A 135,000-nucleotide genomic window follows, 5' to 3' on the forward strand; every position below is an offset into this window, starting at 1 on the left:
AGTCTGGAAGAAATTTTTGTGAAGTTGAATAGAGGAAAATTTTTATCAAAATTTGACTTATCTGAAGCATACTTGCAGGTACAAGTTGATGAGGAATGTTCAAGATTATTAATGATAAATATCTATAAAGGATTGTATAAATCAACTTCCTTTTGGTATAAAGGTAGCACCAGGCATTTTCCAAAAAGTTATGGACACTATGCTCGCAGGTTTGGATTTCACGAAAGCTTACCTTGACAACATACTCATACTGAGCATGTTAAAAAGGTTTTCAAAAAAATAAATGATTATTGGTTTTAAGCTCGGTGAGGAAAAGTGTGAATTTTTTATGTCAAAATAAAATATCTAGAGCAGATTATCGATGAAAATAGATTCAGACCAGACCCATCAATAAAAAATATGCCTCCCCTGACAAACATTATGTTACAAGCATTTTTGAGACTGCAAATTACTGCCAGGTATACATACCAAATATGCATGATTTAAGAGCACCCCTGAATAACTTGTGAAGAAAAGATGTTGAGTGGAACTGATCAGACAAATGCCAAAAAGCTTTTGAAGAAATTAAAAACATCTTAATGTCGGAATTGTTGTTATCACATTTTGACCCGAATTTAGAAATAGTAGTGGCATCAGATGCTAAGGAAAGTGGTTTTGGAGCTGTGTAAAAAATACATGTGGCTGGACATAGTACAGTCTCAAATTTGTATTCGATATGTGATAATATGTTTATGTATGCACAGAGGGTCATAAGCCTGTCTCACTACATCCAGGAATTTCTAGGATAAAGTTACTTATGAGGAGTTTACTGGCCGAAAATGGATCTAGATATTGAGAAGTTGGTAAAATCCTGCAGAGGTTGTACTCTTGCAGCAATATCACCACTTATAAAATTTCGACCTTGGCGCAAGACCAATATTTCATGGACCAGGCTACACAGGACCATTCAACGGATCATAGTGGTAGATAGCTTTACAAAATGGCCAGAAATGTGTAAATGTAGAAATTCAACTTCCATGGTAACAGTGGATTTTCTACACAAACTTTTTGCAAGGTATGGTATTCCAGACTCCATAGTCTCCAATGGCGGTACACAATTTATGGCAAATGAATTTAAGAATTTTTCCAAAATGTTCTCTATTGAACATATCACTACTCTGTATCACCTAAGATCAAATGGACAAGCTGAACGCTTTGTGAACACATTCAAAAGGATGCTAAGGAAAACCAGAAATGAGTTAGTGGATGATGTAGCATTGACACAATTCCTGAGAGTTGACCATGTAATGCCAAATCCAAAATACGGAAGTCAATTTCAAAAGGGGAGATGTGATGGTAGACATTAACACCCCTGTGAGATTAAAAGATGGACTTGTCAAACTCTTATAAAGAGTAATGTTATCGTTGAGATAACAGGGCATTTGGAGTCTCACATAGCAGTAGTATGTTGTGGGAATACATTACTTTACCTCCGCTTCATTAAATCATTTATCCAAACACAAGGATATGAAATTATTCAGGGTTTTTTTTTTCTCAAATTTAATAAACGCAGTTTGAATTGTGAGAAAATTTTGAAGTGCATCAAGAAATATTTCCCTCAATACTTTTACTTTCAAGTAAAATTTCAAACTGAAGGTTGGTTCCACCTCCATCTTTGAAGCATTCCACCAATAAAGTAAATTAAAACAGAAATACTGAAATAAAAATCATGCAAAAATAAAATAAAATAATAACAACGATAATAATAATCCTTTCTACTAAAGGCATAAAGCCTGAAATTTGCAGGAGGAGCTTGTCAGTTGCTTAGACCCCAGTGCTCTAGTGGTTCTTATTTCATCAACTTTGAAAGGATGAAAGACAAAGTTGACCTCAGTAGCATTTGAACTCAGAATGTAAAGACAGATGAAATGCCACTAAGCACTTTGTCTGGCATGCCAGCTCACCACCTAGATGATGATGATGATAATTTCAAATTTTAGCACAATGCCAACAATTTGTGGGGAGCATCAACCCCAAATGCATCAACTGTTACTTATTTTATTGACTCAGAAAGAATGAAAGGCAAAGTCAACCTTAGTAATATCTGAACTCAGAATGTAAAAACAGATAAAATGCCACTAAAGATTTTGTCCAGCATGCTAGCAATTCTGCCAGTTTGCTACCTAGATGATAATAATGATAATAATAATTCCAAATTTTGACACAAGGGCACCAATTTGTGGGGAGGGGTAAGTCAATTACATCAACTGCAGTGTTCAACTGTTACTTATTCTATTGATCCCCAAAAAATGAAAAGCAAAGTCAACCTCAGCAGCATTTGAATTCAGAATGTTAGCATGTCAAACAAAATACTGCTAAGCATTTTGTCCAGCATGCTAATGATACTGCCAGCTCACCACCTTAATAATGATAAAAAATTAGAAATACTGTGGTGATTTTTTTTATTTATTGGAAAATTGTGGGTCATCTTTAATTAAGTAGGCTCACAATAAAAGGTTTACCAGCTAAAACTATCCTGTCTTTTTCAGGCATGGTAAATTTAGTGACCAAGTAGTGTTCCCTTGTTACAAAATATGAACTTCAAGGCAAATGGAGATTTCATGTTATCTTGGCTACTTGAGTTTTCTAAGGTAATCTGATAAATTTAGACTGAATATTTAGAAAAGAGAGAATAATATTTAGAAAGATAGCAGTGAAATTGCGGTTCAGGGGTGCCACTCACATACATCAGGCTTGGAAAAAAAACCTGACTCAAGAGTAAAAATCCAAATTATAAAAATATCAAATTTAAATAGTAACAATACAATTACTTCTCTTCACAGTGTTGTTTTCTGCCTTTTTAAAAAATTCTTTCCACCTATCTTTTGCTTACAACTCCTTTGTTAATTATTTTCCAGGCTTTTCCATAGTGCATTCTACAGCATTTCTAATAATAGATTGCTTTGCAAGTGAATCTGTTACAGTCTCTCATCATCATCATCATCTTTTAATGTTCGTTCTCCATGCTGGCATTTACATGGCACTAGCATGGGCACATTTATGTGGCACCAGCACAGATGCTTATGCACTGAAAGAGTGCTCTCTAATGAACTGTAACAAAAGAAGAAGCACTGTGGTGAGATAATTAATTTAGTTATAATATTGAATAACAAATCATACTTTGAATTATGAAGTCCAGTTTTTATGATTTTTACTTGTACCAGTATTTAGGATTATTTTTTGTAGAAATAAGGTAAATTGTCTATTGTAAAATGATAATTTCTCCACTTTATCATTAAGATCATTGATCATTGCTTTCTAGTACAGTGGAAGAGGAATAAACATTTAGTGGAATGCTAGATATAGCAAGTAAGCTGCTTTTGAATTTAATATCTTTAATTATCAGAACTAGAGGAGAAGTTTCAGGTGTGGAAGCAAGGTCTAGAATTGAAGGGCCTTAGAGTCAACCTAGCTAAAACCAAAATCCTAATAAGTAGGAAGGTAGATAAAACACAAACCCCTTCAGGTAGATGGCCCTGCTCAGTATGTAGAAAAGGAGTAGGTAGTAACTCTATAAGATGTACCCGGTGCAAGCTATGGACACATAAGAGGTGCAGCAACATCAAAGGCAGGTTAACTAGCAAGTTAGTTTTTGTTTGTGGCAGATGTTCAGGTGCAATAAAGACTGCAAACAAACAGGAAACAACTTCTATCTCATTCCAGGGTGAAAAACTAGAGGTAGTCGATAGCTTCCGCTATCTGGGCGACCAAGTTAGTAGTGGGGGTGGGTGCGCTGAAAGTGTAGCTGCTAGAATAAGAATAGCCTGGGCAAAGTTTAGAGAGCTCTTACCCCTGCTGGCGACAAAGGGACTCTCACTCAGAGTAAAAGGCAGACTGTATGACGCATGCGTACGAACAACCATGCTACATGGCAGTGAAACATGGGCTGTAACTGCTGAGGACATACGTAAGCTCGCAAGGAATGAAGCCAGTATGCTCCGTTGGATGTGTAATGTCAATGTGAATACCCGTCAGAGTGTAAGTATCTTGAGAGAAAAGCTGAACATTAGAAGCATCAGTTGTGGCGTGCAAGAGAGACGATTGCGCTGGTATGGACATGTGGTGAGAATGGAGGAGGATAGCTGCGTGAAAAAGTGCCACACCCTAACAGTTGAGGGAACCCGTGGAAGAGGTAGGCCCAGGAAGACCTGGGCTGAGGTGGTGAGGCAAGACCTTCGTACATTGGGCCTCACCGAGGCGATGACTACGGACCGAGACCTTTGGAAATGTGCTGTGCGTGAGAAGACCCGGCAAGCCAAGTAAGATCGTTGCCAGTGCCCCTGGACTGGTTCTTGTGCGGGTGGCACATGAGATGCACCATTTTGAGCGTGGCCGTTGCCAGTACCGCCTGACTGGCTCCTGTAGGATTTTCGAGCGAGATCGTTGCCAGTGCCCCTGGACTGGCTTGTGTGGGTGGCACATAAAAGACACCATTTCGAGCGTGGCCGTTTTCGTGCGGGTGACACGTAAAAGCACCCACTACACTCTCTGAGTGGTTGGCGTTAGGAAGGGCATCCAGCTGTAGAAACTCTGCCAAATCAGACTGGAGCCTGGTGTTGCCATCCGGTTTCACCAGTCCTCAGTCAAATCGTCCAACCCATGCTAGCATGGAAAGCGGATGTTAAACGATGATGATGATGATGATGAATTAGCAATTATCCCACTGAAAGGAAACTTTTTTTCTTATTTGAATACAAAGTTTTACCAAGAATTTGTGAAAAAGTCAGTTTTAAATGTAACACCGATTTCACCATCAAAAGGTTCAACAATTAAGTGTGCTATTGTTTTTTCCCTTTATTAATATTTTTGTAATGTCTGTCATTACTTGAATCAATTTCTGATAATTTGATGTTCTTCAGTAATTCATCCCTACTCAAGAATTTGTGTTCTGATATCATTACATACATTGTAACTGAAAATGCTCGGACTAGAATTCAACATTCAATTACTTAACTTTCTATAGCACATACTCAGTTATCCAGGGAAGAATGATTGAAGGAGATTGACAATGAACTCACAAATGGATCCTCACACCTTTTCTGAACATTTTACAAATTTAATGCATTTGTGTGCCAGTGCACAATTGATGGCTTTTAGATAGTTTTTTGTCCTATGTTCTGTTTAATTTTTCCTTACATAAACATTACCAGTGATGAAACAGGGTGTAAGATGCGACCCTGTGCAAATGCAAAAAAATCAAAACAATCAAAAGCAGAGATTACAAAAAGAAGTTTTTACAAAAATGTCTGTAGGTTGATGTCTATAGGAAAAATTATGGCACATAGAGATTTCTAGAGGATCTGGGGCACCAAGATTATGTAAAAACTGAAGAAGGAAGACAGTATGTGATGCACAATAGGGTTGACAGACTAAAACAAGAATTCCCATTGATGGACACACCAAAGCTGTTTTCAAACTAATATTCACAACAGCCTCTGAGTCTAAGATTCCTTATCTCTTCATTGCATTTATTATACAATTTCTCTTATTTTTATCATGTTCAAGTTTTGAGGGTAAAACTTGAGGAGTTAGTGTGAGACTTCTTACATGAAAGTAGAGAAAAGAAACTGGAAATTCTATTCCCATAGGCACTGTGTCAAAATGTAGGGCAGGTTGGAGACACATAGTCAATCATATTGAGTGCTATTTTTTTTTTATTGACTCTAAATGGATGAAAGGCAAAGTTGACTATGGTGGAATTTGGTCTCAAGAGAAAAAAGCAAATGGAATTCCAAGATGTTTCTATTTCTCAAAGAATATTAATAGCTTCAGCAGAATGATAAGATTTCAAATAGGAAACAAATGTGTTGCTAACTTAGCTTACCTAGAAAAATTGGTTTAATTTCTGAGACGTTCATTAAATTATTGATTTCAAATAAGCAGAAAGTCACATATAAATAAAGATTACCTCATTAGCAACAAATACAATGGTTATACTGAAAGTAGTGCAAAGTGGGAATAACATTTTCTTTTATTAACTGACATCAGTCGTTCAAACTGCACATGTTGGTAGAGTAACTTTTCCCCCCATACAGAGGTACTACTCATCATAGTTTCCATCACAAGCAATTCATTTGTACCATCTTATACCCAATTCATGAATCCTTTTTGAAAAAAATTCAGTGTGCACTGTTGTATTAACTTCTTCACAGACACTTTCACCTCATCTGTGTCTTCAAATTGTTGTTTCTGAAGATGTTCTTAATAGGACCAAACAGATAATTGTCGGAAGGTACCAGATCTGAGCTGAACAGAAAGGAGGGAACCCCTACCTAACCCAATTTACAGATTGCCTGAATTATTGCTAAAGATATGTGTGGTTGTACATTGTCATGGTGAATATGACTTATTTTCAGATTTTTGTTCTGTCTCTTCTTAATAACTTTGCTTAAGTTTTCTTTTGAGTGTCTCAATGCGTTATTTGCTGTTCATGGTACAGCCACATTCCAGAAAATCAAGATGAATGATACCTTGTCATTCCCCTAAACAGTCCTCATGACTTTCTGTACCAGCCACTGGTTCTTGACCTTCTTAAGCCTTGAGGAAGATGTGTGATGCCATTCCATGGACTGAGACTTCATTTCCAGATCATAAAGGTACATCATGTTTCATTCCATCATGGGAAAAAATATGTCTTCAAACTTTTCCAGCAGAAAAAGTGCTTCCACACTTTTCCCCTTCAAATCAGGTGTCAACTGCCAAGGTACCCCCTTTGCACACACTTTTTGATACACAGTCTTCCATCATCTCTAATGCATTGTGACTACATTCCAGTTGTGCAGCAAACTCACAGATTGTAACTCATCAAGTCATCCACTCATTGGTGATAGGTGCCCCACTGGTCACAGTTGATGCTGCCCCACTACATGAATTGTCTCCACTGCTGGTTTTATCTTCTTTGAACCCTTTCATCCATCTGTGCACTTTGCTCTTGTTATCCTGGTAAACAACCTGTATTTTTCTATGGATTTCAGACAGCCTTCGCCTTTCCTCTGACAAGAACTTAATTAAAGCATGTTGTTTCTGTTTGGAACTTACTATTTGCCAGCAATGAAGAACAGAAACCCTTGTAGTTGTCAAGGACACTGCTCCTGAGCATGATTAAACTAGAGACCAAAATACAATTTTATTAGAAATATTCCTCTTACATACGACCATCATCCAAGTAAGGTAAAAACTAACTGTATAGTTATTTAACAGTTTAGTACAATTCTGTCATAAGAACTAAAATTGTTTTACTAAACTATTGGACTCTCATATGGTGAAACTAATGGGAGAATTTATTATCATAATCAAAAGATGACACATTGATTGGAATGCCTTAGTGTTTATTATTGCAGTTATTAAGCATAGGAAATATGTTTTTATAAATTGTGTGTGTTTATGTATGTACATCTCTCTATCTAAATTAAATACACACATGCACTCCATATGCATATATAATATATATATATTATTTCTATGTGTTGCCATACACTGGTACTAATATATTTATATATTAATATTAGTTTCAAATTTTAACGCAAGGTCAGCAAATTCGGAGGAGTAGGTAAGTCAACTACATTGACCCCAGGATTCAACTTGTACTTATTTTATCTACTTCAAGAGGTTGAAAGGTAAAGTGGAATTTGAACTCAAAATGTAAAGACAGATGAAATGCCACTAAGCATTTTGCCTGGTGAAGTAACAATTCTGCAGCTTGCTGCCTTTATACATGTTGTAATATTAACACATAAAATAAGATGGTGAGCTGGCAGAATCAATACCATACCAAGCAAAATGCATAGTGGCATTTTGTCTGTCTTTTTTCTGAGTTCAAATTCCACTGAAGTCAACTTTGCCTTTCAACCTTTTGGGCTCAATAAAATAAGTACCAGTTGTATCTTGGGGACCAATGTAATCAACTAACCACTTCCCCCAAAATTGCTGGCCTTGTGCTAAAATTTGAAAATAATATAACAAGAAGTATAAAGGCGGTGAGCTAGCAGAAATGTTAGCACACAGGGCGAAATGCTTAGCAGTATTTCGTCTGCCGCTACGTTCTGAGTTCAAATTCCGCAGAGGTCGACTTTGCCTTTCATCCTTTCGGGGTCGATTAAATAAGTACCAGTTACGCACTGGGGTCGATATAATTGACTTAATTCATATGTCTGTCCTTGTTTGTCCCCTCTGTGTGTAGCCCCTTGTGGGCAGTAAAGAAATAAGAATTGTTAACATGCCGGGTAAAATGCTTAGCAGTATTTCATCCATCTTTATGTTCCGAGTTCAAAGACTGCCGAGGTTTGGGGTTGTTAAAATAAGTACTAGTTGAACACTGGGGTCAATTTAATCAACTTACCCTCTCCCCTAAAATCACTGACCTTGTGCCAAAATTTGAAACCAATATTGCTACAAGTTAAGGTAGCACATACTGGGAGTGTTTTTCTTACATTGGTTGTTTTATTAGTTTGAGGGTTATAATTTTGAATCACTTTTGTGGGATAATAAAGAAACCATGAAATTGTACAGCAAAGAAACACTATGCTAAACTGCAAGGAACTGTCAAAATCAGTAAATTAATTTCTGACTTCCATGGTCAACATCACCATGTATGTGATTCAGTGACCACATTGATATTGATAACCTGACTGTTGGACCAAGGAATATAACAGAATTTGTGTTTTAAACTACCATCATAACTGGCCCATGAGGTAATTAATTCAATATACCTATCAATTTAGACATTAAAATGGTTCCAATTAGTGTAACTGAATATGTTGAGAAAACCACACTTGTTAGAAAAGTTCAGGAGTCATTTCACAGGAGGTAATGATTAACCCTTTTAATTTCAGCTTTACACATAGAAATGACAGGATATTAACAATATAAAAAAAAATCTATGAGTAATTTTTCAATATGAAATCAGTTTTGAGATGAAGTTGAATAATGTGATTTGTACAAAAATGTGTGCAGTGTATCTGTTATTAAAAAAGGAAAAATAATAGGTAATTGAAAATTCTTTACAGTAAGACAATTTCTTCAGGTAATTGAATTAAAGATTTGTGAAGAAAAGATTATAAATGAATATCGCTATGTAACTAATGTTATTTTAACAACTCTGGTGAAATGAAAACATATACAATTAATGTATCAAAGTGGTTATGTTAGAGTATCCAATCTAATGGCCTACTGTGTTAGTGATATCCACTATTGCTTCTTTAATGAAATAGTTTCACATTGGAACAAGGTTTTTCTTACAAGAGGAAGGGTAAATGATGTAGTCTATGGAATCTATCACAAAACATTACTAGCAGGTATTTCACACTCAGAGAAGAAAAGTATAGTTGTTGGTTGAACTCAAAACAAAGCATCCTAACTAAAAATTACAAGTGATATCTTCAGACCCTATCAGTTCTAACATTCACTGATTAAATAAAACTGAATAAATAAACAAGGCATCTTATTGCAGGAAGGATATTGTTGATTTGCTGAACCTCACTACTTGACAGGACCTATTTTATCAACCTCTGAAAGCTGAATAGCGAAACATTAGAAAACCTCCCTAAAAGTCCATCAGAAACCATTCAAGCAATACATGAATTTTTGCAGTTTTGGAGATCTGTACAATATTTAAGGAATTCAAAATTTCATTTTCTCAGACAGAAACAACACTTTTAAGATACATTTAATCTCACCCCAAATTACCAGTGCTACAGTCAAGTAGAAATCATTTGACTGTTGACTAAGAAGTCAACCTGTGGAAAATGATTTCTCTTTACCAGTATATTCAGTTCTTTTAACTTCAGGTGATACCAATAGAATGGTCATTAAAATTTTATTGGTCATCTGTGTATCATACTTAATGTAGATATACTGCAAATTAACTGCAGTATTTTTTTAGAAATACTATCTTTTAGGGATGTACTGTGTTTTTTTAAAACACAAATATATTAGTAGCAGAAGAAAATCAGTGGCTCCTCTTCGATTACTATCGCTAACACCAGTAGCTTTCTTCAACCGGAATACACGTCATTGATAGGTTGAAATTACCCAAATACGACAAATTTAACACGAAATAACTTCTAAAATACCAAAAATTTTAATCTGTGAGCGAAACTGAACAGATCCAAGTAAACATTAACCCTGTTAATTATTATTACATTGCCTAAAACAATGTAGTAATAAATAATTTTTATGCATTCAGTGCACACGTACTTTTGCACAAAGCGTCAAGACGTCCAAGAATAGTTTTCTCACACAAATATATACAGAAATTTTCCACGAAAGAGAGGGGAAATGTAACTTCAATTGTGAAGAGTTCAACAACAATGGCTACCTGGGATGAGATAAACGAACTTCGGGCAAATTTTGCACGTATTCAAAGTGTTTCATCTCATCAGAAGTAAGTTGATGACAAGTCTCTTGATACGTACCTTAGACGTGTCTACTTATATTCTTGTTTTTATCGTTTTAACTTTTCTTTATACCTATATGTCTGCCATATGTTTGTCCCACGTCATAGCTATTTGATACAAATCTTTTGTTTTGGTTTATGCTTGATATATATACAGTAGTACCTCGGTTTATATATATATATATATATATATACTCACAGACACTTCTGTATATATCGATATTTCGCAATTCACTACTGTATAATTTAGCAAAGTGATATATTTATCGCACACAATATTATGTACTCACTTCTGCAGAAGCAGTCGGGTTCAAATTGTTACCAAATGTCTTGGTTGATTTATCATCCTCCCAAATTTTTCACATTTTGACGCTAACCTACGTCAAATAATTAACAATTTACTCAATGCACAAACGGATTTCAATCGTTGTTTGTTCAGATACACTAAATTATTTTATAAGCATATAAAATATGTCAATATTATTATTCGTCATATTATGTTCCACTCATTTTAAATATTTTAACTGATTTTTATCTTTTAACTTGGATGCTATACATTGCTATTTCCCTTGTTACCCATAAATTTTCGGTTAATATGAAGATCTTCACCCGTTAACAAAAAAACAAAACAAAAAAACAGCTTACTGGGTGTTATCAACTGTAGAAAACGAATAAGATAAAAAAAAATTTGCGCAAACGAACCTGGGGTTGGGGGAGAGAACTTTCGGAAAATTCACAAGATCCGATTTTTCCGTCATAACTTTCGGGAAAATGGATATATATTGATTTCTTTCTACAGAATCCCACGTTTTTCGTTGTGGAGGAGCCAATTCTGAAAAAAAAAAAAAAAAAAAATTAAAAAACGCATTTTCAAAACTATAATTCAGACAAGACATTTTCACTTTTAGACAGCAGGATGGCGGGGAGGTGGGGGGATTTGGCGTCAGAGTTTTTCATAAAAAATTTGAAATTAAAATTTGAATTTGTGTTTATTGTTTCCATATTCTTTCTTAATCTCCGTATTTTCCCACGTAGATTGCTTGAAAAATAAAATTCGGAAAAAGCTTAAAAAAAAAAGCAAAAACAAACTTTAATTTCACACGAATTACTTAGTCATATTACTGCGGGAAATTACAGTGAAAGAAATCTTTGCAGAAAGCTGTGTAGATTGATTACATATTTCTTTCATTACGTTATCGCAGTTTTGTGAGATTTGGCTGTTATTTCTAGCATGTGAGTAGCCTGCTTGAAGGCCAAGGCCGGAGAATTGAAATTTTGAAAATGCGATTTTATAAAATTTTTTTCAGAATCGGATCTTCCATAACTAAAAATGTGAAATTCTGTAAAAAAAAAAAAAAATCAATATATAACCATTTTCCCGAAAGTTATGACGGAAAAATCGGATCTTGTGAATTTTCCGAAAATTCTCTCCCCGCCCCAGGTTTGTTTGCACAATTTTTTTATTTGTCATATTCGTTTTCTACACAATTGTTAACACCCAGCAGACTGTTTTTGTTAACAGGTGAAGATCTTTATATTAACCAAATTTTTCATCCATCCTCACCTGCCAAAGTCGTGAGGGTTGAGTCCTCACACATTTCCTTCATAGGGTTTCTATTAGAAGCAATGGTTAATGTTTACAATATCACCCAGAAACGAAATTAAAAAAAAATAGTGCAACAGATGTAACAAAAATGTGTAGGAAACGAATATGAAAACAAAAATGCGCAAAAAGCAATGGAGTGAGAACTTCAGAAAATTCACAAGATCCGAGTTTTTTCCCTCATAACTTGTAGGAAAATAGGTTTTTTGAAATAAAATTTTATATAAATACCTTTCAAATGGCATACATTATGGTTATAAAGAAATTTGTGGGTAAACTCTGTTCCAAGTGGTTGGGGAGAGGACTTCGTAAAATTCACAAGATCCAATTTTTTCCCTCATAACTTTAAGGAAAATGGATATCTTTTAATGAAATTGTGTATATATATATATATATATATATATATATATATATTTATGTATATACACCTTTCAAATGGAATGCATTACAGATGCCTAATATGCCACAAACCCCTTATTTTTGTTCAGTAAAAAGGGGGAGGGGGAGAAGCCAGAATCATTGGAAAATATTTTTCTTATTTTCGATGATCGAATCTGCAATCTGGGATTGATATATCCAGTGATTTTTAAGAGGTATGTTAAAGATATTTTGTTTTAATATTATACTTGTTTCACACACACAAACACTAACGTGGTTTTTGTAAGGATTTTGTATCATTCTTTCTCCTGTCTAGACTTCATTAGCACTAATTTTTATAACTTCAGTATTTCCACTTTTTCTTTTGAAATTTGTTTGAATTTTCAATCTAATGTAATCCACACTCTAGAAAACGTATTTCTGCAAACTGTTATCTTAAAATATGGGTAAAGAAAAGGGGCTAATCCAGTTTCACACCTCACCTTCAAAAATGCATTTTTTTGGGTCCCTACCTTTTCTTCCAAACAAAAATAAAGGGTTTACGGCACATTAGGTATCCATAATGCATGCCATTTGAAAAGTATTTATATACAATTTCATTAAAAGATATTTATTTCCCTCAAAGTTATGGGCAAAGACCTCAGATCTTGTGAATTTTCTGAAGTCCTCTCCTCATCCCCACAGAAAAGATTTTATCCACAAATTTCTTTATAACCGAATGTATGCTGTTTGAAAGGTATTTATATAATATTTCATTTAAAAAAAACCCATTTTCCTAAAAACTATGAGGGAAAATCTTGTATCTTGTGAATTTTCCTAAGTCCTCTCCCCCCCATTGCTTTCCATGCATTTTTGTTTTCATATTCGTTTTCTACACATTTTTTTTACACTCGTTGCACTATTTTTTAAAAAATTTCGTTGAAGAATCCAACTTGCAATTCTTTCCTATGACATTCTAATCACATGTCCATAGTACCATAGCTGTGCCTCTCAATGTGGAGAAGTTGCAGCTCGACCTCTGAAATGCCCTGATCTCCAAGCTACACACCCTGTCAAATAATGTTACTACTACAACTCTCAAATAAAATATTCTTTCCATAATGTATATTGCAATTTTTGTTTATGAAGTTGTGGCAAGTTTGTCACCATCAAGTTTCTCGTAATCATTGCTACACTTCATGCTTTTGATATCAGTACTGCTTCATCAGTTGGATGCCACTCATACCAATGTTGATTTCCTTATTCTGTACTAAAGTCACTTTGGGTGATGATGTGATCAAACAGGAAAGTCTTTCTTTTACTCTCCAAGCCAGCCCATGCAAATACACCAAATGAGGTTTCATTTTCTATCTTAGTCAGCAACTATTTGCCAATCATCTCAAGTCGGGGATTGCTTAGTCAGTGAATGTGTTTTTGTAATTTTTGCACTACTTAAAGCAGATCAAACATGTAATTCTTAAAATTCTACAAGGTACTTCAGCTCAGTTTGTTCAATCACTCACCAAACTGTTCAGTGGCCCGTAGATAAAATTAGTAGGTGTGCTACTTCAGAAAATTTTTAGCCGTTGTTTTAATATTGTGTAAAAGGAAACAAACACATAAAAAGAAAATTTATACATAAACTTGATTGGTTCATGTTTTAGCCACTGCTGGGTGGTGTATTTAATTTGTTCACTGAACATCACCGCGAATTCCCCCTTGTTTTTCAAAAATCCCCCCAAATCACAAAATAAGGGGACAAAATGTGCCCTATTTTTCAAATCCTGACAGCAACACTGTAGCTGGAAGCAGGATAATAATCTAATTCTCCGCTTTATTACATTCAAGAATATAAACACGTTTTTAAGCACAACACCCGTGGAGTCAAAAGGAAACACTACCTTTCACCAGCACACTAAGGTTGGCACTGCATGAACCACAGTGCTCTCTCTCCCTAGTGTGAAGCTTCCTATCTTGGACATGTGAGCAAACACTGCATCTCTGGAACTGTGAAGCACACAGTTCTATACAAGGATTTTTGTATTTTTTTCATAAACTAAGGGATGGCTACTGACATTAAGCTTAAGGATTATATAATGTAGAAGTATAAAGAAAGAAAGAAAAAAGGATTCATTATATTGAATGTTATCAATGATATCGCGTGAATATAGGGGATACTGCATTTCCGCAGTGCCTATACACAAGCTGTCACTGAAACTGTTAAATGGTATTTACTCTTTAAATTCAGTATTCCTTGGCCATTACTTCTGACTTTTTTACAGAGTACTCAGTTCTTGACTTCAGTTCTCCAGAAACAGTCGAAAACATTTGATCTTGTTGATTTGGTTTATTACATATATGAAAGGTCTCCCCTTAAGAATTACACTCCACAACATGAAAGTTATCCTCAAAAGCTCTAAGGAAAGCAAAAGTAGGGTATTGTAGTCACTCATCTTTGTTTGTCTGTGTGTTTGCAAAATTACTGGAAAACAGCTGAACAGATTTTCACCAAATTTAGCAGAAATACTAATTGAGTGACTGGCTTGAACTCATTAAATTTTGGCAGACGGGTGAATCAAAATGTTTTTTTTCTTTGTTACATATACATAAATGATAAGCAGGGCAAATAACTCTTGATGTCATTTTGTTGAAATATGAATTTGTCTGAGAATATATTTATTAAATTAAATTTCATTTTACCCTTGTGTGTGCACAGGGTATGCATCGCCCCTCCGATGCCTTTTTTTTCTTTTTTTTTTTCGTTTTAGCACATGAAGCAGGCATTGATTTTCACATTGGTTTCGCTTTCATCTTTTATCAATGTAATCTCTCAAGAGGTCTCCTACACTCAGACCTGTTTTCTTCTGAACTAATTTGATTATAGTCAAGTTTAGCACCATTTTTTCATTTTGGTGGGAGCTTGTTTTGAAATCATATGTGAGACCTCTTTCTGATCAGTTGTTGTTTATTCAGATAGAAGAATGGTTAGTGAGAGCTGTGCGAGTCATGTACAGAGACGCTGTCAGTAAGGTGAGGGTTGGCAACGAGTACAGTGAAGAATTCTGGGTAGAGGTAGGGGTCCACCAAGGTTCAGTCATCAGTCCCCTCCTATTTATCATAGTCCTCCAGGCTGTAACACAGGAATTCAAGACAGGATGCCCCTGGGAGCTCCTCTATGCTGATGACCTTGCACTAATTGCGGAGTCATTATCAGAACTAGAGAAGAAGTTTCAGGTGTGGAAGCAAAGACTAGAATTGAAGGGCCTTAGAGTCAACCTTGCTAAAAGCAAAGTCCTAATAAGTAGGAAGGTAGACAAAACACAAACCCCTTCAGGTAGATGGTCCTGCTCGATCTGTAGAAAAGGCGTAGGTAGAAACTCCATAAGATGTACCCAGTGTAAGCTATGGACACATAAGAGGTGCAGCAATATCAAAGGAAGGCTAACTAGGAAGATAGTTTTTGTATGTGGCAGATGCTCAGGAGCAATAAACATATTTGATAGAGTGTAAGTACCTTGAGAGAAAAGTTGAGCCTAAGAAGCATCAGTTGTGGTGTGCAAGAGAGACGATTGCGCTGGTATGGTCATGTGGTGAGAATGGATGAGGATAGCTGTGTGAAAAAGTGCCACAGCCTAGCAGTTGAGGGAACCTATGGAAGAGGTAGACCCAGGAAGACCTGGGATGAGGTGGTGAAGCATGACCTTCGAACATTAGGCCTCACCGAGGCAATGACTTGTGACTGAGACCTTTGGAAATATGCTGTGCGTGAGAAGACCCGGCAAGCCAAGTGAGGCCATAATCTGAGGCCTCTGCCAGGGGTGTAGCCAACCTACTTATGCGTACCTTTCCTTGATTGGACACTAAACTCCGCTTGTGAAGACCTGTTGAGGCAAATGAAATTGAAATCGAACCGAATTTGACGACTGGCACCCATGCCAACCTCTCCTTCATTGGACACTAAACTCAGTTTGTGAAGGCCTGTTGGGGCAAGTGAAAGCGAAATCATGATGGCACCTGTACCAGTGGAGTGCTAAAAGCACCGTCTGAGCATGATCGTTGCCAGAGCAGCTGTCTGGCTTCCGTGCCAGTGGCACATAAATAGCACCATTTGAGCGTGGTTGTTACCAGCGTCGCCTTACTGGCACTTGTGCTGGTGGCACGTGAAAAGACATTCGAGTGAGGTTGTTGCCAGTGCCGCTTGACTGGCTTCTGTCCAGGTGGCACGTAAAATACACCATTTTGAGCGTGGCCATTGCCAGTACTGTGTGACTGGCCTTCGTGTCGGTGGCATGTAAAAGTACCCACTACACTCTCCGAGTCGTTGGCATTAGGAAGGGCATCCAGCTGTAGAATTGTGAACATACAATAATCATTCATCATTCTCAAGTTCAACATCCCAAATTTTATTAATTTGATCCTTGTGATAAATTGTTCATCGTTGTTGAAGCCAATCTTAAGTATGTCAGCAACTTATCTATCTTTTGGGGTGATCAGCTGTTCAACAGAGAGTACTTTACCATGGCCTCTATTTGACCAAAGACTTGAGTGATGTTTGGTAGATGAAAATTTCGTGGAAGTACATCTAACCTCACTAGATTACATTAGAGAAGACATGATCTTGACAGTTTTAGTTGATGATATTTATTCCATAATTGCTCAGGTTAACACCCAGTTTTCTCTCAGTTGCTCTTAACAGAACCCACTCTGTTGCAAGCATTCAAAGTAGCATTCAATTAAATATTTATGAAGCACAACAGCTGTGAATAGCTGAGCCACTAATTAACCACATGGTCAAAAGTTTAAAACTTTTGCAATTGTTGTTCAGTGTCTCAATTAGCAAGGCACATGACTGCTTGTTCTCCTTACTATACAACGTTTACTCTCTAAAATCTATTTTCATACAAGCTTCTATGAGATGATATATATTTACAAATATGGACAACAGCTTTTAGAGTTGGAAAGTCTACTCATTAATGGTTATTAAGACTTACTTACTCTTCAAGAGTCATCATTTTCTACATTTTTAATTGTAGCTTGAGATTGTCTCAAATTAGTTTGAGCCCATTTCTATTATTTGAGGCTACCTCTGATAATCTGAGATGGAGAGGACCAATCTGAATAACTAGAGAATGTACTACTTACAGTGAGTGTCTGGTTAGATAGCAACTATGTTTTTTGATTGGTTTTATCTTAAGGAAGAGTCTGTGCTGATGGTCTTCACAAACTTTGAAACTATTGAGGCTGATGTTGTTAATGTTCTTGAACATTTATAAGTTGGGAGCAGGGTAGAAATTCCAGACAGCTGACATTTTGGAGAAGAAAGGCTGATTGTATGGGTTACTGTGGAGCCTCAGAGAGACAGCTGAATTTGAAGTCCCTAAGTAGAGGTAGTGCAAGAACAGGTAGTTGTGAATGACAGAGATCACTGTAGTAGCAGTAGAAAAAAACAGAATAGACAGCTTGTCTGTAGGATAGATTGAAGTGTGTTGGTGAGTAACTTCATGTCAATTGTGGAGTAGCCTTTGTATGGAGGTGTTCTATGGTGGCTGTGTGTAGCAGCATTTAGTTATGGGAGCAGCATTCCATTGTGGGTCTCATCCTTGAGTTTTGTAGGGAGTTAGTAGTTGGAGACTAAAGTATTTTCTGATTTTGAAGAGAAAGGTCGGTGTTTGAGATACAAACAATGTTATGTAGGAGTTTCTGTTATTGTGATTAATTATTTAGGCAGTGCAAAAGTATGTGCAGTTTCATAGTCTTTATGTTAAAGTGAAGGCTTTCATATATTGTCGTTGTTTATATTTCAGGTTATCAGAGAAAAATGTTGTTGAAGTAGTGTCAAAGCTACTTCAACTGAAACTTATTGATGTGATATACACCACAGATGGCAAGGAATATCTAACTTTACAACATCTTGACAAAGAAATACTGGACGAGTTGTATGTTCATGGAGGTAAAGAAGATACTTAGTTTACTTGTGGTTTACTACAATAAGAAGGATGATATTTCAACATATTTCACCATTTATTCTTGTTAATTAGCATTTAATATCCTTTTTCTTTCCATATCTGTGTTGTTTAATCTTCTTTATTTTGATGAGGGGCAGTAACCTAGTTAAAGAGACTTATTATTAATGAAGTGCAATACCATAGTTAAAGAGGCTTATTTTTGATGAGGAGCAGTACCATTGCTAAATATGTTTATTTGATGTGTAGTATGGCTTTGTGGTTGAGACACTTCCTCTCTAACTATGTGGTCTTGGATCCACTTCCACTGCATTGCACCTTGGACAAATGTCTTTTACTAGAGCACTGGTCTGACCAAGCCTTGTGAGTATATGTGGTAAACAGAAACTGAAAAAAAGCCTGTCATACATGTGTGTGTGTTTTGTATGTACCTTTGTCTTGATATGATTATAAACAAGCCTCAATTTCATAGAAACAATGTTGCTTGCTTCAAGTGTTCCATGAAAAACATGTCTGGTCAGGGAAAATACCACCGTACTTGGAACAGGTGAGGTTGGAAACAGTAAGGACATCTGGCTGTAGAAAATCTGCTTCAACAAATTTCATTTGACGCATGCTAGCACAGAAAAGTGGGCATTGAGGATGATCATAATGGGTGACCAATAGGATCTTTTGTTACAAATTTCCAATGAACCAATCATTTGTTCATTGCATTTCTCATGACAACAATGATAAAGGAGTGTCTTTAACTCAGTCTATATCTCAAGGTATTTGGTTTGTAAAGTTCTGCTTTTTTTCCATGCCAGTGTTTGTATCCTTTGCTAATATATATCAGCAAAAACTATACATACAAATATATGCTTATTATTTTGTTTATATTTTGTTTGCTTGCATTTTTCAGGTCGGATCAATCTTACAGATTTGAAGAACATCCTTTGTGTTGACTTCTCTCATATAGAAAGTCGAGTGAATGAATTAATCAAAACAACGCCTGGTCTAAGTTTTGTATTAGGTCAGTTGATAAATAGGTAGGTCATTATTTTAGTATTAAGTAATTACACGCACACGTGTGGATAAGAATGGATGGAAATGAACAATAAAGTTAAAACAAGTGTTGTAATCTTTCCAGTTAAATTAAGACAAATAACAGATGCATTTCATTTAGATATTTTGAATATTTTTACATTTAATTCCAACCTGTTCTGGGAGCTATTCAAGGTAAATCTCTTGTTTAAGAGGTCAGTGCAGTTCTTCAATCTAATAAGAATGTGTGTTCTTTTATTTATGCAGAGCCTGCACTTTTTCTTATCCAATAATGAATATCCTTAATCTCTTTACATTCTTCATTTGATGGTGTGTAATATATTGCAAATCTTCAGGTTCCATGCTATAAAGAAGACTGGTGTTTGGCATATCTCTTTCTGAGGTCACTTTCACACAGAACTGCACTGACCTAAACTTAAGATAAGAAATTGTAGAATTAAGGCCCGCTTCCTGGTATCTGGCCGTTGTTTAGCCTGTAACGTGGTCTATAAATGTACAGTAACTACTCCAACTAATAATTACATTTATGTTGGTTGCACAATCAATCTTAAACAGCGATTATACAATCACTTTTCATCGTTTAGACTTAAACATAAGGCCAATAGCACATCATTATCTAATAAAATTTGGGAATTGAAGGAAAATAGTATTGATTTTAACCTTAAATGGGAAATCATCAGGAGAGCACAACCCTATAGAAATAGTAGATACGGCTGTGGACTGTGCTCAATGGAAATTTATGAAATTTTAAAACTTAAGGATAATCCTAATCTAATTAACAATAGATCTGACCTTAGGGTTCTATGTGTACATTGTTACTCTCACACCTTTAAAATAAATCTTGTTAGTAATATATTATTTTAATCCCTTTCATTTCCCAGACTATTAACTACTTTATTTAAGTTATAGCTTTAAAGTATAAAATTTGGAATATATTTTAACCTTTCCCAACCCACTGATAATATTCCTACATTTCTCAAGCTAATTCTAAGTCTCTTCTACCATATTATCAATTTTGAAACCATAGCTTTAATACTCTTAGTTTAGTCCTGATTTTCTAACTTTATCCCTCCCCTTTTTTCCTTCTCCTTCTCCTCCCCCCCACCTTTTACTTTGATTTGTTTTGGCCATTGATATCTTCTCTTATTATGGTTTTTCTTATAAATAATATCTCCCTTCTACTACCCCACATAAATGTATATCTTATTCTAATTTAACTATAAATGTTCTCTATGGTTTTAATTTTTTAATATTTTAGATTGTTGTATTATTCTAAATACACAGACGAATAGATAGATTCTTAGTAATTTCTTTTAATTCTCCAATATCTTGACCTAAATTCCCTCACCTTAAATTTCCTCTAGCCACTCCTTAGGGTATTGTCCTTCCATTTTTATTTTAATTTTATTTAAAAAATTTTTTTTTCCTTCTCTCTTTTTTCTCTTGCTTGATTTACCCCTAACCTGCCTTCCCTTACTACCTAACCTACCTTTCTCTAAATTGAAATTACTGCTATCTTACCCCTCCTTCTAGAAAGAAGAACAAATAGAATATATAGAAATTAAATTCCTGTTTGGTTCACTAGACTGTTGATTAACAGCCCAGTCAAGATGGTATTCTCTTCATCTCCTACTCTTATATTTGCACACATTTACAAAATGGCTTTCTGAAATGAACTTCCATTATGCAGCTGAGGAGTACATTTTCATTGCACATCTTATGTGGTGTTCTCACTACATAAATAAATGAAGCTTGTATGAAACGTACGTACTGCTATAACCTAATACATTTTTGTTGCTTTTCTTCAAATTTAATTCACCGAATCTCTTGATTTTTTTTTTGGATTTTACCCTACCAAATTCTGGTGCCACAAACATTTTAAGTACCACATTTAATCTTTTGATTAAATCTATATTATATATATATATATATATATATATATATATATATATATATATATATTTATGTATGTATGTATGTGTGTGTGTGTGTGTGTGTGTGTGTGTGTGTGTGTGTGTGTATATGTTTTTGTGTCTGTGTTTGTCCCCAACATCGCTTGACAACCAATGCTGGTGTGTTTACATCCCCGTAACTTAGCGGTTCGGCAAGAGAGACTGATAGAATAAGTACTAGGCTTTACAAAGAATAAATCCTGGGGTCGATTTCTTCGACTAAAGGCAGTGCTCCAGCATGGCGACAGTCAATTGACTGAAACAAGTAAAAGAGTATGTATTTTTTTTCTTTTGGTCTCTGTATTTGACCGAATAGACATGAGGTAACTATGCATGCCTGGTCTCTTTGAAAAGTATCTGGGTTCCTGAAGTTGCAGTCTGGAATTAGCACCTTCGTTAACTTAAAAGAAATGAGGATTTTCATGTTAGGGTTCCAGCTGTAGGAAACTTTCACAAAACAACTATTGAAGATTTTCTTATACCTATGGTTATAAAGAAAATATTTAGCAGGACTAGGAATTTTTTACCTTCATTCTCCTAATATTGAATGAGAAAGGCAGTGTGCTGTATAAATTTCCTAGGTTTATTTTTAGGTTTGGTTCTTGTTTGGGTCAGAGTATCTAATAAGTTCTCTTTAAAGCAAATACTGACTAGGGCACTATTTTGATAGAAGGCTGCCTTATTTTAGAGAAAGAAAGGTTCGATATCGCATTACTAATATTAGTAATAACATTTTTAAAGATGATAGGTGGTCAGGCCGTTTGTGTATCTACCTAAGTTTTTCATTTGGCTTACAGTATGGCCTGTGTTTAAATTTAGGTCCTGAAAACCCATCCTCTCTCTCTCTCCCCCCCTTCTCAATATTTAACCTTCATCAGTAAATATTTATTAGCTACAATAATTCAAGTACTCAATGCAGTTATTTTCATTGTCAATATGCATATATTGATTGTTTAACTTCATTTTTTTAAAATTTTTAAATGTAAAATTTCCAAGTAACTACAAAGAATATATAGCAGAAGAGATCGATGAGAAGTTACAAGAAAAGGGCCATGTTTTGTTGACTGATCTTGTTCTACATTATGATTTACCCAAAAACTTTATCACATCGGTAAGTTACTTTCTTTCTATGTTGTCAGATATACTGTTTTATATATATATAAATATATATATTCAATTATGAATTAGAAGCAGCACTAGTTTTGTAAACATTATTGACTGCACATACTCAATGTATGTGTTTTGCTTGTTTGCAAGTGCCCTGCAGTTAACACAGTGGGGATGAATCCCTCAAAGCACTAAGTGTTAAGACAAGCAAGATGACTCGCTCCTAATCCCATTCAAGATATATATATATCCTTTTATGACCAAGAGTCCATTCTGCTAGGTGATTGGTGTTAGGAAGGACATCCAGCCATAAAACCCTGCCAAAACAGGCACAGAAGTCTGGTGCAGGCTCCTGCCTTGTCCTATTCTTGTCAAACTGTCCAACCCATGCCAGCATGGAAGGCGGATGTTAAACGATGTTGATGATGTATATATATATATATTTATATATATATATATATATATATATATATATATATATATATATGAAGTATAAGGGAAGGAAAAAGTTGTCGGTTTAGACGATCTTTAATTTATAATTCAGGTTGGTACAGATCTACAAATTGTTTCAGAGTCTAATTAATTCCAAAGACAAAAATAAGTCCTGCTCTCTTTGTTCTGAGGAATTATTTTTGGCTTTATTCTCTAGAAGGTTGCTAAACTCTAAATCTAAAAGGGTTTTTTCTGTGTTCATAGGAATAAATGTGTGTTTAAAAATTTTAAATAAGGATGCCTATTACAGGTGTTTTATCCTATATGGTTTTATTTTGATTTAGTGGTTTTTGAGAGTTTGATAATTTCTGTTTCACCCTTTGTATTTACTACTCAAGTTGGTTCCTCTCACATTGTTTTTTTTTTTAATTTTTAATTTAATTTTTAGGATAATATTGTGAGTGTTTTAATTTTGGTTCATCTGTGATTGTGAGACAGTGGATTTTTACTTTTAATTCTTTCAATTATCTTACAACTGTTTTGATATTTCTATTTATTTTTTAGCTGACCCTGTGCCATTTATAATGATGGCTAATTGTTATTTAAATGAGGTACAGAATAATCACATACAACCATTCACATACTTCCCAAGCATATGCATACGCACATATACTCAAACAGAATGCTGTTAGTTTTTATTTTCAGCATTGTATGTTCACCATCCTATTTCTATTATGCACACACATACACACACAAACATTCACATACCTCCCTTTTTCATACACACACACATATACACATACATAGCTGAATGGCTGTTTTTTCACCCCCTTCCTTCTTTATTATTCTATTTGCCCCTTCCTTTCTCATATGTTGAAAACAGAGGATACACTCAACATTCTTCCTTCTCAAACAGCGATTACTTTCTCTTACTCTTTCAGTCATGGCTATTATTTTCACTACCTCTCCTTCACTGTATTACTATTTTCTCGCCTCTCCCTTCACTGATACTACTCTTTCCTTTTCTCCATTCTACTGTTTTACTTGTAGGTGGCTATTTTATAAATAAAAGAATTGCTTTCTCTTTTTATTTTTATTTTCGTTTGATATTACCATATTAACTTTGAATTTGGACATTTAATACTCTGTAGTGGATAATATATCAGTTTGTAGTTATTAATTTTTAATTTAGACAACCCTATTATTTTTGTAGCTATTTTTGTTTCATTAAATTTATTTGTCTTTACTAGATATTTACATATTGTAAATTGTAACATTAATAAAATGCTAGAGCGGTTTTTTTATATATATTTTTCTGGTTTTGAACAGTCTGGCGTTCTAGTTATTTTTCATTCTATTTTATTTGTTCCTTCCCGTCTGGGCTATGAAAGGTCTTTTAATATTTTTGTTGGTCGTAATTATTCATATGTAATTTCTGACAAAGAATCTAATTTTTTATTCAAAGAAGAGTTTTTTGTTTATGTCTTTGGAATTAATCAGACTCTGAAACAATTTGTAGAATTTATATTGGATCTGTACCTACCTGGATTATGAATTAAAGATCATATACACCTACAATTTTTTCCTTTCCTTATACTTCATTTATTGTTTTGGTAAATTCTGAGTATATATTTTTTATATATATTCTTTACTTGGACTGTACAGGTGGACATGGATGTTTGACATCCCTTTGAAGGATTTTGGTCCTCACCTCTGTTATATGTATGTGTATATATATATATATATATATATATATATATATATATATATACGAGGTCTGATCAATAAGTATCCGGACTGCTGCCATAGTAATGATGATAAAGCATACAGAGTGAAACTGCTTGGCAAACATTGTCCTTGAACTCTGCTGTGCCTGCGCACTAAGTTTTAACGTTCTAGCTCACTTCTGCTGTTTACAGCAGTGCTTGAGAGGAACATGTGCAGTGTGTGATCATCGCATTGATTATTACAGAGAAAGTTGTCATGACGATACCTACTCAGAAGCCTACACAAAGTTGCAGAAAGCGTATAGAGAGGAGTGTATGAGCCACACACAAGTGTACAAATGGTTCGGATGTTTCTAAGATGACTGAAAAAATGTCGATATTGACAAACATTCTGGGAGACCCGCAACTAGCAGAACTGAGTAAAACATCACAGATGTGCATGCAGCTGTGAGGAGAAACTGTTGAATCACCATCTGTGAGTTATCAGAGGATGTGCAGATTAGTTATGGTTCAGTTCAGTCCATTATCACTGAAGATTTGGGTATGAGACACGTGTCTGCCAAGTTTGTGCCAAAACTGCCTTCAGCTGTCCAAAAAGACACTCATGTTTCAGTAGCACAAGATGTCCTTGATTGTGTTGAGAACAATGAAAACTTTTTGAAAACTTTGCATAGGCCTCCGAGCAGGTATTGCCAAGCTTTTGGCAGATTCTCTGCTCAACTTTCTCTGTAATCATCATCATCATCATCATCGTTTAACGTCCGCTCTCCATGCTAGCATGGGTTGGACGATTTGACTGAGGACTGGTGAAACCGGATGGCAACACCAGGCTCCAGTCTAATTTGGCAGAGTTTCTACAGCTGGATGCCCTTCCTAACGCCAACCACTCAGAGAGTGTAGTTGGTGCTTTTACGTGTCACCCGCACGAAAACGGCCACGCTCGAAATGGTGTCTTTTATGTGCCACCCGCACAAGCCAGTCCAGGGGCACTGGCAACGATCTCGCTCGAAAATCCTACGGGAGCCAGTCAGGCGGTACTGGCAATGGCCACGCTCAAAATGGTGCATCTCATGTGCCACCCGCACAAGAACCAGTCCAGGGGCACTGGCAACGATCTTACTTGGCTTGCCGGGTCTTCTCACGCACAGCACATTTCCAAAGGTCTCGAATGCAACAATCACATGCTACACATCTTCCTTCCAAGCACTGCTGTGAACAGTAGAAGTAAGCTAGAATGTTAAAACTTAGTGTGCATGCACAGCAGAGTTCAAGGTCAATCTGTGCCAAACGGCTTCACTCTGTGTGTTTTAGCTTCATTACTGTGGCAACAGCCCAGATATTCATTAATCAGACCACACACACACACACACACACACACATATATATGTGCAGGAGTGGCTGCATGGAAAGAAGCTTGCTTCCCAACCACATGGTTCTAGGTTCAGTTCCACTGCGTGGTACCTTGGGCAAGTGTCTTCTACTATAGTCTTGGGTCTTGTGAGTGGATTTGGTAGACGGAAACTGAAAGAAGCCCATTGTGTATATATCATATCTCTCTTGTTCCTGGTTGCAATGGCTACTTACTGCTATTTCTCTTACTCCCTAGGGTGAAATCTGCATTCTTCGTCCATTTCTGGCTAATGCCTCCACACCTGTTCCTCCCCCACCCATCTCAGACTTTCATCAGTTCATTCCATATGTTTTGCCATTTTGTGACACCCGAAAATATGCACAGCTAAGCTAAGAATTTCTCTTGTTTTTAATCACCTCATTCATTCAGATCCATCTAACTCACAACATTACTAACCTTTTTTCTTGGCTACATATGTATACATATTTCGTACTATTCTCTAAAATAATTCCTTCTGGTTTGTTCTGCCCTCCAAAATGACTAACCTTGTTTCTTGGCTACACGTATATACATATTTCATATTTTTCTCTAAAATAATTCTTTCTTGTTTGCTCTGCTCCCTAAAACGACTCTCTCTTGTTTGTGGTTGCTTTCGTTAACTGTAAACATTTATATTAATTCATCAAATAACTTCCAAATTATAATCTCTCTCTCTAAAATAATCCTTTCCTTGTTTCTTGACTACATATATATATACATATTACGTACCGTTCTCTAAAATAATTTCCTTTCTGTACGTATCTCTCTTGTTCCTGGTTGCAGTGGCTACTAATTGCTATTTCTCTTACTCTGTAGGGCGAAATCTGCCATCTTCATCCATTTCCGGCTGTCACCTCCGCACCTGTTCCCCCACCCCCATCTCAGACTTTTATCAGTTTATACTCTCCTGCCCCCACCACCAATACCGGAAATCTCATTTCTCTTACCAGACATCCAATTACCCTTCCCCTCTATCCCTCTCTTATATTGGTAATCTCTCCACCCTTTCCTTTCTCTCCCCGTCTCTGGACTAACTAAAACAGATAGCAGCCCACTGACCCTATTTAACATTGGCATATTTATACTTCTACCTCTTTCTCTCTTTCTTTCTCTCTCTCTCTTTCTTTCTCTCTCTCTCTTTCTTTCTCTCTCTCTCTTTCTTTCTCTCTTTCTTTCTCTCTTTCTCTTTCTCTCTCTTTCTTTCTTTCTCTCTCTCTCTTTGTCTCTCTCTCTCTCTCTCCCTCATTCTCTCTCACTCTTTTTTTGACTTTTTATATCTGCAGCATTGGTAATGCTTACATCCACAATGCTCATAATGCTTATATTTACAATGCTCCAAACACTTTTATATACAGTGCTTCCTTATTTCCATCCCCCAATGGAATCAACAACCTTAATTCTAACATGTTTGAATGACAGAACATTAAAAGCAAGAACAACTATTATGACATCTGTTACCAAATGATCACGGGAACCTTCTTTTCAGGTGCTGAATAACATCTCTTCCTGTGTTACTTCCCATATCTCTTTCCCAGTTTTCAGAGTTGGCCCTGTAAATGTAGGCACATTGAAAGGTAGCTCTAGTGAGATTGTAGAGATGCTTGAACGGAGATGTGTTGATGTATGTTGCATATAAGAGGTAAGGTGGAGAGGAGCTTCAGCCAGAGTTCTGACAGGCAAAGCACATAGGTATAGACTCTTCTGGGAAGGTAACAGTGATGGCATAGGGGGTGTGGACATACTTCTTGTAGAGAAATGGGTGGATAAGGTCATAGAGGTAGTGAGGGTGTGCAATAGAGTACTTAAACTCAGGCTAGTCTTGCAGAATGGTATAGCTACAATTATCTCTGCCTATGCTCCACAAGAGGGCCTACCGAATGAACAGGAGGATCACTTTTATGATATTCTTCTGCAGGCTACCTCAAAGATGGGTGACAATGATCTCATCTTTGTGGCTGGAGATTTTAATGGGCATGTTGGACAGCAAGCTGGTATCTCCCATGGTGTATATGTGGACCATGGAGTTGGTACCAGAAATGAAGAGGGAACAAGGCTCATGGAGTTCTGAAATACAAATAACCTATTGATCTGCAACACCAACTTCAGGAAACCAGCCAGCCACCTTATAACCTATCAATCAGGTGACTCTGCTAGCCAGATTAATTTTATTCTCCCCAGACAGTGGGATGCATGGTTGCTCTCAAATACAAAGACCCTTCCTGGTAAAGAATGTACCCTTCAGCATAGACTAGTTATTAATGACTTTAGACTCGAGGCCAGACTGATGCCAAAAAGCAGACCAATTTGGAAAAGAAGGACTTGGAAGCTTAAGAACCCTTCACATGGTCAGAGATTTAGGGATATCCTTACTGAGAAATTTGATGATAGGGAGGAGGAGCTAGAAATTCCTGTGGGACAGCTTGCTGAGTGTCACAGACCAAATCTGTGGCTGGTGCAAAGTCCCTTCCAGATCTAGAGTACCATGGTGGTGGAACAGTACAATAGACAGGGCCATTAGAGCAAAGAAACAGGCCTGGAAGAATGGAGGTAGCAGGGGACTGTATCAGATAGCCAAAAGGGAAGTGAAGAGATAGGTATATATAGCCAAGGGATTAGCAGAAAAGAAGACATTTGCTAATGTTCAGCAACATGAGTACCAAAGAACTGAAGTATTTCGGATTGCAAGACAGTGTGTGAGAGAAAACCGTGATGTCATAGGAGAGAAATGTGTCTGCCTGGATGATGGTACCCTTGTATTTAATGATTCTGCAAAGAAAGAGGCTTGGAGATGCCGTTATGAAAGATTTGAATGTGGAGAATGAACGGGAGGAGGAGAGTCTGTCAAAGGTTGACCCAATTGAGGGACAAGCTACCCGAATTGACAGTACCATGGTAGATAAAGCAATTAAGGATATGAAGACAAGGAAAGCATCTAGCCCATCAGGAATCACCGCTGAGATGCTTAAGCTATTGGGTGGTGTTGGTTATGGTCTTGTCACCTGCGTCGTAAATCAGGTGGTTCATGAAGGAGTCATACTCAATCACTGGTTTAGCGGCACCATAGTCAACTGTTACAAAGGTAATGGTGATGCTTTAGATAAAAATAACTACAGGGGTATAAAATTATTGGGTCAGGTGATGAAAGTTACAGAGAGGGTCATAACCCAATTAGTTAGGGAGAGAGTTAGCTTAGATGAGATGCAGTTTGGTTTTGTGCTAGGTAGAAGCACCACTGATGCTATGTTTCTGGTAAGGCAACTGCAGGAGAAATACCTAACCAAAGATAAACCCCTATACTTGGCTTTTGTTGACTTGGAGAAAGCCTTTGACAGGGTCCCCCGATCCCTTATCTGGTGATCAATGCGGAAACTGAGGATAGATGAGTGGTTGGTAAGAGCTGTACAGGGATGCTGTCAGTAAGGTGAGGGTTGACAATGAGTATATTCAAGAATTCCGGGTAGCAGTAGAGTTTCACCAGGGATCAGTCCTCATCCCCCTCTTCTTCATCATAGTCCTCCAGGCAATAACAGAGGAATTCAAGACACACTGGCCTTGGGAGCTCCTCTATGCTGATGACCTTGATCTAATAGCCAAGTCACTACCAGAAGTAGAGATGAAGTTTAGGGTATGGAAGCAAGGTCTAGAATCGAAGGGCCTTATAGTTAACCTAGCAAAAACCAAAGTCTTAGCAAATAGGAAGGCTGACAAATCAGAAACCCCTTCAGGTAGATGGCCCTGCTCGATCTGAAGAAGAGGTGTAGGTAGAAACTCCATACGCAGTACCCAGTCTAAGCTATGGACACATAAAAGGTGCAGCAGTATCAAAAGAAGGTTAACTGGGAAGATAGTTTTTGTGTGTGGCAGATGTACAGGGGCAATAAACACTGAAGATGTACAGAAAACAGATTCTATCACATGTCAAGAGAAAGACTAGAAGTAGTTGATAGCTTCTGTTACCTATGCAACCAAGTCTGTAGTGGGGATGGTTGCTCTGAGGGTGTAGCAGCTAGAATAAGAATAGCCTGGGCAAAATTCAGAAGGCAACTACCTCTGCTGGCAACTAAGCGCCTCTTTCTCAGGATGAAAGGTAGACTATATGATGCATGTGTGTGAACTGCCATGCTACATGGCAGTGAAACATGGGCCATGATTGCCGAAGACATGCATAGGCTTGAAAGAAATGAAGCTAGTATGGTCTGCTGGATGTGTAATGTCAGTGTGCATACACGACGGAGTGTGAGCACCCTGAAAGAAAAGTTGGACATAAGAAGCATCAAATGTGGTGTGCAAGGGAGACGATTGTGCTGGTATGGTCATGTGTTGTGTATGGATGAGGACAGTTGTGTGAGGAAGTCCCATGCCCTAAGTTTATTTTAAGGGCCTTCAGTTCCAGGTTTTGTTTCCACACCTGGAATTCTTTTTCTAATTCTACTACAGATTCAGCTATAAAAGCATTGTCATCATCATAGAAGAGTTTCCATGGACAACCAGTCTTAAACCCCTCTGTTACGATCAAGAGGACTATGATAAATAGGAAGGGACTGATAACCAAACCTTGGTGAACTCCTGCCTATGCACTAAATTTATCTCTGTACTCATTGATAACTCTCACCTTACTGACGGCATCCCTGTACATGGCTTGAAAAGCTCTCACCAACCATCCATCTATTTCTAGCTTCTGTAACAATCACTAGATTAGAACGTTAGGAACCCTGTCAAAGCCTTTCTTCAGGTTGATGAATGCCAAGTACAGCAGTTTAGTTTTAGCTAAACACTTCTTTTGCAGCTGTCTTACTAGAACAAGTAATCATTAGTATTTCTCCCCAGCATGAAACCAAACTGCACTTCATTGAACTTAATTGAACTATAACTCTTTTAGTAACTTTCATGACCTGGTCCATAACCTCTAACTGTCTTTAAGGCATCTCCTTTACCCTTGTAACAGTTGACTATGTTGCTGCTACACTAGCTGTTTGGTATGGTACTTTCCCTTACAATCTATACAAGGTATTAGGCCATATCCCACTATGCCAGATAATTTAAACATTCAGCAGTAGTTCCTAATGGACCAGGGGCTTTCCTTGTCTTTATGCCTTTAATTACTTTGTCTATCATACTACTAACAACTAGAATGACTGTTCCCTCTGTTACATTAGGAAGTCTTCTTTCTCCTATTCATTCTCCGCATTTAGTATCCTTTCATTATAGCAATTCCATGCCTCTTTTCTTTTCTGAATTACTGAGTGCAATTGTATCATCATCCATCCATATACACTTCACTCCCATGTTCAGCACACCATATCTCTGGTCCTCACACCATACAGCATTAGCAAACCTCTTCCTTTCTGCTTCTTCCCTTGCTAAATAGATCTGTTGCCTAGTTTCTTTTCTAGTTACCTGGTATAATTCTCTGTTGCCCCCATTCTTCCAATCCTTCCAAGTTTACTTCTTTGCTTTAATGGCTCTGTCTACATCCCTGTTTTTCACCATGATATCCTTGGTCTGGCTTGAGCTTTGCACCAGCAACAGATTTAGTCTGTAGCTCACAGTAGGTTGTCCCTTGTATGTTATATTCCACTTGTCTTGTATGTTATATGTCTCCCTGCTGTTCTCCTCCTTGTTTTCAAATGTTTCATTTAGAATATCTCTAAATCTCTAACTGTTCAAAGGATCTTTATGCTTCCATATCCTTTACCAGATAGGTTTGTTTTCTATTTGTAGCAGGTTGAGTGACCACATAGATACACTCCATCTTATTAGTGGTGATGTTGTGGATATAATGTTCATTACTACTCATATCTAATTACATATGAAAGCATGTTATGTGTCTAAGTCAGAATCTTCTACAAAGAGTAGTCCTCTGCCTAACTGTTTTTGTTACTTAGAATTATGCCATTAAAAATGGAGTACCTCTGAGTAAGAATGACTTTGTTGAATTGTCAATTGCTAATACAGATAGACTATGATTTAAAATATTACTGTTTTGACAATGTATGAACTTATCTTTGCAGTTGGTTCAACAGAATATTGGTGGCACAATCAAAGGTCATCTGGACACTTCCAACAAAGATGTTTTATACACTGAACTTCATGTATCCCGTATAAGAGCTCAAGTACGAGGTCTTTTCAGTGCCATAACCAAGTAAGTATTTAGAATTATTATTGTGGGTCTCAGAATCAGGGGACTGTTAGACTAAAGGCTTTACAGTATTTAGTTGCATCTTTTTACATTCTCAGTTTGAATTCCATAGACTTCATCCTTCCAGTGTAGTGTAAATAAGTTGCTAATCAATGGTACCTTTCCTTTAAAATTTATGACTTCATACCTTTGTATAGAAATTCTAACCTCAGTATTCTTATACAGAGTGATCAGGCTCAGTTTGACAGTTTGCATAAAAAGAAATGAAAACATAATATGCCATCTAAAGTATTTAAAAAAAATCAAAAGATATCAACTAGATTATGGCTAGGTGATAACAGTTTACTTAAAGTAGCCACCCTCAGCTTCCACCATGGCCTCAAAATAGCTCCAGAACCTGGCACATACTTTCCTCATTGAGTCCCTGGGAACATCTTTGAACACCTTGATCTGAGCCATTAATTTGGCCTTAGAGTTGTAGGTGGAGCAGTTGGTGTCTTTCTTAACGGTGCTCTACACATAGTAATCCAAGGGATTACAATCAGAGGAATTAGGAAGCTGGAAATTGGGGCTAGTGAAGTCATAGGAATTCTCTGACAACTTGTTCTTTCCAGTGGTATGGCATGGAGCCAAATCCTGCTATCACACATATGGTCTTCCATCAGCAACCCTCTCTAGTCAGATGGCTGGTCCAGCAGCTTCACATAGCCATCTGAATTGATCCTAAAGCCCTGTTTACAGATGTTGAGATAAATTCCAGCATGCAGACACAATTAGAATGTCTGCTGTGTCCCTACCAGCTGGCCACAGCTTTGTAGTTTCTGTTGCAGCTGTCCATGTCACATCTTTCAGCCTTTACAGTGTTCATAGAGCAGTGAGCAGTAGTCATGATGTCAGCATTTTGATATCTGGTACAGATCATCATGATAAAGTAACTCTTTTTTTCCAATATTCAGATGACTTCCAATCCTCTTTGTCAGGTAACTTTTTCTCAATTACAACTTTAATCTTCATGCTCTCCAATGCTGAAGAAGGAAGACATAAAAAAAATCCTCAAATTTAGCTTGAGTATCTCGTGTTCATTGCATGCTTCACTGCTCAGCTCTCTGTTGGCTTGTGTAGTATTTTGTTTCTGTACTTTCTATTGTATTGAAAATACTCTACATATGTACACAGTACTTAGTGCTATTTTCTGTCTACTGTGTTAAATCTGAGGTACTTTACAAAATATATCTCTAAGGTTATTGTAATTATTGTTAATAATATATAAAAAAAGTGGTCATCAGAGTGATGCAACTCCAGATTAATTATCTTGTACATTCTGGTTTCAATGGTCAACTTTTGGAATACTGATAAAATATAGTACTCCTTACACTGAAAATTGTTGGCTTGTTCTTAAATCAGAAACCCTTATTATTATCATTTGTCTTCTTTTTTTTCTTTGTAGAATCAGTAGAGCATCATTCTGTTTGAATCATGCCAAACTTGACTTTACCTTTCATTCTTCAGAGGTTGATAAATTAAAGTAACCTGTGGAGGAGTTTGATCTAATTCTCTTTACTATTCTCTTCAATTTGTTGCCTTGTGCTTTTATTAGATACAATAACAATAAGAATAATAATAACTATTGAAAGCAATATTGCAAGGCATGTTGTAAAGATTCTGCCAACCTACTGCTGTAAATAATAATAATAATGATAATAATAATATGTAGTCAGAGAGCTGAAGAGACTGTGGAAGACTAAGACAATTATTTCTGCAGCAATTGTTACACTTGGCACAATACTCAAAATGTTATCAAAGAGACTGAAAGAGATTGGAATTGAGATTTGCTTTGTCAACCTGTAGAAAAGCACTATCCTATATTCGGCAAAAAACTTCAGAAAGATACTTGAGATTTGAAGAGACTTGTCACCAACCTTCAAGATAAAATTCCTGCTAATTAAATTAGTATGTACTAGTTTAAGGCATAAGATCAGAAGTTTGGGAGGAGGGTGCTAGACAATTATATCAACCCCAGTGCTTGACTGATACTTAATTTATTGTCCCTGAAAGGATTAAAGGCAAAGTCAACTTTGGCGTAATTTGAATTCAGAACATAAAGACAGATGAAATACCACTAAGTATTTTGTCTGGCATGCTAAAGATTCTGCCAGCTCACTGCTTTTCACCTCTGGAAACATGGGTGTTTCATTCTACATCCTTAAACAACCCTTATTCAGGGACCTTTTGATCGGGATGGGCTACTCGACATGAAGAAAATTCTAACTGGACCTCACCTGCAAGGTCATGTGCTGTTTATCTTGATATGAGATCATCATGTCGTGCACATGTGGTTGTTATACTGCAAGGCATTTTGTCTGATGCTTTAATGATACTGGCAGTCTATCACCCTAAATAATTTGTTCTACTATAGGCACAATGCCTGAAATTTTGTGGGATGGGGCTAGTCAATTACATCAATTCTGTACTTGACTGATACTTAGTTTTTCACCCTGGAAGGATGAAAAGAAAGTTGACCTTGGTAGCATTTGAATTCAGAACATAAAGCTGGAAGAAATGCTGCTAAGCATAATTCCCTAATTAATAATAATAATAATAATAGTAATAGTAATAGTAATAAGAGTGACGGCTATTACCAGAAAATAGAGTACAACATAATACTGGTTAACAGTTTAAGCATTTTATAATTATATTTCTATTGAAATGCACTATGTATATGTTTCAGTTAATTTTGAAAATAATCTAGAATTTGATTGGGATTTAGTAAAATAATCAACTTTGTCATCATTCATTTAAAATTTGGAATATAAAGAGAGGTTCTTAGATAAGATTATGATGGAAGATTTAATACAAATATATATATGAACAGGTAAGGCTATATGGTTAAGAAGTTTGCTTCCCAACCACATTATTTCAGGCTCAGTTCCAATATGAAGCATGTTGGGCAGTGTCTTCTACTTAAGTCTTGGGCCAACAAACCCTTGTGAGTGGATATGGAAGATGGAAACTAAAAGAAGCCTGTCATATATATGTATATGCATGTATACTCTTTACTCTTTTACTCTTTTACTTGTTTCAGTCATTTGACTGCGGCCATGCTGGGGCACCGCCTTTTAGTCAAGCTAATCGACCCCAGGACTTATTCTTTGTAAGCCTAGTACTTGTTCCATCCGTTCATTTTGGCCGAACCGCTAAGTTACGGGGACGTAAACACACCAGCATCGGTTCTCAAGCGATGCTGGGGGGACAAACACAGAGACACAAACATATACACACACATACACATATATATACATACATATATACAACGGGCTTCTTTCAGTTTCCGTCTACCAAATCCACTCACAAGGCTTTGGTCGGCCCGAGGCTATAGTAGAAGACACTTGCCCAAGGTGCCACGCAGTGGGACTGAACCCGGAACCATGTGGTTGGTAAGCAAGCTACTTACCACACAGCCACTCTTGCGCCTATATAAGTATTTTTGTACCTCTTTGTCTTGTCATTATGTGTAAATGAGTGCCATTGTTATGCAAGCAGTGTTGTTTCCATTCTTCTGTAAAAACATGGGAAATATTACCTTGCTTGGAAACTAGTAAGGGTTGGCAACAGGAAGGGTGTCTGTCTGTCAAAAATGTGCCTTAACAAATGCCTTCTAACCCATGCACTCCTGTAAAATTGAACACTAAAAAGATAATGATGTTGATGAACACTTTAAAACAAGCAGGTTTTGTGAGATAGAATGAGAGGTGGTCTTAAATGGATTGGTGTAGAAGAGGAGGAGGTGATCTCAAGTTGATAACATAGAATGAGAGGTGATGGTCTCAGATGGGTTGGTATGAAATGAGTTAAAAATGTTTAATTTGTTTATTTCCAGACCAACCAGTTTATACAATGTGTGTCGTAAACATAACTTCCAAGATCAAATGTTTTACTGTAAGTTTCAGTGCCTGTTTCTGTATTTTCTGTTGTTTTATGAAATTATTTGTGACATTTCATTTTGCTAGTACTCTTTACTCTTTTTACTCTTATACTCTTTTACTTGTTTCAGTCATTTGACTGCGGCTATGCTGGAGCACCACCTTTATAGTCGAGCAAATCAACCCCAGGACTTATTCTTTGGATGCCTAGTACTTATTCTATTGGTCTCTTTTGCCGAACCGCTAAGTTACGGGGACGTAAGCACACCTGCATTGGTTGTCAAGCGATGTTAGTGGGACAAACACAGACACACAAACACATACACACACACATATATATATACATATATATGACAGGCTTCTTTCAGTTTCCGTCTACCAAATCCACTCACAAGGCTTTGGTCGGCCCGAGGCTATAGTAGAAGACACTTGCCCAAGGTGCCACGCAGTGGGAATGAACCCGGAACCATGTGGTTGGTAAGGAAGCTACTTACCACACAGCCACTCCAGTATGGTGGTATGACAGAAAAGGAACCAGTTTTTCCAGTTGGTTGACTTGATGCATCACCAGGTTGTTGGATACCTTTAGTGCTATGTATTTTGCTACAAGGATTTGAATTAAGCCTTTAGTTTGAGAATAACCTTTTTCTCTCACTAGTCTCAAAATCTTTAAAAATGGCAGAAGCTATAAAAAATACTTTAATAATACCTTTCTAGTCTATTCTGGCATGTGAAATCTGATGCTAAATTGATGATAGTGGGGTTAATGATGTCAATAATGATTCCTTTTTACAGTAACATATATCAACTTCATGAGAAGACCCACTTGCCATGACAGAATTGAGATCCTAAAACCAAGGTACCATGTAAAAAGCATTGGTGTGGGTGCTGATGCCATATAAAAAGCACTGGTGCTAGTGCCATGTAAAAAGCACTGGTGTTGGTGCCATGTAGAAAGCACTGGTACTGGTGCCATGTAAAAAGCACTGGTGCTGGTACCACATCAAAAGCACTGGTGATGCACGTTAAAAGCACTAGTGATGGTGTCACTTAAAAAGTACCCTGTACACTCTGTGAAGTGGTTGGTGTTAGGAAGGGCATCCAGCCATAGAAACCATGCTGAAACAGACTATGAAACTTGGTGTGACTCCTGAACTTGCCAGTTCTTGTCAAGCCGTCCAACCCATGCCAGCATGGAAAACAGATGTTAAATGTTGATGATGATGATGATGATGATGATGATCTAGCACCCGTTACTTTATTGTAGAATATAAGTTGCCATGTCATAGATGTATCACTAATATATTAGTTCATATTTTTTAAATTGTCAAAATTATTTAACCCTTTCGTTACTATATTTCTGACCAAAATACACCCCTCATGAGTTTCAATTAAATTCTAAAATAATCATGAATTTAGACTAGTCTCATTAAACACCTGTAACTTTTTAATTTATCATCATATTAATGTGATATTTGGAATATAATTAAAGAAAGGGTTCTTAATCAATTCTATTGCATAATTTTTTGTCTCAAAGTTCTCCACGTACTGGGGTACTGCTAGTGTCTCTCACATATAAATATTGGTTCAGCTTCACGAATCATATTCGTTCATAATACTGGAAATATATTCATTGCCAAAAGATTCCTGATCGCTCCAGTAATTTGTTATTCTGGATAACTGTCTAATACCCATAATAATATTTATGGCAAAAAATGCCCGTATTTCATCTACAGTTGCAGGAAACCACAAGCTATCTTTTTTTTTTCCAGCTTGTTTACATTCTGCGTAACAGTTTGTTTCCGCAGTAATCATTTCAAACAAGCATGAAAAAGAAGTCTAAAGGTTTCGCTTCCTGAGAAAGACTATGGGTAGACCCTGTCTCCTCAGAAAAATTGTTAATAAAAATATTTTTAAAATCTTTACTCCATTATGGTGTAAAATCATCCTTACTGTCGCCGTCGCTGTTTTCAGTTTCGGATACAGAAATATCCGATTCATTATCGTTCACCACGTGCTTTTGTAGCTCATTCATTCTTTTCTTCGATATCTCGTTATCTTCTGTTGAAAAACTTTCAAATTCGGAATCACTGCTTGATAGCATGAAACTCCTCTCCATCTTCAAAGTTGAAAAAAATTAACGCCACAAAAAATGTGGAAAAAAATCTTCCAAAATTCACTGAGTTCAAATATCATGCCAAACAATGTCGGATACAATAACTCAACTGTTTGCAAAGTGAAATCAGGTGTTTTCACGAATGTACTAACGAGATTTGGGTTCAAATATACATTTAAATAACAATGGGTACTCTCGGCCGGCTACGGCCGGGTTGGTCTTATGAACCAAAAGATTTTTCGGCCGGCTACAGCTGGGTTAGTAACGAAAGGGTTAATCAAGCAGAGATAAAACATAGATACATTAAAACTATTGATTTCTAAGATAAAATCCTGGATTTGAAGAAACAAGATGTGGAAGTGCCAAATTGTAAGGCGTGGAAAGAATCCAATGTTTCAGATTGCTCTTGTTCAATAAATGTCTTGTCCCAAATTTTGGATGTCTCCTTCACTTCACAGTCACCATAGTTATGTCTGTATGACATCTTAGGAATATATTTTCTACTATAGAGCAAGGCCAACCAATGCCTTGTGAATGAATTTGGTAAATAGAAACTGAGGAAGCCTTGTACATGTGTTTGTGTCTGTGTGTTTATGCCCCCCCCCCCTCCACCACATTTGACAACCATTGTTGGTTTATTTATGTTCTTGTAGTTGAGCAGTTTGACAAAAGTGACCAGTAGAATAAGTACTGGGGGCAGTTTGTTTGACTAAACCATTCAAGATGTGCTCCAGCATGACCACAGTTCAATCACTGAAACAAATATAAATAAAAGGAATAAAAGAGACACAAAGCTTCACATTTGAGGAAAGGGTGCAATTATTGTATCAACCCTAGCACTTCACTGATACTTTATTTTATCAACATGGGAAGATTGAAAGGTAAAGATGATCATAGCAAGGTTTGAACTCAGACCATAAGGGGAAGTCCTGCAATTCATTTTGTCTGTTGCTCTACCATTTCTACCAGTCTACCACCATATTAAGTTTTAAAAGTAAATATTGTATTGAATGTGATGTATCATTATCCCCTGATGGAATCCTAGTTGTGAATATCTAGAACCTTAAATATGAACTCTCATCTTTTACAGCAATTGTTGAAGAATTAGTGGGTTCTGGACGATTGAATGGTTCAATTACTGGCCATAGAGAGAAAGGGACCTATCACCCCAACATATTTGTTAGAACACAAAACCAGTGGGTTGAAGACTTTTATGTCCAGAATGGATATTTAGGTGAGTATTTCCTTAAGCATATCTCTAACATTATCAAAACCTGCATTCCAAGGGGCTAAGTTTCCTCTTCAGTCTCAGAATGTCAAATTTCAACCCTGATGAGTTACTTATCCTCTACAAAATGTGATTCACATAGAGTACTACAACTGCTCTCTCTCTCTCTCTCTCTCTAGGACAGTGCAGCTGCTACACATACATGCACATGTACACACACACACACATGTACACACACACACACACATTGCTAAGATCGAAATAGCCAAAATGTTGTTTCTTCTCTCTTTGTTTTTCCTCGCTGCTTCTACAATGATCTTTGTTCCTCTGTGTCTCACCCCCACATTAAATCATTCATCCAATCTTTCTGCCACATTCACATTGTCCCTACACACATCAACTACTTTGAATAAACTTGAAAAAAATTGATGGGGCCATCCTATCTCCATTAATTGTATAAATTAAAACAGTAAAATCCAGCTACTCTGACAACAATGCTGTTTGTTCAAACTAGCTACATCTGATATTATAAGTCATATTTCTTTTAATTTCATCAAATTGTCATCATATATGATTACAGCATCATTTTTAACACTGAGCTAGATTTCATTAACCGATATCTCAAAGTTGAATACTGTCTACTGTCTTAGAAAGCTAACCTATTGTTGTAATCCGGCATCGGACTGTTATAACATCCACTCCGGTATAGCAGTATAGTTAGTTAAACAAATAAGACATGACTATCTTGACTTACTACTCAACTGACACTCACAGTATTTGTAGTGACTAGCACATACCACTTGTCACATGGGAAGGATGTTCCATTATTACTATTATCCCCATAACATCTCCTCTTTTAAGTTTTTCTTTTTTTCTTAGGGAGTGTAATTCTATTTCTTTCATTTGCAACTAGCAAATGCACCCGTCCTTTGGACAGTGTAATTTATTATAAAAGCACACTCCTTTGGATGGTTTAAGTTGAATTAGCCTGCAGTTAGAAGTTGTTTCAAGTTGAAAAGCATAAAATGTATAATTACCAATTTCATTAGCAGTTTATTATATGGTATTAAGCAACCTAGGTAATGAATAAAGTTTTTTGAACACAAATTTGATGGTTAGTAATAAATGAAAGTCCATGAAGTGATATCGCAATTGCAGGAGGCATTAGGGATCCTATATCTTACCTGAAGTGTTTTGTAGCATGTAATTATTTTACTCGTAATGCCTGACAACACAAAGTCATGTATGATAAACAAAAGCAAAAATTTATGGCAAACACACAAATAGAATAATGGCACGTACAAAAATAAATGTCAGAGCACGCTTATGAATGAACAGCATGTGTGAAGTAAGAAGGGTCATTGAAGGTAATTTACTGTTAACAGCAATCAGGGAAATGAAGCAAAATATCAATGAAATGCTTGTAGGAAGTCTGATTGCTAACGGCATAGATGTGAAGATTGCAGTAGAAGAGTAACTACTGTAGGGCTACTTTGTAGACGACATTTTTGGTTTTTCCTTTAGGAGCATAGATGGATAAGTTGTCTGGATGGCCAGCTCTGGAACAACCAACGTAGAACTGTCCATGTGAAAAGCATAACGTTCCAAGGTCCAATCTGACAACTTTCAGTGATTGACCTTGTGCTTTGTTAATTGTCATGGCAAATCTGAGTTTAAGAGGGAACTGAAGTCTTCGCATATGGTAGGGGCAATCTGTTGGGGTTAGCAGAATTTTCAGAATAAAAATGGTATCATTTTTGCTGTGTCCCATGATAATTTGGGTTTCAGAGATGTGGTCCATCATTTATTTCACCACAAGATGAGTTCTATTTCATAGTGTGGATGCATTTAGGAAGATGATAGAGCAACTGACTTCTAAGTGAAGTTCATGGGGAGGGAATCCTGGAGGATGTTGGGAGTTGAGAAATTCAGTTGGAAAGTGTGTAATCTGATCAAGATATGTAACTGTGTCAACTGATCTGTAACAATGTTCTTGAGAAGGTAGCTTACTGAGTAAGTCATAGTTAAGAGTGATGACAGCTACATTTGTAGGTGCAAGAACAGCCCTATGCTAATGTGCAAATATCGGCAGTTTGCACTGAATGGGCATTGTAAAAACTGTATAACTGTCACAACTTTGTATGAGTAAAAGCAGAGAATATATATAATATGGATTAATTTCTGAAGGCATTTAAGAATATAATTAAAATGTTGATTTAAAGGAAGTGCTAATGTGCAAATATTGGTGGTTTGCTGTGAATGGGCTTTGTAAAAACTGTAGTAGAAGATGTAGTGAAAGTAGCATAACTACATCATCAAGAATAAGTCCCTTGAAGCAATGATCATTGGTATTTGTTATTTACCTATGAGAAGGTATTTTCATCTCCTAGGGGCGGCATTACTCATTATATGGAAAATTTGAAGAGTCTGTGACCGTCTTTGGAACATAGGTGATGTATGTTCCCAGTGTGAACGAAATTGGATGAAAAATATTGATTTTATGGGGGATCAAGAAAAGGGTCTGTACACACACAGACCTTCCATTTTATTATATATTCTATAGACTAGCTGAATCACCTGGCGTTGCCCGGGTTACTGCTGTTCTTATTCAGATTAGTAAACGATAAATCATCATCATCATCGTTTAACGTCCGCTTTCTATGGGTTGGACGATTTGACTGAGAACTGGCGAGCCAGATGGCTACACCAAGCTTCAATCTTGATTTGGCAGAGTTTCTACAGCTGGATGCCCTTCCTAACGCCAACCACTCTGAGAGTGTAGTGGGTGCCACCGGCATGAAGGCCAGTCAGGTAGTACTGGCAACGGCCATGCTCAAAATGGTGTATTTTACGTGCCACCTGCACAGGAGCCAGTCCAGCGGCACTGGCAACGACCTCGCTCGAATGTCTTTTCACGTGCCACCAGCACAAGTACTGGGAAGGCAACGCTGGTAACAATCACACTCAAATGGTGCTATTTATGTGCCACTGGCATGGAAGCCAGACAGCTGCTCTAGCAACGATCACGCTCGGACGGTACTCTTAGCGCTCCACTGGTACAGGTGCCATCACGATTTCACATTCACTTGCCTCAACAGGTCTTTGCAAGCCGAGTTCAGTGTCCAATGAAGGAGACATTGGCATGGGTGCCAGTCGTCGAATTTAGTTCGATTTCGATTTCACTTGCCTCAACAGGTCTTTGCAAGCGGAGTTTAGTGTCCAATGAAGGAAAGGTACACATAAGTGGGCTGGCTACACCCCTGGCAGAGGCCTTGGATTATGGTCACACTTGGCTTGCCGGGTCTTCTCACGCATAGCATATTTCCAAAGGTCTCGGTCACTAGTCATTGCCTCACCGAGGAAATGACTAAATATGAAGATATATTTTTTCTCATAATTATTTTAAAATATCTATATTTTATTAAAAATTATCCAAATTATAATGATAATAGAATTTAGAACTGAAAATCTGTCAATCTTGCAGCACCTCCGGGTAAAAAATATTTATTGTGTAATTTTTTGCTGGTATCCAAATGAATAAATTGTTGCTGCTTCCAACTCGTGAGCAACCAACATAGAGTTGGCTGTGGGAGAAGCATGTAGTAGAGAGATGAAGTCCTACTATATTGAGGGATTGATTCTGAGACTTGTTAATTGAAATACCAAAACTTAGTTTGACTGGAAACTAAAGGCTCTTAAATTCAAATGGAACATTTGTAGGTATGAGAGGAAATTTTGGAATAAAGATACTTTTTTCTTTGTGACTACTTGTTATGATTGTAGCTTGTAAGACATGGGGCTCCATGGAGGTAACAATTGAGCAAGTTCCATTACACATGTGCCATGTAAGAAGTACTAGTGCCAAGGTTCATTAGTTGAGGCCAGTATAGCTCTTTCATATAGCCAGTTTACATCAGTGTAATTGACAGTCACACATGCACTCACACACATATACACTCTCACACTGACACACACACACACGCTCACATACATATACTAAGACAGACATACATTTACATAACGAACGTGCAAACACACACACAGACACATACACACTCATATACAAAATGTGTCGTCTTATCATTGTGATGGCATATGTCCTTTACTATCTCGTATGTAATGAATGCGCAAACGCATACTCACAAACACATACACACTCATACAAGATGTGTCATCATTATCATGGTGGTGGTATAAAATGTCCTTTACTATGTCATACATAGCAAACATACAAACACATACAAACATACTCATATTCAAAATGTGTTGTCGTCATATAAAATGTCATTTATTATCTCGTACATAAGGAAAGCACAAACACTCACAGACACATACTCATATACAAAATGTGTCATGGTGGTGGTGGTAGTATAAAATGTCCTTTACTATGTCGTACGCAACAAATGTGCACACACACTCATATACAAAATGTAGTGTCGTCCACATAATATAAAATGTCCTTTACTATAGTTGACTGTAGAAAGATTATTTTAGATAAAGTGTTATATCGTTTTAATCCAAATGAAAATAAAAATTACTCATGGGTCTAATACTATTACCTTGTAAAATTTGATTTGATTTGGTGGGGCTGTTTGAGAATACATAGGGAACAGACAGACAAAGAATTTTATTTATATATATATAGTTAATTTTTACATCACCCCACCTCCCTTATTTTTGAGTGTATTTTTCATACAGTTACACATTTAATATTTTCATATGGCATCCACTTCCCGGAACTCCGTACATTTTCTTTTTCTTTTGCTTGTGCATCTGGGTTCAATTATTTGTGGTGGCATTGGTACTTGAAAAGTATCATATACCCATTCCATTGGTTCTTTCACTCTCTTGGGTTTGCTGTCAACGAATCTTTTTTTTAGTTGGTTCTTGTGTCTCTTGTACACCCCTTTTCTTCCTTTTACTAAGTATAGTATTTTTCCTATGCGTTTGGTAATCACACCATCTTCCGTTCTAGTTTTCCATTCTTATATACCCTAACAAATACATTTTCACCAATTTTGAAATATCTTGCAATTTTTCTTTTCTTACCAGATAGTAATTTGTCAAAGACTGATTTTATTTTCCTTGCAAACATCAGCTCTGCTGGTGTCATACCTGCTGATGTATTTGGATTTGGTGTCATCTGTGACTTCCTTATTCAACTTTCTTAGGGCTCTCTCAAACGTATTGATAAAGCATTTTGCTTGCCTGTTAGATCTGGGATGGTATGGCGCTGTAGTTACATGTTCTACAGTGAATTTTTTACAAAACTTTTTAAACTCAAAAGACACAAATTGCGTTCCATTGTTAGACACTATCACATCTGGGATGCCAAATCTCGCAAGCAGCTCATGTAGAAAGTTTGTTGCAGTTGAGGAGGTTGTTTTTTTACACTTATAAATTTCTGGCCATTTAGAAAAACTATCTACTACCACTAAATAGTATGAACCATTTAAGGGACTAGCAAAATCGATGTGTAGTCTTGACCAGGGCACATCTACTTTTGGCCAAGGTTCACTTTTTATCATCGGTAATTTTGCCAATAGCGCACATCCTCTTGTAGCCTTTCACTAAATTTTCGATTTCTCTATCCATTTTTGGCCAGTACTCATAGCTTCGCATTAAAGCATTCCACCTCAAAATACCAGGATGTCCAACATGAAATTCCTTCAACATTTTCTTTTGCAAATTTTCAGGTATTACTACTCTCTGTGCATACATCAGTATGCCATCGCAAATTGAGTTTAGGTTTGCGTCTTGGTTTCGTTTTGCACCTATCTGGTTCCCATTTCCTTTTCCTGTTCACAGTATTCTTTTCATTTCTGTTATGAATTTGTCCTTTTCTGCATTTCGATTTGTCTTCAAAGGTTACTGGTAATTCGCATACCACATTACATTTATTTCTCCTTCTGATCTTAATGTTGACATTACCGTATTTTTGAATGGATCACTGTGTTTCGATATCAGTCTGGACAAACCATCTACATGCCCTTTTTTTTTTTACGGTAAATATTCTATTTTGTAATTGTAATTCAATAATGTAGTGCCCCGTCGCTGTAGTCTATTTGCTGTATGTGTTGGTATTCCTTTTTAGAACTTTAGTTCTAAAAAGGAATACCAACATAAATATTGACAGTAGTGGGCAATGATCTGTTTGTAGACAAAAACTTCTTCCATGAATAAATCTATAGAATTTTTTCACACTGAATAAGTGTTAATGCTTACTTTTCTATTCGGCTGTAGTTCCTTTCTGCTGGTGATAACGATTGTGACACATGAGCCTTTTTACTCCCATCATCATATTTGTGCAGGAGCACAGCTCCTACACCGTAATCACTTGCATCTGTAGCCAGTATAATATCCAGCTTTGGATGAAAATGTGTTAACAACAAGTCCAATGTTAAAATAGTTTTTAGTTTGTCAATGCCTTCTGGCACTTATCAGTCCAGCACCATTTTGCATTTTTCTTTAACAAATCATTGGGTGGAGCCCTTACATTGTGTATATTGGGAATATAAATTTGATAGTAATTTACTAATCCCCAAAATACTTGAGGCATAGTCACATTGTTTGGCATGGGCATATTTTTTATTGCATTTGCTCTGGATGGATCCAGTTTTCGTTCATTTTTATCTATTATCTGGCCCAAGTATTTAATTTTTTTCAGAAAGAATTCACATTTTACTTCACCTAATTTTAAGCCATATTCTCTTATCTTTTTGAATAACCTTTTTACATGTTGTTAATGTGATTCACTTTTTATTAGGATATAGTCTAAATAGGCGATAGCAAAATCACAGTCACTCATCATTGTATCCATTACTTGCTGAAATATGAGAAGAGCCACTTTTACACCGAAGGGAAACTGCTTAAATTTAAATAAGCCGCAGTGTGTATTAATGGTTAATAAGTGTGAGCATTCTTCTTCTACTTGGATTTGTAAATATGCCTCTGAGAGATTTAATTTTGAGAAGAATTTCCCTCATTCAATTTTGCAAACATTTCCTCAGGACTTGGCAATGAGTAGTTATGTGAGATTAAGCAATCATTCAACCCAGTTGAAAAATCTGCACAAACTCTTAACTTTTTTTTTTTTTTTTACATAGACCATAGGTGCTGCCCAATCTGAATGGCCTGTCTTCTCAAGGCTTTCAAGTCTCTCAAGTTCCTTATTTACCTGTTCTATTGCTGCAAATGGTACATCCTGTTTTGGCTTAATTACAGGTGTTGCACTTTTGTTTTACTACAATTTTTGCTTTCGTTTTCGTGCAGCAGCCCAGTTTATCTGAGAAAACATCTGGAAATGTTTTATTTTTCATTTCAATCCCTCAGCCGCATTCAAACCTTTGACTGAACTGACTATATTCCCATACAAAACACTTATGGGCATATTCCACAAATTTGAACAGTTCCATCCACTCTGTGCTGAATGGATTAACTGAATTTTTTAACACATATATTTTTGCCTTTTACAGACAAAATACAATCTTTTACCCATAACGCCATGTGCTACTTTTGTAGATTTACTTCATTTCAGTTTACCAATATACTTCCAAGTTTCTTCATTCACAGTAGTAATATCACTGTCTAACTGCATTTTTACTCTTATATTTTTAATTTTCACATTTACGAATTTCCCCTTTATCACATTACTATTTTCTTTTGATATCTTGTTTATTCTTTTTCCTTTGTTTGGTTTTACAGTGTGCTTTTACATTTCCAATTTTTCCCCAACAGAAACATTCTACTTTCTTAAATGTGCAGTTTTTTCTCAGATTTAGACCTCCACATGCAAAACATGGGTTTGTTTCTTGATTTTTGTCCTGTTTGTACTGTATTTTAGTACACACTTGATTTCTATTCTGTATTGTATTTTCTGATGCACTTGTTTCACTTGGGAGCAGTGTTAATATTTAATTTTCTCTGAGTTGTGTCTTAAATTTACTATTCTTTCACACTCTTCTGACACTTGTAAGGTTACAGCTTGGTTTTGTTCCAGCTTAGCGAGAATTCTTGTTCTTACTTCTGTGTCTTTTTTCTGCTGTTAGTAAATATCAATAAATATCAGGCACTTGAACATATCTGGCATTAATTTGTCTAGTTTGAACTTTTCACATTCTCTGTTAACTCTACTAGCATATGTGATGTAGTTCTCCTCATTGTTCTTTTCTAGGTTCAAACATTTCCAGCATGTATTGAACAACAAGCTTCTCTCACTAAAAATTTTACACAATATGTCTATTGTATATTTAAAGTTTGTCAGAAGGTTTTTTCGGGAGCTTGCAACATAATTTGGCAAGAACATCTTTTCAGCATTTTTTGATGAATTACTATTCATTTATTGTAGCATTTGTTGCTGTAATAGTAATTGTTTTTGTTCTTTCGAATGTTGTTGTTGCTGTTTTTGCAACTCAAGCAAACCAGCCAACAGTTCTTCCATAATTTTATGATTTTGTATACTGTAAAATTTGCACAAAAAACTTTTGTGAGTTTCATAACTCCTCATGAGTTTAAATCCTCATTATCACTGTTGTAATCCAACATCAGACTGTTATAACGTCCACTCCGGTATAGCAGTATAGTTAGTTAGACAAGTAAGACATGACTATCTCAACTTACTACTTGACTGATATTCACAGTATTTGTAATGACTAGCACATACCAATCACCACATGAGCAGGGTGTTCCATTATTACTATTATCCCCATAACACTATTGAACACTATTTTCTTCATTTAGACATCCATAAACAGTATCTCACGAAGCTAAACTCAGTTGAACATTGTCTCACTAAGTACAATTCCATTGAATACAATTTCATTAAGTTAGACTCTATTAAATATTATCTCACTCAGTTCGAATCCATTTCACTATGTTAAACTCCATTGACCAATGTTTCACTAAGTCAGACTCAGTTAAAATCTACTTACTAATCACTGTCCCACTAAACTAAACTCCATCAAACACTGTCTCACTAACTTAGACTCCATTGAAGATTATCACATTATGCTAGATTCCTTTAAATATTACTCCACTGAGTTCAATATTTTAATGCTATCTCACTAAGTTAGACAGTACTATCTACTGCCTCTCTAACTTAAACTTCAGTGAACACTGTCTTACTAAATTAGGCTCCATTGAAAACTTTAAAATTATCAATCAGCTTGATGACATAGAAGACTGTCTCACAAAGTTACCCTCCATTGAACTCTATCTCACTAAGTTATCTCTTCATTAATCACTGTCCTATGGAGCTAGACTCCATTGGGCATGGTTTCAATTAGATATATTCCATTGAACACTTTCTTATCAAAGAAGACTGCATTAAACAGTCTCATTAAACAAACCTCCATTTTACAATGTTATACAAAAAGTAAAATGGTGCTGTTGTTTAACCCTTTAGCATTTAAACCAGCCATATCCAGCCCAAATATTCTACATGTTTTATGTTGAAACCGACCAGATCTGGCCTCTCACATTTACCCTACAATGTTATTCTAAAAATAAACAATTACATCATCATCATCTTGAAGCTTTGAGATAATGCATGATTGATTGAAAATAATGTGAATGAATAAGCTTTGCATATGACAGAATAATCTGAACACTAAAGGGTTAAAGTTTTGAAAGTGATGAACTAGCTGAATTCTTACCATGCCAGACAAAATGCTTAGTGGCATTTTGCCAAGATTGACTTTGCTTTTCATCCTTTTGGGGTTTATAAAATAAGTACCAGTTGAGCATTGCGGTTAATATAATCAACTAGCCACTTCCCCCAAAATTTCAGGCCTTGTGCCTATAGTACAAAAAATTATTTAAACTTTTAATAATGTCTGAATTTCACTTAACAATATAGCCTTGTTGCTGAAGTGGCCACTGGTGTTTGAGCATGTAGTTTTAGTCTGTTTATAGATGTTTCAATAACAGATGGTGACTATATTATTTCAATAAACAATTTAACTGTCTGTCCTCATCTTAGAAGCAGTTTAACTTGACACTATAAAAGAATGAAACATTAGTTTCACCATGCTGTTTCCCCTAATTAACTATATACCACCCTGACTAACCTATTTGCTGTGGTCAGCTATATACCACCCTAACTACCAAACAGGTTTAATCAGTTCTGCTCAAACAGGTTTAGTTAGCTCTTCTTAAACAAGCGTAGTTAGTCATGCTCATACAATTTTGGACAGCTCAACTCTAACAGATTTAATTAGTTCTACGCAAACAAGTTTAGTTGTGTAAAAAATTGTTTCAGTACTTCAGAGGAATTCCTAACTCACCTGGTTATGCCATGCTTAGAGAATAAGTTGGAAGAAATAGTGTCCAATTTGTTTTGAGTTCAACAGTCAGTGTTGGACAGACATCTAATCTCTTTCTTAAAGATAATACATTTTCTCAGAGAGATTTATCTGTATTATAGAACACACCAAATGACCAAACAGAAATCACTTATAAAAGCGTTGTTATGGTGGTGTTGATGGCTAGGCATGATAGAGGGAGTAAACATACTTTCTGTTTAAAATTTAGTTTTGAATTGAGAAATATTTTCAATTTGGTTCTACTGTAGAATATGACAATTTGGCTCGACTTGGTATCACTAATGCGAAAGACTTTGTGAAGAAAAAGTTTAAAGATGAACAGCTGATATATTTATCTACTTGTTGTGTGAGTGTCTCACTTAAGGAACAGGTTGAAGCCAGTGTTGAAGAAGCTTTAAATGATGGAGCATGGATAGATATATCGGTAATTATTATTTTCTTATCTACATTATGGATCTAATTATTTATGTGGCTTTTTGTTACAAGTAGCAATGATGTGAAACTATATGTGTGTATACATTTACATATATAAATATATAATTGCTTATATCAAAAGAATCTAAAATCTTCAAGAGACACAGAATAATTTTTTAACAGTAGAGCTCAAAGAAGATAAAGCTGTAAATAACGGTGTGGAACCACTAGATTACAAAACCCTTTCAAAAGAAAAAATTGAAAAACAGATGATGTGGATTTGTGACTCATAAGCAACTTTCAACTTCTTCTTTCCAAAGAGTTTTTTAACCCAATATCTACAAGTTAATATTTATAGCTGTATGTGCTTCAAGTTCCATTGTTATAAATGAATTATATATACATATTGGGTCATCCCATAAATAATGCAGTTTTTTTACAATTGCATGAACTAAAAGTTGGAGAGAGATGGGATAAACTACTTGCATCAACTTGCTATAAAAGCGGATAGTTTTACCTTGTCCCTATTCTTAGTACGAGTTTCAAAGAGTGCAGTTCAATTTTAACAGTCATTTTTTTCAAATAAAGCAACAGAAAGTGTGAGGAATATTAATGCAGTATATGGAGATTGGACAATAAGCGTAAGCTAGTGTCAACAGTGGTTCAAGAAATTCCGAGCTGTAAACTACAGCTTAGAAGACAAGCCTTGTTCTGGAAGATCTGTAGAGCTCGACGAGGACGTCCTGAAAACCCCAGTGGAACAAAATCCCATTGTAACTGTTGAGGAACTAGCAGAGAAGTTATTAACACCTGTATGCCATTGGAAAAGTCAGCAAATTGGATCAGTGGGTTCCTCACAAACTTTCCGAGTCTAATCATGCACAGAGAATGAATGTGTGTGCTTCTTTGCTCTCATGTCTCATGAATGAACCTTTTTTGGACCAAATAGTGACTGCTGACAAGAATAACAAAGGAGATCTGCTGTGGGCAGCACTAGAAGGAAAATGACCATCTTTGATTTCAAGATGGAAGGTGTTCTTTCATCAGGATAATGCTTGGCCACATACAACGAGGATGACATTCCAAAAAACAGAAGTAGTTAGAATGGGAAACGGTGCCCCACCCACCATATTTGTTGGACATTGCCCATTTGATTATCATTTATTCTGCAATCTTCAAAATCATTTGGACGTAAAAAATATGAATTCTGTAGATGAGGTCAGAACAGTACTGGAGGATATTTTTAATCACAGACAAGTGAATTTTGGAAGAAGAGCATTGCAAGCCTACCAGATAGATGGAAGAACATTGTAGAAAATGAAGGAGAGTATATTTTAGATTAAAAAAGAACTTTGTTTATCTTAATTTTGAAAAATAAAAGAAGTATAAAAAACTGCATTATTTATGGGATGACTCAATATATATGATCAAACAGACTCCAAAGAGACCGGTGTTTGTCTGCATTGATAAGACTTGCTATATTTAGTAAAATCAACAAAAAGAATACAGTGTTAATATGGCTAGCTTGGATTTTTGTGTCTCCTGATATTGTACTTTTAACACAGCGAGTCCATAAAGGATGTGATCTAAGGACAAATGCTGCAGTAACTGGTCTCTTTACAGTATTCATACATTAAGTATAATGCATAGATTGCTATTTTAGTGAAACTAAAATTAATTCTGAAACAAAATATTCTTTCATTTCTATGTATAAATAGATGATGATGATTATATGGCATTGCTTATCTTGTTTTCTCTCCAATCCTTATGATCCCCTTCATTTAAATCCTTTCCAACAATAATTTTCAATTGTTTTCCCTTATCTGTTAAGCGAAGCAAAGCAACATGCTTCTTTGAGCTTTCGGACCACATTGAATGTTGAAACTAAAATTATTTCTAATGTAGAACATTAATGTACTTATATGAATCCCTACCACATGCACACACAAATATGTCTGAATGGTTAAGAAGTTTGCTTCATATCATGAAATCCTGGGTTTCAGGATGTCCAATGCAGGACATCTTGGGAAATGTCATTTTCTATAGCTTTGGTTTGATCTATATCTTAGTGAAACTGAGTAGATGGAAACTTTATAGAAATCCATTTGATGGAGCACACCTATAATTCAAAGTTATGCTGGTTCTACTTGAGAATTACATTAAGGGTACATGTGTCTGTGAAATACTTAGCCACTTAAATGCTAATTCAGTGAACAAGTAATTCAGTTGATCAAACCAATGAATCCTCATAACAGAAACCAATCGAAATCCATCTGTCTGTCCAGTCGTCTGCTCACCGATCGATTGGTCAATCTAAAACAAAACATTGCTTGTCTTGTCTTATCTCCTACCCTTTATATATTTAATTTCTCCATCTTCTGCTATTTCAGATGCTAGTACCATCAGTATTCAGTGTAGATGATACCAAACAGTTACTGTCAATAATTCTTTCAAAATCTTCCAATGCCTTCATCTGCTGTGATTCCATTGCTGTCAGCAACAAACTGGTATCAGAATGTAAAATTCCTTTCTCAGAACTTATGAGGAATAAAGCCATCAAGGTAGAAGACACTTCTTTTTTTTTTTTATTAGATCATAGCCTTGTCTCGGTACGACCATAGATGAAAGGGTTTAGTTGATTATATCAACCCCAGTACTGTGTATGGAATTGATTTCAGTTCTCATTAATATAGAAAATGCCAAGTGGGCATTGAGATAACTCCGTCAGACATTAATAACAACATTTTTATTTGAATGCACTGATTCGTCCTACTTTAATATAAGTATATATAAATATATAACTCGTAAAATGTCAGATAAAGTATGCCTTAGAGGGGAAGAATGTAGATAGATTCACCTATGGGAATTGAACCACATGCATGTGTTGATAAACCAAGGAGAAACAAGTTTCAACACTCAGATTTAAAACTTTTATGTGTAAGGGAAAAGTGAATTGTTTTGTTCCTGTTAGTAAATCTGTCCACTTCTTTAAAAGCTATTATATATTTTTTACTTCATTTCTTAAATAAACTTATTTCAAAATTTCTCAATAGTAGAGGGCATATGTCAACTTCCACACAATGAAACATTTCATAATAGGAAAATATTTTATAAAATTTGAAAATCTATTTAATCTGCAGTGTTCAGGAATCCAAATATACAAATGAAGCAAAACACATATAGTTTGAAATCTGAAACTGTCTGGACATTCAAAAGTGAATAAAAACAGATTATAAATGAAAATGTAAAATAAATCATGTTTTTATTGCATTTTATGTTGTCAGGATTCCAAATCTAACAGTGCCGTATTTAAGGTTGCTAAGAAACTTGGAAGCAGTATGAAAAATAATGAAGTTAAAGAAGACAAAAGAGATAATAGAAAGAAAAAAGGTATTTCATGTGTTTCATTATATTGAAAAATGCTTTGTTTTCAATATTTTACGTATATTTTCCCCAGTTAATTGATGGTGCATTTATTGGATGTTGATTGATTCCCTTTCTATTGTTAATCCCTTAAATGTGCAGTATTTTGGGTTTTTTTCTCAGTCAGACAAAATAAGGTATACAGAGTAAAAGATTCCTTATCTAAGGTCACAATGACATGACTGGTAAAAAGTTCTTTCTCCATAGCCACAACACTCTCAGTTTGGTGAAATGTTTCATACCCAGTGCCACATCACTATAGTAAAAGGTCCTTACTCAAGGTGTCAATACTGTGACTGTTGTAAATGGTTTCTTACCAAGAGACACAACTGTAGTAAAAGTTTCCTTACTCAGGTTCACAACACTGTGACTAGTTCAAAGTACCTTTACTCATGGCCACAACATATTGGCTTTAATAAAATGTACTTTACCTAGAAGCCCAATTCAATGTTTGTAGTAAATGGGTCATTACCCAAGGCCACAACACAATGACTGTATTATGAATTTCCATACTTAGGAATCTAACACAATCACTAAGACTGAGGGACACAAAATATTGACAAAATTTTAAGTTTTTTTTTATTCAAGACTGCAACCTGATGACTGCAGTAAGTTCCATACCCAGGAACCCAACACCATGACTATAGTAACAGGTTCTTTACCTAGGATCACAACACAATCACTGTATAAAATCACTGTAAAGATATGAAACTGACTGTAATAAATGTTACCTACCCATAGTCACAACACTATGAATGTACTGAAAGGTTCCTTATGCAGCTACATAACTCAATGCTTCTAGTAAGTAGTTCCTTTCTCAGGGTCACTGCACAATGGCTAGTATATATCCTTGCCTGGGGCCACAACACAATAACTATTGTAACAGGTTCAATACTCAGGGCTGCAATACAATGACTTGAACTTTTTTGATACCAAACTGCCTGAGAATACCCTACGTTCCATAGTAAAATCTTTCTGTTTTAAAGTAATTTAAGTTCAAAACATTGCCTCAAAATTTCATATTGATTTATTTTCCAAACTTCAGATTAATAACAACAAAGTTACTTTACTAAATTCTTCATTATTTTCAAAATTAATTGAAACTAAAACAGTGTGTATCGATGAAAATATGGTAAGAAAAAGATTAAAAGATTCCTTTCCTGGAGTCACAACCCATGACTGTTGTAAAATATTCCTTACCCATGACCAGATCATAATGAATGTAGTAAAAGGTTAGTTGCAATGGACAACAATACAATGACAACTCTGGGTCACAATGCAGTGAATATAGTGAAAGGCTCCTTACATAGGGTCACAACATTAAAATTGAATTAAAAGCTTCCTTTCTCAGACCCACAATGCAATGAATGTAGTAAAAGGTTTCTTACCAGAACCACAATACAAGAATGTTTCTTACACAAAACCATAACAATAGTAGTAAAATGTTCCTTATGCAGAGCCACAACACTGTGATTCCTTAGCCAGTACTAAAATACTATGACTTATAGTAAAATATTTGTTACCTGTGAGCATATCTCAATGACGTTAGTAAAAGATTTGTTACCCGTGGTCACAATGACTATAATAAAAGGTTCCTTACACCAGTTCACAACAATGACCTATAAACCAGTGGTTCCTTTCCTGGGACCACAAAACTATGCTTGAAGTAAATGATTGTTTTTCTAAGAAAAAAACGCAATGTAGCTTGCCTAAAACCCATTTGATGTCTCATGCATCATGAAAACCAAGTTCCTCCAAACTGTGGTGGTCTTTGGGTATTTCTCTAGTGGGAGTGACATTGTACTGCTTCATATCTTTGAACAGAGTCTTAGGCTCAATTCAGAAGGCTCGACCCAGAGTAACGTGGTGGTGGAACAAGGAGGTAGACAGGGCTATTAGACAAAAGAAACAGGCTTGGAAGGACTGGAAGAACGGTGGTAGCAGGGAATTGTACCAATGTGCCAGAAGGGAGGCTAGGCGACAGGTTTATTTAGCCAGAGGGGAAGCAGATAAGAAAAGATTTGCCAATGTTCTGCGCCGTGAGGACCAAAGACTCGAAGTATTTCGTGTTGCAAGACAGTGTAGGAGAGAGAATAGTGATGTTGTAGGAGAGAAATGTGTTTGCATGGATGATCGTACGCTTGCACTAAATGAGGATGCAAAGAAAGAGGTCTGGAGATGCCACTACGATAGATTGCTTAATAAAGAGAATGAATGGGAGGAAGAGAGCCTGCCGTATGTCGACCCAATAGAGGGACCAGCTATCCAAGTTGATAGTACCAGGGTAGATAAAGCAATTAAGAGTATGAAGACCGGGAAAGCCCCCGGCCCATCAGGAATCACTGCAGAGATGCTCAAAATATCTGGCAGTGTTGGCTATAGCCTAGTCACCCGTATTACGAACCAAGTGATACACGAAGGAGTCATACCCAATGACTGGTGTAGCAATCAATTTAGATGTGATGCAGTTTGGGTTCGTGCCAGGTAAAAGCACTACTGATGCCTTATTTCTAGTGAGACAGCTGCAGGAGAAATACCTAGCTAAGGATAAACCTCTGTACCTGGCTTTCGTTGACATGGAGAAAGCCTTTGACAGGGTCCCCCGATCCCTTATCTGGTGGTCAATGAGAAAACTTGGGATAGAAGAATGGTTAGTGAGAGCTGTGCGAGCCATGTACAAAGATGCTGCCAGTAAGGTGAGGGTTGGAAATGAGTACAGCAATGAATTCTGGGTAGAGGTAGGGGTCCACCAAGGTTCCGTCCTCAGCTCCCTCTTATTTATCATAGTCCTCCAGGCAATCACAGAGGAGTTCAAGACAGGTTGCCCCTGGGAGCTCCTCTATGCTGATGACCTTGCCCTAATTGCGGAGTCACTATCAGAACTAGAGGAGAAGTTTCAGGTGTGGAAGCAAGGTCTAGAATTGAAGGGCCTTAGAGTCAACCTAGCTAAAACCAAAATCCTAATAAGTAGGAAGGTAGATAAAACACAAACCCCTTCAGGTAGATGGCCCTGCTCAGTATGTAGAAAAGGAGTAGGTAGTAACTCTATAAGATGTACCCGGTGCAAGCTATGGACACATAAGAGGTGCAGCAACATCAAAGGCAGGTTAACTAGGAAGTTAGTTTTTGTTTGTGGCAGATGTTCAGGTGCAATAAAGACTGTAAACAAACAGGAAACAACTTCTATCTCATTCCAGGGTGAAAAACTAGAGGTAGTCGATAGCTTCCGCTATCTGGGCGACCAAGTTAGTAGTGGGGGTGGGTGCGCTGAAAGTGTAGCTGCTAGAATAAGAATAGCCTGGGCAAGGTTTAGAGAGCTCTTACCCCTGCTGGCGACAAAGGGACTCTCACTCAGAGTAAAAGGCAGACTGTATGACGCATGCGTACGAACAGCCATGCTACATGGCAGTGAAACATGGGCTGTAACTGCTGAGGACATACGTAAGCTCGCAAGGAATGAAGCCAGTATGCTCCGTTGGATGTGTAATGTCAATGTGAATACCCGTCAGAGTGTAAGTATCTTGAGAGAAAAGCTGAACATAAGAAGCATCAGTTGTGGTGTGCAAGAGAGACGATTGCGCTGGTATGGACATGTGGTGAGAATGGATGAGGATAGCTGCGTGAAAAAGTGCCACACCCTAACAGTTGAGGGAACCCGTGGAAGAGGTAGGCCCAGGAAGACCTGGGCTGAGGTGGTGAGGCAAGACCTTCGTACATTGGGCCTCACCGAGGCGATGACTACTGACCAAGACCTTTGGAAATGTGCTGTGCGTGAGAAGACCCGGCAAGCCAAGTAAGATCGTTGCCAGTGCCCCTGGACTGGCTCTTGTGCGGGTGGCATATGAGATGCACCATTTTGAGCGTGGCCGTTGCCAGTACCGCCTGACTGGCTCCCGTAGGATTTTCGAGTGAGATCGTTGCCAGTGCCCCTGGACTGGCTTATGCGTGTGGCACATAAAAGACACCATTTCGAGCGTGGCCGTTTTCGTGCGGGTGACACGTAAAAGCACCCACTACACTCTCTGAGTGGTTGGCGTTAGGAAGGGCATCCAGCTGTAGAAACTCTGCCAAATTAGATTGGAGCCTGGTGTTGCCATCCGGTTTCACCAGTCCTCAGTCAAATCGTCCAACCCATGCTAGCATGGAAAGCGGACGTTAAACGATGATGATGATGATGATGATGTGAAGCTGTTGGAGACTGGTCAGACACTGGTTGGAGAGGGTTGCTGTTTGAAGACCATATATGTGACAGCAGGATTCAGCTCCTTGCTATACTGCCAGAAAGAGTCAGAAGTGGTTGTCAGAGAATTTCTACAACTTTGCCAGCCCAAATTTCTGACCTTCTAATTCCGCCTATTGTAATCCCATGAATTACTTTGTGTGTGGGTGCAGTTGAGAAGACACCAACCACTCTACCTGCTACACCAAGGTCAAGCCAGTGGCCAGACACAGTGAGAAATGCCTACACTAGGTTCCAGAGTTATCTTGAGGCTATGGTGGAAGCTGAAGAAGGCTACTTTATATAAACTGTTATCTCTCAGCCATAATCTAGTTGATATTTTTTGATTTCTTAAAATATTTTTATTTTTGGATGGGATGTATTTTATTTTCCTTTTATACAAACTGTCAAACTTTGTCTGAACACCCTGTGTGTGTGTGTGTGTGTGTGTGTGTGTGTGTGTGTGTGTACACATATATCTTGAATTAAAGAACCAGTTAGGTGTGCCTTGAGTCAAAGACCGAGGTTGATATATTTTCAGTTGGGCCTTTAAATATCAAAACTTAATATTTTTTTAACACTGCATAGGTGGCAGCAAAGGTGGTGGTGGTGGTGGTGCTAGTGGTTCACAGGCCCGGGAAGTAAAAACTAAAGTAACAAAGAAGAAATATTGTGCTAGTGGCAGCAGTAAAGGTGGTAATGAAGATTCTGATGAAGAGGTGTCTGGACAACACAAAACATTAAGTTTCATGGAAATTGATGAAATTGAAGAAATCTTGAAGAAAGAAAAGAAATTGCTTGATTCCCCAGAAGAACTCGTTACGGAGATTGCAACACAGTTATACAGGTATGTCTTCTCACTCTCTACCTCCTCCTCCTCCTCATTATCATTTGTTTTTATCTGGAATTGTAGTGTTTTCAGTTATGTTGCAATATTTTGCCATGTTAAAGGCAGTGAATTGTGAAATCAGTAAGGCACTAGACAAAGTGCCTGACATTTACATTTCTGTAAATTCTGAGTTCAAATCACACAAATGTTAACTACACATTGCTTTCTTTCTTTCGTTCATAACCTAAATACCAAATGGCCTATGTGAGAGCCTTTCCATATTCACTGGATTTGGTACACATAGCAATAAAATCTCTCTCAAATCATACAAACAAAGGGGACTGCTTAGATAGAATAGTCACAGGTGGGATGCCTTTGAATAAGAGCCAATCCTAGGCTGAACATCAATAACTCAAGTACCAGTAATTTACAAGAGCCTGGTCATCTGTATCCTCATGGATCCTTACGTTAATACTAGAATTCAACATTTTGGTATCTTTTTATAAGACTATTGTTGGGGAGGTAGAGTAGGATGTTCACACGCGTGTGCACACACAATACCAATAGCAATGTGCATTGAAGCAATATGCACTCAGAATGCTAGAAATCATACTGTATAGTCTTAGAAAAGGACATGTTGAATAATGTATCTCTTGATGCATTGTTCCTGGAAGAGAGATGGGATGGTCATGGCTGATATACCTTTTAAAAGGTAGCATATTTGAAATTCTTCCAGGGCCTCTAAGATATAGGGATACATAAGGGACTATAATAAGTGGGGTTTCATGGTAGATATAAGAAGGCATTGAGAATGATAGCAGATAAGAGAGGTGTTTAAAATGGAGTATATCAGGGGAGTGATATAGCAGTGGATGAAGGCATAGAAAGAAGGTGATTTGTTGAAATAGTGTGGGCAAACTGTTAGGAACAGGGCAGGATATAATATGTGCTGATTCTACTCCCAGGTAAATACAGAAGCCAAGTAGTACCATAGATGGGGGAGGGATAAAAATGACTGGGGGAATTTTTAACATATCTTAGAGAGGGAAGAGAAGAAGGGTACAGGGCCTTGTGTTTACAAATGTAGCCAAGTGGTTTTAGGATACCATATATGCTGTTATGGTTGGGTCTTCTCGAGCACAGCAAAACACCAATCATCTTGGTCCTTTGTCATCTCCATAAGGCTCAGGATTATGAGATGTGAAATCAGCCTTCAGTATTTCATCCCATGTCTTCCTGGGTCTCCCTCTTCCATGCAACTGTCCTTATCCATATGCATCACACAACCAAACCAGCACAGACCTCTTGCATGCTACATCTGATTTCTCTTATTTCTAACTTTTCTCTCAATATATCTGTGCTTTGTTGTATATGCATGCTAATATTGCACATCCAACAAAACATACTAGCTTCATTCTTCTCTAGTCTCTGTATGTCCTCTGCAGTCAGGGCCTATGTCTTGCTACTGTATCAAACAATATGCCTCTCTCTAGGAGAGGGAGATAGACATTTTGTTGCCAAGAAAGGTAATAGCTCTCAGAACTTTCTCCATCCTAGTCTTATTTTAGCAACTACATCTTCGGAACATCCTTCTCTACTGATGATTAGATTACCTAGGTAACAGAAACTATCTACTACCTCATGGGGGAGCCTCCACAGTATTTCAGAAAATCAATTTTCTGTGTGACTTTGGACTTTATGGCACCACATACAAAAACTTTCACCATTAGCCTTGCTGTTATTCTTCTGCCTCTCTTACATTTGATTGAACCTATAATTTTATCAGAACTGATCTGGGACTAAACAGGTCTTAAAGACCTAACTACTCAATTGATTGTTTTATTATTTTCTAGACCACTTTCACAAGAATACCAAGAAATGGCCAAAACTGTGTTTTTTGAATCAACTGGCACTGGTACAACATCAGCCAGAAAAAAGACATTTGCTGAGTTACAAGAGAAAGTTTGTGGAATGTGGATGAATATACTACTGATTGAAAAAGGGATAAAGCTGTTCCCAGGTAAGAATAATAATGATAATCATAATAATAATAACGATAAAAATAAAAGTACAGCAACAGCATAATAACATTGACTATGTCTGTTTCCATTCAGTTTTACAGTTTACACGCACGCACGCACACACATGCACACACACACACACACACACACGTCCCCTAAAATTCTATGCATGCCTTAACATCTGAAAAGTCATTTTCACTTCTTTTTAAATTTAATGTATTAGAAAGAATGAAAGGAACCAAAATAAGCTTTGGACAAAGGAAATTTTCCTCAAGTGCTCCTGAAAATTTGTAAACACAAAGTGCACTGTTTATTTAGGGAGTTTCAAACAGATTCACTTGAATTAGAGAGAAGTTTGAAGAAGATGGATCTATTCAGAATGTCCACAAAAAACAATTCAGAAAACTGCAGACATTGAAAAACCTTGCAAAACAATAAAGGGTACTTGAAACACCAGACTTCAAGAAAAATCTGTGTAGCAAGCAAGTCATGAGTCAGGAATTTGAAAATCAAGCATCTGTTACATTTTGAATTGCTGTCATTGGAAACGTTACATTCCAAAAATAGTCCATGCTCTCAACAGAGATGAATCAAACCAAAGTTTTGCAAGTGGTACTTGACAGTATGTGTAGCAGATGCACACTTTTCAACAAAAATTGTTTGGAGTGATGACGCTACATTCAAAAGAAATAGCTCAACTAACTTCCACAATTGCACCTACGGAGAACCTGGGAATCCACATATTAATTTACCAGGAGTTATAGTATGGTGTGGCTTATCATCAATACTATAACTGGTTCCATTTACTTGGACTTGCTGTGACAATCAGCCATGCCAAGCATTCAAGAGGACTTTGAAAATATGTTTAATTTCTCACAAGATGGACCTTTCCCTCACTAGCATAAGACTTATCTTAAGGGCCTGACTTAATAAGGTTTTGCAAAACTGGTGAATTTAACAAAGAGGGTTCAGTAGATTTACTCAGTGTTCACCAGACCACTTGCCTTCTTTTTTATATATTTTTATGAGAATACATAAAAGGTAAAGTTTATGGTACAAAACTGGTAACAATTGACAAACTGAGGGCAGCCATTGAACAAGAATGCACACAAATACCGAACAAAATGTTTCTTGATGCTTGCAATTCTATTGCCTTGCATTATAAGCAAGTTCCTGGACCAGAATGGTCATCAATGTGAAAATAGGCAATCATTAAAAAATTAAGTAAGTCTGTAAATTCTATTAAATTTTGAAAATGAAATGTATTCCAACAATCACTCAGTTTATAACTATTCATTGCTTGTATACATTTTTTGGGATACCCTGTATATGTGTGTGTGCGCACGCATGTGCGTGAAAATAATGTGAACTTTAGAATGATGAAAGGGATATATATCATCATCATCATCATCATATATATATATATATATATATATATATATATATATATATATAATGTGAATTTAAAAATAATGAAAGGGATATATATATATATATACACAGTGGCGGACTTGGTCTAAAAATATTGGTTGCTAGGAGACTAAGGATGCCCACCTGCAATGGTTGATATAACTTTAAACCAGATAAATAGTATTATTCACCCTCACAACCTTATATTATCATTTTTTGTGTAAGCGATAAAAAACAAAATTTGGAATATTATCTCCTTAAATTTTTTTTTCTTCAAGAAATGGCGTGACAACAAGCAATAATTCTTGAAAGTAAATATTTTAACCCTTTTGTGTCTGCATTATTTCTGCTCTATATACTTTCGATGTCTGAATTTGTAGGTAAAAAATGAAAATCAATATATTTATGCATCATGCAGTTAAGAAGAAATTATTGAGGTGGAGTTTCGGATCAGGACGCCCACATTAGGTCTAATTTTCTCTGTTTCGACGGATTTTTCGAGGTGATGTGTTGGTAGTGGTGGTGGGCTTTTTATGAAAAATTTTTTTTGAAAATTCTTAATTTTTTTTCTCATCTCAGCCCCATCCTCCTGGCCGATATTGGTCAATTTTTTTGACACTACACACTTAAAACTCATGTGAAGCCTTTTCGGTAAAAAAAAAAAAAAAAATGTAAATATTTTTCAAACGGAAAGGTGTGTGATTTAAGGGTGATTTGGCTCTTGTTTCTAGCACATCCTCATTTTCTTGTCACTGTCACATGTATTGATGTTTTTCCATAACTTTTTTCTCGTAAGCACATTTTATCGAATGATGATACGGAAGTAACACATGCGTGGTACATTGCAAGTGTCTAAGCAACAACAAAAAATTTGAAATTTAAATCCCCATCTCTGCCCAACCAAGTGAAACTGTGTGTGTGTGTGTGTGTGTGTGTGTGTGTGTAAGAAAACATATTTACTGACAAAAAAGTATACTATTAAAATAAATTATCGATACTTCTTTGGAATTTCCCTCTATTTTTGAACCAGTAATTTAAAAAAAATTTTGTTTGAATTCATGTTTTCAATATCGGAGATTATGATTTAGCAAAAAAAAATTTTTTTTTCTAAATTTCAATTCCCACCCCACAATTTATTTGCTTTGTTTACACTTGACAAGACGTGCTGTCATGCACAAAATGACAGCTTCCAAATCCTGTTTCCTGATTGGGTGAAAATTATCAAACTTTAAGCCTCTATAACTTTTTAAAAGCATTTTCTGGAAAAAGTGAAACAACTCCAGCAATTTAGCTTGGAATAGTACATTATTGTGTTAAATTTTCGATAAACTTTAATTTTTGAAATGCTGGTAGTCAAACCGTCTTCAATTTCCCCACTCCACCCCCATTTCTTGAAGTGGTAATTAAAAAAAAATTTTCAGATTCCTGTTGAAATTCTGAAGGTAGTATATAAATAGGGATAAAAAAACATACTGAAGCATCCAGTTAATCTTTATTGCAGTAAATAAACCTATTTAAGCTAAAACATACATAAAAAACTTTATTTCATGAATATGAAAAAATTCATTTCAACTGTCCTCAAACAAGGAGAGTGGGTTGATATGAGTTAAGCATTCACACAGGGTAAACTTCACGAATTTGACTAATGATATTTTTGAAAATATTACCATTAGCATATTTTTGTCTCCACATAAACTCAACCAAATAAGTGTCAAGGAGTGAACATGAAGTTCCACTCTTCTTGTTCCTCCGCTTTGCCCTCATCCACAGATTTTCGGCTGTATTAGTGTGGGCTCGTCATAGGATCAATGAAATTCATTTGATGATTCACTGTCAGATGTTGGAATCCTCTGTTACCATTGGTGTTGTATGCTCACCACAGATCTGACACCACAGGGGTTCCTGGTCTCGTGTACTTGTTCAACACTGCCTCAAGGAAATGTTCCTTATTTGTTGTATCAATGCCACCAAAAACCCCCTGGTGTGGTGTCAATCTGCCAACATGCCCCTTTCTCCATATAAATATGGACTTGTCAATTTGAACCTCTTGTTCAGAGCCACCAAGGATTATAGGATCCATTAATAATTTCTCTGTGCATATGTGATGGAGGAAATTCTTCCAATTACAAATAGCCTCACTATTCCACCCCTGCTCTCATTGACATTTGTTTTTGAGATACTTCTTCATATGCCTAGAAGTAAATGAACATTAAAATTTCTCTTAAGTCCAGATTACTATTGGCAAAGAATGTGTCACATCTCAAACCTTTCTCCTTTCTACATGGCCCTCTACATCTCCATCTCAAACTTTCCTTTGTTTTACCACACTTTGTCAATTTCATATTTTGGTTACACATCCAACAAACACTCACACAATGTAACAGTCCAATATCTTGGCAAAATGTAATTGTCAATTCAACAGTTGCTGTTGAGTCAAGCAATTGATGGATATTATAGCTGCTAGTATCAGCTGTTAAGTTCATAATTAAATAATGAAGTTAAATTGTGCTTATATAACTTTTTAATCAACTTTGCTATATGTTCTACACTAACTTCTAACGGTTCTATAATGGAACCAGTTGGTTTGGCTACCAGCATTTCAAAAATTAAAGTTTATTGAAAATTTTAAAATTTAGCACAATAATGTACTTTTCCAAGCTAAATTGTTGGAGTTGTTTCACATTTTCCAGAAAAATGTTTTTAGATGTTATACAGGTTTAAAGTTTGATAATTTTCACCCAATCAAGAAACAGGATTTGGAAGCTGTCATTTTGTTTGTGACAACACGTCTTGTCAAGTGTAAACAAGCCAAATAAATTGGGATGGGGGAATTGAAATTAAAATTGTCTTTCTTTACTAAATTGGACTCTCTGATATCGAAAACAAGAATCTGAAAAAACTTTTTAAAAAATTACTGGTTCAAAATTTATAAGTGGGAGATGGGGTTGGGCAGATTCTGAGGAAGTACCAAATTATCTTTTAGATACCTTTTTTAACCCTTTCGTTACTAACCCAGCCGTAGCTGGCCAAAAACTTTTTGGTTCATAAGACCAACCCGGCCATAGCCGGTCGAGAGTACCCATTGTTATTTAAATGTAAATTTGAACCCAAATCTCGTTAGTACATTCGTTAAAACACCTGATTTCACTTTGCAAACAGTTGAGTTATTGTATCCGACATTGTTTGGCGTGATATTTGAACTCAGTGAATTTTGGAAGATTTTTTTTCCACGTTTTTTACGGCGTTAATTTTTTCAACTTTGAAGATGGAGAGGAGTTTCATGCTATCAAGCAGTGATTCCGAATTTGAAGGCTTTTCAGCAGAAGATATGGAGATATCGAAGAAAAGAATGAATGAGCTACAAAAGCACGTGGTGAACAATAATGAATCGGATATTTCTGTATCCGAAACTGAAAGCAGCGACGGCGACAGCAAGGATGATTTTACACCAGAATGGAGTAAAGATTTAAAAAATATTTTTATTAACAATTTTTCTGAGGAGACAGGATCTAGGAAGCGAAACCTTTAGACTTCTTTTTCTTATTTTTTCCAGCATGCTTGTTTGAAATGATTACTGCGGAAACAAACCGTTACACAGAATGTAAACAAGCCGGAAAAACAGATAGCATGTGAGAGACACTAGCAGTACCCCCAGTACGTGGAGAACCAAGCTTTGATGCCTTATTTAAAATAAGACCCCTCATCGACTGCGTTCAAAATGCATATAAAACATTTTACAAGCCTGAGAGATACTTATCCATCGATGAGGGCATGGTGGGGTATAAAGGAAGAGTATGCTTCCGACAATATATGCCAGGAAAGCCCACAAAATGGGGGATCAAAGTTTGGAAGATTTATAAGGCAAATACTGGGTACTGCTGTGAATTTAGCTTTTATACAGGGAAAAGAGACAATAATGTTAGTCAGCATGGCCTAGGGTACGATGTGGTCTGGTATTTATCACGTCCATACCATAACCAGGGCGGTCAAACTAAAGTGTTTGACCCGGTGACAAAAATAAAAAAATAAAAGTCTGATAGGTATAAAACAACTCGCTGGGAACGAATATGAAGAAAAAAATGCGCGCTCGCGAATGGGGTGGGTGGGGAAAGGTCTCGGAACATTCACTTAGAAACAAAAGAAAAATAATGTAAAATAGATGTAAAACGACTTGCTCTGGAAGAATATCAAGAACACACACACACACACACACACACACACATATATATAACATTAGTCTAAATTCATGATTATTTTAGAATTTAATTGAAACTCATGAGGGGTGTATTTTGGTCAGAAATATAGTAACGAAAGGGTTAAAGCATTGTGGATAAATTCCAGCACTGATCTTCTCAGGCTCTCTAATATTTTAAAAATACAAACAGAAACAATGGGGTGTGAAAAAAATCAGTTTTAAAATGTTTTTTTAATAGCATATATTTGCTTATGGGGAGAAAAACATTGAAAAACATCAATACATGTGATTGACAAAGGTGATCATAGTATGTGCTAGAAAAAACAGCTAAATCTCCTTTAAATCACACACCTTTTCTTGTGGAAATATAAATTTTTTTTTTTTAACCATGAAGCTTCCATCATTTTTAAGTGCATATTACAAAAACAATTGTCCAAAATCGGCCTGGATGGGGGTAAGGAGAAGGGAGGAAGATGAAAAAGAAATTGAAAAAATTACCATCAAAATGGAGAAACCGTAAAGGCTTCTTCCATCGTTTTTAAGTGCGTACTACAAAAACAAAATGTCCAAAATCGGTCCGGATGGGGGTAAGGAAGAGAAGTGAGGGAGGTGAGAAAAAATTAGACCGTAGGGAAAAAGAAATTGGAAAAATCACCGTCATAGCGGAGAAAATCCAACATGTGGGTGTTCTGATCCGAAACTGCCATTATTGAAATTAGTCATTACTCATTCTGCCCCAAGGTAGACATAATTTTTTGGAAATGGAAAATTATCAAATTAGACATTAGTGCGGGAAAAATTGACATGGAATCTAACAGAGAAAAAAATATTAATTGCTAAACACCAAAAATTATCCAGATAATTAATTTGCAACCTCAATTACAATTGTGTGAAAGTCGAGGAAAAAGTTCTTGAAAGAAGAGTACCTGTCACCTGATTGTGTTTCAAAACTCTCTCATCTTCAGCAACAACTTTGCTGACCAATTTTTACTCCTAAAGATGATGCAACAGAGCAAATGATGCAATACTTGCAAAGTAATAGTTTTAAAATGGTCGGGAGAAAATAACAAGAAATCAAGAATTACTTATTCTGCCCCATAGTAATTTCAAATGTTTGACGAATTGGAATGGTACAAAATGACGAAAATATAAACAAAAGAAAGAAAGAAAGTTACGATTTAATGGAAAACATTTGAAGATACATGCAATAATTCAAAAGCCGAAAAAAAAATGTTTTTAACTGTTGTGAGATGTAATTTTATAATTAAAGCTAAATTTAAAATTTACATTTTAGAACATTTTTTACTGATTTGTTCGCTACCTCAGAGGTGGTACATAAAAAGCACTACCTGAACATGATCGATGCCAGGGCCGTCTGACTGGCTCCTGTGCCTGTAGCACGTAAAAAACACCATCTGAACATGGCCAATGACTGTCTCCTGTGCCAGTGGCATGTAAAAAGTAGGCCTGCCTAACTGACTCCTGTGCCGGTGGCACGTAAAAAGTACCCACTACACTCTCAGAGTGGTTGGCGTTAGGAAGGGCATCCAGCTGTAGAAACATTGCCAGATCAGATTGGAGCCTGGTGCAGCTGCTGACTCTCTAGACCTCAGTCAAACTGTCCAATCCATGCCAGCATGGAAAATAGACATTAAACGATGATGATGATATATAAAAGAAAATAAGAAAATGGTGATATAGCATTTAATAAAAATTTATTATCTGCAAAAATCAAGCATAGTCCCTTACAGCTGTTTCAATTAAGCCTAAAAAGATTAAATAGGAATTATAAAAATCATTATATTAGGCAAAATCTCTTCAAAGAGGTAGAAAAAGATATACCGTTAGGTTTTTATGTGTTCTATTTTAGAATCATCACAGCCTCCTCCTTAAGACCTTAACCCCTATCTAAGATATAAAGGCAGCATCCTCCCTTTCTGTGCTTGTTGACTTGTGAGCTACATGGCAACCTCAGTAGTACCACTGGCATAAGAAATAGAACCCAGTACCCACTGTAAAGTGGTTGGTGTTAGGAAGGGTATGAAGCCATAGAAACTATGCCAAAGCAGACAGTGGAGCATGATGCAGCCTTGACTCATTGGATCCATATAAAACCATCCAACCCATGCTAGCATGGAACACGGATGTTAAATGATGATGATGATTGAGTACTGTTTTTCGCCTTTGTTATACTGACACACATGGGTCTGTTTGAACTCTGACACACATGGGTCTGCTATACAAAGTGGTTTATAGTATGTGGTCGATATTGTTGTTTTGAAGAGGACTGATATGGGAGCATAGATTTCTAACAGCAATACCTCAAGAGGGTTGCTTCATTCATCTTTTAATGCTATTAAACCACAGCCAAGCACATCTTCACATCTTATCAACCTGACACTCCTATTCTCCATCTTTCAAGTTTTTAGAAACTTTAAAATTGCTTTGTCATGAACCTTTTTAGTAATCACTAAATCAAGAAGAAAGTTTTTAAAATATCCACCCTCCTAACAATTCAAAGTGATACACGAGTTTATCATCAGAAGAATAAAAATGAAATCATTCTATTCATGTGCTTTTCTAATTCACAGAAACTGTCCAGACTGTGTTGATAAAACATATGCTGAAGTCAATATGTACTGACATCACAAACTTAATAACATCAGCTGTTGCTGTAGATCATATGTTGTCTCTGGTAGATGAAACCCAAGTGACACTAGATGTGAGTGATTTTTTTTTTTCATAAATCTTATTTTGGTTGGTTTTTAATTGTTTGTACCCTTTTATGTTGTTGTTACAGACAATGTATATACATATATACACTAAACTATGTATATACCATTCTACTCTCTGTCTCTTCATATATATAGATATATATGTGTGTGTGTGTGTATATTTAGTAACAAACTGAGGAAAAGAGATCCTTCAAAGGAGTGTGTTAAACATCCAATTGACTGGTACGTCGGTTGAATACCACATAAATATGGGTATAAAGCAATTACAAAGATAAATTAAGTAGAGAGATACTATTGACAATCCAATAGTTTATTTATATTATAATATTACATGATATACTATGAATATAATATAACACAATATTATATAACATAAACAATTACTAAAAAAATATAAAAGTCAACAAATTTCGTATGTGTAAATCCTGTCTAGACGCATCGTTGCGACAAATACAGGAGTCGGTCCTCATAACTGAAACGCAACCAATTTTGAACACCAAATACACGTAGATGAGGGCCCATGGTTGCATGTGTTGTTCATACATATGATGCGGAATATGAACGTAAATAAATAAATTTAAATTTAAATTTAAAAAAAAAAAAAGTCTCTATCTGATCTGATATAAACGAAATTGTTACAAACATACATATGGACGCACATACTTACATATAAGCACGAACACATAAGTGCGTTCACACATATGAGCGTGCACACATACGAACTTGCACACACTCACATGCTCATACTGAACAGTTTCAAAACAACGCCAAAACAACGCCAAATCATATATTCAAAATAAATGGAAGTGGAGAGACAAGTTACTGAAGAGATTGCAAGAGTGCAATGAAATAATTTAACAAAAAACTATATAAATTAATAAAGGACTGAACCAGTGCGTGTCTTTATTACCGGCATAATGCCTCTCCCAAGGTTTAATTGTGTCAACAAATTGTTTCGACTTATATACATTTTCTGACATACATACACAATAACCAATTAATGGCTTCCTTGGTATTGGACCAGAGATCTAATTTTAATGTTTCCTTAAGTTTGAGAATATACTTGTCTAGAATAATTTTACTTAATTTACCCAGGTAAGAACTTCCTGGGCAAATTAATCTAACTTTAGGGTTGGAGAAGTTTTCTTTATGATCTTTCAAAACAATTCTGGGCCTTCTAGGCACAAAAGGCTCAGTTCTGTCATCAAGATCAAAATCACACAATTTTTTTAGCTTCTAAGTTGATATCCCTTGATATATTCTTACCTACTACGTACAATAAATTAAGTAAACAAGGAAAATTTTTATTAGGTTTTTATTCATATCTACTACGGAATTATCCCTCCAAGAAAACAATAAATATAGAAGACTATTATTAGTTAATTTAACCCTTTCGTTACCATATTTCTAACCAAAATACACCCCTTATGTGTTTCAATTAATTTCTAACATAATCATAAATTTAGTCTGGTTTCATTAAACAACTCTAACTTTTTTATTCATCAACATATTAATGTGATTTTTAGAAGATAATTTAACGAAAGGTTCCTAACCAATTCTATACCAAATTTTTTGTCACAAAGTGACTCTAATTATAGGTAAGTACAGGTAAATTCAACAAAATATAAAATTATTTAAATTTTTGTTCAAACATCGCTATAGAAAATAGGTTATTAGCTAATATTCAATACAAAATATTATTATAGAAGAATTGTGCACATTACTTGATTCATCAGGTGAATTTAACACACAAAAGACAGGTGTACCGTAAAGGTATAAATAAAACAAAAGACTGGAATTTGTCGGTGAAGAAAACTAGAAAACAAAATACACACACACCATCAACTAGATTAAATAAACTCTCCCATGTACATAGATACACAGAAATATACAATAATGATTTACAAAAGAAATTAATCAAAATTCGTCACTCACCTTACAGGTAAATTAAAATAACAGGTAAATTAAGATTACACATAAAGAAAAATAAAAACGAAGTAAATTTGAAAATATTTATAAAATCAAATCACACATATATACAAATCAAACAATATTTCTATCATGAAAACTTGTAAAGCACCCTGCTCTACATAATGCAACCTTGCAGAATGCACATTGAAAAGTTGTTTCATCACCCCTTCCACTCGGAGCTTTCCTCTTTTGATGAAGGCATTCGCGACACTGCTTTTTGTGACCCTCGATTTTTTTCTAATTTATGGAGATCAGCTGAATTCAGAGGGATATCTCTCTGGCAGGCTTTGCTTTTTCTCCCTACAGTTATTTTTTTTTGAGGAATAACCAGCTCTTAGTTGCGTTGCTACATCTGCACAGAACTGCAGATGGTCACATTGCTTTCGAGCTGGCTCTGATTTGGTATATAGTATAAACGCATTAGTAATACTCATATTTACTATATACCAAACCAGGTATTGCCACCATTTATTCCCTGGTTTACCAACTGGATAATAAAATGTCATCTGATTCAGTCGATCTACACCACCCATGTACCTGTTATAATTGAGGTTCACAAATGGTGTGCTATTTTCATCCACATGTGGCCGTGCACAGGTAGACAGAAAATTAATCTGCCTCTTATCTCTATGCGGTCGCTAGCAAATTTCCTTTCTGCTGTTGAATTATTTCACCTTTTCTTCTTAATTTTGCTTTTTTTATATCCTACGGCAGTCCTTTTCTACTGGCGATCACTGTAGCACATGAATGTGTTGCCACAGTATCTAAATTCTCCGCAAGTTTGACCGAACTGAAAAAGCGGTCAAAAAATAATATACGGCCCTGGTTATGGTATGGAAGTGATAAATTCCAGACCACATCATAACCTAGGCCATGCTGACTTACATAATTGTCTCTTTTGCCAGTATAAAATTGAAATCCAGAGCAGTACCCAGTATTTGATTCACAAATCTTCCAAACTTTGATCCCCCATTTTGTGGGCTTTCCTGGCATATACTATCGAAAACGCACTCGGCCTTTATAGCCCACCATACCCTCATCAATTGATAAATGTCTCCCTGGTCTATAAACTGTTTTATATGTGTTTTGAACACAATCAATGAGGGGTCTTATTTTAAATAAGGGATCAAAGTCTGGTTCTCCACGTACTGGTGTACTGCTCATGTCTCTTATATGTAAATATTGAGTCAATTTCAAAAATCATGTCCTCGTCATTATACTTGAGACATATTTGTCTCCAAAGGGTTCATCACTACTCCAGTAATTTGTTATTCTGGGTAACTTTCTAATGCCCGTAATAATATTTATGGCAAAATATGCCTTAATTTCATTCAAGTTTGTGGGAAACCACAAACTATCCTTTTTTACGTTTTGTTTGCATTCAGCGTAACGGTTTGTTTCCGCCGTAATCAATTCAATTAGGTACATAGGAAAAAGCAAAAAGAAATAGTCCAAAGCTTTGCTCTCCTGGGTAAGACTGTGACTTGGTCCAGTTTCTTGAGAAAAATCACTGAAAGAAAGAGTTTTTAAATTTTCACTCTATTCAGGTACCAATTCATTCTCTTTATCGCTGTCATCGGAGCTCTCGGATTCACTGCTTTCACTTTTGGAAAATGAAACATCAGGTTCATTATCAAATACCACGTCCTTTTTTTTTTTCGGTTACAGAGTTAGATTTATCAAGGTCTTCAATCGAAAATCCTTTGAATTCTGACTCGCTGCTTGACAGAATAAAATTTGTATCGATTTTTTTGTCCTTTTCTGGATATATTATAGTGTAGACATTCAAAACGGGCCAGCAATATTAATAATTGCCATTTCCTTGTATAATATTGTATATTTTTTACCTTATTATGTGTTATTGTAGTAAATTTCCAAGTAGTATTTTAACTTTAATGTGTGCATTTGTTTACTTTAAATCTTGAATGTAACAGATTAATTGGGGGCTCGTCTGGGATCTTCGAAACCACTACAGGGTAAATTATTCCAAGTTCAATTTTTCAAATTAAATATTTTATAGATTGCTGCATGGAAATAGCCAGTCATGGCATTTCGCCTTGATACGTTTTTGGATCAATTTGATCAAAACCCCTTTTTAGACCTTATTAATGCTTTGAGTAAGATTATAATGTTAGTAAACATTTTAATCTAGATGTAAAACAATCCATGAGTAAAGATCAGATCAAGAGAATTGTTGTTGAATTGTTGTCGATGACGACATACTGCCAGATGATGTATTGCAGTTGGTACCAATAACAACCAGTTCTGATGCAGAACTTAAACAGTTAGAAATGAGTTACACTACTAGCTAGAGAGAGATCATATGTAGATGGAGACAAAAGAAAAAGAAGAGACCATATACCAAAGCCAGCAGCTGGAACTACTGATAAAGAAGTTAGAGTGGCAGGAAGCTCAAGAAAAATCCGAGAGGTTTGATGTTACTAAAGAAATTTGTTTCGTTCCACCATTCAGTAAAAAACGTATTGACAAAATATTTTGATCAATTTGAAAAATTAGCTCTGAATTTAAAATGGCCTACTGAATATTGGACAGTATTGTTACAGTCTGTACTCACTGGTAAAACCCAACAAATATTTACTTCATTGTCAATCCAGTAGAGTTATGATTACAAGTATGTAAAGCAAACCATTCTGAACACATATGAATTAGTCCCTGAAGCTCACAGGCAAAAAATTTGCAACTACAAGAAGTTTGACAATCAAACTTATGTTAAATTTGTCCATGAAAAGGAAATAATGTTTGACAGGTGGTGTTCATCAAATAATCTTAATGATTATTATGACAAAATTAGACAAATGTTGTTAATTGAAGAGTTCAAAAGTTGTGTACCTGTTGAGCTAAAAACTTATATTGATGAACAAAAAGCCACAAATTTACATAAATCTGCTACTCTGGCTGATTAGTATTCCCTCACCCACAAAAAGATGCCATCAAGATTTCGGCCACAGAAAAATTAGCCAAAGAAGAGCGATCAAGAAACATCTAAAGGAAAAGAAGACAGCGACAAAAAGGAAACATCAAATTCTAACACCAAGACGCCCAGTTTTTTTATCCAACAAACAGTGTTTGTATTGTAAGAAGCCTGGATACCTGATCTCGGATTGTTACAAATTGGAAAACAAGAACAACCCTTCGATACCTCATGCCTTCATCTCATCTATCATAGAAGCTGAGGTTCTTGACCCTGACCAGCCCACTGTTGTGCCTAAAACTGGTACTTTTGACACATCTGATGATGTTATTAAAGATCACTACATGCCATTCATCACAGGTGGATTGGTTTCTTTGGTTGGTGATACCCGTTTGAAGCCCATTAAAATCCTGTGGGATACTGGAGCTTCTCAGAGTCTGATCTTGGAAGATGTCCTTCTGTTTTCTGAGAAGTCTTCAATTGGAGCCAGAGTGCTTATTTCAGGTGTAGAATGTGAACCATTACAACCAATTCCAGCCTTTGAAGAGCCATTCTCACACGTCATCATTGACTGTGTTAGGCTATTACCTAAGACATCATGTGTGCCTCATTCCCAGAAGCTATCCCACTGAAGGATAGAACATTTTAAAGTCACTTGTCAAGTTCTTCACAACTTTTGGACTCCCGAAAGTGTTACAGTCAGACCAAGGTTCCAACTTTGTGACCAAAGTTTTCCAGCAAGTTCTGTACAAATTAAATATCCATCAGATCTCATCCAGCACTTACCAACTTAAGTCACAAGGTGCCTTAGAACATTTCAACCAGACATTAAAAAACATGATGAGGGCTTATTGCACTGAACACTTCAAGGATTGGGATGAAGGAGTTCCATTACTGTTGTTTGCAGCCCGAGAAGTCATACAAGAATCCCTTGGATTTAGTCCTTTTCAACTTGTCTATGATTGTACTGTTCATAGTCCTCTGAAGCTCATGAAGGAGAAGTGGCTAGGAGGTGACGGTGTTACCATTAGCCTACTAGATTATGTGACAGACTTCAAGATCAGACTACACAGTGCATTGGAGACAGCCAGGCAAAACCTCAAGTAAACAGTATGACCAAAAGTGATTCATTTTCTATTCCTCATATTAATTATTGCATTGACAGGATAGGAAACTGTACATGTCTGACTAGATTTGACTTACTAAAAGGTTCCTGGTAAGTTCCATTAACAGAAAAAGCTAAAGAAATCTCTGCTTTTGTAACACCTGATGGTTTATACCAATACCAGGTTATGCCCTTTGGCATGAAGAATTCTGGCACCACTTTTCAAAGATTGATGAACCATATAATCAATGGTTTAGATTGTGTATACTCATACATTGATGGCGTAATTGTCGTGAATAGTAATTAGTCTGATCATGTCAAACGAATGCGATCATTTTTTGATAAATGTTCTGATGCTCAAATGACTATAAATTTGTTAAATTTTGTAAAGGAACAGTCATCTATCTCAGCTATGAGCTTGGTCAAGGTAAAGTCAAACCTGTATGAGCCAAAGTGGAAACCATTGTCAAGTATCTTGTATACCAAAGTAAAAAGGAAATCATGATATTCCTTGGAATAGCAGGTTACTACAGAAAATTCTGTCCTAATTTCTCAACTGTATCTGCACCTATGACATCACTGTTAAAGAAAATCTCAAAATTTGTATGGAGTGATTAATGTCGAGCTGCTTTTGATAAAGTGAAATCAATGTTAATCAGTTCTCCAGTGTTAACTGCTCCTGATTTTGACAGACCGTTCAAGATTGCTGTAGACATAAGTGATATCAGAGTTGTTTCTGTCTTATTACAAGAGTATGACAGTATTGATCACCCAGTGTGTTATTTCTTGAGAAAATTTGACAAGCATCAATGCAATTATTCCACCATAGAAAAGGAAGCACTTGCTCTTTTGTTGCATTACAGCATTTCAATGTATATTTGTGTTCTTCACCATTTGTTATGTATATACTGATCATAGTCCACTTGTGTTTGTGAACAAGATAAAAAATAGCAACCAGAGATTACTGAGGTGGAGTATTATTCTCCAGCAATATCATATAAATATTAAACACATATGTGGTACCGAAAATGTTATTGCAGATGCATTATCTAGGTAGCTGTTAAAATGTTATTGTTGATCTATTGTATTCACGTTGTATTAATTGTCTTCATATTATGGTTTTTAATATTGTATTATATTTAATAAAAAAAAAGTTTTCAGAGATTCAAACTTTCTTTTCAAGAGGGGTTAGGGTCAGGGTCAAGAGAGGTAGTGTTATGAACGTGAAAAAAAAAACATTTCGATTTAATGTTTGTGCAATGCGAACGTTGTTCTATGTGTTTGAAAAGAAAAAAAAGGAAATAAAAAAAAAACAAAGTCCTTTTAAAAATTCGGATAGTCTGTGCTGTGAGAAAAAGAAAGAGGGAAAAAAAAGCCTTTAAAAAGGGTAGCGGACGAGAAAAACATGTCAGAACACTTGAAATGAGGAGAGTGCTGACCTGATGTCAGGAGAGGTTGGATTCATCGTTAATGAATGTATATTGAGCGTCAACCGGACTGTTACTGGTGATTATTTCTGTATATTCTATTCACTTGATGTCCTTTTCTGGATATATTATAGTGTAGACATTCAAAACAGGCCAACAATATTAATAATTGTCATTTCCTTGCGGAATAACATTTGTATTGGATAATATTGTATATTTTGTACCTTATCAAGTGCTATTGTAATATATTTCCAAGTTCATTTTCTTTAAATCTTGAATGTAACAGTATATATATATATATATATATATATATATATATATATATATATATATAATATACATACATATATTTTATATAGAGGGGATTTAAGACCAAGCTGGATCCTCAGTAAGCACTTCTGCAAATACTGGCCATCATTGTGAGTGTACATACTTGTGCATGTGTATACATGTATCTGTATGTCTGTATTTGCAATTACTTAGGGTTCTGTCCTCATCTGTGTGAAAATGAGAGACGAGAAAAAATGTAAAATCTTTATTAATATATTGAATATTAGATAGAGAGAATAACAAATACAAATTTATGTACCATATGAGTAATATGTAAAAACGAAGTATATATTTTGAAGTAATGTATTGTATGTCAATATGTGTGCATATGTGTTACCAACTTTAAGTGTGATTCTCTCTCTCTCTCACTGTCTACATATATAACAACATATAACAACACGAGCACTAATGGAGAATAACACATCTTTATTTCATGATTATACCATACAGGACTGATAATCATTTCCATTGTGCTAACACAATGTTATTAAGGTAACCCAAAATAGATAAATTCAAAGTGAACTGAAATAATATCTATAATACATGAACCCATGCAAAAAGAACACTAAGAAGAAATAGAATATTCTAAGAAAAACCAGTTTAGTATTTAAAGTTATGATGTCAGTAGATAATGAAAGAATAAAAAATCAACTGAAATTCTACATAATGACATGTAGTTATCTAGCTATTTATGTATGCTAAAAAAATTTAGAAAAATTACACTTATTAGATTATAGGAAAAGCAATTATAAATGAAGGTGTTATTTACTATTGAGGTATTTAAATGTTTTTCTATACTTATTTCTGTACTGGTTCTGCAATTTAATAATTTTAATTTTGAAGTAATTATTTAATACTTTTCCTCTAGGCAAAGATCACATTTAAAATTAGTAGTATTGTATGATGGAACATAACTAATAATGGACCACTTTATATTGTCTTTCAAATTCCAAATACATTAACTAAGATTCATAAAATTACCTTTTCTCCTAATCTTAAATGAAGAAGAATGGTTATGTGATCTAAATTTCCAAATAGTAGCAGAAGAACCTATGTAATAATACCTACGATCCCCTGCAATTATAATACGGCTAATTATCCTGCTTTAATACTTAATTCTGAGAGTAGAGTTAGTACCTATTCCTTTAACCATGAGTGCTACATACAAGTGAATAAATACCTTGGTAATTTCAGGAAGAAACTTATGTGATCTTTAAAATATTTAAGGGAGAATATTGTATATCCATGTATGGTAATTGCTGTAATGAAGTCAAATGTAAAACACTGACTGTATGTGACTTGCTTCAGAGACTTTGGTCTCAATAACTGAAGATGATTATTGAATTTATGAAATTATGTTGCTGTAATTCATACACAAAATTTTTCTTTCAGATTCGCAATAATGTTATTGCTAAACTACCAGAGCCACAAAAAAGCCAATTGAAGAAATTGAATTCTTCGCTTAACAGCAAGGTAAAGTGTTGTGTCTTTGTTCAGTTTTCTCTAATGTCTCTCTTACCATTTATTACAATTTCATGATACCCTTCTAGATCAGAGGAATAAGCAGACCTGAAAACCTTGATGATGATGATGATGATGATGATGATTGTCATAATGATATTGATGGTAATGAGGATGATGTTGATGATGTTGGTGATGTAAATCATGTCGATGATGATAATGTTGGTGATAGTTATATTAATGACAATGTTGGTTATAGGTAACAGTGATAGTGCTGGCATTGTTGATGATGATTACAGTGATATTTGACATCTCTGTCGTTCCCTGTTCCCAACAACTACATATCTTTATTACAGAATCTGGAAGATTTTCATGAAAGTCTGAATGTCATTTGTAGTCCTGAGAATTTGGGTATTTTATTACGGAAACCAGACAGGAAGAAGGAAAGGTAAGTATTGGAGCTGGATTTACTTGGGGAACTACATGTATCAGATTGGTATGTATACCACATAGTAATGGAATACACAAGTATCTGTATTGATTACCTTATGGTTCTGGACTATATGTACCCCATAGTAATTAGGCTAATCTAGTTATATAAAAATATATTGTGCCACACACACACACACACACACACACACACACACACACACACATACACAGTGAGAGAGAAAGAATCATAAAGAGAGAGGGAAGAGGAAAACAAGTAAATGACAATAGTTATGGAAGGAATTATATTGAATGGAATAGCAGATAAAGACATATATGCTTGTGTTAAATGAAAGATTAGAGTTGGTGTGTGTGTGTGACAAACTAACAATTTAAAAATCTAAATAGCATGTATACATATACATATGGTGTATATAATTTGATAAACACATTATTGGGGAAAATGCATTTTTATCTTATTTCATAGCTTATTTTCAAAAAGTAATGAAAAAAGTAAACAATTAGTTTTTGTGTTGATTTTTATATTGGGGACATTTGTGTGCACACGCACACTCATGCGCGCACACACACACTCACACATCCCTCTCTTATATACACATACACAAACATGACATTGAAGGGTGATTTAGTAAAAATACAGAGATCTTTTGCTTTAAAGCATATAACAGTAAGTAGACTGGGTAAAAAGCACCCAGCCCATTCTGAAAGTGGCTGGCATTAGGAAGGGCATCCAGCTGTAGAAAACTAGGCCAAAGCAGTAGAAAGAAGTGAGAAAAAGAGGAAGATATGAAAGGGAGGGAGAGGAAAGAAAAAGTGGGAGGTATGAAACAGAGAGGGAGAGCAGTAGATGGAGGGAGAGACAGAATGAGGGAGAGAGATGAGAAAAGGAGGAAGATATGGGAGAGAGGTAGGTGTAAAGAGAGACAAAGGGAGGGAGAGAGAAGTGGGAAAAGGAGGAAGATATGAAAGGAAAGGAGAGAGGAAGAGGAAGGTATGAAAGAGAGAGGGGAGGAGCAGGTAATGAAGATAAGAAAGAAAAAGAAAAACAAAAGGTACAAATCGAGAGGGCCGCTGTGAAAAAATGATAGTGAAAAGAAAGAGGTTTTGTCATGAATTGGCTACCATAATTTTTTCAAATAGAATGAAAATGATGAGGTCGCTGTAAGAAAAAGTTAAATGAAAAACGATAGTGATAAAATGAAAAGGAAAGGTTTCGTAATGAATTCACTGCTGTAAATTTTCAAATGGAATATAAACAGACAATACATCTTGACTCAAATTTTCATCCAATATTACCAAAGATAAAACAAAATAAGCAAAATGAGTAGGATACTTATTCCCAAGACTTGATCTGGACCAAAGACTTGAAGTATTTCGTGTTGCAAGACAGTGTGTGAGAGAGAATCGTGATATTGTAGGTGAGAAATGTGTCCGCTTGGATGATGACTCACTTGCACTAAACAAGGCTGCAAAGAGAGAGGTCTGGAGACGCCACTATGAAAGGCTGCTTAATAAAGAGAATGAATGGGAGGAAGAGAGTCTGCCGCATGCCGACCCAACAGAGGGACCAGCTATCCTAATTGACAGTACCTTAGTAGATGAAGCGATCAAGAGTATGAAGACAGAGAAAGCCCCCGACCCATCAGGAATCACTGCAGAGATGCTCAAAATATCTGGCAGTGTCAGCTATAGCCTAATGACCCATATAGTTAATCAGGTGATACACGAAGGAGTCATGCCCAATGACTGGTGTAGCAGCATCATAGTCAACTTCTACAAAGGTAAAGGTGACGCTCTAGACACAAACAATTACAGAGGTATTAAGATGTTGGACCAGGTAATGAAGGGAGAGAGTCAGTTTAGATGAGATGCAGTTTGGGTTCCTTCCAGGAAAAAGCACCACTGATGCTATATTCCTGGTAAGACAGCTGCAGGAGAAATACCTAGCCAGAGATAAACTTCTGTACCTGGCTTTCGTTGACATGGAGAAAGCCTTTGACAGGGTCCCTCGATCCCTTATCTGGTGGTCAATGAAGAAACTAGGGATAGAAGAGTGGTTAGTGAGAGCTGTGCAAGCCATGTACAGGGACGCTGTCAGTAAGGTGAGCGTTGGCAACAAGTACAGTGAAGAATTCCGGGTAGAGGTAAGGGTCCACCAAGGTTCAGTCCTCAGCACCCCCCCCTATTTATCATAGTCCTCCAGGCAATAACACAGGAATTTAAGATAGGAATTTCCTGGGAGCTCCTCTATGCTGATGACTTTGCCCTAATTGCTGAGTCACTATCAGAACTAGAGGAGAAGTTTCAGGTGTGGAAGCAAGAACTAGAATCGAAGGGCCTTAGAATCAACCTAGCTAAATCCAAAGTCCTAATAAGTAGGAAGGTAGACAAAACTTCAGGTAGATGGCCTTGCTCGATCTGTAGAGAAGGCGTAAGTAGAAACTCCATAAGTGTAAGCTATGGACACAAGAGGTGCAGCAATATCAAAGGACGGCTAACTAGGAAGATAGTTTTTATATGTGGCAGATGCTCAGGAGCAATAAACACTGAGAATGTGCAGAAAACAACCTTTACCACACTCCACGGTGAAGAACTAGAAGTAGTTGATAGCTTCCGCTACCTAGGTGACCAAGTTTGTAGCGGGGGAGGGTGCACTGAAAGTGTAGCTGCTAGAATAAGAATAGCCTGGGCAAAGTTCAGAGAGCTCTTACCTCTGCTGGTGACAAAGGGCCTCTCACTCAGAGTAAAAGGTAGACTGTATGACTCATGTCACATGGCAGTGAAACATGGGCCGTGACTGCTGAGGACATGTGTAAGCTTGCAAGAAACGAAGCCAGTATGCTCCAATGGATGTGTAATGTAAGTGTGCACACTGGAAAGAGTGTAAGTACCTTGAGAGAAAAGTTAGACCTAAGAAGCATCTGTTGTGGTGTGCAAGGGAGACGATTGCGCTGGTACGGACATGTGGCAAGAATGGATGAGGATAGCTGTGTGAAAAAGTGGCACACCCTAGCAGTTGAGGGAACCTGTGGAAGTGGTAAACCCAGGAAGACTTGGGAGGAGGTGGTGAAGCACGATCTTTGAACCTTAGGCCTCACCGAGGCAATGACCAGCGACCAGGACCTTTGGAAATATGCTGTATGTGAGAAGACCCGGCAAGGCAAGTGAGAGCATAATCTGTGAGCCAGCTCACTAATCTGTATCTTTACTTCATTGGACACTAAAAACCCTGCTTGCAAAGACCTGTTGAGGCAAGTGAATTTGGAATTTGGTATTTGAAATTTGAATCTGAAATCGAAATCGAACCGAATCCGATGACTGGCACCCATACCAACCTCTCCTTCATTGGACACTAAACTCGAAATTGAACCATACTTGATGATTGGTCACTGCGCCAGTGGAGCACTAACAGCACTGTCGAGCATGTTCATTGCCAGAGCAGCTGTCTGGCTTCCGTGCTGGTGACCGTAAATAGCACCTTTAGAACGTAATAGTTACCAGCGTTGCCTTCTAGCACTTGTGCTAGTGGCACGTTAGAAAATCATTTGAGCAAGGTCGTTGCCAGTGCTGCTGGACTGGCTCCCGTGCAGGTGGCATGTTAAAAAACACCTTTTGAGCGTGGCCATTGCTAGTCCTTTGTGACTGGCCCTCATGCCGGTGGCACGTAAAAGCACCCGCTACACTCTCGGAGTGGTTGGCGTTAGGAAGGGCATCCAGCTGTAGAAATTCTGTCAGATCAGATTGGAGTCTGGTGCAGCCTTCTGGCTTGCCAGTCCTCAGTCAAATCGTCCAACCCATGCTAGCATGGAAAGCAGACGTTAAACGATGATGATGATGATGATGATGACATATCTCCTTCATTAGACACTAAACTCTGCTTGCGAAGACCTGTTGGGGCAAGTGAAATCGTAATTGAACCATATTTGATGACTGGCACCTGCGCCAGTGGAGCACTAACAGCACTGTCCAAACGTGTTCATTGCCAGAGCAGCTGTCTGGCTTCTGTGCTAGTGGCCCGTAAATAGCACCATTTGAGCATGATCATTACCAGTGTCGCCTTCTAGCACTTGTGCTGGTGGCACGTTAGAAAATCATTCGAGCGAAGTCGTTGCCAGTTCCGCTGGACTGGCTCCCATGCAGGTGGTACGTAAAAAACACCATTTTGAGCGTGGCTGTTGCCAGTACCGTGTGACTGGCCCTTGTGCTGGTGGCACGTAAAAGCACTCACTACACTCTCGGAGTGGTTGGCGTTAGGAAGGGCATCTAGCTGTAGAAACTCTGCCAGATCAGATTAGAGCCTGGTGCAACCTTCTGGCTTGCCAGTCCTCAGTCAAATTGTCCAACCCAATGCTAGCATGAAAAGCGGACATTAAATGATGACGATGATGATATATATATATATATATATATATATATATATCACAGCTGCATCCTTGTTACATGAGAAAAGCCATTGCCAAGAAGACTTACTGAAATGATTCATAATTGTTGTCATGTGATGCCCTTATATTGACTTTTAAGCCTGGCCAAGCTTTTACACATTTTATTACATACTAGACAACTGTGCTGGCTAGTAGGAGAAACAGGTGCCACCATATGCACTCTCTTAACATGTCTTTTTAGACCTCCAACTGAGAGGTACACCCTTCCACATTTTACACACGTTCTGTTATGAATTTTAATAGCTACATCATTGTTTATCATGGGTCGGTTTCTATGAAAATGTTGATGGCTCACCAGGCCTGCACGACTCAAACACCTCCGCCCACAAACCACACACATAAAAAGCAAAACTCATTTTCCATAGGTTCCCCCTCCTAAGTGCCCTCCCAATTCTCTCATACTTCACTCTCTCCCTCTCAAACCTCGAACAACCATCATGCACTATCTTCCTCCATCCATCATGGTCTTGTGCCTCCCTCTCCCAATTACCAGCTGCAATTCCTGTCTGTACTAGAGTATTTTTAAAGCAATCCTTAAGCCTTAGTTTAGTCTTATGCATTGGTCTCCTGCCATCTTCCAGTTCACCAGACAATAACTGCTTGGGCAGTCGCTCATCACTCATCCTTACCAAATGTCCCCCCCCACCTCAAACGTCTTTGCAAAATCATTGACTCTATACTTCTACTACCACTCCTCTCAAGCACCTCCACATTTTCCAGTTTATCTCCAAAATTTTTCTCAGACAGTATTGATGAAATCGTTCCAATTGCCTTACCTACCTATGGTAAACAACTTATGCCTCACTTCCATATAGCAAAGATGGGAGGACGCATGTGTTATATATCTTAACTTTAATTTGTGAAGATATATTGTTTCCACAGATGCCTACAAGCCTATCAAAAGCACTACTAGCCCTACTGATTCTGTATGAAATTTCATCAGCAAGACCAGCAGTGCTCAAGGTACTTCCTAAATAAATAAATCTAGGTACAGTCTGCAACTTTTGACCATTCACAGTTATAAAAGGTTCCATATACATCTTGGAGGAAGCTGGCTGGTACATTATAACAGTTTGTTTTTAGATTGATTGTTAGACCCAATGCTGCACATGCTGCAGAAATCGCATTCACCATGTGCTGCATATCTTTCTGAGAATGTGCCAACAGGTCACAATCATCTGCATACAGAAACTCAACAAGGTGAGAATGCAGAACTTTCGTTTTGGCACAGAGTCTTTTGAGATTGAACAGTATTCCTGTTGTCCTATATCTTATATAGACCCCTTCAGGGCAATCTTTAATAGCTATTTGAAAGATTATTGCGAAATATATAGCAAACAGTGAAGGAGCAGGAATATCACCTTGCTTTACATCATTTCCTACAGAAATTGGATCTGATAAGGTACCTCCAACATTAACTCTCACTTCCATCTTGTCATGAAATTGTCTAAGCATTCTCACAAATTTTTCAGGGCATCCTAGCTTTTTTATGATCTCCCAAAGTGCAATTCTATTGATAGAATCAAACGCTTTTGTTAGGTCAATGAAAACCTGGCATAAGTCCATATCCTGTCCGATGCACTTCTCTTGCAACTGTCTAGCTGAAAATATCATATCCATAGTACTCCTACTATCCCTAAACCCACATTGCAATTCTGGTAGAAGCACATCAGCAATGTGCAGAAGCAATCTGTCCAGCATTACTCTACAAAGGATCTTTCCAGGAACAGCTAACAGACAGATGCCGCGATAATTATCACAGACATCCTTTCCACCATTACATTTATATAGTATCTCCATAGTTGCATCATGCCAATCCGGAGGAACCTCTTCACTTTTGCCAAACCCTCTGAATCACAACCGTCAACATTGCACAAAGATGATCACTACCATATTTATATATCTCTGCACCTAGTCCATCCATACCAGGGGCCTTTCCATTGTTCAATTTCCTGATTGTTGCATTTATTTTAGCCAGGTTTGGAACTTCTGCTGTAAGATGTTTTATTGGTCTCTCAGGTATATTATCAAGAAAAGAGAGATCAACTTCAGTGGGTCTATTGAGCATCTCATCAAAATATCTCCCAACAATATCTTTAGGATTTGTTAATAATTCTGTGCCATCCTTGCCCCGAAGTGGTGCAACCTTTGATGAAACTGGTCCATAAACTTTTTCCGAGAGAGAGTAAAAAAGCTTGGAGTTGTTAGCATTTGAAGCTTCTTGGATTTCCTTGTACCTATCACTCCACCAATTTTCCTGCATCATCCGTAGCTTCCTCTGCACTGTTGCTTTTACAGCCTTGAAATATGTAGCCACTGTCCTGTTCGTTGATATGTCAACATTTTACAACATGTTAAATGCCTTTCGCTTCTCCAGTAAGATGAGATTAACTTCTTCATCATTATCATCAAACCAATCTCGGTGTTTTTTTACAATAAAGCCAAGAATGTTACTACAAATCTTGTACACTCTTTCTTTGAATGACTTCCAGGTTCCATCACAGGACAAATTATTTATCTCACTCACACAAACTCACTGCATACTGACGGAATCTTAAGTTTATTGACATCAATCCGAGAAAACAACAACCAGCAACTACGAAGAAAAATATTGATGTGAAAAGCCTGAAGACGAAGGATACCACGGAAATTGAGAAGGAGAAAATGGCAAAGAAAAAGCTAGACTTAGCAGCGGTGACTGGTGCCAAGCTAAAAAAAGTCAACTTGAACAGCACCGAGAAACACAAACAGATGATGAAAAGGGAGGGGCACGGCATTATTGCAACACCTCGCCAAAGTTTTCTGGAGACAATTGAAAAAGAGACAATCATCTACAAAACCTATAACATCAGAGAAAAAAAAAATTGACTATGTCACGGAAGCAGAAATTGAAAAGTGCCTCAAGCCAATTTGGCAAAAAATTACCTACATTGCCAGAGGCTAACGGTATGCAACAATTGAGGTAAGAATGGAGTCAGAAGAAGCTGCCTGACTCCATTCTGTGGAGTCGCTGAAGACCGAGAATGTGGTTCTCCTACTACTGTATATGGGTAGGAGAACATCCAAAATCACAATTAACAATATTCCCCCTGAGGTGGACCCAGAGTGGCTCCTTGCGGCGGTGACAATGGGTTTAGAGGATAGGTTAACTGTCTTGGATGCCACCGTGATTGAGCCACGCCTGTAGTATGGACAGGCCTTAAAAATAATAATACAGGCAGAACAGGCCACACTGGAAGACATAATTGAAAGTTTTGAGGTTGACGAGACACGACTGGTTGTGTCAGTGGAAGGTCGCCAGCCTCGTTGCTTCCAGTGTGGGAAGAAGGGCCACCTTAGGGTGGATTGCAAACAGAATGAAACCGAAAAAGCAACCAGCCAAGAAGCAGCGGAGGAGAAACTGAAGGAACCAGAAGCAGCACCAGTGGAGAAAGCTGGAGAGCGTTAGACTGCAGTGACCAGTAAAAGAAAATTGAAGCCATCCTCCCCAACGAAAACCAAACTGGAACCAAAAAGGACAAAAAAGCGGGAACTCAAGAAAAACGACAGTTGCTACATGGTGGTTCGAACAGCAAACAGAGAGCTTTCAAACCGCCTGGCAACTGTCAAAAAAGTAAACTTAAGAAAATTGAGACAAAAAATGGTAAAGTGATATATAAAACGACTCGAAAAATATTTAACATATTTTCAAACGACTTCAGAGAAGATGTCGGAGCCCCCAGACTGGACTATGTACCAAATATGTCTGAGAGTCTTATATCTCCAACACCACAAGCCTCAGATGGAATGGAAAAGGCAGGGGTTTCCCTACCTCCAGACACCAGCTAAGGTAAGACTCTTATGGCTGTTCACATTGGATGTATAAATGTATGTGGCCTGTCATCAAGTTGGAAGCAAGGGCGCTTCCTCAATGACATCAGGTTGCGGAATTTAGATGTGATTGCTGCCACAGAAACTCGGATAAGCAGGCCAAGAGATCTGCTCCCCCTCTTGAGCAGCTATGAGAGATACGTCTCTCCATCTTGGCCAGGAGGTGGGGGTGGGGTGTTGGTCTTAATAAAAAGAGACCGGGTTCCTGAGGTAAAGTCTGTTTTTATTGATCAAGAAGGCAAGCTGGTTGTCCTGGATTTGACATCCAGTTGTGGTAAGACAGTCAGGTTGGTCGCAAATTAATGCACCCATTTCAACTGGTTTACAGAGGCAATATTTCCGTGACCTCAGGAAATTCCTTGCTACGTCGCATTCTTTAGTTGTGTTAGGTGACTTCAACACAATTGACAATGCATGTGTTGATTGTGTTGGCTCGCGGACATACAAAACAGCGAATCCTGGCTTTTGGGATCTGCTCAGCCACTTTCAGCTGGTAGACCCGTATAGGCTGGAACACCCAAACGCTCCATTGTGGACATGGTCTAGTAGCGATGTGTCTTCCAGGTCATATCTAGATAGGATATTGATAAGAAAAGTAGATAAAGATATAGTTAAGTGTCCACAGTTTTACCCAGTCAGCTACAGTGACCACAAGATGGTCACAAATGAGCTGACTGTAGATATGTATAGACAGGGATCTGGCTACTGGAAACTCAATAAGTCCTTATTGGCGATTGAGGAGTACAGAAAGCGGATCAAGTTAATAATTCAAAGGGCTTTAACAGGTAGCATCATTAATAATAAATGGTGGTACGCCTTTAAGCGAGCCATAGAATACGAGTCAATTAGATTTAGTATAGGCTTAGCTAAGAAGGAACGTAGCATAGGCGATGGTCTAGTTAAGGAGCTAGAGAAAGCCATGGGGAATGGTAATGCGGACCAGGTGAAGGCTAAGAGACCGGAATTAAATCAGCACCTCGAAAGCTAACACATGGGAAGTATTATCAGAGTAAAAATACGTGCAATGGGTTGCAAAGGAATCAAAAGCTGCTAGATGGGCCCGAGTGGTGGAGGCTCAACGGGGTAATAACTCCATTATTCAGACTGTGGCAAACCTTCAAGGCGTTCTGGTAAATGAACCTGAGGAGATGTGTGGGGCCTTTCAGGAGCACTTTCCGCGGCTTTTCAGGGGTGATGGTGAGCCGTGTGGTGGGGAAGACCTTGAGGGCTTCTTTGCTGGGCTGCCATGCCTCTCAGGGCCGAATGCGGAGGCTTGTGAGGGGGCCGATCACGCCTGGGGAGATAATTGAGGCATTGGCGAACTGTGGTAAGGGCAAATCGCCGGGACTTGATGGCCTACCCTATGAATTATATAAAAGTATGCCAGACTTGTTCGGACATCTGTTGGCTGGTGTGTACACGAACTGGCAACAGAATGGGTGGATCCCCAGATCTGTGCGCTGGGGAGTGGTGACACTAGTCAGGAAGGACCTGAGCAAGAGGGATTGTTTAGAAAACTTTAGGCCCATCACTCTGCTAAATACAGAAGTGAAGATTTTGGCCAAGGTATTAGCGAAAAAGTTGTAGGCTGCTGGATGGAGGAACCGGTTAAGTTGCTGGGAGTTTGGTTTGGTTTGGTCCAAACCTCCAGGTGGAGAAGAACTGGGCAGAGGTCTCAAGCAGGGTGGCCGGTATAGCCAAGACTTGGTCTTGGCGAAGTCTGTCCCTGAAAGGGAGAGCGGAGGTAGCCAATGTGTTTATCGCATCAGTTATTACCTGACCGTCATGCCTTGCCCAGATTTGTGGTAAACCAAGTTGGAAAGACAGCTCTTCCACTTTTTGTGGAGGGGCTCGAAGCCACTTCTGAGGCACTCTATCTGTTGTCAGGAACCGTTAAAGGGAGGTTTAGGGATGCCTTGGTTGATGATGCGCAGGCACGCGTTGAGGTTGAGGCACCTTTGTGATTTTCATGTTTTCAGCCATTCAGTTTGGCTGAGAATTTTGTTATGAAGTATTTCTCCATATTTTTCCTGAAGGAGGAGTCATTCCTTGGGCATTTATAGAAGGGAAAGATCTTAAATTTTCCTTCTTCACATGCTTCTAAGTGTTCACTCAGTGGAATCTTTCGTAGTTCCTTCTGTCGGACATGTTGTCGGTGAATTCTGGCTCGTTGGCATAAAAAAGGTCCAGTTTCGCCTATATAATTCTCCTTGCATGCGGGGCAGGTTATGCAGTATATTACGTTCCGTGTCTTGCAATCCATGTCTGCATTTACTTTGAATGTGTGACCACTCTTAAATTTTATTTGTTTGTTCCCCTCTATATATTTGTAGATGGGTTTACTGCAGGTTCCACATCTACCATCTCCACACTCTTTCACGAAGAATTCGGTTTTATTCTCTGATGAGAATTTTGCTCATGTTAGGTGTTTCTTTAAGTTTTTTATGCAATATTTGTTTAGTAGGTTTCCCATTTTGGGGCTTTGTAGTATTATTGGTAAGTTTGAATGTATAATGTGAAACATGTTGGTGATTGCAGGGTTGTGTGTGTTTACGAAAAGGATGATGTTTTCTTTGTTTTTCTTTTTTGGAGTTCTGAGTTGTGATGTCCAATTTCATTGCTCTTGAGATTGCATTTTTTATTAAGGTGAGTGGGTATTTTTGTTCTAGTAGGAAGTTTTTAAGTTCATCTTGTCTTATTTGGTGTGTCTGTGAGTCAGTCACTATGCTGCATATGCGTCTTGCTATACTATATGGAATGTTTCTTTTTATGTGGGATGGGTGGCAGGAGTAGAAATTTAAATATTGATGTGTGTCAGTTTTTTTGTAGTAGATGTCTGTTGTAACGATGGAGTTGTGTATCTTGATGTTGATGTCTAGGAAGAGAAGTTCGTTGTAGTTGGTATCTATTGTGAAGTGGATAGATGGGTGCAGTGTGTTGAGGATGTTGTGGAATGTTCGTAGATCTTCTGATCTGTTCCAAAAATGAAACAGTCATCGAGGTAGTGTTTCCACTTTTTCTTGATGTCTTCTCTGAAGTTGTGTTCGAAGACATTCCCTATTTCATCGTATAGTTTGTTCTCAAGGAAACCCATCACTAGGATGGCATATGAAGGTGCGAATTTTGTACCCATAGCCGTGCCCTTTATCTGTCGGTATGACTTGTTGTTAAATGAGAATGTGTTCTCTTCAAGTATTAATTGGTTGGCTTTGGTGATAAAGTCTGTTTTGAAACGTTTATCTATGAGTTCCCTGTATTTTTCTACCCAGTATTTTATCGCTTCCAGACCCAGGGTGTGTGGTATGTTCGTGTATAAGTTTGTGACACCGAAGCTTGCAAGTATGGTGTTTTCCGGAACTGTATTTGGATTGTGTGTGAAGAAGTCTATGTCATCCCTTATGTAGCTTGGTATCAGTGGGCATAAAGGTTTGAGGAGTACATCTATGAAGTAGCTTAGTTGCTGTGTTGGTGCTTGGGGTCCTACAACTATGGGTCACATTGTGAGGTCTGCAGGCCTTTGTATTCTTATATAATGGTTCCTGTGTTCATTTGTGGCTCTCTGTATTTCCGAGCTTTTATGAATTTTAGGTAATCCATAAAAGTTGCTTTCTTTGGTTCTTGAGTTGCATAAATAGTCTTTCTCCTTGTCTGTAAAGAAGTTCTGGTATTCATTGATTAATGTTCCAATTTTTTTTAATGTTGCTTTCTCCGGTTGTGTTGATTCCTCTTTGTAGTATATCTCCAGTATCTTTTCTTTGTAGTAATCTGTATCCATAATTATAATTGTCAGTTTCTTTTAAAATGACCGACTTGTCATTTTTTAGTATTTGTAAGGCTTGTTTTTCTCCTCTGCAGAGGTTCTGTTTGCATTTATGTGTGTTGAGAGGGAATTTGGAGATTGTCTCTGTGTATGTGTCTAGGTGTTTGTCCCATCCCTTGTGAGGGGTGAAATGGGAATTTTTTCTTATGATTGAGCTATTTTCTGTTTCCTTATTTTCAAAGAATTTCATAAGGCGGAGATGGCGGCTAAAGTTTTCAGTTTTTAGTTCTATGAGATTTGGTGTGGGTGTAAATTTGAGGCCTTTTAGTAGTAGGTTCATTTCATTTTCGCTAAGTTCTCTTTTAGATAGGTTTATTATTTTGGGGTCTATGTGTTTCGTGTGTTCATTCAAAATTTTTGGTGTGTTGGGTCTGGAGTATGGTTGAAGTATCCTTTCCCAAAAAAAGAGGTTGTGTTGTTGCGTCTCCAAATTCCATTTTCAGGTTTTAGGTTTTCTTGTAGAGGCAGGAATGGTCTATATGGTCTGTATGTGTTGTTTTGTCTGTGGTAGTTGTTTTCTTCCCATCTTCTATGTTTGTTGGGCCTATTTCCATTCCTGGGGTTTAGGTTTCCTTGTGAGTAGTTGAATGGTTCATATTGTGTTTGTATTGTTGTATTGTTTATATGTATATATTTATATATATATATATATATATATATATATATATATATATATATGTATATGTTTATATATCATCATCATCGTTTAACGTCTGCTTTCCATGCTAGCTTGGGTTGGACGATTTGACTGAAGACTGGCGAACCAGATGGCTGCACCAGGCTCCAATCTGATCTGGCAGAGTTTCTACAGCTGGATGCCCTTCCTAACGCTAACCACTCTGAGAGTGTAGTGGGTGCTTTTACATGCCACCGGCACAAGGGCCAGTCTGGTGGTACTGGCAACGGCCATGCTCAAATGGTATTTTTACGTGCCACTTGCACAGGAGTCAGTCTAGCGGTGCTGGCAACGACCTCACTCGAATGTTTTGTTCACATGCCACCGGCACAAGTGTCAGTAAGGCGACGCTGGTAACAATCATGTTCAAATGGTGCTTTTTACATGGGCCACTGGCACAGAAGCCAGATCGCTGCTCTGGCAGTGATCCCGCTCGGATGGTGCTGTTAGCGCTCCACTGGCATGGGTGCCAGTCATCGAATTTGATTCAGTTATGATTTCACTTGCCCCAACAGTTCTTCGCAAGCAGAGTTCAGTGAAGGAAGGTTGGCATGGGTGCCAGTTGTCGAATTTGGTTTGATTTCGGTTCCGATTTCACTTGCTTCAACAGGTCTTTGCAAGCAGGGATTTGTGTCCAAAGAAGGAAAGGTACGCATTAGTAGGCTGGCTACACTCCTGGTAAAGGCCACGGGTTATGGTCTCACTTGTCTTGCCAGGTCTTCTCACGCACAGCATATTTCCAAAGGTCTCGGTCACTAGTCATTGCCTCGGTGAGGCCTAATGTTCGAAGGTCGTGCTTCACCCAGGTCTTCCTCATCCAGGTCTTCCTCATCCCAGGTCTTCCTCACCCAGGTCTTCCTTATCCCAGGTCTTCCTGGGCCTACCTGTTCCACAGGTACCCTCAACCGCTAGGCTGTGGCACTTTATCACACAGCTATCCTCATCCATTCTCGCCAAATGACCATACTAGCGCAATCGTCTCTCTTGCACACAACTTGAGCTTCCAACTTTTCTCTCTGTCAAGTATGCACACTGACATTACACATCCATCAGAGCATACTGGCTTCATTCCTTGCGAGCTTATGCATGTCCTCAGCAGTCACGGCCCATGTTTCACTGCCATGTAGCATGGCTGTTCGTACACATGCGTCATACAGTCTGCCTTTTACTCTGAGAGAGAGGCCCTTTGTCACCAGCAGAGATAAGAGCTCTCTGAAGTTTGCCCAGGCTATTCTTATTCTAGCAGCTACACTTTCAGTGCACCCTCCCCCGCTACTGACTTGGTCACCTAGGTAACGGAAGCTATCAACTACTTCTAGTTTTTCTCCCTGGAATGTGGCAGTTGTTCCCTGCACATTTTCAGTGTTTATTGCTCCTGAGCATCTGCTACATACAACAACTATCTTCCTAGTTAGCCTTCCTTTGACATTGTTGCACCTCTTATATGTCCATAGCTTACACTGGGTACAGCTTATAGAGTTTCTACCTACGCTTTTTCTACAGATCGAGCAGGGCCATCTACCTGAAGGTGTTTGTGATTTTTCTACCTTCCTACTTATTAGGACTTTGGTTTTAGCTAGGTTGATTCTAAGGCCCTTCGATTCTAATCCTTGCTTCCACACCGAAACTTGTCCTCTAGTTTTGATAGTGACTCAGCAATTAGAGCAAGGTCATCAGCATAGAGGAGCTCCTAGGGGCATCCTGTCTTGAATTCCTGTGTTATTGCCTGGTGGACTATGATAATAGGAGGCTGAGGAGAAGTTGACTGGGCTGGATGAGAACTCAGATAGAGTGTTTAGGTTTATTAAATCAATGAAAAATGATGGAAGAGATGTTGAGGGAAGGAGATGCATGAGGTGGAGTGATAAGGTGAGAAGGACAGGGGAGGAGTTTGGAAGGAGCATATGGAGGGAATTGTGAATGAGGAGAACGAATGGGATCAGAGGGTAAAAGTTGCTGTGGTGAAGGGGCCAGTGGAGAGGGTTAGTCAGGAAGTAGTGGAAGCAATGAAGGAAATGAAAACAGCAAAGGCAGCTGGTTCATTAGAAGTAAGTGTGGAAATGATTACTGCAAGTGCAGAGATAGGGATTGTTGTGATGATGTAGCTTTGCCAGGGTGTGCTGGATGGAAGAGGAATGCCAGATGATTGGGCACTGAGTGTGGTGGTACCAATCTTCAAGGAGAAGGAGGATGTGATGAGTTGTGGTGCATATAGAGGAGTGAAGTTATTGGAGCATGCAATGAAGATAGTAGAAAGGGTGTTGGAGAGGAGAATTCAGATAGGGGTGGATGTGGATGAAATGCAGTTTTGTTTTATGTCAGGAAGCTGAGGGGACAATAGATGCAGTGTTCATTGTAAGGAGATTGCAGGAGGAATACTGAGATAAGGGGAAGGAGTTGTATATGTGCTTCATTGATCTGGAGAAGGCATTTGATAGGGTTCCAAGGAAGGGGATTGAGTGGGCATTGAGGAAGAGAGGTGTACTAGAGGTAATAGTGAGAGCAGTAATGAGTTTGTATGAGGCGGTAAAGACAAGAGTGAGAATTGGATCAGAGCTGCCGGAGGAGTTTGTGGTAAAAGTTGGTGTGCATCAGGAATCTTTGTTGTCACCATTGTTGTTTGCAATAGTGGTTGATGTGATGGAGAGTGCAAGAGAGGGATTGCTAATGGAGATACTGTATGCAGATGATCTTGTTCTGATTAGTGAGATAATGGAGGGATTGATGGTAAACCTTGGGAAGACAAAGGTGATGGCGAGTGGGGTGGAAGGAGAAGTGTTAGTGAGTAAGGTGGATCCATGTGGTATATGTGGGAGGAGGGTAATGGTAAATGCAGTGTTGTGTACAAGATGTAAGAAATGGATTCATAGTAGATGTATGAAAATGAAGAAGGTGACCCCAAGACTGGCAAGAGAGTTTGTTTATGGAAGATGTGAGAAAAGAGCTGGAAGGCTGACAAAGTCAGTGGAAACACTATGTAACAAGGTGAAAACAGTGAGAGGGTTTTGTTATTTGGAAGATAGGGTGGATATAAGTTGTGGATGTGAAGCAGCTGTGACAGCAAGAGCAAGACCTGGCTGGGTGAAGTTCAGGGAATGTGGAGTTGTGTGAGAGCTGCAATGTTGTATGGGAATGAGACATGGCGTTTGAGAGAGAGATGGCAATTTTGAGAAGGACTGAGAGAGCAATGGTGAGAGAAATGTGTGGTGTGAGGCTGTTTGATAAGAGGACTGAGGACTTGATGGAGATGCTGGGGTTGGAGGAATCAGTGAAATGGCTGGCAAGGGCAAATGGAGTGTGGTGGTATGGGCATGTGTTGAGGCAGGATGAGGAGCATGTTCTGAAGAGGGTGCTAGAGTTTGAGATATATAGGCAGCAAAAGCGAGGTAGACTGAGGAAAATGTGGAGGGAACAGGTGGAGGAGGAGGAGATTGGGAGGGTTGGCTTGAGAAGGGAGGACGCCCAAAACCGGGCAAGATGGTGAGATGGTGTGAGGGCAGTTGCTATAGAATTGTGGTAGATCCGGCCACCCCCGTTAACAGGGACAAAACCTGGATTAAAAATGATGGATGATGGATATATATATATATATATATATATATATATATATATATATATATATATATATATATACTTGGAAATTGATGTGTGGCATTCAATTAATTAATAATATAAATAATATGTATGTATATATATATATATATATATATATATATAATAATAATAATATTAGGGACAAAATCCAAAATTACAGGTAAAAACTCAATTAAAATCAATTTGTAAAAAATTAAAATTAAATTGAGCTTTATAGATTAAAATATATTTCAAAATATATATTTTTAGGGAAAAGAACTAAGTTTATTATTTAAAAAATGTTTATTATTTTGATATTTTGATATTTTTAATAATTTTTCTATCTTTATAAAATAAGTATTTTATATAAATTCATTTGGTACTTATTGTTGGTTGATATATATATTTATATATTATAATTATTGTTCTATTTACAACCTGACGGTTAGCTGTATTTTTTAATAGAATTTATTTTCGATAATTTTAATTGATTTTAATTGATTTAAATTTCTTTTCTATTTGAAAATTAGTTATGAAACACGTGTAGTCATTTTATTATCTTTATCTTATGATATTTACTTTGTTTTATATTATACTCATTTATTGTGCTTTTAATTGTTAATTTTTCTATATGTGATAGTGGATTTTCCTCAATGAGTTCTTGAAACTTGGTTCTTTTCCCTAAAACTATATATATATATATGAGTATAAGACGTCACCAACAGTAAACAACATGAAATACGAAAATAAATGAGTTAAATACGCAAATAACAAGATTGCTCGAAATGGGTAGTAGATAAACAGCTGACAACTGATGAAGGGTCATTCTTTGTATTATTTGTCCTTTTTTTTTCTCTCGTTATTTGCATATTTAGCTCATTTGTTTTCATATTTCATGTTGTTTACTGTTTTTCAGTAATACATATTTTTCCATTCAATGATAGAAAATCATTTAACAATATTAATGAAGATAAAAACAATATGTATTTTTATAGTAATTCAATTGATATTTAATGTTAGCCGATACCTTATTTAACACTAAGTTATCATTTTAGTTTAAACCAAAACTTCGATTAGATTAGTGTTGCATTTTTCAAATAATATTGTTTAATATTTCTTTTTGATTATGGGATAAATAAGTAGTTTTTTTTATATAATTTCTTTGATTATTAGTTAATATTCTAATTAAGGTTAAGTTAATAGTACAACATTTAAAATTTTATTCAAGCTAAAGATTCGATTAGATAAATTTTGTATTTCTTTTCAATAATTTTGTTAAATGCTTTTTCTTTTATTTAATGGTGATTTAATTTTTTGTTAGTTTATATTAAAATTAAAGTTATTTATTTTATGTTTATAATTTTAGTTTAACCTAAAACTTCGTTTAAATTGTATTTTAAACGGAAGACTCGTTAAGATAAGATTTGCATTTAATATTTCTGTTAGTTTATATTCTAATAAATGTAAAGTTAATAATGTCACGTTTATAATTTTCGATAAGATTAGTATTAAATTTCTTTTTAATAATATTGTTTAACATTTTTCTATCTTAATATAATAAGTATTTTTATATACATTCATTTGTTATTTATTGTTGGTTGATATATACATTCCTTTTATTATTATTATTGTTGTATTTTGACCTGAAGATTAGCTATATTTTTGAATAGAATTGATTTTCGATTGATTTAATCAATTTTAATATATTTTATTTTTTATTGGAAAACTTGGTTATGAAAAACGTGTAGTCGTTTTATTATCATTATTTTATGATTTTTACTTTGTATTTTATTATACTTATTTATCATGCATTTACTTATTAATTTTTTCTATATGTGACTGGATTTTCATGGATGAGTTCATGAACTTTGGTTCTTTTCACTAAAATTATATATTTATATATTTTATACTGTGAAACTTAATTTAATTGTAATTTTTGATAAATTGAATTAATTGAGTTTTTACCTGTAAATTTGGATTTTTATCCCTAATATTATATATATATATATATATATATATATATATATATATATATATATATATATATATATATATATATATATATATATATATATATATATATATGGGTGCAGGCATGGCTGTTGTTTAGATGTTCACTTCCCAACCACTTGGTTTTAAATTCAGTCCCACTGCATGGCACCTTGGCCCAGTGTTTTCTACTATAACTCTGAGCCAACAAAATCCTTGTGAGTGGTTTTGGTAGCCGAAAACTTAGAGAAGCTCATTGTGTGCACATGTATGTACCTGTATGAATGTATGTGTGTTTGTGTCTCCTTATCTTGACATAGTGTGATAGTTAAATGAGCATGACTCTCATATAAGCAGTGTCCTTAATTTCCTCTTTCTATTAAACATGTCTGGCCATGGGGAAATATTACTTTACTTGGGAACTGATATTGGTTGGCAGTAGGAAGGGCATCTGGCTATGAAAAATCAGACTCAACATTAAAGCATGGAAAAGTCAACATTAAAACGATAATAATATGGATATCAAATTAAGGCCTCAGTGCAAGACATGTATAATGAATTTTAACCTCATACTGCAGAGTATTATTTCTCTTAAATTATACTCTCATCTCAGTAAATATATCAAGATGTCCAAACAATTATAAAATGAATATTTTGTGCCAAGAGAAACTACATAAAAAATGGGAATTTTTGGCTTAGAGTTGGCTAAAATACACTTAATTGTGATGATTTTCCTTTGAAAAATATTTAATTAGTCTTGTTTGAACTAATTAGTTCTTGATTGAACATAGCCTACAATGAGTATTTTATAAAGTTATTCTAAATGCCCCTTTGCCTGAATTATCTCTTTGAAGTTTTTATTCTATGATATTTCTGCTGACTTATAATTTATGTGCAAAGGTTAACCGACTCCAACTGGAGTTGTTTTTACTGAATGATTTCATTATTGTGGAAAATGGAGTAGCCAAATATATTTAATAATTATACTGTGCAAAATATATTTAGTAATTTTTCTTGTTATAACCAATGCACTGTGTTTGTGTGTGTGTGTGTGTGTGTGTGTGCCATTCATTTGTGTGATGAATATGTTAAAGTTTCTTCAGTAGTATCTGATGACTATTTAATTTTCATTTTTCAGGAAAGATATCCATAGTTTCTTCACTTTTTTCAATCATCAGGTTCACTCATTCCCTACCATTAAATAGAAGGTAGTAATGTATGAAAATTCACATAAGAATGTATAATGTGTGGGTGAATGTATTTATTTTGGAACAGATTTATAATTCAGATTTATTCAAATGAAATAATTATTGACAATCGCAGGTGGCATGTAAAATACACTATTTTGAGCGTGGCCGTTGCCAGTACCGCCTGACTGGCCTTCGTGCTGGTGGCACGTAAAAGCACCCACTACACTCTCGGAGTGGTTGGTGTTTGGAAGGGCATCCAGCTGTAGAAACTCTGCCAGATCAGATTGAAGCCTGGTGTAGCCACCTGGTTCACCAGTGCTTAGTCAAATCGTCCAACGCATGCTAGCATGGAAAGCGGACGTTAAACGATGATGATGATGATGATGATTATAAACATTGGATTGTCAATAATTATTAAATTGATTACTAATTTGAAAAATACTAAAAGAATTAATATTTATTCCTACTTAAACATAGATGTTATGTTAGAACGAACTTTAGTATGGGAGATGCCATGAGAGAAATTTTCATATAGGCTTTTGGTACAAAATGCATGCTTCTTTCGATTGCTAGCAGGGAGATAAATCCCCACTGAGACCACTAGATCATGTGATTTGATCCTTCCTTGACTTCATCAGTGATGGACACTCAACTGCTAGAGATAGCAACAACTCATCTCTTTGTAACAAACTCACTGGCTAATTGTAACACTAGTGTCTGTTCAGACACTGATTAGGCTGTGCTATACTTGAATTTCTTTTGGCTTTGGCAAATTCTGTTTTTGTGGCTTTTGTGGTTGGTATACATACACACGCACATGCACATTGTAAAACATTATTCTACGCTTTTTGTTATTACTTGCTGTTAAAGCTTCTTATTTGTTTTGTTTATTTGTAGACAGCTCCTCCAGGAACACCGACAAACTCTCATTGCTGAATTATCCGCTGAAGATGATCCAGCAAATGCACTACACCTGGCTGTGCTGATTCTTTTCCAGACATTCACAAACACATTTATCCATGCTCCCGGTCGATGTGTACCACGGATAATAGAATTTCTTGAAGATTACATGGTTACTTCATCATGGGAGACCCTTCGACAATTCCAAGGTACATCTTAGATTATTCTATGTATATGAATGTGTGTGTGTAAATAATTTTTACATCCACTTTTTATGCTGACATAGGTTGGATGAGTCATCATGGTCATGTTTGTGTACTGATGCATTTTATTATGCCACCAGCAGAAGAGAGGTTGCCACAGACATCAACCATTCTCTAATCAAGTCTCTTTTAGCCAGGCTAAATCTAGGGAAAAAAATAATCTAGAGAAGCAAAGCATTCTCACTATAGCACATTATCAGCCCCTGTTGTCACACGAGTGCACAAGTTAATCTGAGTTTTGTCATTAAATAGCAAACACAATACTAGGTCTTTGAAGTAACACAAAGACACAACTACCTTAGCAAAGACAAGCCGATTAAATACACAAGGCATCAGCACACTATCAAAGCACAAAATGGAAGATTCCATATATTGAATGCTGGACCACATACAACACTTTCTCCATTCTGAGATCAACTTAGATGCTGAGGTCAAAATTGCATGGATTGTTCAGGCTGAAGAAAGAAAGGAGTTGCTATTTTCATTTACATTTGCACAGATGCAAAGGACCTATTTTCCAAAGGCTATAACTGGTCCCTACAGGCTACCTCAAGCATCTCTACAGAGTACATATAGAAAAAAAAAAACAAAATAGAATTTTATTAAATATATTTAATTACATCTCCATATACCATAAAGATGTAATTCCCAAGAAAATTTAGGGAACAATGTTTCATATTTGGACTTGATATCTCCTCTTATTTCATTAATCCTTTTCTTATCCTCCTACTCCCTTCTCAGCTCATCTTTTCCCTTCACCTCACTCACAACTTGTTTGCTTCTATTCCTCTTTTCTTCTATCTCTCACTTTGTTTCTCTCTGCTACCACTTTATGTTCACATATGAAGCTGTCATGCGCCCTGACATGGAGGACTGGAAGCCACATGGAGGACTGGAAGCCATCTGATTATTGAGCTTGTTGTAAAAATACCAACATCATGATTGCTGCTCAATGCTCTATGAACACTGTGGAGGCTGTAAGATGTGATATGGATAGCTGCAACAGCGACCACAAAGTTGTGGTTAACTGGAAGGGACATAGGTGTTCCAACTATATTTGCATGTCTGAATTCATCCAAGTGATGGAAAATCTGAGCAGGCAATCTAGGTTTTTGGTGAAAGAAAGCTGGCCTTGAATGAGGACTTTTGCTATCACTCATACACGAGGTGCTAGGGACAAATTCTGACAGCCAGGGTCAAGGGGTACTGCTTGGTAAAGACAAAAAAGCTCCTGAATAAGCTGAGGCATCCTGATGAACTAGGAATGATCTGGTTCTTCTCAGCTGAAAAGAACTTCTGCCAGGACCAGTTACACCATGCCTAGAACAACAATTGGCTTGCCTAAGATCTATGTGATGTCCCACATATCACGAAACTGTGATGGTCTTTGGGTGTGCTTCCTGGGTGACATCATGCTACCCTATATCTTTGAAGAGGGCCCTCAACTCAGTTCAGGAGGCTATGTGAAGCTGCTTGACTGGGGTGCTGGTGGAAGACTATATGTGTGGCAGCATGATTCAGCTCCTTGCCATACTGCCGGAAAGACTCAGAAGTAGTTTTTAGAGAATTTCTACAACTTCGCCAGCCCAAATTCTGGTTTCCTAATTCCTCCTATTGTAATCCTATGAATTACTTAGTGTGTGGGTGCAGTTGAGAAAGATACCAACCACTCTACCTGCATCACTAAGGCCCAGTTGGTGACCAAGATCAAGGAAATGTTTGAAGATCTTCCTAGGGACACAGTGAGGAATACACACACCTGGTTCTGGGGCCATCTTGAGGCCATGATGGAAATTGATGGAGGCTAATTGATATATTTTCAATTTTTAAAAATACTTTTATATTTGGATGGGATATTGTCTTGTTTTGTTTTTATGCAAACTGTTGAATTTAGATCAAACACCCTGTAACTCACTCCCTCTATCAAATTAATATTGTCTGTACAGTGCACAGTGAACCACATGTCAGATGTCGAAATGATCACAGAGCAATGTGAGATGAAGTGTTTTGCTCAACAACACAAATTACTACCCAGTCTGGGAATCAAAATCACAATCTTGTGATCATAAGTGCAACACCTTAACCACCAGGCACATGCCCTCAACACACTTGGTAGGAGTTACATATATATTATTTAATAGCAGTTTGATTCAGCTCTATTTGACATAAAGTTTCATGGAATTAGAAGACGAACCCTGCTCATCAGATACCTAGAGAAGAGTAATGAGATTTGAGACAAATTTGGGATGGCTTCAAGATGTTAGAGCTCTCTATTGATTAAGTCAGGTCATGGAAACAACATCAGTTCTTTTCTTTATTTTTAGGCCCACTAGCTCACACAAGGTGTTGGCAGGTAGGTCTCCCACTATGTCTGCAAGCTGTGGTATGGTGTATTTAGTGACATCAGTTCATTGCAAGCTCAGTGGTCATTTATTGGAGTATTAACACATTAGCGTCAGTAGTCTTTATGTGGGTATAACCAGTTTTGATGGTGCTAGGTTAAAAACTGAGGCTGGAAGATCAGCAAGAATGGGGCTGTTATCTCTATTGGTGGCAGGGATAAAATACCCTGCCTTTGTGTGTGTGGGGAGTGCCTAGGGTGGTATACCTGGATCATCAGCTGCCAGTGGCTTGAAATTCATTTACAGGGCATGCCTCTGGTGGCAACAATAAGATGGTTCATTCTTCCAGTTGGTGGATACTGCAGGTTGGTGGAATATGTGTTGTCTTTTGTAAAGACAAAGTTGGAAATTGCAAGTTCCAGGTTGGGCCCATCAATGATACTCCGTTTGATCTTGAGGAAGTCATTCTAATGAGTCCAGATGAAGCAGGACAGTGAGGTAGAATTTTCCCTATCTCTGCTTCAGAAGTAGTGCTTATGTTATGTATAACCTTCCCTTAAAGTTATTGGTTGTCATCCCCATGTAGTGTCATTAGATGGTGTGAGACATCTCAAAGGCTGTAGTCTGTAGATAGCAACCTTTGAGAGACAGGATCCTGCCAGTGGGTTGTTGGTAGGATTTCAACCATTACAGGTTGGGGTGTGGATTAGAGGCTATCTAGGTGTGAATTTGTGTCTATGATGTTTGAAGCATTGTTGTCTAAGCAGGAATAACATTGTGGAGATTGAAGAGTTTATAATACTTATGGGTTCTAGGGAAATGTTTTCTTCATTAACATCAGGAAGGTCCAAGTTAGGCTGGTTAAAACTTCCAGGTTAAATAGAGGATTGGACGAGATTAGCTTTCTCTTTCTGGGTGTGTCCTCCATATGTACTACTCAGTGAATGCACTCCTTCCTACTGCCTTGTTTAAATGAGTGAAGGACCTGTTTGAAGATTTCTCTATCTGCTAACAGCTAAGAGATTTTCCTATTTATGCCTGTGACTAAATTTCTAATTACAGCTAGGGATGGTTGGAGTTTCTGTGGATGTAAACAGTTTCCTCATTGGGCTTTCTCTAAGATTAGTACTTGCTTGTCTTCAAGTGTAGGGTTACATCCAAGAAGTTGACTTTTGTCAAATTGATAGTAATTGTTTATAGATAGGCCAAATTCTTTGAAGATTTTTAGCAGATTCTTTCTGAACTTGTTCATGGCATGTCAGTTTGACAGGATCCAATGAGCTGCATAACTGGACACCCTTCCTAATACTAACCACTTTACAGTGTGTAGTGGGTGATTTTTTTTCCTGGCACCAGCACTAATAAGGTTACCAAGTAAATTGCCAGTCAAAGATAGGAAATGAAAGAAAACAGAAAAATCCCCATCAACTGAGTGAGTATTTTTGAGAGCAGGAGAGCTTGCTTTATGACAGATGATGAAGGCTAAAGAATGATACAGAGACAAGCGCAGGTGTCTTTCTTTAGAGGAGATACATGACTGCCCAACTTTATATGAAGATGAGTGAGAGTAGCTGGAAGGAAGATAAAATTGGTGGTGATAGTACCAGAGCATATTCTCAAGGTAAAGGATGGGAGAATATAGACTGGAGGAAGGAAAGGTTGAGTAATTTTATAAAAGTGTGAGAGGATAGTGACAGATGGCTAGAGGTGGTTATAGTGTATGAGCAATAAGGATGGAGGTTTGGTTGAGGTGAATGTCAGCATAGGATGGAGAGGTGAGAAAGATGGAAGTAGTTGAGGAAGGAAGAGGTGACACGCAGGGATACTGTAGGTGTGGAGAGCAATAGTGTCATAAATTTGTTGATAGATTAGAAATAAGGAAGATGATGTGCAGTGTGTGAGAGTGGAAGGGTGAGGGATGAAAATGTACAGTGACAGAGTGGAAGTCAGAGATACACGAGAGTGGCTATAGTGAGTGGTGCAACAAAGGTGGTGAGGGGCATTTATGGCAGATATGAGAGGGTGTTGAGAATGATTGCAGATAGGAGAAGTGTCATCTATCTCTCCATCTACTGACTGACTGAGAGTGTTTGGTTGATGAGATTAGCAGTGTCTGTGTGCTTGCATATATATGTGTGTGTGTGTGTGACATTGATCAGATGTATATGAAGGTGTGTGTGTACGCATCTGCTGGTATGACTTATAGGTAGTTAGTGTCTGGTATCAGTAAGGTTTCAGTCAAGAATCTGAACTGTGTATGTGTGTGGTGGGGAACACATGTTAGTATGTTAGGGATGAGTGTGCAGATGTGAGGGTGATGTGGGTGTAGTGTGGGTAGTGGGGGAAGGTGTATGTAGGGTGCATGGGAACAGAGTGGGAGGGAGCAAGGGGAAGTGGCGTATAGTACTAGAGTTGATGAATATACTGAAAATGCATGTTAGAAGAATTGATGTAGTGATTTCAAACTGTAGGGCATGTAAGTTTTGGGAGAAAAAAATGTTCTACTTTTCCCTCTGGATGCTAGCAATGGTGATCTGGTGTTGAAAACCAAGTTGGAGTGGTTGGCAGAACAGAATTGTCAACAGACAGGTAATGCCATGTCCTTAAGATGCTCTGCAAACCTGTCAAACAGTTGGCAGCCAGTTCTACGTTTATCAGATTTCAAAGGGAACATTGGAGTACCTGTATCAGGTTGTTAGAGGTGCATCAGAGAGAGTTCCTTATGTGAAAAGTGCAGTTGTTGAGTCTGCTGTGTGGGTGATGGTGTTGGAAACAAGAATGCAGGTGTAGCAGCAGGAATGAGAGCAAGGAAGGGATGTATTATTCACTTCCTTTCACTTAATTCTCTCTTTCAAACAAAATTTCTAGAACATAACACCAAATGTAGATTGGTACTATTCTATTAATATTAATTGATTCTTTGAAGGTGGCGAGCTGGCAGAATCATTAGCACGCTGGGCAAAATGCTTTGCAACATTTCATGTCAAATTCTGCCAAGGTTGACTTTGGTTTACATCCCTTTCAGAGTTGATAAAATAAGTACACTGGAATTGATGTAATTGACTTACCTCCTCCCCCGAACTTGCTGGCCTTGTGCCAAAATTTCAAACCAATATTTATAGATTCTTTGGAGGAAAACCTTTATAAACATTTTAGCAAATACTGAATTGTTTCTTTTTCCAGATTTGGTAATCAAAGATATGAAGTCTCACAATGAAGATGAAGATGAAGAAATAACAGAGTCTAATGAAAGAGCTGTCTTAGAGGAACTGTTGCCAAAATTGAAAGACATTGCAGTAGCTACAAAACCTAAAGAGAAACAAACAAAAGAATCTAGTCCTTAAGTTTATATCATTTCAATAAAGAGATATTGTCACAATTGCGATTGAATATTTATTTACTTCTGAACACTTGTTTCTCATTGTTTATCTTTTGTTTTTTTTTTCCTGGTTTCAGTCATTGGACTGTGACCATACTACAGCACCCACTTGAAGGGTTTAAGTCAATAATAATGTGCCTATACTTATAACTAGTCTGATAACTATTTTTCAAACATGGATGCACACACACACTGGACTTATTTACAGTTTCTATCTATCAAATTTCACTCACAAGACATTACTTGACCCAAGGGCATGGCAGAAGGCATGTACCCAAGATACATAGTGGGACTGAACCCGAAATCTCATGGTTGTGAAAATGCACATCTGAAAAACAGTCTATAAAAATGATCAAGATCTGACAGGTATAAAGCTCAAATAATGCAATACCAGAGTGCTAGCTACATAGTGTAACAATAGCTGATATATACCAAATTGTTCTTACCCAATATGTAAGAACTTGATCCTGTGTACTCAGGACAATGACTTCACAGAATATATAAACAGCACAAATGTTAAATATATTCAACTCCATTCTTGATGATGAGATAAAAATGTTGAATATGAACTTAGGAACCCTATTGTGCCAAACCAACTGTAAAAAGTTAATAAGAACATGAAAAATTTAAAGTAAAAAAGATGAAACTTGAACATAGTCGTGTATTTAATGAAACATGCAGAAAAAAAGGCTGGTTCCCATATATGCGAACATGTCCCCGCGCCATCCATATATATATATATATATATAAGATGTACCTGGTGCAAGCTATGGACACATAAGAGGTGCAGCAACATCAAAGGCAGGTTAACTAGGAAGTTAGTTTTTGTTTGTGGCAGATGTTCAGGTGCAATAAAGACTGTAAACAAACAGGAAACAACTTCTATCTCATTCCAGGGTGAAAAACTAGAGGTAGTCGATAGCTTCCGCTATCTGGGCGACCAAGTTAGTAGTGGGGGTGGGTGCGCTGAAAGTGTAGCTGCTAGAATAAGAATAGCCTGGGCAAAGTTTAGAGAGCTCTTACCCCTGCTGGCGACAAAGGGACTCTCACTCAGAGTAAAAGGCAGACTGTATGACGCATGCGTATGAACAGCCATGCTACATGGCAGTGAAACATGGGCTGTAACTGCTGAGGACATACGTAAGCTCGCAAGGAATGAAGCCAGTATGCTCCGTTGGATGTGTAATGTCAATGTGAATACCCGTCAGAGTGTAAGTATCTTGAGAGAAAAGCTGAACATTAGAAGCATCAGTTGTGGTGTGCAAGAGAGACGATTGCGCTGGTATGGACATGTGGTGAGAATGGATGAGGATAGCTGTGTGAAAAAGTGCCACACCCTAACAGTTGAGGGAACCCGTGGAAGAGGTAGGCCCAGGAAGACCTGGGCTGAGGTGGTGAGGCAAGACCTTCGTACATTGGGCCTCACCGAGGCGATGACTACTGACCGAGACCTTTGGAAATGTGCTGTGCATGAGAAGACCCGGCATGCCAAGTAAGATCATTGCCAGTGCCCCTGGACTGGCTCTTGTGCGGGTGGCACATGAGATGCACCATTTTGAGCGTGGCCGTTGCCAGTACCGCCTGACTGGCTCCCGTAGGATTTTCGAGTGAGATCGTTGCCAGTGCCCCTGGACTGGCTCTTGTGCGGGTGGCACATAAAAGACACCATTTCGAGTGTGGCCGTTTTCGTGCGGGTGACACGTAAAAGCACCCACTACACTCTCTGAGTGGTTGGCGTTAGGAAGGGCATCCAGCTGTAGAAACTCTGCCAAATTAGATTGGAGCCTGGTGTTGCCATCCGGTTTCACCAGTCCTCAGTCAAATCGTCCAACCCATGCTAGCATGGAAAGCAGACGTTAAACGATGATGATGATGATGATGATGATGATATATGTATATATACACAAGGTTGTATCAAAAGATTTTTCATATTTGAAGTTTTAATTAATACTTCAAGCAAATTACATATGAAAAACATTCAGCAAAATATATCGCTTCAATTCCATGCTTGTATCATTTGGGTAGTTTAGAGACAAAAAATTCCCTGCACCTGTTTCCAATCTCATTTGCATTGTTGAACTTCCGTTTGTGCAGGAAATGAGTCATGGCTTGGAAAAGGTGGTTATCTGATGGTGCCAGGTCTGGACTGTAGGCAAGGCAGCACTAAACGCACAGCATGTCCTTTGAGCCTGGTCATTAGTCAGTTCATGAGGAGCTTCTCAACAAATGCTTGTTCTTGACTGTTCAACCATTTCCAGCAATGTCACATCATCTGTCACAGATCTCCCTGACAAATTTCAGCCCTATAATAGGAAGGATTATTTAATGTAACGCCACACACACACTTTCTGTTTCCTCTCTCAAGGGTGGTGTTTCCTTGAAACGTCTGAACCAGTTTTGTGTCACAGTTGACAGTTCCTGGGCCTTCGTCATCATTAGTTTCTGTTGCTGAACTTTCACTCAATCCTTTTTTCCACAAGTAGCGTAAAATGGCTCTAATTGCAATTTTTTCACCACTCACAGGTTAGTCACGTAGCACCAAAAAGAGGAGAGAAAGAGAACGGGAGAGCATGGATAATGAAAGGTAGGGATAAAGGCAGAGAGTGGAGGAGCAGAAAGAGTTGTACAAGGAGAAGGAAGATTAGGGATAGATGAAACGAGAGGAATAGAGGTTGGCGAAGAACAGATACTAAGAAAGAGGGGGCATGGAGAGAGAAAAGAATAAGGATGGACGACAGTAAATAGTTTACAAAAGTGGACAGTTGAAGAAATGGGAGGTAAGTGAAGATAGATAGAGGGCAAATAAATAGAAAGGAATGCAGTTAGATCTAGAAGTGATTGTGGAGAGAAAGATTGGGAGTAAAGAAATGGTGCGCAAAACAAAGAAAGGTAACTGATGGAGGGATGGTAAAGTGAAAAGAGTAGACAGAAAAAGCAATAGTAAGGTGATACATTTTAAAAGAAATCAACAAGTCCGTCTACGAGTGCTTGTGATTCGGCGATCGCGTCTACAAGTGATGGTGTGTGCGAGTCTAGTGTGAGTGAAAGTGATTCACAAAACGATTGTAATAATACTATTTTTTTATTATAAATGATCTTGATATTCCTTTTGCTTTACATAAAATATTCTTTGCATTCTATTGTTGTTTTATTGCCATTTATTCACGAGTATTATAAATTTTTTTATAAGTAAGACATTTTTCTGAGAACGAATTACAATTTATGACATTGCTGCTTTGGGAAATTCCTGCTCTGCTTTACGAGTTTTCGCTTAACGAGCGGTCCCCTGGAACAAATTAACTCGTATATCGAGGTATTACTGTATATGTGTGTGTGTATAATCAATTGATTTGGAACTTAATCATCGTTATTATCAACTCCGTAGCCTCAAGCATGTATTGGCTTGCAGGCTATTATGTACGAATACTGATGAATATTCTTAGTTTATCATCCAATCAATTGCGTAATCGACGCAATCTTGACTCAATTAGATAGTCTGCAACTCCAATCTCTAAACATTAGCTGCACATGTCGCGTGATAAAGAAATAAAATAAGTGAAGTTGAAGAGACGTTAAGCCGTTCAATTAATGCTATAAATGTTTCAGTAGTATGGCAATTTATTTGCACACAGTGCAAATAAATTGCCTGCTATTTCATCAGGCATTGGTGAACTCTCGGAAGAAAAAATCAGCCTGCCGGTATTAGAGCGTAGATTTTTGTCAATAAAGGGTTCTTTGACATGCAGTTAATAAGCTTCTGGTTAAAGATGTATTAATCCAGTCAGAGAAGATCTGTTATACTTTATTCGTACACATCATCGTCATACAATGGTTTATGTACCCCCTTCCCATACACATACGTATGCACATACAATATAGTTGTGGAAGGATTTCGACCCCACCCCAAGTGACTGAAGGTGGACTGTCTCATTGTTATAAAGTAAAGGACGGTGAGCGATTGGCAGTTCGGAGTTGGTAAACAATTCACTGCGAGCCGTTGATATAGAGCGTTGTCTCGTGTAATAGTAATGGTAGTGCGTCGTGTTAATACTTTCTTTCCCTCCTGCTTCATGATATTATATATCCAGCATACAAAGATATAAAAGTGGTAACGAGTTGTTCGAAGCTTGCGTTAGACGTTAAATTGTTTTTGGGGGTGGGGTGTACGAAATCAAAGAAAAAATCGTTTGATATGGAGAACTTAATGGCTTCCATAGTGCAGTTGCAACAGCAACAGCATCAACAACAGTAACTACAACAACAGCACCTAAAGCAGTAGCAGCAGCAGCAACAACAAAATTAATAGCTGCTGGAATTAATGTTGAAGAAGTCTGAAAATACTTCAGAGTCGTACTCACCAGACAGAGTAGCAAACTTAGTTGAAAAATTCAGCTATAATCCAGAAAGGATTACCTTCTTTTCTACTACAGGCACAAGGCTAGCAATTTTTTTTTGGCGGGGGGGAGTCGACCCCAGTATGCAACTGGTACTTAATTTATCGACCCTGAAAGGATGAAAGGCAAAGTCGACCTCTGCGGAATTTGAACTCATAATGTATCGGCAAACAAAATACCGCTAAGCACTTCTCCCGGCGTGCCAGCTCGCCGCCTTGAAGGGATTACCTTCTCTGCATATTTTCGTTGATACGAAGAAATCTTCAAAGAAGAGTGTAAAATACAGTTCTATATTTAAGAGATGAGGAATTATTTACATTATTTACATTATTTACATTTGACGGATATTTGTCCTCATCTTGTTTGTTGTTAACACAACGTTTCGGCTGATATACCCTCCAGCCTTCGTCAGGTGTCTTGGGCATATGGCGTAGTGGTTAAGAGCGCGGGCTACTAACCCCAAGGTTCCGAGTTCGATTCACGGCAGCGACCTGATTAATAATAGTATTAATAATAATAATAATAATAATATAATAATAGTAACATCGTTAGGAATGAGAACCCAGGTTCGAAATTTCCCCAAGACACCTGACGAAGGCTGGAGGGTATATCAGCCGAAACGTCGTGTTAACAACAAACAAGATGAGGACAAATATCCGTCAAATGTAAATAATGTAAATAATGTAAGAGTGTAAAAGTTGGTCCGACGAGAAAAAAGTACGACTACCTTTAAGAAAGCTATCCCCTACCGAACACGAAAAATATAGTAATTATATTCTGCCGAAGAAACCAGGTGAGATTTGTTTCGATGAAACAATTAATAATTTATCGAAAATTTTCAGTGAAAGAAGTTCGCTGGCAATGTTTAAATTTGGTAAAAAAAGATGATGAAAATTTCGTCACCTATGCCGAAGTGGTTAACAGAGAGTGTGAGACATTCAAACTGAATGAGACATATCAAAGTGTTTTATTTTTGTTCAAGGGCTTACTGCAAGCAAAAATGCAGATATACGATCCCGGATATTAACAAAATCAGAACAGGACTCAAATTTAACTCTGCAGGCAGTAGCAGAAGACATGAGGCAAATAAAACTGAATAGCAAGATTGCTCTTAGGTTCAAGCGTTTCGGCCTGTAACGAATAAGAAAAAAGTGAAAAAATGTTTAGACCGAATTCAAGTTATGGGTGCAGTGGTCTACATTTTAAAAATAACTGTCCGTTTAAAAATACAAAATGCTTCATGTGTGGTAAAATGGGCCATAAAAAGTCGCAATGTAGGACAGAACCTAAAAACGGTCCAACACAAAAAATCGCGTGAACGGATTATCCTCGACAAAAATACGCATAATAATACAAACATAAAGTTACAATTGGATACAGACTACGATATCTCTATAATAAGTAAAATATGTGTTCAAAAAAATTAAGGATTACAGCTTTATTTTGAGTGATGAAAAGTGTGGATTTTTCTTACCGAAAATAAGATATTTAGGACAATTCATTGACAAAATGGACGTTGAACAGACCTGTCGAGGGCAGACACAATTAAAAATATGTCCCATGCGACAAATATAGCGACCATACAAGCATTTTTATGATTGGCAAATTATTACCAAAATTATATTCTAAATGTGCATAAGGAGAGGGTTCCACTGAATAATCTGCTGAAAAAAGATGTGAAATGGAATTGGTCGGAAAGCTGCCAAAAGGCGTTTGACGAAATAAAAAAATTATTAATATCTAATTTGTCGCTAGTATACTTCGATCCTACTTCTGAGTACTGTATAGGAGCAGTAATGCTACATAAATATAAAGATAATAGCACGAAGGCGGTGGTTCATGCCTCACCAGCAAAGAAAAATTATAGTCAAATCGAAAAAGAAGATCTAGCTATTATTTTTGAAGTTTTCGTCTACAGACTAATCATCGTTTAAGTCGAAAAAAGGAATTCCTACCCATACTGCTAATAGGTTTCAACGCTGGAGTACGATTTCATTAAACTATGATTTCAAGATGGAATATATACCATCCAAGAAATTGGGTCATGCGGATTGTCTGTCAAGACTGACTTCGAAAAATGCAGAACTATTTGAAAATACCATGATTCCCGCTTTGCGAGCGGAAAATGAAATTTAAAATGTTTTGTGTAACATCATTCGTGAACTGCCAGTTACTTTTCAAAACATAAAATTAAAATCGGAAAACGATAAATTCATTATAAAAATGAAAGAAATACTGAAGGCTAAAAGCGATAAAAATATGCGCAACCATTTCTCGCTACAAAAGCGATTACTAAAGGAATTTCATATTGGTCACTCAGGGATTTCGAGAATGAAATCATTAATGAGAAGTTATGTATACTGGCCAACAATGGACCGTGACGTTGAAGAATCAGCGAAAACATGCAGAGGGTGTGCCTTAGCTGCAAAATCGCCTACCACTAATGGCCACCGTGGCCAAAAACAAATGTTCCATTGGCCAGACTGCATGTTGATTACACAGGTCCACTTAAGGATTCATATTACCTTGTTGTGGTGGACAGTTTTTCACAGTGGCCGAAAGTGCATAAATGTAAAAAGCTGACATCTGCGGTTACATTAAGCTTTTTACATGAATTGTTCACCAGGTATGGTATTCCGGATACCATAGTGTCTGATGATGAAACTAAATTTACGTCAGACGAGTTCATAAAATTTTGTAAAATGTTCGTCATCGAACATGTGACCACTCCGCCCTATCATCCTGGGTCAAATGGACAAGCGGAACGTTTTGACACTTTCAAGAGGGCGTTGAAAACAGCGAACAATGAAGTGATGGACAACTTTCTAAGAGTGTACTGAGTAACACCTAATCCGAATACACAGTCGGGAATGTCACCTGCAGGATTGATGTTTGCTAGAAAAGTCAGATCTATTTTTGATAAGCTGATACCGAGTGAAAAAAATGAACGAACAAAAATACTTCAAAATTCTTCAAGTTAGGTGACAGTTTTTTGTTTTTAAAAACCTATAGATATGGTAAAGAAAGCTGGGAGGACGGTGTAAATTATTAAACAGAGTGGAAGAATGTTATTCCTGGTAAAAGAATATATGTCGAACACAAAAGACACATTAACCAAATTAAAAAAAAAACAGATTCACGGAAAAAAACAGTCACAAGAAATGAAATCCCCATGGAAGTATTGTACGTGATAAATCCGCATTTTAAGCATTCATATAACTGTTAGAATAAAAGTTAAACTATTGCTAATCAATTGAATTATTAGTTGTTATATAAGAATGTCTCTCCCGACTTGTGTCTGCATCACATTATAACTTCATCAGTATTATCTTTGAAGTTCATTATCTCCATTATCTCGGCAAAACACAGCCCACTAGTGGTTAAATGCATATAAGCAACCTTATATGCACCCCACCTGCGCGCGTACACACACACATACATAAATAATAGAAAATATTTTGAACATTATTTAAAACCACTACAATTGTTTCGATGCATTTTTACACTCATAGTATATTGGTGAGATGATATTATTAACATATTGTGTAACCACTATCATCCCTCAAAGGTGTAAAATGCGCTTCTTCAGGTGATTGTTAGATCAGATCATACAGTTATTTCACTCAAGCTGCGATTTATATATGCTCTACAGATAAACTATAGAATTCCTTGTGTATATCCAGTAGAAAGAGCATTTCCACTCTATGATGACATCCGGTATTCAATAACTGTAGATGAGCTCTGCATAGCATATCACAAAGCTTTTACTTGAATCTTTTTAAAAAACTTATACACGCATATATATAGAAGCATATGCAGACCTATATATGCATGTAGATATATACACTTGTAAATATATATGCATATGCACATGCACACACGCATACACACACACACACACACACACACACACACACACACACACACACGGAATAGTAACAGAAATGACTTGTGAATGAAAATTTTTAGATTTTATCAATGTATCGCGACATATGTCTCTGCATCCCACATGTTTATTCGTCAGGACATTTTCGTATTCATAGGATATCATATTATCTATAATATCTATGAGTCTTTATTTTGCGTCCATCATATGTGTGTGCTTCCTCAAGCAGTTACATTAATGCTTTATTGCTGGCACGATACTTTCACTTAAAGATATTTACCATTCTACACCAATCAGGATGCTTCGTTAAATTTTTGGGCATTACCTATGAATCGACACAGTATACCAAAGAGAAAGATAATGGCAAAAAAGAAAAAGAAAAACATTGAGTGTTTCTTGTATGTCACAGCAAGTCAAAGAAAAAACACATTGGATTTGACTGAAGAATGGTCAGATACCTGTGGGTTTTGCTTGTGATGGAACAGACACAGAAGCAATAAAACAAATATATATGTGTCTGTGACCTCTTCAGCGACACTTTCGCTTTCGTGCATTTCTTGCTGCACTTCATTCTGTTCTTCAAAGATGTATATCCTTATGTGCGCAAGCGTTTGTTTCCTTGTTTGTGCACACACACACACACACACACACACACACACACACACATACACACACACACACACTCTCATACACACGCACGCACATACACATACAAGGATGCAAACGCATGTGCACATAAGGATACACACCTGAGAAGATCAGAACGGAGTAAGTGGATCAAGAAGGAAAACGAAAAGTGTCGCTGAAGAGGTCACAGATGTGTGACAAAAGATTTCTGGACAATGGACATGAGTTAAAATAATAAAATAAGAACAGTAATAAACGAGTGAAAAAAATATATATAGTGCGTGTGTTTATTTGGTAAAAAAAAATGACCATCCTGAAATACAACAATATCTGTTTTAACATAGGATTTCACATCAGGAATCTTGCAAAACGAATTGATGAGCACACACACACACACACACACACACACACACACACACACACACACACACAGACACACACACACACACACACACACACACACACACACACACACACACACACACAGCTGAAAATTACAGAAAAACAAAAGACGAAGACAGGTGTATGAACAACAAGCAGGTGTTGACGCTCAGGAAGGTGAGAAAGTGTTTTACGTTTCGAGCTTACGCTCTTCAACAGAAAGGAATAAGAGAAAATAAACAGAGAGAGAATTAAAAAAATTTGTGAATTTAGCGATCAAGCATATGGTGACTGGTTGGGGAAAAGAGATTTGACAGGTAGAAAGAAGGGGAGATAATAAAGTATTGGCGATCCCAAAACGAAGGTGTGCGTGCGTGTGTGCGCATGTGAGAATGTGTGTGTGTGGATAGGGGCTAGTGACTTTGACGTGTGGATGTGTGCGTGCGTGTGTGTGTGAGTCTGTAATGTGTGAGTGTGTGGATGATGGCGTGTGGATGTGAGGATGATGGTATGTGGGTGTGAGAATAGTGGTGTGTGGCGTGGGTGCTGGGAAGTGGTCAGTGCTAGTGTGTGGGTGGTGTGATGTGGTGCGGTGGTGTGTGGTGTGGTGTAGTGATGTGGGGATGTGGGGTGGAGATGCAAGTGTGTTGTAGGGGTGGGGTATGTGGAAGTGGAGTGTGTGAGTGGGAGACGTAGGAGACGTGGGGGAGGGGGTATCAATGAAGAGAGAAGGTGGGTAGGAATGAAGAGAGGAAGTAAGTGTCAAAGCAAGAGAGAAGTGGGTAGGAATGAAGAGAGGAAGTAGGTGTCAGATGAAAAGAGGAGGGGAGTTGAGTCCATGTGGCGCAAAGGAGAGAAGGCGGGTGTCCGGATGGCCCCTGTGTAAAGACAATTTGAACACAGACAAGTGTTGTAGTGAATGACCGGCAGAGTGGAAATGACGCAAGACTGGTGTGTCATTGTCGAGTCTGATGTTTCGGAGGTGCTCCGCGAACCGGTCAGCCAAGCGGTCAGTAAAAGAGTTGGTGATATGATAGGGACAATGATGGGTGCCTGTGAGGATGGTGGTGTTGGAGAGGTAGGGGCAATTGCGACAGCGTGGACGGGAGCAGAGGAACGAGGCAGGTTAGGAGGTGGGGTTAGGGAAGAAACTGTGGACCAGGAGGTCACGCAGGTTGTGGGTTCATTTGAAGGAGAGAAGGGGTAGGTTGGGTAAGATGTGCGAGGTGGAGGGTCGGACTGGAATCGCCGGAAGGCCCGGAGAATGGTGCATTGGAGGAGCAGGGTGGAGGGGTGGTTGGTGAGGGGAAACGATATATATATATATGTGTGTGTGTGTATGTCTATATATATAGCATATACATACATATAGACATACATACATACATACATACAGATAAATAGATAGATAGATATACATGTATGTGTGTATGCATGTGTATGCCTATGTACGCATATCTATTCATATTGAAAGCACAACTTTATTCCAGTTTAATCTTTTTATATATTTATTTATTTATTTATTCATTCATTCATTCATTTATTCATATGAGAAACTTGTAGTTTGTTACGAAGAATGATGTTCGTAACTTCCTTATCATCGATGTTTCCGGAGTTTCTTATTCTCATTATCAGGATAGGCAGTGCTTCTATTGTGTCTTTTTCCCAGTGGTTACTTTTATTAATGCAGATTTAATTAAGAATTCAACCGTTAGCGTTGCAAGTTTTCAGGCCCACAATTTAGTAACGTGTTAATCCTGTTTGTATTTACTATTAATGCTTTCTATTAATTTAGTTTTTGCATTTAATGTTTTTTTCTTCTAATTTTGTTTATGGTGCGTAATGTTTTGTGTTCCAATCGTTTCCTGTCGTAAAATCATCGGAAGCCAGTGAGAGAGTGTTTTGTTTGTTATAGTATCACGAAGTTTTAAATTTTTACTTTCACAGTCAAATTTATGAATCACGTGGATCATTTGTAGCTTGTTTTGGAGGTTTACACAGCCTGTTTATAATTATGGTTTCTGTTTTAGAGATTTTGTAATTTATTGTTAATGTCTATTCACGGTTTGGTGTGACGCTTTTTGTGTTTTCTTGTATGATATTTTTGATTATGGGTTCAACTGTTCTACATCTGGTATGCACTTGATCAGTAGTGTAAGTTAGGGGGAGTGAGCATGTAAAAAGTGCTGCGACTCATTCCAAAGAATTTTTAACTCATTTTTTTTATATTACGCGAAATATTTCATTAGTTGTTTGTAATTATATTCTAGATTCATGAATTTCATGTTTCAGTAACAAACTACTGATATAGGTGACTTGAAAAAGATTAAACTCCAGGGGGTTGTCCAGCGTCGAGAGATTATGATATCAGGGTTTGTTTTGATTTTTCAGATGTCAGCGGCCACCAATACATCACAAAAATTTGAGCAGACGGTTTAAAAACACGGGGAGGGATCTTTTCTGTTTGGCTGCACCTGTGGAAATTTCAAAGTTAAGAAGACATGTTAAAATTTGGTGTATTGATGTAACTTTGCACGATGAATCTCGGGGGATATTTAACGCTTTGCAGAAAACTTTTTACCAGTCAGGAAACAACATTTGGAAGCTGCCATTTTGTGCGTGACAGCACGTGTTGTCAACTGTAAACACATAAAATGCTGGCGGAATTCTGCTTTACGCACGCCATAGAACCCCTCATAACGTTTTTACTTCTTGGAATTTGCAGAAAATTTTTGAGGAAATTCATACGATTATGCAATAAAAATTAGTGCGTGATTTAAGTGCGTGATTAGTGCGTGATTTAAGGCCTATTTAGCCATTACTTTTAGCATTTTTCACGGCCACCATTTAATAAACCAAAAAATGATTGCGTGAGTAAGCAGCTTGGTAACAGCTTGACCTGTTACTATGGAAACAGGCACCTATATATCTGTGGTTTTCGATTGGCTAAAATTACCCAAAATTTGCAAACTTCAAAAGCTATTAACTCTTTGTTTATTCATTTATGGCGAAAGTGAATTCTATGTCAATGATTACCTTACAAAACTACACCAATACGCCAAATGATAAATCAGTTGGAACAACAATTGAATAAATTGAAAAGTGGCAGCCAAGCAGAAAAGATCTCACGGGAGGTTGGTCAATTAAAGTAATGACTCCAGAAGGTTCTTCTAAGGAAAGAAAGAAAGAAAGAAAGAAAGAAAGAAAGAAAAAGAGATTCGACTTCTATCGCACAAATGAACTAAAGAGTAAAAGAATTATTGAAAAGGCGCGAATTTAGGAGGGGAAAGCAGAGTTTTGAATATGACGTCAAAAGCTGAGAGTTTCGTGCATTGGCACTTATCAAACACGAATTTGTTCAATGTCACTCTGTAACTTCTGACGAAATAACTTCTAAAAAAGAAAATTTTGTCAAAAACGTTAAGAGTAAACCCTGTTCTATGTGACACATTCTACCAGTATCGGAAGTTCGAAAGTGTTTAGTTAAAAAAGAAAGAAATAAAATAATCTGTACGCCAAAGTCGACCTCGGCGAAATTTGAACTCAAAGCGTAAAGACAGACGAAATACCAATTTCTTTATTGCCCACCGTGGGCTAAACACAGAAATGTACAAAACAACTGATTGGGATCAGTAATGCGATATGGTTTTACATAAAATGTGACTTTAAAAAAGAAATAAAATATAAAAAATCGAATGATATTAACAATCCAGAAACAATACAAATGAAGCGATGATCAAGCCACGCTCCTTCCCCACAAGCCCCGATCTATCGCTGTTACCTTTTTGTTCTTTTTTTTCCCGTCTATTCACACAGTTCCTTGCACGCACAACACTCGTGCAACATACTTCCATCTCTTTTAGAACGTACACTCCGACAGACATCTCTTCTCCAGCCACACTTTCCTTTTCAAATGAAAAGTAAAAAATGAACGTAAATTGTGGCCAGAGATAAAGTTGCCTATCTTAATTCCTTTTATCCTAGTCTTCCATATTGCCTCTTTCACTATTGCTACAACCGTGAGAAAACAATTCCTACCTTCGTTTGTTAAAACTCCCGGTAGGTTAATTTTTATAATTGACTCAGTCAACAGCTGTATACTTCCTTCGCCGGACAACAGGTGTTCAGCATAAGCCCATATTTCAGATATCTCCGGACACTGAATAATAGCGTGAGGGACGGTTTTCCTGTCCCCCCCCCCCCCCGCATCTTGGACAGGTCGGTGACTGACGCTTACCCCAAACGGGCAAGGCACCTCTGTAGCATTGTCAGGTTAAGGACATTTGGAAGTTGTCCAACGTTCTCAACCCGAATGTACGGTGAAACAGGCTGTCCAGTTGAATAAACCCGAGACCTAGAGTCGCTCCCAGGCCATCGTCGCATTCAGACTCTACCAACTCACTATATAAAATCCGTGTGGAACTCTCACCTCTGGCGTTGCCCGAGCGCCGGAATAGCAAGAGGGCCTTGCGGCACTCTTTATGCCATTCACTCGACCTCGGTCTACGAGAACACTAGGCTTCCTGTTCGCAAAAACTTTTGAACTCGGGGAACATTTGTCTGGCCAGCGGAGACAACACCCGTTCACTATCCATGAGAATCCAGAGGTGCCTCAATCTCAACGCATGCCTGCGCATCATTAAACAAGGCATCCCTAAACCTCCCTTTAAAGGCTTTGACAGTAGACAGAGCGTTTCAGAAGTGGTGACCTGCCCTTCCACAAAAAGCGAAAGAGCTGTCTCTCCAACCTGATTAACCACGAATCCGGACTGGGCACGACGGTCAGGCGGTAGGTAATGACCGATGCGATAAACACATTGGCCACCTCCGCCCTCCCTTTTAGGGATAGCCACCGCCAAGACCAGGTCTTGACTACTGCAGCCACCCTGCTCAATACCTCCGTCCAGTTCCTCTTTATCTGGAGACCTGGTCCAAACCAAACTCCCAGTAACTTAACCGGTCCCTCCGTCCAGCGCCCAACAACACTGTCTGAAGGCATCGACTTGCCAACCCAGGTGCCGAGCTGCAAGCCAACCGACCGACTTTTCCCGGTTATCTTTGCTCCTGCCACCTCGTCGTAAGCCTCAATAGTCTTACTTCATGTAGGCGTACTACTGAGGTTACGCTGATAGTGATATCATCTACGTAAGCCGTAACAAGCTCCTCTAGACCTGGTTCTCTCGGAATGCCACTAAACCTTCGCAGTAGGGGATCAAGAGCCACCACATACAAAAGCGGTGAGAGCGGACATCTTTGACGAATCGAGCGTCTGATGCAGAACGGCTTCGAAAGGAAACCGTTCACCCGAACTATCGAATCAATGTTGTGGTACAAAGCGATAAACTACCTGAGGAAGCCAAGGCCCAAGCCGAACCGCGCAAGCACAGTCGCCAGGTATCGATGGTCAACCCTATCAAAAGCTTTAGACTGGTCCAAAAGTACCAATGCCTTACCTTTGCCAGATTTATTACCAACTCTCTCTATGGTATAGCGGATAAGATGGAGGGTATCCTGAATGGTTCTGCCTGGGATGGCACATGTCTGTGTCTCCCCGACTATACCATTCGCGACACGCGCCAACATTTTCGCTCAGACCTTGGCCAAAATCTTCACTTCTGCATTTAACAGAGTGATGGGCCTGACATTCTCTATAACGTCCCCCTTGTCCGGGTCCTTTCTGACCAACGTCACTACTCCCCGGCGCACAGATCTGGGGATAAACCCATTTTGTTGCCAGTTCGCGTAAACGTCAGCCAGTAGATGCCCGAACAAGTTTGCCATGCATTTATACAGCTCGTACGGAAGACCATCAAGTCCCGGTGACCTAGCCGCTTTACAGTCGGCTAAAGCCTCCATCACTTCCCCAGGCATGATTGGCCCTTCGCAAGACTCCCCATCCGATCCCGAGAGACACGGTAGACCAGCAAGAAAGTCCTTGAGGGCTCTCCCACCACCAGGACCGCCGTCACCCCCGAAAAGCTGGGCGAAGTACTTCGGAAGGCCTCACACATTTTCTCGGGTTCGTTTACCAAGATGCCATTATGATTCGTCAAAGACCGTATTGTGGAACTATTTCCTTGCCGAGCTTCCACCACTCGGGCCCATCCAGCGGCCTTGATTCCTTCACTTCCCATCGCACGTAACTTAGCTCTGGCAATACTTCTCATGTGTTGGGCTTCACGATGCTGGTTTAAATCCAGTCTTTTCACCTTCGCTTGGTCCGCATTACCAGGCTTCTTCTAGTTCCTTAACTAAACCATCTCCTATTCTACGTCCTTTCTTAGCTAAACGTATGCTAAACCTAATAGACTCATATTTGATGGCTCTTTTTAGGGCGTACCACCATTTGTTATTAATGATGGTATCTGTCAATGCCCTCTGTATTAACATCTTGATCCGCTTTCTGTATTCCTCAATCGCCAAAAGGGACGTATTGAGTTTCCAGTAGCCAGATCCCTGACTATGTAACTTATCTATTATCAGTTTACAGGTAACCATCTTGTGGTCACTGTAGCTGACTAGAAAAAAATGTGGACACTTAACTATGGACTTATCTGTTTCTCTAATTAAAATCCTATCTAGATATGTTCTGGAAGACCCGTCACTATTTGACCACGTCCACTGTGGAGTGTTCGGGTGTTCCAACCTATATGGATCTGCCAGCTGAAAGTGACTTAGCAGATCCCGTAAGCCTGGGTTACATTTTCTGTTCATGTTCGAGCCAACACAATCTGTGTGTGCTTCACATATTGTGTTAAAGTCTCCTAACAATACTAGCGAATGCGACGAGGCCAGGAACTTGCCCAGGTCACGAAAATATTCACTTTGCGGGCCCATAATGTTGGGTGCATGAATAGCAACTAGCCTGATTATCTTGCCACAACTGAATGTCAGGTCGAGAACGACCAGCCTGCCTTCTGGATCAGAAAAAACCCAACTTTTTCTCGGCTACCCGGTTTTTTTTTAGTAGGACCAACACCCCACCCCACCTCCCTCCTGACTCGGAGAAACGTATTTCTCATAGCCGTTCAAGAGGGACACTTAAAACTCCTACTAAAGAATATAATGATTAGGTATGGAAATGACTTCACCAGGGCTAATGCGAAACATCAACTTATAAGTTGGCAATTAGTAGAAATTTACAATAGTTTAAAGTGCACGTGCTGTAGTATAGACAGTATGTAATAGATTTTCGTAAATTAGTGTAAATGTGTCCTGTGAACAAAGCAATAAAAAGAAAGACAAAAAACTTTCGTCATACGAAAAAACCGTGGTAAAACACGTGAACCTAAGCTAAATTATTTTCCTATCATTGGGTGCGGACGTTTAATGACCAGGAGACTAGAAAAAAATATATTCTCAGCGTTTAAATGAAAGCCTGATTAGAGTCATTTGTATTCTTAGTATCAATGAATATTACTTATTCTTAAAAGAAAAAGTTACTAACAGCATTGCTGTTTATAAACACATTAACTGACACGTGATGTGAATTAATTAAATTATTAAACCATCTTGTGAAACAGCTCTGATACTATTGTTTTCATAACAAATAAAAACCCACAACTCATTTATGAATAGTTTATTTTTAGGAATATACCTTCAAGACAAAAAAATTTTATCGATTTATGAATAATTTATGTTTGCTCTTTCCGAATACGAAATTTATGAAACTAATGAATTTCCTCAATGTATGTAGTTGATCACGTTTATTGGGGTCTATATAAATCGTTCGTTTGAGACATTTGTCAAACCCGTTCTTGCTTCGGAAGTCAACTCACACCAATCTGCAAGAGGCTGAAAGAAACTGACCATCATGCTGTACCAATTGCTACTAGTAATAGTAGGTATTTCATATGTGAACAGCTATAACTGTGAGTAAATTATTTTGTTATACAATGTCTATTTCTTGTTTTTCCAATAGTTTTGTTTAATTTATCAACGATTGATCATCACAGTCTAGTCCTACCAGCATGTTCTAATTAAAGATAATACTACCTAATGGTGTTATATCTGATACTTAGCATCAAAATATACGTACGTATGTATGCACGTGTGCGTATGAGTATGTTTGAGTGTATGTAAACATACATAATATTTGATGTGTGTGTGTGTGTGTGTGTGTGTGTGTGCACGCATGCGCGCGCGGATGATTTTGAGCTTAGTCACACTGCGTGGCACCTTGGTGTCTTGTACTATAGTCGCAGGCCAACACCAACAAAAGCCTTGCGAGCAGATTTGGTAGACCGAAACTAAAAGAAGTCCGTCATATATATATATATATATATATATATATATATATATATATATATATATATATTAGGTTGGCAACTAAGCTACCGCCGTTTTTTAAAATTTAAATTTTTTAAAAGGTTTAATAAAAAAAATAACAACTAATTAATCAATAATGTATTCACCCTTGTTGTTTACAACTTCTTCCTAACGCTCAACAAGATTTTCAATACCTCGTTGGTAGAAATCACCCGATTTCGACTCGAAAAATTGATCCAACCAAGCTCTCAGTTCCGCATCAGTATTGAACGAAACTCTGCGCATAGCATTTGAAAGAGATCGAAAGAGGTGGAAATCCGTTGGTGCCAAATCAGGAGAGTACGGCGGGTGTGGCAACACTTCCCAGCCATGCGTTTGAATGGCTTCCGTGGTCATATTGGCGATATGAGGGCGGGCGTTGTCGTGCAGCAGAACTCCATGCTGCCGATTAGGTCTTTTCTCTTGAATAGCCTTGTTGAGTTGTTCCATCTGTTGAACATAGAGTTCCGCATTGACCGTTTGGTTCCGTTCAAGCAATTCGTAATGGATAATCCCTTCCCAGTCCCATTATACGCACAACATCGTTTTACACGGATGAAGATCTTGTTTCACGCGCGGTGTCGCTTGTTTACCGGGGCTAAGCTATTCCTTACGCTGTTTCATATTGATGTACAGACACCATTTTTCGTCGCCAGTAACAATTCGGGAAAGAAATCGTTGCTTGTGTCCATGACTTGAGCGGTGACGAGCAAGCAAACCAGCGGAGACTGTGGCTCGTTGATTTTGTTGTCACTTAAAGTATGCGGAACCCATGCTCCATATTTAAAAACCTTTCCCATCGAGTAAAGATGCTTCTCTATAGCAGTATGGGAGCATTCCATTTTCTCTGTCAGAATTTTCGTGCAAAAGTTGGTTTAATCGCTCTTCATCGAACTCAACTGGACGGCCAGAACGAGGTGCGCCTTTGAGGTCAAAATTTCCATTTTTGAACTTGGCATACCAATTACGAGCGGTTCTTTCAGCTATGGCACCCTCTCCATACACAGCACAAATGTCGCAAGCAGGCCTTAGAACCTTGATTAAAAGCAAAAAGAAGAAGATGTCGAAAATGCTCGTTTTTCTGAACTTGCCATCCCATTTTAATGATCTGATAATAAACAAAAATTAACTAAAATTAACTAGAAAAAAAAAAAAAAGATTCCAAAATGATTCAAAAATAGAATTCTCGAAAAAAATAGATTCCAAAATTTAAAAACGCAATCGGCCATGATGAAATACCACAAGGTATAGAAAATACGTATTCGCCTTTATATATTTAATCCTTTATATTGAACAGTCAATATTTCATATATTCAATAAGACATATTCCATATATTCAATAAGACATTCAATACTTCATTTCATTGTACCATCCATTTTTATATTATATATTATATATTCCATATTCTATATCCCACATTAATTTTACAAGTATATAAATAAAACAAAAAAAACAGAGTTGGAATTCTTTTAAATAAAATAATATATATATATATATATATATATATATATATATATATATATATTCTTTTATTCATTTACTTGTTTCAGTCATTTGACTGCAGCTATGCTAGAGCACCGCCTTTAGTCGAGCAAATCGACACCAGCATCAGTTGTCAAGCGATGTTGGGGGACAAGCACAGACACACAAACACACACACACACACACACACACACACACACACACACACACACACACACACACACAAGGTTGGATAACATTTTCTGTTGCATTTTCGACATGATCACTGTTGGGGGTACTTTTTAGATACACATCGTTAGGTAAGCAATGGTTACATACAGTACAGTAAGCAATGCTAAAGCTTTATTTCCTTAGATAAAGCTAATATTTCTTGCCGCGTCCAAGCATGTCAACGAGGGTTTGGTCAGCTTTTCTCGAGAAACTTTTTTCCAGTAGACTCCCCCACTCGATCTGGACGACCGAGTTCTGTCAATATTGAGCTTCTGAAACTGTTGTGGAGGAAAATCTAAAGCAAACTGCACCAGAATTAGCTAACCACTTCAATTCAAGTCACACTTGATCACAAAACACTTTCATTAACAAGGAAACGCATCTAAACTTGGTCAGTGGATCCCTCACCATCTGATAGCTCCTCAGCTTAATCAAATAGTTGCTTTCTGCTTGTCGCTGAAGTATAGACTGGCTCCCAGAGCTTTTTTCGGTAGAACCATCAGAAGTGATGAAAAGTGGATTCGCTATTATCAAATTAAATGAAAACAATAAGAGTTAACATCCAGTGTAAAAGGAGAGACCACCCTCAAACTAAGACTGCACCCGAAAAAAGTTATGCTCTACATTTAGTGGGATATAAAGTATGTCGTATTTCATGAAGTATTAAACCAAAACGAAACAGTTAATGTGAAGAAATATTGTCAACTGAAAGCATTGCGCAAAAATTTACAGAAGAAGTGCCAATCATTGTTCAGTCATATTATCCTAGTCATCCAGGAAAAGATTTTGGTTATAGCTTTGAAAGTTTTGCCTTATCCTCCCTAGTCCACTGACCTTGCTCCATCTATCAATCATCCTTTCAGATCATAGTAACATTATTTAGAGGGAAAACAATTTATTTATTGCGAAGAGGTTAAATGATATCAAGTTTGTCTTTGCTTCGACAGTTGAAGAATTTTACGTTCAGAGGATCAGCAATTTGCCACATAGATGGGATAATGTGTTATCAATAACAAGGAGAAATATTATTTCGGTTAAATATATCAAGATCAAAGAAGAATTTCTTTCTTTACTCATCATGAAAAGCGACAGGACTTTCTTTCCAACCTAATACATACATACATACATACATATATATATATATATATATATATATAAATTGTTGATTATTAATTTTATTACTAATTGACGATTCCCTGCCCTGCATATCTATATATATATATATATACATATACATATAGTGTAGTGTATATCCAAACGTTACTATTTATTGACCACTAAGAGATCAAAATATTGTTGAGTATATGGTTTATGTAAATTCAGTCCCTTTAGGACACATTAAAGGACTATCACTGTTGGGGAGTTTTTCAACAAATGTGTCTTTCATATGGTATATTTTGGAGATACCATGTAAACAATTTTGAGGCCTTAGAATTTGCAAATGCTCTAAGCATAGAATATCTCTTTTGATGTCACAAACAGGGGTGGCGAGAATATACAGTTCGTACGGGAGATGATTAAATTCTAAAGCGTGTGATCTTTAAAAAACTGTTTTAGGAAAAGGCACTCTAACGAACTGAATTTAAGATACAATATGATCTGAAAAATGTAATATCCGTATAGAAAGTTGATAAGTAGTTGTAATTGAATAGGAAACTACAGAGAAAAAATATTCTTAATGCAGCCAAAGATTTCGAAGAAAACTAAAACGGAGAAGGAACGACTATCGAGATCAATAACTTTAAATGTGACACACACACGCATACCTACCATCTTCACACACTCCTGTCCCAGAAACTACTTGCTTTTTATCCTTCCACTTTCGGTCACTTCAGAAATGTAACCGTACGTAGATTGTTAGCGATTTTCCCTTATTTTCCTTCTTTCTCTTTGGACATTCCGCTTTCCGACGAAGAGCTATGCTCGAAACATTAACAACTCTCTCCTTGCACTGAGCGTCAAATTAATATATTGCTTGCGTACGTCCTCACGATCGTTTTTTTCTTTTTTCTCTTTATTAATTGTTTGTTTATTGATTTGATTACGTATGTATGTATGTATTATGTATATGAGTGTGTGTGTGTGTTCATACACACACATGTGCATGGCTTTCTGTTTGTGCACAACCACTTGACAACCGGTATTGGCTTGTTTACCTCCTGTCAGCAGCCGTTCAGAAAAAGGAACTGATAAAATAAGTACTAGACTTTTAAAATATAAGTACTGGGGTCAATTAACTTGACTAAACCTCTGAAGGTGATGCCCCAACATAGCTGCAATCCAATGACTATACATACATACATACATACATACATACATACATACATACATACCTGTGTGTATGTATATATACTATGCGTGTACATATATATATATATATATATATATATATATATATATATATATATATATATATATATATATATATATATATATATGTATATATATTTGAATATAAGAGAGATTGGAACAAGTATATTTGGAATAGTCACAAGAAGTATATCAACATAGATAAGATACTACTGCGTAAATGATTGGAATAGGAATATACAATAGAGAATAAGATATATAAAAATTCTTACGATCGTTTCATGATTATGTGACTTATCTAAATGCAATCGAAATGATAAATCATATTGAAGTTGCATGACCATTCTTCAGAGATATAAAAGTAAGAAAACCGTTCTTAAAAGTTTATCCGTGTTTATTAGAATTAATTAATCCATAGTGGTATACATAGGAGTCATAGGAGTTCTGTATAAATTTCCGTACAGTAATCCAAGGTTTTGGTTTAATACTTCATGAAAAACGACATACTTTATATCCCACTAAATGTAGAGCATAACTTTTTTCGGGTGCAGTCCTACTCGAGCCCCACTCCCAAGCAGTCTCATTGAACCTTTAATTACAATGTTCAAAAATCAATTAAACTACGTACTCCAAGATGTCGTTGTAGTCCACTTCAGAAGGCAATGCATCTATGTAAACCTCTATGAATAGATCCGCAATGTCCGGCCCGAATTTTTGTTTTAATCTTTTGAAATTACTTTTATCCACTAGCACACATTTCACATATAGGGTAGTGTCCCCTAAATTTACCTTTTTTAGTTTCTTCCACCAGTTTGCTTTTTCTCGAATCGTATGTCAAGGTTAGGTTCTTTTTCCTTAGGGGTAGATGTTGGGGGCTTTGACAAATTATCGTGTTTGCATGTGTTTCTGTGGGGACAGGATTGGGATTAGTGGCGAGTGGGGCGGGAAAGTGATTGATGTCTGCATCGGAAGGACTAGATAAAGTGGGGATTGGAGCGACTGGAGCGGGGGAAGGGTGGGGACTGGAGTTCTTGGGTGGTGAACTTTTCTCTTTCTTCTTTTCCCTCCTGTCACTGTAGACCACTTGCTATTCTCTGTCTCTTGCTGCTCCACCTTTTCTCTTCCTTCAGTCAGTGGAGGTGCGGTTACTTTTTCACCGGAGCCAACTAGTGGTGTTTCTGCTGGTAGTGGAGGGCAGTCTGCTCTAATGTGGCCTTTCTGATCACGCTTGAAACATTGCGGTTTCCTGCCCTCCACTAACACTCTCGATTTTCTGTCTTGGCCTATCCAAATGGTCTCAGCTACATTCTCTAGCACTTCTCGTGTGGTTCGGATGATCATTTCAATCCCTTGTCCTTGCCAGTTACGTTGCAGGACTTTGATAATTTGGAGGATGGAGTTTTTATCCTCCATCCCCATTATAATGGCTGCCACATTCCAGTCAACCTCTACTTCCGGCGGCATCTCCTCCACCCTTACCCTGGAAGCACATCTCTCAAGGTAAGTTGGGAGGGGCACCACCTCTGCCGTATTTCTGACCCATTTTTCTGTTCTAAACCACACCTCCACTGTGGCGTACTTGCTTCCTCTGGTAACATATGTAATGTAACTTCATATGTCTTTCAGACATTTCTCTATCTTCTCCTTTGATACAATCTCTATCCTTTTCTTTTCCAAACCAAACGTTTTATACACAATTGTTTCTTTTTCCACTCTTTGACTTACTTCCTTTGGTGGGGTCACAGAAATTTCATGCGCTTCTCTTTTTATTAATTCTTTGAACTTCTCCAACTCTTCCTTACTTATCTGCATCTCCTCTCTCGAATTACCAGCCACTGCTTCAAAACTCTTTCCTCTCTTCACTTTGTTGATGCTATCAACGTATCTCAACAATTCCTCCTCAGCGAAATCTATGTCGGTATACGAATGCATAATAACACAAAGATCTCCCTCCTCAAACGGTAACAAATCTGCCGAAAGGCAGACAAAGCAAAATGTTCACAAAAACTTTTCAACAATATTTTCAAAAATATTTAACAATAACAGCACCTTTCAACAATGAGTTTCAAAAATAGCACTAATCTTTGGGGAAACCCTTTAACGTTGTGTGCCACCAGCACGAACTATGTTAACAGTAGATATACATATGTGAGAATATATGATATTATTTATATTGATAATAGTAATTGAGGTAGTAGCAAGAGGTATAAATAGTATTAATGTGTTAAGGTATTGTTTAGCTTTTCTATGCAAATATAATTATTGTTAAATAGGTGACTTGGTGGAGAATAAATTTATGGATAGTGTTTAAAGGTCAAGTAGTTATTTATTGGAAGAGTGGAAATTCAAATGTCTAGCCATTTCTAAAGAATTATGTCACTCGATGTTATTCTTTAAGAATTTATAATATGCTTAGATATTTAGATAAGTTTCGGTTAGTATTGGTCCAGGCTATGTCTAACTTAATAGCAGCACCTGGAAACGACATTTAAAAGTGTTTCATATGAGTCATTCTTTGAGCACCATAGCTCATTCAAGTAGAGTTATTTGCAGAGATTTATCCAGTGGTAGGTGGTTTATTTGGAATTCGTTGGAGATATTCGTCCAGGAACCGTTTAAATATTAGAAGATTTTTTTCTTCTCTTATGTATCTTGGTATGATGTTAAAGAGAGTAGGGCCAGTTGAGTTGAAGTAGTTTTGTCTGAGTGATGTGATGTGATGCGAACATGACTTTTGAAGAGGACAGATAGGACGGGGACCAATATGATATCCAGGGCGTCAAATGGTACATCGGATAGGGTGTTGTGGGGGTTTGTTTCACTGGTGCTGTCAGGATTAACCATGGTTGCGTTACTGAAAGTGGAGCAGTATTGCTTCTGCAGAATCTCAACCATCTCTTCTACACCACTATACAGAGTGCCAAGTTCATTTATTAGAGGTCCAATAGATGATACAGCGACCTATTTGCTTTCTGGCGAGTGAAAAGAACATTTTGGGATTGACTTTTCTCAATGGGCTACTTTTCTTCTGCAGTTTTTTGACTATCGATGATAAACTTCATGCAGTTTTCAAGATAAAGTTTCTTTGGTTCCAGTAAAGCTATGTCGGTCAAGTGAAGGCATTGCAGCTGGCAATATTTTAACCGGTTGATTTTTCGATTAACCCTTTTTATTTTCCTTTTAAGTGCTCTTCTGTTCCGTGGGAGCAAATGATTTTTTTTGTGCTTACAATCGCATACTTACAAATGTTTTTTTGTGCACACAATCGTATACTCATGCTAGAATATACACCCTTTCTTTTTCTAAGAACATGGTAGTAGTTGATTGAAATAATCATTGTTTCTTTTCTTTGCAGATGAATGTACATATAATGGAAAGTCGTATAAGGGAATCTTTATGATCGACTGCAACACGTGTGCATGTGACAAAAATGGTAACGCAGTTTGTTCAAATTTACGTTGTGACTATGGGCAGCGACTTTCATGTACCTATCAAGGTAGACGTTACAGAGTAGGACAGACATTCCAGCAGTCCTGTAATACATGTGTATGCAAAAACGATGGCCAGATACAATGTAGCAACAAAGACTGTACTAAACGATGTACGTATAAAGGAAAGCAGTACCAAGAAGGTGAAGAATTCCAAGACAACTGTAATAGATGTAAATGTCTTTCTTCTGGATATGCTCAGTGTACCAATAATGTGTGTCAGTGCCAGTATAATGGTAAAGTCTACAATGTTGGAGTGAATTTCAATGATGGCTGTAAGACTTGCACTTGTCAAACTTCAGGAATAGTGCAGTGTAACAGCGATAGATGTGGATGTTATCATAAAAACGTACGATATCAAAACGGCCAAACTTTCACTGATGATTGTAATACATGCGAATGTTTAAGTAACGGTCAGGTTAAATGTACAAAGAACATTTGTAAGTGTTACTTCAGAGGAAAAGTATTAAATGTGGGCCAGAAATTTGAAGGGGATTGTAACACTTGCTATTGTAGAGGCAACGGTCAGTTAGAATGTACAAAGAAAATCTGTCAATGTACTTACCAAGGACAGACTTATCGAGTTGGACAAACATTTAGTAATGATTGTAACCAATGTGAATGTTTACGAAGCGGTATTGTGCAGTGCTCTAACAAACCGTGTAAATGTATATACAATGGAAACACCTACAAAATTGGTACTACATTTAGAAAAGACTGTAATACGTGCACATGCAAAGCTGATGGTAGTGTAGACTGCACGACAAATCAATGTACCTGTACTTACAAAACCAGAGTTTATAATTTCGGAGAACAATTCAGCGATGATTGCAATACTTGTAAATGTGAACATAACGGACAAGTTGAGTGCACAAACAAACTCTGCCAATGTACACACAAAGGACAAACTTATAGAATTGGTGACAGATTTTCAGAAGATTGCAACGAATGCAAATGTCTAGCAAGCGGGTACGTTCAATGTACAACCAAAGTTTGCAAATGTACTTACAACAACCAGATTTATAATGTAGGTCAAACATTTAGAAAGGGCTGTAATACATGTACGTGCGAAACGAACGGTAGAGTAAGCTGTACAAATAAGCCATGTAACTGTATTTACAATGGAAACACCTACCAAATAAGTGCTACATTTAGAAAAGACTGCAATACGTGCACATGCAAAGCCGATGGTACTGTAGACTGCACAACAAATCAATGTACCTGTACTTACAAAACCAGAGTTTATAATTTCGGAGAACAATTCAGCGATGATTGCAATACTTGTAAATGTGAACATAACGGACAAGTTGAGTGCACAAACAAACTCTGCCAATGTACACACAAAGGACAAACTTACAGAATTGGTGACAGATTTTCAGAAGATTGCAACGAATGCAAATGTCTAGCAACCGGGTACGTTCAATGTACAACCAAAGTTTGCAAATGTACTTACAACAACCAGATTTATAATGTAGGTCAAACATTTAGAAAGGGCTGTAATACATGTACGTGCGAAGTGAACGGTAGAGTAAGCTGTACAAATAAGCCATGTAACTGTATTTACAATGGAAACACCTACCAAATAAGTGCTACATTTAGAAAAGACTGCAATACGTGCACATGCAAAGCCGATGGTACTGTAGACTGCACAACAAATCAATGTACCTGTACTTACAAAACTAGAGTTTATAATTTCGGAGAACAATTCAGCGATGATTGCAATACTTGTAAATGTGAACATAACGGACAAGTTGAGTGCACAAATAAACCGTGTCGATGTATACATAAAGGACAAACTTATCAAATTGATGATAAATTTTCGGAAGATTGCAACCAATGCCAATGTTTATCAACTGGCTACGTTCGATGTTCTACCAACGTCTGCAAATGTACTTACAACAACCAGATATATAATGTAGGTCAATCATTTAGTCAGGGTTGTAATACATGTACGTGCGAAACGAACGGTAGAGTAAGCTGTACAAATAAGCCATGTAACTGTATTTACAATGGAAACACCTACCAAATAAGTGCTACATTTAGAAAAGACTGCAATACGTGCACATGCAAAGCCGATGGTACTGTAGACTGCACAACAAATCAATGTACCTGTACTTACAAAACCAGAGTTTATAATTTCGGAGCACAATTCAGCGATGATTGCAATACTTGTAAATGTGAACATAACGGACAAGTTGAGTGCACAAATAAACCGTGTCGATGTATACATAAAGGACAAACTTATAGAATTGATGATAAATTTTCGGAAGATTGCAACCAATGCCAATGTTTATCAACTGGCTACGTTCGATGTTCTACCAACGTCTGCAAATGTACTTACAACAACCAGATATATAATGTAGGTCAATCATTTAGTCAGGGTTGTAATACATGTACGTGCGAAACGAACGGTAGAGTAAGCTGTACAAATAAGCCATGTAACTGTAATTACAATGGAAACACCTACCAAATAAGTGCTACATTTAGAAAAGACTGCAATACGTGCACATGCAAAGCCGATGGTACTGTAGACTGCACAACAAATCAATGTACCTGTACTTACAAAACCAGAGTTTATAATTTCGGAGAACAATTCAGCGATGATTGCAATACTTGTAAATGTGAACATAACGGACAAGTTGAGTGCACAAATAAACCGTGTCGATGTATACATAAAGGACAAACTTATCAAATTGATGATAAATTTTCGGAAGATTGCAACCAATGCCAATGTTTATCAACTGGCTACGTTCGATGTTCTACCAACGTCTGCAAGTGTACTTACAACAACCAGATATATAATGTAGGTCAATCATTTAGTCAGGGTTGTAATACATGTACGTGCGAAACGAACGGTAGAGTAAGCTGTACAAATAAGCCATGTAATTGTATTTACAATGGAAACACCTACCAAATAAGTGCTACATTTAGAAAAGACTGCAATACGTGCACATGCAAAGCCGATGGTACTGTAGACTGCACCACAAATCAATGTACCTGTACTTACAAAACCAGAGTTTATAATTTCGGAGCACAATTCAGCGATGATTGCAATACTTGTAAATGTGAACATAACGGACAAGTTGAGTGCACAAATAAACCGTGTCGATGTATACACAAAGGACAAACTTATCAAATTGATCATAAATTTTCGGAAGATTGCAACCAATGCCAATGTTTATCAACTGGCTACGTTCGATGTTCTACCAACGTTTGCAAATGTACTTACAACAACCAGATATATAACGTAGGCGAAACACTTAGAGAGGGCTGTAATACATGTAAGTGTGAAGCGAATGGAAGAGTAAGCTGTACTAATAACCCATGTAACTGCAATTACAATAGAAACACCTATCAAATAGGTGATTCATTTAAAATCGGTTGCAATGTTTGTACCTGTGAATCTAATGGTTTGGTTATCTGCACTAAAATTCTGTGTTCCTGTAATTACAACGGTAAGCGTTATGAAATTGATTCTATATGGTATAATGATTGCAACAAATGTCAGTGCACTTCTGATGGGAGAGTGAATTGTGAGCAAAAAACATGTGACAAACCTTGTACATACAAAGGAAAAACTTATTCTGTCGGTGAAACATTTAAAGATGACTGCAATGCGTGTAGATGTGGACAGTTTGGTCGTGTAGTTTGTACTAAAATGTATTGTCCCCCAACAACATGCCAGTATTATGGAAAAACTTACAAAAACAGAGAAACATTCATGACTCAAGATAAATGCAATGTTTGTCGGTGTTCGAATGGGAAGGTCAAGTGTACCAACTATGATTGTTATAGACCGGTGAGTGAGATGATTTATTAATGTTTTATTAATGTTTTACTATCCCTAATGTAACAAATTTAATCCATCTTTTACCCTTTGTAACTCCCATTTAATTTCTCATATCAAACAAAATAATCATCCAGCAATTAGATGATATTTAGCATGCAAACTGGAATGTTATCAAACTATTGGATTCATGCAACGAACCAAATGGCATCAGAGATCACTTTCCAATCATCAATCGATATGTCTCGAAGAAAGCCAATGTTGTCTTCATTGTTGTCTTCTAAGTTTTTTCCCTTATATATGCATACATTCAATAATATATATGGAAGTAGATGGTTAACTTTCAATTTTTAATTTAACGTTAACACTTATGTTAAATCACTGGTATATATTTCACACAACATTGCTCTTAATGTTACAAATATCCATGTTTATGAAAGAAATATTTATTTTTCATCTGTTTAAATAGTGAATGCGATACGAACCATCTAGAGTAAGCGTCATGTTTCAGAATATAGTTTATGAGAGTGTGAAGTGGGTATCAGAATCTTAGGTTCTGATGAATTTTTAATACTTTGTTATAAATTTATGTGACACATGCGTGGCTGTGTGGTAAGACGTTTGCTTCCTAAAGACATGAGTCCAGGTTCAGTTTCACTGCATGGTACTGTGGGCAAGTGTCTTCTACCATAGCCTCGAGTCGACCAAAGCCTTGTGAGTAGATTTGGTAGATGGAAACTGAAAGAAGCCCGTCGTACATGTGTGTGTGTGTGTGTGTGTGTGTGTGTGTGTGAGTAAGTGAGCGCGCGCGTTTGTATCTGTGTTTCTCTCCCCGCCGTTTGACAATCATGGAGTCAATCCGTTCGACTAAAATCTTTCATGGCAATTCTCCAGCATTCATGCCCACAGTCTAAATTACTGAAACAAAGAAAAGTTGTTAAATTTAATATACATCTTTTTTTGAATTTAAACTTTATATTGCATTTTGTCATATTAATTTTTTTTAATTTCAAAAGCAATCTGTTCAAT

General features: G+C 37.3%; 2 protein-coding genes across 2 annotated transcripts in view; both read left to right on the forward strand.

Annotated features, from left to right (window-relative positions):
* Window positions 1–10,324: 10,324 nt before the first annotated feature.
* LOC106881474 (E3 UFM1-protein ligase 1) lies at window positions 10,325–105,098 on the forward strand. The gene is made up of 17 exons (XM_052967292.2): window positions 10,325–10,420; window positions 18,197–18,342; window positions 19,257–19,383; window positions 22,348–22,462; window positions 32,019–32,149; window positions 36,024–36,082; window positions 39,273–39,416; window positions 49,981–50,156; window positions 52,537–52,707; window positions 53,431–53,536; window positions 58,377–58,635; window positions 60,471–60,637; window positions 68,835–68,965; window positions 78,136–78,216; window positions 78,561–78,652; window positions 99,112–99,323; window positions 104,903–105,098. Exons 1-17 carry the CDS (start codon window positions 10,347–10,349, stop codon window positions 105,061–105,063), a joined length of 2,352 nt encoding a protein of 783 aa, XP_052823252.1. The 5' UTR covers window positions 10,325–10,346; the 3' UTR covers window positions 105,064–105,098.
* Window positions 105,099–122,133: 17,035 nt separating this feature from the next.
* LOC106880124 (uncharacterized) overlaps window positions 122,134–135,000 on the forward strand; it is a 13,016-nt gene continuing 149 nt past the window's right edge. Inside the window, exons 1-2 of the mRNA XM_089351048.1 lie at window positions 122,134–122,257; window positions 130,052–133,983. Coding sequence (XP_089207174.1) covers window positions 122,200–122,257; window positions 130,052–133,983 — 3,990 coding nt within the window. The 5' untranslated portion in view covers window positions 122,134–122,199. The remainder of the gene's footprint in view (window positions 122,258–130,051; window positions 133,984–135,000) is intronic.

The sequence above is a fragment of the Octopus bimaculoides genome, chromosome 4 (genome assembly GCF_046866305.1).
Source record: "Octopus bimaculoides isolate indiv1 chromosome 4, ASM4686630v1, whole genome shotgun sequence".
NCBI classification, from domain to species: Eukaryota; Metazoa; Mollusca; class Cephalopoda; order Octopoda; family Octopodidae; genus Octopus; species Octopus bimaculoides.

Coding starts and splice junctions, on each gene's coding strand:
- LOC106881474 (XM_052967292.2), top strand. CDS start 10,347: ATGGCTACCTGGGATGAGATAAACGAACTTCGGGCAAATTTTGCACGT. Junction 22,463..32,018: donor CCAAAAACTTTATCACATCG/GTAAGTTACTTT, acceptor TTATCTTTGCAG/TTGGTTCAACAGAATATTGG. Junction 68,966..78,135: donor AAACCCAAGTGACACTAGAT/GTGAGTGATTTT, acceptor TTTTTCTTTCAG/ATTCGCAATAATGTTATTGC.